Here is a 143,437-nt window from a genome sequence, read left to right on the forward strand (position 1 = left end):
TGGATAAACTGAGGCTGTTGAACGTTTATTAACTGTCACAGCTGCTACAGACGGAGCTGTCACCTGCGCTCGTGCTCTTACCTGAGCTGTCATCAGCCGGGCACGAGACAGGTGGAGGATTTATCATATCTAAAACACAGTAGATGAGACACAGAGTTCGTTTAAATGCTCACTGTAATTAAGCTTTTATGATTCAGGCTCCTTCTGATTGGAAGAATAAGTTACCTGAAAATATATACGTCATAATTTGGCTTATTTAAAAATGTTTTGTTTTCTCCTCTTAAAACAAATTGTCTGTTTTCAGTAATGCTATCACTGTTCCTTTACAGATTGATCTTTTTTCTTATGTCTAGTCTAAGGTTGTAACGCTTCTGTTTTTTTGTTTCTCAGTTTCTTGTTTGTTTGGTTGTTTGTTGTGTCATTGTTGTGTTATGTATTATTGTGTCATGTGCTGTTTCGTTTTCCATTTGTTTTATGAGTGTTTGTTTGGGACCCCAAGATGTCTCCTACTTCACTGTTAAGTCAATTCTCAGTGTTTGTGCACTGGAGGCTTCATGTTTCCACATCACACTTGTGTATATTGAATATTGATCCAAGATTAGCTCCAAATTAGCTGTTATGTCACAAATCCTGTTGGTATGCCCACTCCTCAAAATCAGATTTTCAGGGTTCACAGAGAAACTTTCCACTTTCAGCAGATGAATATGAAAACAAACTCTGCACACACATCATTCTGCACAGAGAAGATCAAACATTCAGCTGTGGGAACAAGAGGAAAAACACATTTTTGAGTGGAGGGGGATGTTAACTAAAGAAAACCCAGATCCAGCGATAACAGAGGTCTTACTTAATTGATAATTCGGCACAATATTTTCCTGAAACCTGGTTGTTTTTAGCTCACTAATACGAATGTGACAACTGACACGCGTCACTGACACTGGTGGAAAATTAATGGTTAAGAATAGTCATTAACAATTTAGCTGTCAAACGCGCTGTTTTGTGTGTTTTTGTGTGTGTTTTATTCCGCTGACATGAGAGAGAACAAAGGGAACCTGTCCACATGTCCCCGCTGCAGGGCCCCCGGCGCACTGCTAAATCTCATTGGCTAACACTGTGACACAATCTGACCAATCGCGTGCCACGACACTGAGAATCCCTAACGTCGGCTGATGTGATTGGCCCAAACGTTTGGCGCCTCTTGAATCTGCTGCAGCCGTAGTGGGCGGTGAGTGAGAGAGCAGTTTGAACCGCGGCCGTGCCGAGGCGGAAACATTGAAGCCGGACAAATCGTTTACAAGGCAGTGGTGGAAATAACCAGTGTGAATCCCACCTGTAAACACGGTGTCTTTAGTGGTAAAGCCGTGTCTAGAAGGAGGGGACGGCTGGTTGGTCTGTGTGCCGACTCCGTGTGCGTAAAGCCGGCGTCGCGTAGAGAATCACTCCCTCCTCCGGAGCTAACCGCTAGTTAGCCACCGAGCTAACCGTCCAGCTAGCTGTGCTAATCCCCAACACAAAGGACGACTTTGCCCGTGTTTGTCGTATCGATCTCGAATCACCCCGTTGAATGAGGACGGAGCCACCTGTACAGGTAAGACGAGGTGTCAGTGTTGGTGTCTTTAATATTCAGCTCTTGATGCTTTGCGGACGCCTCAATCTTTGTTAACTAACCAACTGTTAGCTAGCTCGCCGGGGGTGTCGTGCCAAATTTTGTATCCCTGTCAGAATTGTTCCCCTTCGTAAAGAGATACTAACTTTTTTAAGCCTAGTTCTTACACATTTCTTTAAATTTAAAAATGGATGCTGGAAGAGCCACTCTTCCTGTCAACTTGGACCATGGTGAAGTCGTTTTTATGCCGGGAGAAACACACTTATGAGGGGATACAAACTTGGTACGACACCGGCAAGCTATCGACAGCTAAGAGTGCATTTTACGTAATTTACATTTGATTTCATATGATGGCATTCATAAAAAATGAAAGAAAAATAAAGAAATGAAAAAAATGAGGTGTTATGATGGAGGATATACATATACACACACACATGTGTATATTAGGGTTTTGTCAGTATCACATTTTCATGCTATGATTGTTATGGATGTTAATAATAATAATAATAATAATGATAAGAATACCTTTATATAACACTTTTCAAAACAAGTTATAAAGTGTTTTACATACTATTTTATAAAGAGAAGCAAAGGGTTAATAAATCATAATAAAATACACTGAAAGATAATTAAATAAACAGTAAAATATATATTTTTTAAAAAGTTAGTCTAAAACAGTGAGTTTTTAAAAGTGACTTAAAAGAAGACAATGTGTTAGCAGGTCTTTCAACAACTGAGGGGCCCTAACAGAAGAGCCTAGTCAACTTTAGTTTTCAGGTTTGAAAGGAATGACCTATAGCGATATCACGGTAAGCGGTATTATCGCAATAACCAACATTTCCTGAGATCACACTATTAGCGCTAAAATATAGTTAAATTACCTCACATTTTATTCACTTAACAGTGGCCTGTTTATTGCAGCTTTGTTGGACTCTGCATAAGAAACCCCCCCCCCGCCCACCAAAAATGACTTTGAATGCAGCTCAGTGTCTTTTTAGATTCTACACACCCATTCATATATTGAAAATTAATACATTTTTCGTGATGAAATTGATCGATTGATTTCTGGAGTGCAAGAATTGTGTTGTAAGTTTTATCTGCTGGGTATTAACAGTTAAAGTAATCTTTTTAAAAGGCAGAGAAATTAGTAAAACGCACACAGAACATAACAGTTCTACTGGGCTCTTACAGGCCAGAAGCGCTAACTAACACCTGCGCCACATAATCACTAACAAAAACCAGCAGAGCTGAATCTGAGCCGTGAGGAAGAACGTAGTATGTTTGATCTCAACCCAGGGAGTTTGTCAGTTTGGTAAAATGCAGCATTCTCTGTTAACATTACAACTAAACACCTGTTAATTAGCCACACTGCAGTGGGCTGACGACTATCTTAATATAGACAGTCATGGCCAGAGGAGCCGGACAGACAGGAACCTGGTTCTTGGTGGTTATTCTGTCTCTGTCTGACCAGTAGAAAGCTCCGTCTTTGTGGCTAAATAAAATAAAACTGCTAATGAAGGTGGGAGAGCTGTGAAGTGTTTGATGTCGTCTGAAACAACGATAATGATGGTGGTGAAAATGGCTGGCAGGGCTGACAGTTTGCCCATGGTACATGGGCAAAACAGTACGCTTGCATACCTCTTTTTTTTATATATATATATACACACACATACAAATACCTCATTGATTAACTCATTTATCAATGTCAAATAATCCTTTGGTCCTTATATTTAACATTGATTTGATTACATCTTTAACTCTTCAAGGCTGAATCCTTATTTTATAGCTCGCCATCTGCTTCCTTTTACAATAAATCCTTCAATGTTATGTAATTGTGAACCTCATATTTAATCTATTTATACCAGTTTCAAATATCACAGTTCTTGTTTACTGATTTTATAAAGTATTCTTTTCATTTCTAAAATTATGTTTACATTTGACTTCCAGATGTTAAATGAAGGTGGAGTGAGCTCTCCCTACTATTGTTATTTGAAGCTAACTGGTCCTGAAAGCAGGTGGAAGCAGTCCTTATCTAGATTAATTTACATCCTTGTATATCCAGATATGTCGTTAATGAACTTGGCTGTTTCCTGTTATTGCTTGACATGTCTCTGGTTGTCTGCTAGAGTGTATTTAGATAAAGAGGGAGAGGCAGAGAACAGCACTCTGGATGATGTGTATTCTCTAAATCAAACCAGGACACTTAACTGGGAGGTGTTTTCACCATCAACAAGACACGCTGTTGGTCACTTAATCAAAGATCCCTCTGTCTGTTTGTCTACGTGCCATATATTCAACCAGTGGTGGAAGAAGTATTTAGATCCTTGTTTGAACTACTTTGCCCCTCCAAAGGGTCATCAGATAAATCTGAGGGGTCGTGAGATGATTAATGGGAGAGGAAAGAAGAAAAAACAAAGTTCTGATACACAAATCTGTTTTCAGTTTCTGGACTTTTTTCTCTAATCTTTGATTTTTGCTGAAATATTGGATCATTTGAACATTTATTGAAATGAAAGCATGTGAGAAGTTTAGAGGGAAAAATCACTATTTGGTGGAGCTGTTAACAACTCATAGACATGTGAAATGTGACCCCGACTACACACTGCTTTTTGTAAGACGTCAAAAGCCAAAAAGGTTGGAAACCACTGGTTTCATCTTTAACAATGTGTTGTATTTTAAAAGCTTGTTATATTATCCATTGTGTCAAATCTTCATCTGAAAAGTAACTAAAGCTGTTAAATAAATGTAGTGGAGTAGAAAGTACAATATTTCCCTCTGAAATGTAGAAAGTAGCATCACATGGAAATACTCAAGTAAAGTACAACAACAGTTGTTGGGTAAATGTACTTTATTGTATTATTTACAACATCATATGAACTGGAGTCAACTATGTATGACCAGTCATTTCTGGTGCTACTTTGTAACTGAGGCACCTCTTTGTTTCACCATATCAGTTTGAAGTCATGTCAAACAGCCACATGTTGATAAAGAGGCTCATACACACTCAGTTACGTATTTATTTTTGTATGTACACGGAGCTGATGCAATCTAAAACTACAGCCCTGCAGTGAATACAGCCGTAGTAGGAGTTGTGATGTCGAAAGCGTATTTAGTGCGGTAATTTTGAAGGCTGTTGAATTATATGGTGAGCTGTTTCTAATATTTTCTCTGCTCCATTCATATCAGTGAGGATGTGCTAAATATTAATAGGTGTACTCAGTCCCCCACATTTCTAACTGAGACTGCAGCAGCATGTCTCCATGACAGCCGTCTGACATGTCTGATCAGAAGTGTGACATTCAGTCAGACCAGCCGGGCCGGTAGGCAGCGACAGGCGCTGACTGCCGGGGTGACAGATGGATATCACACATGGACAAGAAGACTGTTGCAATTCATAAAGAGTAGAGAAAGTTTCCTGTTCTATACCCCCCCCCTCCAAGTGAACAACAGATCTTGCAAAGAGGTTTTGGGGAATCCCGTCACTTGCACCTGAACCGTCCTCCACAGGAATGAAAGCTGAGTTGAAGCTGTAGTTGTAGATGAGTTGTTGCTGTGTGTCTCTCGGCGTGGGGGGTGGGGGGGAGATTTTATAGGATTATTAATAAGAAAAGTTCCTGAACACCGTCTAAAACCTGCACCTACAACATTTCATGGAGGCGACGTTTCTTAAAATGACAACCGCAGTTTCACTTCCCATGACGTTACTATCCTTTCTGATGTGATGAACATTTATTACTCAATTTATGAGGTACTTTTTCTTTACATAAAAGAAAGTTGCTGATTATGTATCAGTGTCAGAAATCAGTTTATGCCTGTATAACATTGTTTTTATTCCCACGATTTGAAGATTGATTATTGCGTCCGAGTCACAGATATAAACCAGTTTTCTCCCACTTTAAAGCCACTGTTTTATGGTCTGTACTCTTTCCTAAACTAAAGATAGATGACGTACTGTATCTCCTCGTATGTTGCACGAACACATGATTTTATATTTTCATATATAGTGAGATTAATATAGATAAATGAACAAAAATGATAATAAAACATTGTGTTTTGGTGATGTGTTCTACAAAAATAGTAGATGCGTATTGGTTTGAGAAATGGCTTCACTTCTTGCAAAAGGGATTTAATATCTACTTCACTGTGCAGCAGAAGTTAATATATACAGTGTATATATATATAGTTTGTACCAGCCCAACAGAAAAGGCTTTGAAGATTGGAGACATGTCTTCAGAAAACACAGTAAGTGAAAAACCTTGCAGGTTATTGAACAGCAAAGTCTGTTACTGCACTATAATCATAAATACAAAAGGATCAAACATAAACTGTATAAAAATAACAGACGTAGCCACTGTAACGTCACCCATCGGTTTATGGGCTCCTGTTTTGAAACCTTGAGTTTGGCATTTTGAACGTCACCATCCTGGGGTTTGTTTGGAGCCAGAAGTGACCATATTTGGACGAGAGCGTGGAGCTGGGGAGGAGCTCCGTCTACAGCACCTCACGCACCGCTGTGGTAGCGACTTGTCAATCACAATGTAGCACGCCCTAACGCGTACGCTGCTTTATCGTCTATTTTACTCTAAATGGGGACCACAATTTATAAAATGAACATCATGCTGTATTGTAGAAGACTTGAAACCAGCGATTGAGACAATAAACTCATTAGGAAAGTGTTTACTGAGGTAATAAATCAAATAAGAAGTCGAGTCATTCTCTCATAGACTTCCAAACAATCGGACCTTTTTTTGGAGCCAGTGGAGTCGCCCCCTGCTGGCCGTTAGAGAGAACGCAGGTTTAAGGCAGCAGTTACTCGACAGGCACAAGCTGGAGATGATCAGCAGACTTTATTAGGCCTCAATGTCTCGTAAAAGTGTGAAGATATCAGTTGTGACGACATTGATTATGAAAACTGTGTGAAGACGCTTCTTGTGTTTTGACTGCAGGGTGATCATGGTGCTGACTGGGAAGCGTTCGGAAAAGGGTCCTGCCTGCTGGAAGAGGAGAGTGAAGTCTGAGTACATGAGGCTTCGGCAGCTCAAACGCTTCAGACGGGCCGACGAGGTCAAGGTTTGTTCACACACACACACACACACACACGTTTACAAGACGTTCACTCCGTGCACATGTTCAGAGAAATCAGCTGAGGGGCTGGTGCATGTTAACGGCTGGCAGAGGACTAACGATCATTTATAGCATTAAACACAGTGCAAAAATACCAGGAAGTGTCATCAGGGAAAAAAAAGAAGGTAAATGTTTATTAGGTTCTTGGTTGTGTTTGGTGTTTGGCAGAATTGCAGAAGAGACGTTTGCTTTTAGAAGACAGGAGGCTGTTTGTTAGTTTGTCTTTTGTTGTCTCCCTGTTTGTATGACAACACTGACCCACACTACTCTTATAAACTAACTGAATCGGATATTTGTCCAAGCTGCTGTAAACTCCTTCAGCTTCTCACTGTTCCCTTGTGTAAAACTGACAAAACAGCAGTTAAAAATAACCACATTGAGATTTAGACTTTGAGAAAAACAACTTTCACCACAGGGTCAGTGTAGTAGAGGAAGTTTCAGTTGTCATGGTGTTGTAGATGTTTCTGATCAAGTAAAGGCTTCTCATGTTGGTTTAAAAGCTGAAGTTCAAAGTCATATTGACCTTGATTTAGGTTCATAAAGGCTTCTAACCCTCACTTCAGCAGCACTTTGTCTCTGTAATGGTTTGTTTAAATTGTCTCTGCTGTTCAGGCAGTTGAAGAAAAGCTTTAGATGCACCGGGGGAGTCTTTAATTCAGCCTTTTGATTTATGAGAAATGTTCATATAAAAGAACATAAAATGTTGTTAATTCATCCAGACGGAGAAGAGAGCAGCAGCCACAGCTTCTGGAAATTCTTTAAATCACTGTCAGATATAGAGACCACTTAACATTCCAGTAATGTTCTCTGTCACTTATACTGGTGATGCATCTTTTATTGGTGATGTCACTGTTTTTACAGCGTTTTAAAAGGGAAACTCAAATAAAGTTTCATCTGCCAAAACGGCTGGAAGACTGAACAAAGTCTGTGAAATGTTGGCACTCCGCTCCCATCAGTTCCTCCTTAAAATTTTTTGTTGTTGATTAAAGTTTCCTTGAACTCTTTCAGAGCATGTTCAACACCAACCGTCAGAAAATCATGGAGCGGACCGACATTTTGAACCAGGAATGGAAGACCAGGAGAATCCAGCCTGTTCACATCATGACGTCTGTCGGCTCCCTAAGAGGAACCCGAGAGGTCAGTGGATTGATCGACATCGTGTCCGGTGACCCGTCGTGTCTATAAAGTGTTTTGTCAGAAGTGTTTAAAAGGCTGTTCTGAGTGTTCCTGTTCCCTTCTGTCCGTCACAGTGCACGGTGGACAGCGGCTTCTCCGAGTTCCCGAGGCAGGTGATCCCCCTGAAGACCCTCAACGCTGTGGCCTCAGTCCCGGTCATGTACTCCTGGTCACCGCTGCAGCAAAACTTCATGGTGCGAATCAGAAAACCTACAGTAAAATATACTTTTTGCATCCGGTTGTGATGATGTGTTGTTTGTAATGTTTTTTTTTTTTTAATTGTTGGCATTAGGTGGAGGATGAAACGGTGCTCCATAACATCCCCTACATGGGAGACGAGATCCTGGACCAGGACGGCACTTTCATAGAAGAGCTCATCAAGAACTATGACGGCAAAGTCCACGGAGACAGAGGTGAGGCTCGGTGGCAGTAAACGGAGCCCGTAGCTGCACTCGAAATGTTCATTCTGCACTCTTGAGCATCCTGTATCAATATCTCTGACTGAAAATAGCGCTGTGTTTAAAAATATGCAAGAGGGTGTAGCGTTGTGGGTGTTTTCCGTCAGTACTGAAGGACTGGTGAGGATGTGGAGAGTGACTCAGAAGGTCCAGTTTGAGTAATAGATTCAAGAGTTTCAAAACTTATGAGACACTTGAACACAGCACAGCGGTTTATAATACGATGACAAATGTTTACAAATGTTTGATCATTTTATCCTCAGAGATAACGAGGTCAACGGTAGATGAGGTCATATTGTAACGAGGTAAAAGTTCAACTCAAGAGTTTGTGGCTCTTAAAACTCAGACATGTAGAGATGTTGCTTTGTATTTCTTTATTTTTCTAAGTGTTTTAAGTCATAACCGTCAGACGTTTTCTGCACGTCTTGTGTTTCGTAGAGTGCGGCTTCATCAACGACGAGATCTTTGTGGAGTTGGTCAGCGCTCTGGCACAGTACAGCGACAACGAGGACGATGAGGAGGAGGAAGAACAGGACTTCAAGGTGGACAAGATGGAGCTGTGCGACGGCAAAGAGCACCCAGAGGACCCCCGCAAGGATGGCCTCATCAACAACGAGAGTAAGTACATCAGTCTTTGTAGGGTCAGATGAAGCCAACCTGCCTCTTCACCGGCTGTTCCTCCACGTCGCTTGCTAACGTCTCGGTGTGTCCAGACCAACAGGCTTCAGTCAGATTCACGTCGTTATTCTGTGCAGCTACTAAACTGAGCACGTTGTGTTTCCTGCAGCTTTAGGACTGTCTTTGCACTCCCAACAATGGATGCAACATTTTTTTTATTCATTTATTCCTGCAGAGTATCACGTAAAATCTGTAGAAAACTTTTTAATACCTCCTTTATTTTCTGTTTTCTTGTCCCTCACACAGTGAATTTGGCAGGAAAGATTACATTTGAAACTGCGTCCAATCATCTGCACTTTTACACAAGTTTAATAAATCACACAGGTCACCTGATAAGGAAAAGGTCAAAGTTTCAAGGTTTAAAATGATGTAACTGTCAAACCTCTGGCCTGATGTTGATGAAACATGAAGGGTTAAAGATTATTTGTATATTCTGCAGTTTCCTTCATAGCTGAACAACATTTCAGAAGCTTTTATTTCATTTAATAAAAACCTTGTTAGTTTTGTGCCCTGATGGAAAGTGTGTGTGTGTGTGTGTGTGTGTGTGTGTGTGTGTGTGTGTGTGTGTGTGTGTGTGTGTGTGCGCGTGTGCGTGTGCGTGCGTGCGTGTGTCTGTCTGTCTCTGCAGGTCGAACCAGCAACGACAGCACCAAGAAGTTTCCTTCTGACAAAATCTTTGAAGCCATCTCCTCCATGTTCCCCGACAAGGGCTCCACTGAGGAGCTGAAAGAGAAGTTAGTGGGTTTTGTTTGTGCGTGCATGTGCTAGCGTTGTCATGGTAACGGTGAGATAAATTAATTGAATAGCATAGCATAGCATTAAATGACACAGCCCATTGTGACTTTGATTGAATCCAAATACACCTAAACTGGCCACCAGAACCGAGAAACAAACATGGAAGTATTTCTCTTAAAGAAACAAATCCAACATCATCGACTGTTGATGTATCTGTGTTTGAAGCTCAAAGTGAGCCGCTCCGGCCGTCGCCATCTTGGCAGCGCGTGACTCTGCCTAACTCCCAGCCAATCAAAAATAGGCAAAGAGGCGGGCCGAATGGCTGAAACAAGCCACCTAGTGGCTGGCGGACCTGTCACTCAAAGCAGCCATGTCCTTCATTATTCATTACGGCTTAATAAAACTTAAATGAGTGATTTATAAAAAGAATCACCCCCCGTACAGTTGTCATGAAAGAGGAAATTAGCTACAGAGACCAAAACCGTTGTTTGTACCAGACTGTAAACATGTTTATTTCTGCTGTAAAGTTGAGCATTTTAACATGGGGGTCTATGGGGATTGACTCGCTTTTGGAGCCTCAAGTGGCCGTTCAAGGAACTGCAGTTTTTGGCTTCATTTTACAGCCTCGGAGGTTGCTGCTTGATATTTACACCTCTATTCGCAAATCAGGTTTAATATATTTTGTCATATTTACACTTTTATTTGTAGGTATTATGGAAATAATCAATGATAAATGTTTACTGTTACTGTCGTCTTTGATAATGAACCTTTTTGCTTCACTTGATCTTTGTCACAATTCTGTAATAACGATTTTCAGCGATCGTTGCCAAAGTGTTTTGTGTTCATGCAACTCATTATGGCTCATATATCGTATTGTCTTTCAACTTATCAGATTGGCGTCAAAAACCCAGTATTGTTCAGCCACGTGTGTCTCAGCTCATGACTCATGACTGCGGCAGCTCTGATTTCTGTGTGTGTTTTTGTTTTTTCAGGTACAAGGAGCTGACGGAGCAGCAGCTGCCGGGCGCGCTGCCCCCCGAATGCACGCCGAACATCGACGGCCCCAACGCTCGCTCCGTGCAGCGAGAGCAGAGCCTGCACTCCTTCCACACACTGTTCTGCAGACGCTGCTTCAAATACGACTGCTTCCTCCACCGTTAGTACACACACACTCTCTCACACACACACACACACACACACACTCCTCAAGCAGCCGGACGTGCCGCAGAAATCCAAACAGTAAAGATAACATTTCCATCATATTAGCTCAAAATGTGTAGCAGTTTAAAGTTGTGATGTGGTTTTAACCGGCAGCTTTAAGGTTTAAATTTGTTCCGTCAAGTTTAAACTGAAAGTCGTCTGATGACCTTAAAATAAACGTCAGACTTTGACACGTCCAACCAGCTGCATCTTCTCTAAACACCGTCCTCCTCCTTGTGTTCCTTCCTTTAGCTTTCCATGCAACTCCAAACACGTATAAGCGCAAGAACTTGGAGAACCTGGTGGACAGTAAACCCTGCGGCATCGACTGCTACATGTACCTGGTGCAGGTGAGTTCACTAATACCTGAAGCTTTCACGGCAGCGTTCATGGTTTTTATTTCTTCTTGTACTTTTTCAAACACTAAAGGTTTGGAAACATCCAAAGAGAGAGAAATAAACACTGACAGCCAGCAGGGATTGTTTTTATTTGTGTACGAGAGCACCGACAGCGTTGTGCTGTTGTTTCTCAGGATGGGATGGTGAGGGAATACCCTGCAGGTGTAGTTGCAGAGCGAGCCAAGACGCCCTCCAAGCGCATGGTGGGCCGCCGCCGCGGACGACTGCCGAACAGCAACAGCCGGCCCAGCACGCCAACCGTTTCCTCGGAAACCAAAGACACAGACAGCGACCGCGAGGGCAGCAAAGACGACGAGCGGGACAACGACAAAGACGATGACGACAAGAAGGACGACAACACCAGCAGCTCGGGTACAAACTTAAAAAATAAAACACGAGTCTCTAAAGCAAAATGATCGATTCCCTTTGTTGTTGTTGTTGCTCTCTGATAACGGCGGTGGTCATGTTGTATATCTGTGCAGAGGGAAACTCGCGCTGCCAGACTCCAGTGAAGATGAAGCTGACTGGTGAAGCCGAGGCGGTGGACTGGAGCGGAGCCGAGGCCTCTCTGTTCAGGGTTCTCATCGGGACGTACTACGACAACTACTGCGCCATCGCACGGCTCATAGGCACCAAGACCTGCAGACAGGTGAGAGCTGAGTCCTGACTGGATGTTTGATTGTCTCACACATGAACTGCAACCCTGCAAGTTATCCGGAGACCCTGAGGAGCTGCATGTGTGAACACAAATGTCTGAAACAGTCAAATGGACTTTAGTGAACGCTTCACTGTGAAGCTAGCTCTAATGGGAGAGAGGACTTCCTGTGATTTCTCGTAAGATAAAAGCTGTTTTATTTCTGCTGAAAAGCTTAAAAACACTAAATTACAACTGCAGCGTACTTTTTGCCTCCTGCACGCTCTGCACAGGCCTCACCTGAACCAAACAGAGTGCTACATGTGTGAAACTCTGGACAAAGTTTATATGTGAACACGGCTTTAATCTTGTTTAAAGGTTTGTATGTGTTACACAGAAATTTTGTCATCTAGCAGGGTTAAAAGTTTAAGAACCAGATTTAACTGCCAAAGATAAAACTTCTCTTAATACTAAAACATTCTGCACTTTAAACATAAACTTAAAGTTAAAACTATAAACTAACCCACAGGCAGATTTGTGTTGTGCTCTCTTGTGTCGTCACTGCGGAGGCAGAGAACTGAACACATTTACAGTGACTCAGATGAAAACACGGATTCTCTCTCTGCGACAGATGAAGGTATTTAAATGTGGGAATTATTCAGTCTTAAAACATTAGTGTTAAACTGGTTCTGACTGGTTTTTTAGGAATAAAATAACATCAACGTACCACTTCTGTGTGACCTCCACAGTCTGGGTGTGAAAGTGTTGCAGAGGATTTAAACTCATCCAGCAGAATCTTATGTTTATCAGTTATAACAGGTGCAAACAATGACTTCTGTTGTAATCTGAAGAAATGCATCATTTCATAAAAATCTGAAACACAGGATCATTTAAAAGTAGAATGTCGACGGAGAACCAAACTAGCAAGAGATCAGCTGGTCTGTTAAAACTGGAAGCTGAAAAATTAAATGTTTTTAAGAGTGTAACCTTTCATTTTTATGACTATTTAACAGGTAGAAGAGCTTTATGGAGTTAAAACCTTTACATACATTAGTCTTATATGACGGTTTGCAGGTGAGGTGCTACAACCAGGAGTCGTCTTCAGACTAGAGCTACAATCATTCATCAATTACTTTATCAACAGAAAATTAATCAGCAACTATTTTAATAACTGATTAATCGTTTTAGACATTTTTTTTTGAGCAAAAACACAAAAAAAATTCTGGTTGCAGCTTCCTGAATTTGAGGATTTGACACTTTTCTGTGTCATAAATGATGATAAAGTGAATATTTTAGAGTTGATTTAATAAAACAAGACAAGATGTCATTATGAGCTCTGATGAAATTATAGACAAAATGATTTATTGTAAAAATAATCAGCAGATTAATTGATAATAAGCTCTACTATAGATTAAACTCTTCCTGACGTCGTCTCGACTTCGTCCTGCAGGTTTACGAGTTCAGGGTCAAGGAGTCGAGCATCATCGCTCGCGCTCCCACTGAAGACGAGGACACGCCACCGAGGAAGAAGAAGAGGAAACACAGACTGTGGGCCACTCACTGCAGGAAGATCCAGCTGAAGAAAGGTCAGAGGTCATGTCAACCTGAACATGAAAGGAAACAGACGTGTAGACGTGCTAATGGAACCACTAAATACACTTAAATTCATACTCAGTTACAGTTTGTTTTGTTGTTGTTTGGACTCAACAGTTTTATAAGATAGAAGAGAAATAAGACTTCAAGTTTGTATTTGCATGATATTTCCATCTCCTTACAGACGGCTCGTCCAATCACGTGTATAACTACCAGCCATGTGACCACCCGCGGCAGCCCTGCGACTCCTCCTGTCCCTGCGTCACCGCTCAAAACTTCTGTGAGAAATTTTGCCAGTGCAGCTCTGAGTGTAAGAAACACACATTTACCTTTATTATCATTATTGTTATTATCATCATGGAGACGATGAAAGACGGAAGGAAACATGCTGCTTAACAATGTTTGTAACCAGGTTTCTTTTAGTTTGTTTTCTTTATCTTCATGACAACAACAAAACTGCTTTTCATAGCTGCAGGAAGAGAACACAGATCTGCAGGAGAAAGAGGATTTAATGGTCACGTAGACACTTAAAACAGATGCTGAAGTAAATGTTTAAATGTCTCCAACACAACTTCACTGGAGGTTATTGATAAGATTCACACACAGATACAGAAAAAAAAAGTGTCATCAGTCAAAACGCAGAATAAAACTCTTCAGGCTGCAGCGATATTTCATTAAAACAAATCAAAATTATAGAGAAACCAGATTATATGTTGACATGTATCACAGTAAAGCGTTTAGAGCTGCATAGATTAGTTGATTAATCGATCAGTCTATTGACAGAAAATGAATCTGCAGCTATTTAGATAATTGATTTATAGGTTTTGACTTTTTAAAGGATTTAATGCTGAAAATTTGCTGATTTTTCAGCTTCTCAAATGTGAAGATTTGTCTTTGTTGTAGATGATCGTAAACTGAATAACTTTGTGTTTTGGACTGTTGGTTGAACAAAATAAGACATCTGAGGACGTCACCTTTAACTCTGGGGAAACTATAACGACTTCTTTTTATAATTAAGTGACCAAATGATTAATTGAGAAAATATTCATCAGGTTAATTGTAATGATAATGAACATTTAAACAGTTGCAGCTCTAAAAGAGTCACTGCAGTTCTTGCTAATGTGTTCTCTGATGTCCTGCTGTGACCTCCCCGTGTGACACTTTATACTCAGTAGTTTGGATCAGATTATACATTTTTGTCAATGATATCAGATTGACTTCTTCAGATTACTTCCTGTGAAACGGGAGAGTTTGCTGTTCTTGTGTGTTTCTCATAATATGCGTCTCATGTTGTGTCACTGTTTCTGTGCCGCTGTGTGTCCGCAGGTCAGAACCGGTTCCCAGGTTGTCGGTGCAAAGCCCAGTGCAACACCAAGCAGTGTCCCTGCTACCTGGCGGTCAGGGAGTGTGACCCCGACCTCTGCCTCACCTGCGGCGCCGCAGAACACTGGGACAGCAAGAACGTCTCCTGCAAGAACTGCTCCATCCAGAGAGGAGCCAAGAAGGTAACTTTCACACCTTTTTAGTCATTGATCTTACTGAACATATCCGCTACATACATGTGTGTTTTTGTGCATCAACACATCACAACCTCATTCTGATGTTTCCTGTCTCAGCACCTGCTGCTGGCCCCGTCAGACGTGGCGGGATGGGGCATCTTCATCAAAGAGCCGGTCCAGAAGAACGAGTTCATCTCTGAATACTGTGGAGAGGTACGTGAAGCTCTGACTGACCTGCTTCATCCAGATTATATAAAAACTGTCTGTCAATGAGGTTGAGAGTTTATTAGTGGTGATCAGACACTTGAGAGTTGAACAGAAGCTTTGTATTCACGAGCTTAAATTCTGACGAGTTCAGCTGCACTTGAACGCACCGTTCCTGCAGTTTCCTAAACGCAGCATCAGGCAGTGAATGAGCAGCATCAACACACCCAAACTCAATGTTTTCAGCACATCAGCTCCTCGTGATACTTATTTCCCAACGTCGACATGTTCAACTCTTCAGAAAAGCAGCGATTTCATCACGTTCCCACCTCAGATCAGCACATCCCAGCTGCCGTTCCTTCACTACTACTGCCGCCTGTGTGACGTGTCTGTTGGTGTCAGATGATTTGACGCCTTCGACACAGTCAATGTGTGCTGCACTTAACTCTCGACTGCGTTTCTAGAGTTTTGACAGGAAGAAATGCAAAAAAAAAAAGGAATATGTTTTTGTGGAGAGGTACGTGAAGCTCTGACTGACCTGCTTCATCCAGATTATATAAAAACTGGCTGTCAAAGACGTTGAGAGTTTATTGGTGGTGATCAGATTCTGACACTTGAGAGTTGAACCAGAAGCTTTGTATTCACGAGCTTAAACTCTGACGAGTTCAGCTGCACTTGAACCTGCATTTTTTTTTTTAAAAAAGACGATTGATCCTGAAGGCAGCATCAGGCAGTGAATGAGCAGCATCCAAATACCTGAACTCAATGTTTTCAGCACATCAGCTCCTCGTCGATACGCTGCTGTTATTTCCCAACGGCGACATGTTCAACTCTTCAGAAAAGCAGCGATTTCAGATCAACACATCCCAGCTGCCGTTTCTTCACTACTACTGTCTGTGTGATGTGTCTGTTGGTGTCATTTCCACAGAGTTTTTATGAAAGAAATGCAAAAAAAAAAATCAATATTTTTGATTGAATATGTTCGGGTGAACTACCCAAATAAATTCTCTGTGCAGGAAAACTCTTAAATAGTGGATTAAACACTTTAAAAATGTAAGATTTTGAGACATTTTATGTGTTTGTACATGAACTTCTCTATCAGCTCTTCTCAACTGTAGAAAAGTATGAATATGAAATATAAAACTTTTTGAAATATTAAGTGTAACATGACGTTGGTCTTTGCAGATTATCTCTCAGGATGAAGCAGACCGCAGAGGGAAAGTCTACGATAAATACATGTGCAGCTTCCTCTTCAACCTCAACAACGGTAACTTAACAAACACGAGAAACTCACAGCGTTGATTTTGAAGATGTAGCTCTGAGCAGATCACTTCCTTTATTATTATTATTATTTATTATTATTTAAATCTGTTAAAGACAACGCAGGTTTTAACGTTTGCTGTTTTTGTCTCTCCAGACTTTGTTGTTGATGCCACAAGGAAAGGCAACAAGATCCGCTTCGCTAACCATTCTGTCAATCCTAACTGCTATGCAAAAGGTAAGAAGATGTTGCCGAGCAACCAGCGGCTTTACCGAACCACGTGTCTCCGTCTCCGTGGTAACTCGTCTGTCTGTTTCTTCATAGTGATGATGGTGAACGGGGATCACAGGATCGGGATCTTCGCCAAGAGAGCCATCCAGACCGGAGAGGAACTGTTCTTTGACTACAGGTAACGGCGTTCATGTGTTTGCCTTCATTTCTAATAAACTAACAAGAACAACTCAGAGGTTTTTATTTTATCCAATAACATCAGTGTCTGAGGTTATTATCCTGAAACCTAAATAAATTGCTTTATTGCTTTATTGCGTACCATCTCTGTCTGGAATCAGAATTACACTATAAACAGACTGGAAGAAACCGGCTAGCTTAGCAACATTAAGGCTACAAACAACCCATAATGCAACACTCTCTGTAGGAGCCGATCAGACCTGCCAGCACTCCTGTTTTTCCCGAGTTTCTCCCGTATTTTCATCCCCGCTGTGCTCCCATTTTGTTTCTCCAGGAAACTCCTGTAATTTGCACATTTCTCAACCTTTATTATGAATAATCGTCATCCATAAGTTTTGTATGTTTGTCTGATGTTAGACATGTTGTCAGCTGATAACAGCTTTCCTGTTATTAGTTTAACCAGGATGAGACACTGCAGGCAAAGCAGTTTAAAATATTGTTTTTCTACATGTTTATGTTTGTTGATCAGGTGGTTTGATAAAGTTCTTCTTGGTTTTTTACCCTCAATGGTTTTGTTGCACAATAACGAGCGTAGATGTCGTTATCATCAGTTTGGAGCCGGTGTTACAGCGTTACTCTCTTCATTCAGAGAGGATCTCTGACCAGACGACCTACAGTTCTTCACACGTAACTTTCCAAATAAAATATTGTTTCATATTCGGGCTAATAAGGTAGATTGATGATGAAGAGAGATAAAAAATATACACAACAATGTTTAAAGGGGAAGTTGGGTTCTCTCTGATGGGTCACATGTACACAGAGGTACTGGTGATGTTTTGTTTCCAGCTTAATTCATACTGACTCTGAACTGAAGCTGCAAGTTTAACTTGAGAAGTAGTTTGAAGAAACGGCTGCAGCTGAAAATATGAATCAGTTATTTAACTGTAATAATTAGGGCTGTAGTCTGCTGGTCGATTAGTTGGTCGATATGCTCTCGTCCGACTAAATTCTCATTGGTCGAATAATCTCCGTGTTATTTTCATAATGAGAAAGTGCTACATCAACAGTTTTCTAGGATTAATCCATTATTTCCTGCGGCGGGAGGGACAGACTAACAAATTACCTGTGAAAACAACGGGGGTGTATTCAAAACACCCCCGTAGTTTTCACAACTTTGAACTCGCCCAACCTGACGGAGACTGCTGGGTCAAACTGTTCTCAACGGTTACTGAACGTTTACTGAATCTGTGTTTCTCCATAATGACACAACGAGAACCCCCGCTAGGCTAAAAAAATATTTTCTAATATTTGATATCCGAATGAAAAAATGAAATCGACAGCGTTTGGGAGTCTCTGAGCAGCGCTGTTCCGGTACGTGAGTCAACCTCTGTGTCGTTGCCGGGGAAACCACTGGTCGCGCGGCTCCGTTGAGGAGTATGTTTGCGTAGCGAGCGGGAAAGAGCGAGGGACAGAGAAGTTACGGTGGATAGGAGTCCAGCAGAGGAAAAGGTTAGTAGTAAGTTGTCAGTCTGGCAGTAAATATACAGTACAGACTACAATGTGTCAGTTAATAAATGCTAAAAAGTCACGACAGTTGTTTCCCCAAATACTGGAAAAATAGAGGGAGTTAGCTCCAAAGTTAGCAACAATGGGTTAGCATAACCTGAAGACACAGAACAGAGAAATATGTGGCTGCCGAGTTTACGGTGCACCCTGTCGTCGTCGCCCCCATTAGTTGAAGATTTGATTATGTACGATTTCAGTCGTACATTTTCTTTGGTTGACTTCAGGCCTAGTAATAATAATTAATGTTTGGATTTGTCTTCAAAGTTTTGTTCAGACGAGACGTCTTTGTTTCAGTTCACGTGACAGTCTAGAGATTTTTTTTTAGTGCATTGGCAGACGCACAAATCCACACACACTAAAAACAAAGGTTGAAACTAACAATTATTTTCATCATCAATGAATCTGACGGTTATTATCGATTGACAAGTCTATAAAATATCAGAAAAATGCCCTTCTGTCTGAAGTAATGTCTTCAATTCAACAGTCCAAAACAACATTGTTTGTGTTAAAATCTGACATGATGAAGAAAAGATGCAACTCCTCACATTTATGGAGCATAGTGACTGAAACGAGTTATTGATTATAATCAACTAATCATAGCGGCTCTACACGTGTTTCGGTGTTCAATAATAGCAGAATTTACTTTAAGCCACAATAAACTGGAGCTGTTTGATTAATGTTGAATACTATTAATGCAGATATTTCATTTGTGTCTCTGTAGTTGTGACTGAAGTGACTCTAACTGTTGCAGCTGATGATAAATATGTTGTTTATCTGTGTTTCTGTGTGTGTGTGTGTGTGTGTGTGTGTGTGTGTGTGTGTGACAGGTACAGTCAGGCTGACGCTCTGAAGTACGTTGGGATCGAGCGGGAGATGGAGATCGCCTGATTCTGATTCTACCTCCTGTGGATCAACGACACAAAGGCCTTACACACCGACACAAACAAACAAACAAACAAACAAACACACCTTCACTTCAGGAAATCCAGACGACTTGTCAAAATGCTAGAAAGCTTCAGGAATACTGGGAATATTTGAACACGTTGAAGCAGAATTTTGTTGCTGTCTTTTTGCCGAAATGGTCTTTTTAAAAAAAAAAAAAAAAAAACAACAAAAAAAACTTTTCATATCTGTTTTCTCTTTTTTTTTTTTTTTTTTTTTTTCTTCTTTGTGTGATTTTTTTTTTTTTTTTTTTTTTTTTTCTCTCTTCTGTCAACAAATCTTCGTCTTCTCTCGAGGCGGGAGTCTCAGATTCATAAATCTTCCCTCAGCTGAAGGTGCAGATCAACTGCAAACTGACTCTTGTTTTTTTTTAGTTTTTTGTTTTTTTTAAATGTATCTATAAAGTGTTTCAACGGTGAGAGGAGACAAACCCACAACTCTGTTTAAAACTGGCATTTAAATTCAACATTCAGGGACCAAAACCTCCACCAGCCGCATCCACACAACTGACTGGACTCTGTTTTTACTGCTCGTCTGTGTGTGTGTGTATGTGTGTGTGTTCGCTGGTCTGCAGACACACTTTGTCGTATTGTGTGTGTGTGTGTGTGTGTGTGTGTGTGTTTTTTTTCTACAGTGTGAACTGAACCAGCCGCACACTCCTCAGAGTGCCAGATCACTGTCTGTCTGTCAAACAGGAGCGTTTTCACAAAGCAGCGTCACTCGAACACTCACATCAACTTGTCGCAAAAAACAATCCTTAATTCCATCTTCTGAGTTGTTACTGTTTGCTGCTTTTCTTTGTCTTCTGTGATAGAAAACATAATATCTTTGGGGGTTTTTTTTTGTATTTCTGGTTTTATTGACTAAAACATGAATCTATTAACAGAAACCAATCAGCAGATTAAAGGATAATTAAAATAATCGTTAGTTGTGGCCGTTGGTGGACAATCGTGTGATTTTATGTACAAGCTTTGTGAGGAAAAAAAAACAACATTTTTGCTATTAAAACACATTTTTGAAGTTTGGTTTTCCAAGAATTCTTTTGAATCTATACTAACATTGGCTGAGATGCAACTAATGACTCTTTTCACTGTCAATTAATCTGTTGGATATTCTTTTTTTTGATTAATCATTTTATTAATAAAATGTCAAATTAGTAAAAAACTGCTTCAAATAACAGTCAGAAAACCCAAAGATGTTCAGTTAATAATGATATGAAACACAAAAGCAGCAAATCGTCACATTTTAGAAGCTGGAAGTTTGATGTTTAATCAAAGTCGTCGCTGATTCGGTTTAATTCATTCGTCCATAAAATTGTGAAACTTAATCAGACACATTGATTACAGAACATAAGCAGTAAAAACTTAATTGACTTAATTAATCCAGTCAAATCACATTTATTGTCTTTTCTAGCTCCTGTTTTCATCTTTTCATCAACTTTTTATATAAAAGAAAAAGTCAAAGTTGCGTCTGAAAACTATTTTCAGCGTCTTAAAGTTTCAATTTTTGTTCATATCAGTGAACTGTTTTCTCTGAATTGATTTCAGATTATGAAACGGAGGGAAAAACAACTTAAATAATGTGTTAAAATCTCTGTTAGGCATCTCATCATGATGCCTTCAAGTGCTGCAGGAAATCCTAACATCAGGTCTGAGACTCACCTGCAGAGACGAATATCAACACAAGTGTTTTGCTTCCACTTCCTGTTTTCTTTTTTTATTTTATTCTCATTGGTGGAGATGACTCTGCTTTGTGACGCCGCCTGTGCTTCAGGTGCTAATGTGAAATGGTCTAAAAAACATATAAAACCAGCGCTACTTCACCCCCGACGAGAAACTCAACCGCAGCCGCCGGTCGTCTGGCGGGTTGGTCGGTTACGTTTCCCGTCCGGAACACGTCGCCGCCGCCGCCGCCGCTGCTGCTGCTGCTCTCCTCGCTGAGCAGCACCGCTCATCACCAAACTCAACCAAAATACACCGATACCGATGAAGGTTTCTCACTCATCTTCTCCTCTGACACTGCTGTCTGTCTGTCTGTCTGTCTGTCTGTCTGCGTTTTCCCGTCGTACTTCAGGAACTCCTCCAGTTGGTTTTAGATTTCAGTCACTGATCTTCATCGTCTGTCATCATCAGCAGAGTTTTAGTCTCTAATAGATCTGAAACTGAGTCCTGAATTTACAAATCTGGTCTCGTTTATTTTGGATGATTGATTGGAGTCGTTGTTGAGTTTTCCTTCGTCAGTGTTTGAACTGAACCAAAGTTGATCAGAAATAAAGATTCAGGTTTGATTTAATTAATTCTTGATTTTAGAGCTGAAATAAATTTCACTATTGATGAAATTATTCCTCAGATTTGATAAATGTTTCAAAATCAATCACAAAATAATCAAATTGACCTTTTTTTCTTCTTATGAATCACTTCTGAAATGTGTAAAACAAACTAACAATTATAATTTGTGGAATCATTAATCTATAAAGTAATTTACAGAGTTTATAAAGTCATCAGACGAGACGACGCTGATCAACAGATTCTACAAACATAAAGAAGTTTTCAGTGATGCAGATCAGCTGTTTGGTTGAAAGCTTTCAGTAGATTTTGGTTTAATAAACCTGCAGCATGAAGACTGAAGGACTGAAATATTTCTGTTGGTCGGCGTCAAAAAGATTAAAAACATTAAATCTTCTCATTAAATGTAGTAAAACATGTTTGTTTTTTTTATCAGCACTGTGAGGTGATTGATTTTCACCATAATGATAAAGTTCATCTTCTGTTTTTACTTGAATAATCTGAATAATCGAAACAGATTCCTGTTAGTTTGTCTATTAACAGGATTTTAATTTATCAGGAAACATTTGTATTATTTTATAAAATGACACCAGCATTGATTTAAGATTCACCAACTTCTACCAATAACCTCCAATTATCGTTCAGCTTCACTTGATCCAGACTTGATCAAACTAATGATCAGATTAGTTGATTCTCAGAAAACGTATCGATTTAATCATTTTGTGTCATTTTTAAAGAGAAAATGATTTGCAGCTTCTTAAATGTGAATATTTTGTTTTCTTTAAGTCTCTATAAAGATAAACTGAACATCTTTAAGAAACACTGATAAACATTTTTCACCATTTTATGGACCAAACAATCGATTCATTGAGAAAATAATCAATTTAATGAAGCTAATCCTTCGTCGCAGCCCTAATTAAATACCTGAAGTATGAAAAATGTCCGTCAGTGTTTCCTAAAACTCAACACGACGTCTTTAAATGTTTTATTTTGTTTGATCAACACAAAACCAACATGAAACACAGTTGAGAAGCTGGATTTACTACGACTGGTGAACTGTTTCAGCTCTAAAACCTGATTTCCTCTCTAACGAACATAAACGTCTGACGTAGAAGTGAACTGGTCTCTCAGACGGACGCTGAGCTCGGCGAGTACGGCGGGAAAACCTGGTTTCTAAACTGTTAAATAGTCACTGAGTGTTAATAGATGTTTTCACTCTCTCTCTCTCTGCTGTGCCTTCAGCCTTGAACAGAACACTGAACAGTCCTGTTGGTGTCTGATTACTTTCTGCATGATGAAGTTTTAGAGGAAAAAAAAAACAAAACAAACAAACCCCCACACAGAGGCTCCTCTTCCTCTTCCTCTTCCTCTTCCTCTCCTGTCCCGTCTGTCTGGAGGAAACTAGAGACACTGAACCGCCTCCATGTGATCACTATAATAACCTGTTTTCAGAGCATTCCTCTCCTGTTAAATAAGCCTTTTTAATAACAACAATCACACTTTTTATTTTTTATTTTGTCTGATGTGAATTCTGGTGCTCGCAGCAAAACAAAAAAAAAAAACATAAAAAACAAAACAAAACAAACAAAAAAAACCCCACAGACTGGACTTGAAGCAATACCAGCCTCTTGTTTCGGGACGCTTCCTGCTGAGGAGACGTAACTTATTACAGACTTTAGACGGAGGCGACGGAGAGCGACCTTCGATCTTCATCACGTCTGTGGTTGTTGGATGAAAAAAAAAGACTCTGAAACCTGGTGCTTCACTCGCAGGGTTCCTACACGTCTGTCTGCAGGAAGTCCGTTTGATGGTGACGTCTCAGTATTTTATTTTTTATGCAGAGATTCTGACCAGAATCTGCTGATCCAAACAGTGAGAACTGTTCAAACCAGGATGTGTAGGAACCTTTTATTATTATTATTATTATTATTATTTTATCTGTTGCCTAAGATCGCAAACCTTTTTACTGCTGATTCATATGAGCCTTCCTGTGTTTCCTTACAGTGACGATGTATCTGATTGGTGCGTTGACTGCGTTCGTAAAAGCCAGTCTGGTGCTTCTTTTTTTTTTTTTTTTTTAAGACCATTTTACACCAGTGATTCTTAAAGGAACAGTTCGAGAAACGAGCTCATGTTCTGTCTGTGTGGTCGAGAGTTACAACCCGTTAGCTTAGCTTAGCATAAAGACTGGAAACGAGGGGAAACTGCTAGCATGGCTCTGTCTAAAGGTAACAGAGTTCACCTGCCAGCATCTCTAAAGCTCATTAATTAACATGTTATGTATCGTTTTTGTTGTTTTTTTTTTAAATCTGTGAAAAAAACTGTAGTGTAACAGAAATTTGCTGGTTTTTCAAGCAAAAATGACAAAATTTCTCTGTTTCAGCTTCTTAAATGTGTCAATTTGCTATTTTTTTTTTCTTTGTCAAATATGACAGTAAATTAAATATATTGAAATTTTGGATTGTTGGTTGCAAAAAAACAAGAAAATTGTCATTATTTTGAAACTATTTTTACGTATTATGTAGACTACAAGAATGATTGATTAATGGAGAAAATTATATTTAATTAAACAATAATTAAATAACCGCCAGACCAGTCATTGCTACACTGAAGATTTTGTACAACAAACAAGATAAAACAACTTTATAGATGCTGGTAGATAGTTTAGAAGTACTTTACTACAGTAAATGTACCAATACTGCAATGTAGAAATACTCCATTACAAGTCCTGCATGAAACATCCTACTACAGTAAAAGTACATAAGTATTATGAGCTTGATGTAGTTAAAGTATTGCAGTAAAAGTACATAAGTATTATGAGCTTGATGTAGTTAAAGTATTGCAGTAAAAGTAGTGGTTTGGTCCCTCTGACTGATATATTATTATATATGACATCATTAGATTATTAATAGTGAAGCATCAGTGTTAGAGCAGCATGTTACTGTTGTAGCTGCTGGAGGTGGAGCTAGTTTACACTACTTTATATACAGTTAGCTAGTTTAGTCCAGTGGTTCCCAACCTAGGGGACGGGCCCCTCCAAAGGGTCAGCAGATAAATCTGAGGGGTGGTGAGATGATTAATGGGAGAGGAAAGAAGAAAAAACAAAGTTCTGATACACAAATCTGTTTTCAGTTTTTGGACTTTGTCTCTAATCTTTGATTTTTGCTGAAATATTGGATCATTTGAACATTTATTGAAATGAAAGCATGTGAGAAGTTTAGAGGGAAAAATCACTATTTGGTGGAGCTGTTAACAACTCATAGACATGTGAAATGTGACCCCGACTACACACTGCTTTTTGTAAGACGTCAAAAGACAAAAAGGTTGGAAACCACTGGTTTCATCTTTAACAATGTGTTGTATTTTAAAAGCTTGTTATATTATCCATTGTGTCAAATCTTCATCTGAAAAGTAACTAAAGCTGTCAAATAAATGTAGTGGAGTAGAAAGTACAATATTTCCCTCTGAAATGTAGTGGAGTGGAAGTATAAAGTAGCAATTTAAAATTAGTTTCCACTGCTGGTAGGAGGATTTTGGTACCTTTAGCCAGAGCTAGGCTAGCAGTTTCCCTTTGTTTCCAGTCTTTATGCTAAGCTAAGCTAAGCTAAGCAGCTGCAGGTTGTAGTTTGGAGTTTACAGACGTGAGACGTTTCTTCTTCTCCTGGTGTGTAAATCAGCTGCTGACGAGTTCAGTCAGAGAATCACTGATGTTCAGAAACTCAGACGGACAGATTTAAGGTTTGGGTACAGGACGATGATGATGATGATGATGATGATGATGATGATGATGATGATGATGAAGAACTTCTGAAACTGTCAAAGGTTCATGGTTTGTATCTGTGATTGGTGGGCTGGGTAACAGTTACTCGGCCTCGCCTCAACCATCAGCCTGCATTATTTTTTCTCCTCATGTGGAACCAGAACCACTTTCCTCCGACGACACAGGTGCTGATTTTGTAATGTTTACAGGGATTTTGTTGTTTAAAGTGATGCAGATTAAAATATTATAAATGGTTGTTTTCTTGTTTTTTTTCCTTCCAAACTAACACGACTTGTTTTAACAGAAGACGAGGAAACGTTTTCAGGATGAAGTCAAAGTGTCACCGGATCAATTCAAAAAGGAAGAAACATTTAAACTTAATGATTAGTTTAGACGTTTCTTCATCTGATCACAGCGATGGATTAACTCATTAACATGTTTGTAATCGTTTATTTGAGGTTGTGATCAGACTGAGATCAAATCTTTCATCTTTCAGTCGCAGATCTCGTCTTAAATGTATCATTTGAAGAGTCACATGGCTGCAACTTTATCTTCATTATCAATTAATCAGCATATTTTCTAGATTTGATCAATAAAATACCAGAAGATGTAATTAATAATTTCACACATTCAAATGTTTTGTCTGACAGTTGAAAACCCAAAGATGATCAATTTACTGTCTGATAGATTAAATATTGATATTTGAGAAGCTATAAAATCATTTTTGCTTCATTAATGATCAGTTTATCAAAGTTGCCTCCAATTAATTTCCTGTTATTGATTAATTGTTTAACTGATAAATTGTTTCAGTTGTAGTTTGATCAAATATAAAGACTGAAAGTCATTTTTTATTTATTTAGATTATAAAGAGCTTCTGCTGCGTCACTCTGGTTCATAATTTGGCAACTTTGTCTATTAATTAATTAATTAATTAATTATTGCTGTTTGTGTTAAAAGTGAACATTTAAAAACAACAAAGAGAAACTTACATTAATTTCTAAAAAGCTGCAAGTCAGTCAGTAACTTTTCTCCTTGACTGAAGCAGAAAAGATTCACTTTTATTTTGAAGGAAATTAAACTGAAGTATCGACGAGTCAGCGGGTGACGTCACCTCCAGCTGCTCTGATTACTGTTAAACTCTAATTAACCTCTAAATGGTTCAATTATGTCTCAACTTCTCGAGTTATTAAAGAAACTGAAGCAGAACTTTTAATTTATCCACTTTAATATGACGGATAATAAAGTATTTAAATGTAGAAAATCCTCCTTCCTGCTCAGACCTGGTGGGCGGGACTTAACCTAACAGGACACACCTGAACTGATCAGAGACCTGGTTCAGTCTCTGACCTGTGTGACATTAAACCATCGTCTCCGGTTGCATCAGATTCATTATTTCAGTAAGTTATGGAGTTTCGTTGTAGTTTTCGCTGTTTCTTTGTCTAAAAATGAGTTTGAGTTCAGATTTAAAGTATTAGAACCTTTTATTTTACTGATTATCACTTTAAGATTTACTAGAGAACCTTTATTTATTTCATCTGCCTTTTAAAAGCCTTTTAATCATCTCTGACAGTCAACTAAAAGCTCTTATCTCTGGTCCTCAAACTGCAGAAGCTCTTTAAATAACCGAATATTGGAAAACTGTATTTTCTAAAATGTCTTTCCAGAAACAGTCAGTTACTCTGGATGATCAACAGAAAACACTAAAAACCTTCATTATCATCGACCCTGAACTAAACTTTAAATGTCACATTAGAAACTTAAAGTGTCTTTTTAACATAATAATGTTCTTTTATCTCCTGCAGGTTGTAACGCAGCAACCCGTCGTTTAACCTTCACTTCCTGTTCAAGGTCACATTTGACCCGTTTTTACTTCTCTGAACACTAAAGTGACCCAGAACATACAAAAAAAATGGAAATATTTCAACTTTTTAAAAACATTTTTGTAGTTTGACACATTTATTCAGAAACCCTGTTGCATTCATCACATTTAATATGATTGAAATTGTTATTTTCTCCTGTTTATGTGATGAAGGATCATTAAAAGCTTCGTTAAGGATTAATCACATTTATCTGACTGATGAGGTTTTAATGATTTATTGTTCAGAAGTTTAGTAAAAAGATTAATTAGGAGTCAGAATATGAATATTATTTGACAGTTCAAGACTTTTTAAATGTTTTCAAGATAAACAAACTTATTTTGTAAACATGAATTAGTTTAATTAATGTTTTAAATCTGCAGACAAAGCAAACTGTCTTCAAATGATGTAAATGATTAAACTACAATATAAATTTATTGTTATAATAAAAAACATCAAAGATTTCAACAGTTGTATAAGAATAAACCTCACTGTGCAGAGAGAAAAATAATTAGGCTCGTTATTGAGACGCCTAAAATTAGAGATTAGAGACCCCCAGAGACCCCCTCAGGACCCCGTATGTCAGTGTCGGGACTCTAAATCTCATCAATGTTTTCTCCTGAAGTGTTGTTTCATTTATCTTTTTGTTTTTATAGTTTTATCATAAATGCTTTGATTTTCTGCTTTAATATAAATTATTAACAGTATTTATTAAAATGACTTCAACAGGAAATATTTTCAAAGTAAACTTCAGTCTGTAAAGACGGTTTACGGTTGATTCAACCACGCTGGGTTCACACGGGTCCTTGAAATCCTTGAAAGTTTGTGATTTTGAGAAAAAAAAAAATTCAAGGCCTTGAAAGATAAATAAACTGGTCATTGAAAGTGCTTGAATTTATATATTTTATGTGAGAACATTGTTCTGCTGTTGTTAGAGAAGCAAAGAGTCTGTAAAACCTGCAGCTTCATTGTATAAACTCTTCTAACAGTAAAACTCTGATCCCTGTTTCTAATCAGGCCTTGTTGGGTCCTTGACTTTGAGGGAACTGGGCCTGGAAAGTGCTTGAAAAGTCCTTGAATGTGATGTTTAAGGTTGTGTGTGAACATCACAAACTGAACTTCATCTCCGCCCTAAATAAACACTAAACACACATAATAACACCTGACTGTTTTTACACTTATTGATTTTTACATCCATGATTTATTTTGATGTTTCTACGTTTGTCTCTGAGCTGTTAAACTTCTGTTACTGTGACAGATAAAAGTTTTATTGAATTCACCTCCGTTGTATCAGGATGAAGTCAGAAACCTGAACAGCAGAACGTTTCTTCTTCTTCTTCATGTGACTTCCTGTTAACTTCCTGTCGTTGAGGTTCTGTGTTGACGGTGTTTCAGGTGTGAAAAGAGTCTCGGGGTCAGACGAACGTTAGAGAAATCTTTCCTTGTTTTTATTTATCACACATTTAGAAAATGAACCACACTATACAAATGTCCACCGTTCAGTAATGAAACAGGCCTCCTGCATGAACCCAACCGACCTCAAACCAAACAGACAACTTCAGCAGATAAAGTAGCAACACGGCGGCGTTGTTGAACTCACCGCCGCCGTCGTCGCCGCCTCCTCCTCCGGATCAGTCGCAGACTTTTTTTTTTTTTTAAATTACAGGACCGGCGTTGATTTTCGTTTCGTCGTACGGTGGACTGCGTCGGCTGCCCAGTGACTCGACTTTTAATTTTAACTTTTTAAATCTTTTTCGTGGTCACTGTGGTGCAGGTAGGCAGTAGCATGCAGAAACCTTTGGATGTGGCTCTCCTCTGATTGGCTGTAGGCTAATTCATTACATTTGCGCTATGTAAAGAAGGGAGTAGGGTTTGTTTTTTTTCCTCTTAGAGTCTGTGGTTTGTTTATTTACAATATGACAACAAGGAAGAGTGTGTGTGTGTGTGTGTGTGTTTGCGTGTGTGTTTGAGTCCTACAGGTGGGACGGGACAGGCGAGCGAGTAGACGGGGTTTCCCGGTCTCAACAGGAGGGAGTTTGTGTGTTTGTTCCTTCATCACTGAGATGCACTGAAGGGAGGAGCAGAGAGGTCAAAGTTCACGCCCTCCTCGAGCTCGGGTTGGTTGTCATATCAGGGCGGGAGGGGAGGGAGGAAGAGAGGGAAGGGGGGGGGGGGGGGCGGTCACATGGTCGGCGGCCCCCCCCCCCCCCCCCCACCACCCCACCGCGGCGTGGCTGTGATTCTCACACACAGACACACTCACAACATGTCCGCCGCTCAGAGGGATCCACACTTTATTACTCAGACATAAAATTAAAAAAAAAAAATGAAGAAGATAAACAAATAAAAATAAAACTGAGGAGAGCCGGCGGGTGCGAGGGAGGGCGGGAGGGAGGGAGGGCGGGGGCGGCGTTCAGGCCAGGTAGCTGTACGTGTCCTTCTCACCGTCCACTCGCTCCAGGTACTCCTTCTCTATCAGGATGTCGATGCATTTCTGTCCACAAGAGGGAGACACGAGCACAACAACAACAACGTCAACACCTGACTGACGTCTGCAGCAGGAAACACGAACATCAACAGTCTCACCTCAACCACTAAAACCAACACGATGAAAAAGAAAATGCTAATAAAACATTTAGAGTCATCGATTGATCGTTTTTTGATAATATGTCCTTCTTAAATGTGAACATTTCCTGGTTTCTTTAGTTTCTTCATATCTTTGGGTTGTTGGTCGAGATAAAAGAAGATATTTCAGGACGACGTCTTGAGGTTTGAGAGACAATAATGAAAATAATGGTCCTATAAACTTCCTACATGAACAGTTCTGAAGGGTGCGTGTGTGTGTGCGTGTGTGTGTGTGTGTCACCTTGATGACGGGGACTCTGGGTTTGAATCGGGACGACAGCTGGTTCAGGACTTCAGCGAGGAGCTGCTGGTGCTTCAGGACCTTCCTCATCTTCATGATCCTCACTATAGCAGCCTGCAGACACACACACACACACACACAGACACACACACAGACAGACAGACAGACACCATCTGTTAGTACAAATCTGATACAACAGACTGAAACACTTTAAACATATAAACTGTGAAGTTCCTCAGAGGAGTGGGGTTTAATCAGCTGATATTTGTTGCTCTTGCAGAAGATATTTTGATCTCAGTGAGTTTGAGGATAAATGAAGCTGAATTAACTAGAGTTAGTTTTACTCTACATACAGGAAACACTGTTTTCAGTGATTGTTATAATTCAGTCTCTCAGGAGAATAACAGGTGTAAAGATAACTGTTAACATGTTTATTGGTATAAACATAAATGACTCTGACGGCTTATAAAGAGCTGAAGTCAAACAGGAACTTCCAGATTTTCTTCCATAAGAGAAACTTTATTAAAATCTCACTGACGTGTAAAAATAAACACTAATAAATAAAACTCCAGTCTGGGATCAGAACCAACAGTTTGTCATGTGACTCGTTTCATAAGTTTAGATAAAGACAAGATTCTTCTGATATTGTTGTTTATTCGATGTTTATGTTTTTATTAGCCTTTAATGAACAGCGTTTCCCAGAAGTCCTGGAGGTTTGTGGTTAAACGTCACAGCTCAGTTAGAGGAGACGAGTGTATGAGTGATGGAGGATTCACAGCGAGTTCAGACGTGTCTGTGAGAACAGACGAGTCTTTACAGCTCAGATTACAGCTGCTCGTCTGAAAATCACCTCACAAGAAAAACACACGAGACTTTACACAACAGCTTCTCTGCTTCTACGTCTTTGTGCTCAAAGTTAAACTGTTGTTTAGCTTCTGACAGCAGCAGCCGTCGTCTTCTAGAGCGTGAACGACAGGAACTCGCTTCAGTTTCAGAAAGATGAAAGAATCTGAACCGCAGATGAGTCGGAGAAGAGACGCGGCAGGAAGTGATGTCATGACTTCAGCTCTCTATAAAACAACAACAAAGAAGAAGATCTGAAGGTATAAACTTGATTTTCACCTGAATGAGGAGCTTTCGATCCTCCTCGATGTTCTTGTGAGTCGTCTCCTGCTCTTGTTTCTGCTCCGTCTTCATGGGGACGTTGATGTTCACCCTCAGCTTCTTACTGCCCACCGGACACACAAAACGTTTATTAAAGCATCAGTGGAACACTTTCAAATCTTTCTGTTACATTCACGTCATTTGTTTGATGTTTATTTGTTTATGTTCTTACTTCTTGTATCCGAGGAAGAGTTTGATGACGGTGTCGGGTTTGAACTCCACCTCGTCCACGTTGGCGTTCTCGTCCTCCAACACCTGACGGACAGACGGACGGTGAGCGAGCTGACGTCAACCTCTCACTGCTTCTCACTGTCAGTAACTCTGACTTCTGTTCACCAGTTGTCATCATAGTGAACTAAACTCTGACATTTCATCAGATTTTAAGTTGATATGTTGAACATCCAGCAGTTACGGAGCAACATTATCGATCATCTGGAGTCATTGATTATAACTGTTTTAACAATTAAAACAACTAACAGATGATCTGAATGTATTTGATCCTGAAAACCTGCTCGTGACCTTTAACCTTTGTGACAGATTCATGTTTGATTCAATAATCTCAGCTTCAACCGACCAGCTTTTACTGACGGAGACAAACACACATTCAACGGTAAACTGGGATCCTCTACTGGTCAGACTGGAGAACAGACACGTCTCTATAAACACACGTGAAGAGGAAACTTTCACTCACCAGCAGTTTAGATTTTAACAAAATCTGCAGAACTTGAACCAGAATGTCCTGAAAGATACAGAAAACTGTCAGTTTATAGATTTAAACTGAACATTTCTACTCATTTATAAATAAACAGAAACAGAAAAACCTGTTTAGTCTTTTCAAGAAGCTTTGATACAAACATGATGCTGATCATCATCATCATCATCATCATCATCATCAGTGAGACATTGATGTGATTGTTGCTGCTTACAGTTTTGATCTGTGTGCTGTCGGTCAGCTGCTGGACGGTGTAACTGTCCTCCGTGTTGTACTGCAGCAGGATCGCCATCTGGAAGGTGGAGGCCTGCAGCGTGTACCTGTAAACAACAACAACAACAACAATAACAACGACAGGTTCAGTACGATCAAACACACAAACACGTCCAGAAAGTCTTTAGATCTTTGTTGCAGTGAAAGTAGTTTGTGTTGAAAGCAGCAGTCATTATTCTCTAAGAGCTTCAGTTGAGTCTAAACTTCATCACAAATATAAAATAAGTTTGAAATCTATTTTTAAAAAGGTCTTTTCATCATCTTAAAGTTTTAAATCCAGATTTATTTTTACTATTATGTTCAAATGAATGTTTCATTGTAACTGAACAGTGAAAACACAGAAACTGTTAGAAGCTTCAGAGCAGCTCAGAGTGAAACTAAGGTACAATAAATATTAATAAAATATAAAAGAAAATATAAAATATAAAATAAAAATATCACTAAAATGTGATTTACTTCTTATCAGCTATAGAGAAAAATACTATGGATGTATAATATTGGATTTTTTGCTGATATTTCCAACTCATTGTGGCCGATACTGATATATGTAGATATTATTACCAGCTGGCTGAGGAGACTATTATACATGCAAGCTTAGATTATACTAAGTATGATCAACAAAGACAATATATGAAGGAAGAATTTAGGAAGACTGAAAACTTTAATGAACCTGCCAAGTGGGAGCAGCAGTAGAGTTTTCTTTGAGTTTATTAGACAGACAGGATTAATGTGTAGGATTTAATCTCTGGTCCACACTCCGGAGCAGAAGGTGGCGGTGATGCACCTGATACGCTGGTTGCCAACCGCCGTTATAAACCAAAAAGATTTTTTTTCCCCAAACAGAGCGATACATCGTGTCAGCCGAGGTGTTTCCTATCTGTGCAGCCGAACACAGCAGCTCCTCTGTGGACTGTTTCACCCTGACGGTCCCAGTGTTTCAGACCAGCTGCTTCTTCCCACTTTAACCTGAATAACAAACTGGGGCTCGGTGCTCCGGTTGGATCCGCACGGAGAGCCGAGGCTAACGTTAGCTGACATTAGGAGTGTTAGCCGCAGCATGACTGGAGGGAAGCACAGCCAGCTAGCCTTCGCTAGCCTCCCAGCTAACATTAGCCCCGGTTCTGCATGTGGATCCAACCGGAGCACCGAGCCCCAGTTTGTTATTCAGGTTAAAGTGAGAAGAAGCAGCGGGTCTGACGGGCAAGCACCAGGACGCACCAGGACACACCAGGACGCACAAGGACGCACAAGGACGCACAAGGACGCACAAGGACGCACCAGGACGCACCAGGACGCACCAGGACGCACCAGGACCGTCGGGGTGAAACAGTCCGTGGAGGGAAGCACAGTTAGGCGAGGGAGGAGAAGGCAACAAATCGGCCTCGTAATCGGCAGAAATGACCGATGCCGATATTTCATTTCAGAGCTTTTTATTGGCTGATACCGATGACGTGCTGATAATATCATGCATCCCTAAAAAATACTTTAAAAAAGACTAAATATCTTGTGTTTTACTACCAACTTGGTTCCCAGACAGTTTGGTTGTGTTTTAAATATATCAGTGTTATATATTCACTCATTGTTTAGTGGCTTCAGTTTCATTTCTGGTTTCAGTTTTTATTGTTTAACTCAGAAACTAAAAGATCAATCAATGAAAACATTACTAGCAGTGACGACTAGTTTAGATGAAGTGTGATAAAGTCAGTCCACCAGTCTGCTCTGACGTCTCTGACTGGTTACCTGTTCTTGAAGCAGTTGGTGACCAGTTCTCCTTTAGACAGGTGATAGAGCCAAGTCAGCTTCCTGCCGCTGTGTCTGCTGGCGTAAAACGCCGTGAAACGCTGATAACTCCTCTCCAGCTGCAGAGAGAGAGAGAGAGAGAGAGATAGAGAGAGAGAGAGAGAGAGAGAGAGAGACACAGAGAGAATAGATAGATAGATAGACAGATAGATAGATAGAAGAAGGTTCAGAGCAGTGAATGAAGGAATATTGGGACCAAAAATTTCACCATTTTCATCAAAACTTTCCTCAAACAACTTTACTAAATGACTTTTTCTGAAGAACAAACTCTGAACTCTGCATCATGTTTGTGTCTCTGATTCATTTCAGTGTTAACAGTTAAAATCATTTTTAAAAAGGCAGAAAGTTTCTAAACATGAACATCATAACGATGGACGTCCGTCTGTCCTTCTACACACCTGTAACCAATGACAACCATGACATCATCTGTTTTACTGCTGCAGCACCAAATTACAGCTATAAAATACATCTTCCCACCAGGACAGGAAGAAAAACTGATTGTGTTTGTACACATTTTAAATCTTACTACACATTAAGATCTTTTTCACAGCCTGAAACAAATGATCATCTGCACATTAAGATATGAATAAAAGAATGAAGAACGACTTGATTTATGTTGATTCAGTGTCTTTGTGAGGATTCATTTGAGTTCCTGACAGACCTTCAAAGGTTTGGTTTTAATGTTAACACTTGGAATCAGGTTTAGATGTTAATGAGTGTGTGCTCACTATGACAGAAGTATAAACGTGTGTGTGTGTGTGTGTGTGTGTGTGTGGTACCTCTGAAGGCAGAGCGAAGGTGCAGGACTGCTGGAAAGGCCAAGACCCAGAGCTCAGGACCTGGATACTGAAGTCCACTGAACACACAACAGAGATCTGTTTAGTCTAAACACACACTGGTTTATCTGTTGTCTTCACATACAAACAGTCAGAAAACGTTAAGTCATACATAAACAAACACAAAGTAAAACATGCAGATTATTTACTGACATGTTAACATCAGTGAACACTAACACAGTTCTGGGAAGAATCACACTGAAAAACAGAGACAACAAAACCAAAGTTGATTTTAAATTTGGTGTTTTTTATGTGGAATATCTTAAAAAACCTCATTTCAACTGGAAACATCTTTTTTTATATTTAAACCTTTTTTCTTATTGAAATCAGCTGCATGATAATAAAAGCATCGCTAGATTTCCTGAAGAGCCCTGAATGTAACGTATGTGTGTTAGTGTGTGTGTGTTAGTGTTTGTGTGTGTTAGTGCGTGTGTGTTAGTGTGTATGTGTGTTAGTGCGTGTGTGTTAGTGTGTATGTTAGTGTGTGTGTGTGTGTGTTAGTGTGTATGTTTGTGTGTGTGTGTGTTAGTGTGTGTGTGATACTGTGTATGTTAGTGTGTGTGTGTGTGTGTTAGTGTGTGTGTGATACTGTGTATGTTAGTGTGTGTGTGTGTGTGTGTGTGTGTGTGTGTTAGTGCGTGCATGTTAGTGTGTATGTGTGTGTGTGTGTGTGTGTTAGTGTTTGTGTGTGTATGTGCGTGCGTGAGTGTGTGTAAGTGTGGTCTCTTACGGTCCAGAGGCTCAGAGTTGGTCAGGTGTTTCTTGAACTGCTCGTTCAGGTCTTTACTGACTCCGATATCCTGGAACATTCGCTGCAGTTTGGACGTGTACTCGAACCCGCACGCTTGCTGCAGGACAACAACAGGAAGTTGTGATCAGTCCGCCAGGAAGCTGTGTGTGTGTGTGTGTGTGTGTGTGTGTGTGTGTGTGTGTGTGTGTGTGTGTGTGTGTGTGTGTGTATACGTGTGAATGATGTGAATCAAACCTTGAGTTTGGAGATCATGCTGGCCTCGGCGTCGTCGCTGGCGCTGTTCTGATGGACCAGACGCTTAGCGAGCATCTTGGCGTAAAACTTCTGGAAAACATCTTTGTCCTCGATGTACTTGAACACAACCATCTGGAGGAGAAAGACACACGTTTAATTACTGCTGAGCTCTGAAGATTTACATTTATTAATATTATTATTATTATTAATCCACTGACACAGAGACAAACATGTGACCGTACATGACAACTAAACTAAAACAGATATGGATCAATAAAAAACAGACTTATTTCAATATAATGACACAACAGAATGTGTTTCTCTCATATTCAGATTTGTTGTTTTTATCATCATATGAAACTAAAGTAAGTTTCCTTCTGAAAACGTTGTTATTGTGTTTGTAAGACGGGAGATTAGCTTCGAGCTAACAGAGATCCCAGTAAAGCAGGAAGTTGCTGGTGCAGAGTTGTAACTACTGACAGATAACAGATCAGTGGGTAAATAGGTCAGTGGCACATTTATATAAACACACAGGTCAACGTCTCACCACTTGGTTGAGTGTGTCCTCCAGCTCTGCTTCCTCTGGGTTTTTAGAGCTAAAGAACAAAACAAACATTTAGTACATTAAAGTTCATCTCACTGTTTATTAACTAGTATGTTTGCAGTAGGAGATAAATTGTGTCTAGTAGATTTGAAACCGTCGTCTGGAGCTCAGAATGTTTCTATCAGACAGTCGAGAGAGAAACAGATTAACTATGAATCTACATTATTTAAATTAAATTAAACTGTTTTCTCCTCTGCAGATTATTTTTATTCACCTGAAGTCACTTGTTTAGTGAATGAAACGGACATAGTTTTAAATCAAACAACAACACCGACCTCTTCTTCAGTAAAGAATCACAGTATCTGGCCAGCAGCTCAGGAGACTTGCTGGATGACTGAGCCATCCTGGTGACGGCGTTGTTGTTTATGAACCGTCCACACGCCTGAGAAAACAACAACGTGTTCATGTACACGTGTGGAACAAAAAACCTCAGAAGATATTTGTCTGTTATCGGACGGACAGATGATGTCAGAGGGTCTCGCTCACCTTGTCGAGCGCCGCCACGAAGCCGGCGTCGTTGTTGAAGGCAGACATGACCAAGGCGTTGTACTTCTTATGGACGTCTAAGGTGGTCTGGACGTACACTTTGGGGTCCTGGAAGAAACAAAAAAACATCTTGTTTATATAAATTCACTTCATCTCTTGTTGATTGTTTCTTTCACACATTTCTGTCCAATGACTCTTATCGCTTAGCAACCACGAATGAACCGCCTGCGTCCAGCTGCAGAGGGTTTGGATCGGTACCTTCACGTCAGACAAAACCTTAAATAAAACTACTCAGATTTGGTATCAAGAGGAGAGAAAGCGTCGGACGTACGTTGAGCGCGGCCTCGCCACACTTCTCGATGGCGGCCAGGCCCTGGTTGTGGATGTGAGTCTCTAGAAGTTTCTTCAGTTCACCCAGACCGTCTGTGATCCGCGACACCAGGTTGTACATCCGGCCCAGGTCTGAGAGAGGAGTTCACACTCAGTTATTTAAAAGGACATTCAAAATAAAACCCATCATCCTCATGCAGGGCTGAAACTCACCATCACATGATGAAGAGAAGCTGGAGAACGTTTGGATTTATACAGTTTATGCTTCAACTATGATTATTAAAATAGATGCTGATTATATTTCATTATGATTTTATCTGTGCTGAGACTTTTCTTCTTCTTCAGTCAGAAAGCTGCAACGATTAATTAATCAGCAACTGTTATGATAACTGAATAATAGTTTCAGGCGTTATTTAAGTAAATATGTTAAACATTTGATGATTCTACGTGTTTCTTCTTCTTCTGTGAGAGTAAACTGAAGGTCTTTGGGTTTTGGACTAACTTGAACTGTGTGAAATTACAAAATATGTCACTATTTTTAGTGAAAAACTTTGAAAATAGTCGGTAGTTGCAGCCCTGAAGACAATATAATAAAATAAGCACCAAATATAGTGACATCAGTTTGGTCTCTCTGGTTTAGTTTCTATTGTTCAAACATCAATATAAATAAAACACGTTGTCCATCCTTAAAAAGAACAAAACACACACACACACACACACACACACACACACACAGCAGTATGGTTTGGCTCTGACGACTCTCTTATTGAACCTTTTATGTCTCCTCACCTCTTTTTTTTTTTATAAGCAAAGACAACGTGGAGAACATTTCGGCAGCCGGCTGTTTGTTTATATGATCAGCTGACTCAGCAACACTGAAATAAAATCTGTCACCTTCGTTCTTGTCGGCATCCAGAAGGTTCTGGAACTCGGTGTGGAAGATCTCCAGGTGTTTCTCTATGAGGACCTGCTCACACTTCCTGGCCAGCTCGTCCTGGGTGGACTCATGGAGGTAAACCTGCACACGCCGCTGCTCCTCCAGCAGCCGGGCCTCCGCCTGAACACACAATGAGATCGTCACCTTCACTCCCCAGTTTCAAAAGAAACAAAAACTCCCATCCTTCACCAGTAAGCGCATGTGCAGCTCGTACCTTCTTCATGTACTCGGTGACGGGGTTCTGCTGGAGGAACTCTGTGCTCTCGCGTGTGTAGAAACGTTCTGTGTCAGTGAGGAACTGACATTCAAAGTACTCTTTGTACACAGACAGCGTGGGGCCTTTGGCGAAGGCGTCCTCTTCGTTCAGGCCCAGCTCAACTGGAGGAGGAGGAGGAGGAGGAGGACAGAGGGGGTCAGACACAGAGAGCAGGTTTTAATGTGAGGTCTTACAACTTCATTAAGATGTTTACAAATAGGAACCAGGTGATAATCCTTGTTAACTGGCTGGATAAAGTGTTAACAGCTACTCAACGAGTCCTGCAGATGTTCTCAGTTAAAGGCCTCTGATTCTCAACTGTGATTGGCTGGTTTTTACTAACTGGACTCCTATGATGCAGGTTTTTGTTTGCAGGTCTTAGTTATTACTATAATTATAGTATTAAGCTCCAGGTAAGACACAGACAACAGTGAGGTTGCTCCAGTGAAGCTGGTAGCCTGCAAGTCTGAAGGACATCAGCAGGGAGGAGAAGAGAGGACGAGACCAAACCTGAACAGAAATAAAGACATGTGGAGAAGTCTGAGGTCAGACTGTGAGAGGTAAAGAGTTTTCTTCTTGATCAGAGCTACAGGGTTAACAGCCCATAATCAGATCTGAGATTAAAAACGTCTGGAATTACATTGAAGCCTTTAGTTTACATAAAAAGCTTAAAATAGTTAGTTAGAGTAACGATTAGAGATATTTGGGTTTGATGTGGGTAAGAACAGGTAGATTCATAAGAACTATAAGAGAAAAGCCATCAGAAGAACCTGCAGCAGGATCTTATTTACACTTCCTGTGTTTGTTTTTCATCATATTTTCATTTCAGGAGTTCAAACTATCATCGTTCCTGAATGTTTCCACAGCTCCATGTGTGATGAGAGTACAGCTCTGTCCTGGTTGGTTGTTCCTCTGTGTTTCTTCATTGACCTACCGTAAGACTGGACCACACCGCTGATCAGTCTGGTGTTAATGGTCTCTCCATTCCTCTCTCTCTCTATCAGCTTCAGCACAGCGTTTGTTACCTGAAAAGACAGAAAATGTTTACTGTGTTGTACCGCTGTGTTGCTTCTCACTTTACTTCTATTAAAAGAAACTCAACACACCTGTTTGTTGAGGGGTCGGAATAAACACTCCCTCCAGGTCACAAGTGCCAGCTGGGGGGAGACAGCAGGGTGCCGGGGAGGCGGGGGAGGGGGAGGGGGAGGGGGGGGTGAAAGAGAAGGTTAACACAAGGTCAAGACTTTAAGCTGCATGTCTGTTATGTGTCTCTATTTCTCCTCTGAGTTCAGGAGCTTTGAAATGACAGAAATCACATATTTAATCATGTGATTAAAGTTTAAACTGGTTGACATGCTGGTGAGGGAACGTTCACTGTGGGAGGATGTGACACCAGTTCAAACTGGACCAGTTCACTCCTACTGCTTTCAAAATCAGGAAATCCTGTTTTTAAACAGATGCTGTTCAAACACTAAAATACATTCAACCCACAGGTAAGCAGATTGATTTTTAAGTTCCATCTTCCGGGAGAAATAGTCAACTTTTTATAATTTAGCAGGAGACAGACGTTGTCCTGGGAAGTAACTCAGCATTCGACTGGTCGGACGTGTGTTGTTAATAAGAAAATCTCTCCACATTATCCTTAAATGTGAGACTACTTAAGGATCGGTGTGACATTTAACAGACGAGTCAGGTGTGTTGACTCGTCGGCCCTCGAGGAAGGAAAAGTTAAATGGCAGCTGAAGCTCCACAGAGAGAAACCCAGAGGGCTGATTTAACAGAATACTTCAACTAACACCCTGAAATATATAATTACACAGGATACACAAACTTCAGAAGGTTTTAAACCGCCTGGCAGCGTCTTTCATGTGTTTTAGTGCTTTCAGTTCCATCTACTGACCATCGTAACACACTGCTGACAGTTTAAGAGACAAACAAACACGTTGCAGATGTGGGTCTTACTGAGTATATCTCGTAGATGCCCTTGCGTCCCTCGTCACACTCTCGTCTGACCCAGTGACGGTTGAGGTAGGCGCAGATCCCGTTGAGGACTTTACTAGAGAAACGATAGTCCTCCCACTGCTGGGTGTAAAACTTCAACACACACTCATCCATTAGATCCTCGCCATCCTGGAGGGAACCCCGAGGAGGAAGGAAAGAAGAATTAGAGGGTGTCACAGTGTTGATGAAAGAGGAGCTTTTAGTTTTAGGGTTTTAAAAATAAAAAAAGGTGTCAGGAGTGTGTGTGGACTCACCTTGAGCAGGCTGGTCAAATAGTTCTTGAGGAACTCCTTGAGTCTCTTGTAGAGCTCCAGGCCTACAAACTGAGCCCCACCTGGAGTGGTGGACTTTTTGGAGGGCTTGGCTGGAGGCACGGAGCCCCGGCCCTGGCTGGACTGGTGGACGCTGGTACAATAGTTATATACATGTCTGAGGGAAGCGTTAAGGAATACAAACACACACACAGAGACACCAAACATCACAGACGAAGCATTCTGAACAAAATCTGATTAAATAAAGAATAAACTCGTCTCCAGAAAGTTGATAACTCAAGTTTGGTTGCATTTAAATATACTCTGCTCCATAGAAGAGATTATTCATCCTTTAATGCATAAAGACAGCAGAGCTGGTTGTAACTGGTGACCAGTGGTGCAGACGCTCTGAGAGGCAAACATGTCACTGACAGACTGAGTGTGTGGTTTAAATGAGTGCTATTATTCTCTGTGAGAAACCGGGTAGATTACAGTCTGGAGCCTTTTATGGCTTCAGGGAAATTATGGCAACCTTTAAAAAGGTAGAAAGGTGCGGAGGAGGAAGCCAGGTTGTCAAACAACAGAATGTGCCCTCAGAGAAAATCATCTCTTCCTGTACTTTACACTCACATCACGCACGCTGTGTATTTAATGTCTGGTCCACCTGTGACTGGAGCTGATGAACACACAAGTTCACTAGCTAACGGCCCTTCTTCATTAACAACAGTAAAAGTTTATGCAGGGGCAGGTTGGCCGCTCCAAACATGGCGGACAAATACATTGATTGGCGCAGGAGCAGGTTTACGTCGCTGTGTGGCCGCTAAATGATGAACGCCACATCGTATATCATAATCACCACAAACGTAAAACACGCTCTCTCTCCACTTAGATCAGAACGAGATGGTTGACTCTCGGTGTCTCTCACTCACACAGCAGAGCAACAAACTTCAGGTTATACTTTACTCGAGGCCACTACGACTGAAACAAAGTGCAGTAGTTAAGGGAGACGGTACGAGCAGTTTATCAAACCGTTGAACAAGCGGAACATAAACTTAAATGTGACGTCGTCTCTCTTCTCATCCACAGCCGCTATATTTTACAGCTATACGGAGCTCGTTACGCTACTAGCGAACTGTTATGGACGAGCTCAAACCGGACGTTCATTGTATGTAACGACTGTAGACTTCAGGCTGATACCTGCAGGAGGAGAAACCTGCATTTACACATCATTCATTTACTGATCCAATATGTGCCTCAATTATATTTTTCATATTTGTGTAATATATTAACATTAAATATCCATTACTAAAGGAAAACAACCAAATCTACAGTTGAATGTATCAGGTAGACAATGAATAAATCACCAAAATTATGGAAAAAGTGAGTTATTTTCATTTTTTTTGGTTTCTGAACCAGTGAAAACACACACGGAGGCAGTAAAACTCTGATCTACAACAGGTACGCTGAACAAAATAACTCCTAGATCAGGACGTCCTGATGATTTTACCTTCCCGCCTGTCAAAAACAATCAACACTATTTATGAACATTTTCGGAAGACTTTATGAACACTGTGTTCACACATTGTTTTTACAGCTTTATATAATAATTATAACTCTGAGTTGAAACAAATACTTTCTCTGAGATAATATTTGTTAGATGAAGATTAAAGTAAAGACAAGATGATGTTTTAAAGAGAAACTTGCTTCCTGTTTCCAGGACTTCGGCCTGCTGGCTGCTCTGTTGTTTTAACTCAGTACCTCAACACGCAGCTATAAAACAGGTTTTGTTTTCCAGTAAAGAAGGAAGTGATGCATCAAATATGACACACAGCGAGGGCGGAGACTAAATAAACAACCAGCAAAACACAACGGTAAATATTTACTGTGGTATTTCTTTCCCGCCGCTGTCGGGTAAGCGAGCATCATTAGGAGTCCCAGATTATGACTCGTCTCACAGGTAAACCGGAGGATGTGATTGGCTAAGAGGGCAAGTGGAGACTTGACAGCAGACGGAGAAACATTGAAGTCATACTCGCCCTGAGTGGAAATGATTCGACAGGAAAATTATCTGCAATTATTGTGGATTAAGATTTACGCAGGAATGACAAATTTGATGCTTCCAGCTTCTCCAGACTGAGGATTTACTGCTGTTCTCTGTTTTATATCATTATAAACTGGATCTCTTTGGTTTTTGGACCAGTGGTTGGTTGGACACAGTAAGACACACTGTCACCGTTTTCTGATATTTTATACACCAAATAATTAAATAATTGTTAGCTGCAGCCCTGAACAACTAAAAATATACCATTTTTTAAAGTTTAAAGCTAACCCTTGTACATAAGGAGGAGGAATACAGGGCTGCAACAAACGATTATTTAACATATCAATTAACCTGCTGATTATTCTCTCCTTCATCTATAACTGTGGTCCATCCTAATTTTTCCAAAGCCAAAGATGATTTAAGGTATTTAAATTGCTTGTTTTGTCTGAATAACACTTCAAAACTCAAATAGATTCAGTTTAAAACAACCTAGAACCAGCGACTGCTTTAAAATGACTAACGATCGATCACATTTGTCACCTATTCATTTTCTGTGGACAAACAGATCGATCAAGTAATGGTTTCAGGTCTGTTCTACTAGAATCACATCCACACAGCATCAAGCAGCCCTCATCTCACAGCGTTTGGGATACGTGTAGAGTTCCATGTAGCGTGACTTGGCCATGCTTTGCCGTGTGTACACCTGCTGGATGCCAGCCCGCAGGTCGTCCCATATCTGGTCCAGGCCTATCTGTTTCAGTCCGTGGGGGTTCTGGGTCCTGTTTGACGACATTGTAGAGCCCCTGTCCTCGCCTCGCCTCTCCCTACCGAACAATGCCCTCCTTTCCTGCTCCGGTGAGCGTTCTCCCCCCGGCTCCTCTCCTCGGTCGCTCTCTGTCCTGACTCGCTCAGCTCTCAGGCAGCGGCAGCAGCAGCGCTTCAGGAAGCCGGTTGTCGGATGCGAGGCGGGATGCAGTCCCACTCTGCACGCCTGGGTGGCGCAGTCTGCCACTCCTCCACCTAAAAGCTTCGGCGCTCCTCACCAGATGACCTGCGAAGGAAACAAAGTGAAGAAAAGGTACGTTTTGATTAATGATCTTTGATTTTGCTTCGTCATTGTCAGAAAATAAACTGAATAAAATAAACTCTAGTCTTCAGGATTAATCTCAAACCCCCAGAATGAAGAATCAATACATGAGGCCTGAGTTTGGTTAGAACTGTTGGTAGTTATCCAGGTAGGTTATGAGGATTTACCTACTAACACCTGGCTCTGAGCCCTGGAGACTGGCTGCTGACCGGAGCCTGACGTCACTCAGCTAATTACAGATTAGTCCACTTCAACGCCTTCTTTCACCAGTGAAGACAGAGCCCGGTCTCACACGTCTACCAGGTTTCCTCTCAACCACAACAAACATTTATATATTTACATTATTCCTTCCTTATCCAGACTTGTGATAAAAACACAGTTCAACAGGATAAAAAGCTTTTCAATGTGAACTTGGGAGAGTTTGACGGTCCGTCTTACGAGCGTGGACAAAATAAATATATGCATAAAACACGAGGAGACAAATCTGACAACGACTCCAGATCCGAGAGTGTGAATGTGAGGTGAGGTCACGACTGCGACGCCGTCGCGAGAGTAAACGCAGCTGGTTTTTTAAAAGTGGCAGTGATGACAGTGCAGGGAGGCCAGATCATTAAGGCTAATTGACAGACCCGGAGCTGTAATTTCATCCCCGCCGTCAGGACACGAGGAGAAGGTAAATGAACGCCACAGTTTGCAGCATCGACATCTTTCGAGCCACAAAGACGGAGGGAGACAAAAACTGACAAAGAGAGAAAAAACTAAAGGACGTTTAACACCGGCCAGAGTATCTGGGCAGATTTAATCCTACATAAATAAAGTGATTAGAGCAAATATTCACACTTATTCATGTTTGATTGTTTTATAAAACTGAGACAAGTGGGTGTAATAAGGCTTTTGTGGACAGTGATCAACAGAAAAGTCATTTCATTTCAGTTATTTATTTATTTATAAAGGACAACACACATTAATCAACACTTGTGTTAATGTGCGTCTGTAAGCCAGCTGGATCGTTTTCAACTGCAGTCCTTCGGTGAGACGTTTTGAAACCTATAAAGTCATAAAATTTTCAGAACGAAGACAACAAGGCGCCATAAAGACGGCGACAGCAACAAAACAAGAATTCTCAAGACAAACACAAACCCTGCAGGAAACATCAGCACAACAACAACAACAACAACAACAAGCATCATTTCACATAAAGCCATACAAGCAACACACAATCTTTAATCTGATCTACATTAAGTGTCAGACGGAGACAATAGTATGAATCCTAATTCTGTGTAATAGTGGAGCATAACTCTTATTAAAGTATGAGATGACATCGTTGGTTGTGGTGTTTACTACATGCTTAAATAAATGCATTTAATAATTTAAGGAGTGTTTTTTATTGTTAGAAACACAAATGCAGAAAAATATGTTCTGATTAGTTGAAACCGGAGATAAACACCCACAATGCACCATTTATCTGAATGCTCCGATCCAAACTCGTTCAAAAACAATTAGTCAATTAACTGGTTAGTCAATCAACAGATTACATGCAACAATGTTAATAATTAATTATTTCTGTCATTTATGAAGCAAACATGACCATTAACTTCTCAAATGTGAGGATTTGTCTTTGTTTTCTATCATTGTAAGTTTTATCTTTTTGAGAAAAACACATTTTCAGATGTCATCTCAAACTATTTTCAGACAATTTATAGAGGGTTAATTGATAAATATTGTCCAATTAAATCAATAATAATAATAATAGTTAGTTGCAGCCCTCTTCCAAATCAGTCAAAGCTGCAATGACACCAATCAGATGTCACTCACACGAGGTAACTGATGATTTCAGTGTTTTCCTTGAAGACACAGATGGGAAGAAGACAAACACTTGACTTGATAGAAGATTTAAAATCAATTAAGTTCATATTTGACAGCTCTTATCAGGTTCAATCAAGCAGGAGAAACACAGGATATGACATCAAGTGTTATTTCCCAACATGTAGCATCACTGTAAGTGCTTACTGGCACCTTTGAACGTGTAAGAACAGTCATTAAAAAAACAACAACAGAGAATGACGTCTTTGCTGTGTGAACGCAGCCTAAAAGAAGCAGAGAGAAGCAGAGAGAAGCAGGGGTGTGTTTGGGTAGAAAACTGCTGTGTACATGTAGGCAGCGCTGCTATATTTAGCAGGACCAGGCACGCAGCGCTGCCTGTCTCTGGCCATTCACAGCTCTCAGGCCCTGAGACTCAGGACGTGACCCAGGTGCAACAGTCTGTTAGTGGTAGAGAGGGAGAGGAAGCCCAGTGACCTGCTCTGTTTACTTCCTGTCCCTGTTGACGGCGCGCTGCCTCCGCACGCTGAATGAACACTTGACGTATTAGCGGACTTAAGTGGAGTGACGGCGCCAAATCTGCTGCCGCTTATCAAGACGAGAGAAAACTAAACACTGAAACTGAAATGTACTTTCATTCTGAGATATAAAAACAAGAGTGTGTATTTCCTGGTGACACAGTCAACACTTACTGTATTCAGATATACTGTACATGCAGCATATTCAGTGTATTCATGTCTAATCAACAGTCCAAACCAGAAAGATATTTAGTTTAAATAAGAAAAGCAGCTTCAAAAATGACTTGAACGACTTATCAACAATCAATTTAAGTTGCAGATAATTGATTTGTCAGACGATTGTTGATGTTTTTTGATTGATAAATAACTGAATGTGTCAGCTGATTGTTTTAGCATCTTCCTGTTTTCTTACCATAGCAACAAAATCACATTTTCTCATTATTTCCTTGCAAAACAATTTCCCAAACACTGCAAAAAAACATTAACTTTAGTTCTTCTTCAAGCAGCACTATGAGGAAGGCTGGTAAAAGAGGAAGCACTGAGGAAGAGGAAAAGTCTTGACACAGCAGTAAGGCCTGAAGCACATCAAGACTTGGATCAGGCCTTCATCAGTCACTAAAATCTGTCGTCCTCTCCACGCCCAGCCTCCGTCTCCAGCATCCCCCCCCCCCCCCCTCCTCCTCCTCCTCCTCCTCCTCCTCCTCCTCCTCCTCCTCCTCCCAAACACTGACCACAGCACTGCAGCTGCAATCTGCTGCCACCGCTCTCCTCTGACGGCCACCGACTGCTACCACAACCACACTAAATGCATTTCTGCTTTACAGATGCTTATTATATCAGACGTGTCATGACGTTAAATGGAATTCTGCCACTATATGACCAAAGCTAGATTCACAAATATCATCACAACTAGTGTTTTATTTGTGCTGGGAATGAAATTCAACATCTACACGCATGTCAGGGACTTTAATGGGAAAGCAACTGTATAACAGAGCCTGAGCAACATAAAGCCTTTTATATTCCATGCAGGATTAAGCAATACATAAAAGGACATTTTGTCCATTTACCACCAACACAAGTAAAGGAAGTGATTCTGGGTGTGCAGGTTACAGAAGCTGGTTATTGCACAAACTCTCAGGCCAGTTTCACTTTCTCACCAGCTGCAGCAAGAAGATGAACAAACTTCACTGCCATTACTAAGCTGGTGGAGTTACTGGATTCCTCGGATGTAGCTAATAGTTGAGGCATCTCACTGATGAAATGAAAATGTTTGTTAGCTTCAGATTTCCTTTATTCCTCATCATAATGATCCAAACTTTTGATCAAACACAACAAAACAGGTCAACTGTAGGCCATACTGTAAGTGAAACATCTATCTTTCTCAATATGGTTCATTTTCAGGTGGATAATCAATATTTTACAGCTAAACTTCCTAAAATATTAATGCAGGATGTGTAAACGTCTCACTCACAAACTCACAAACCTTCATGAGTGAAGAGTGAAGACGATAACGTTAGCGTGCACACTGACATGTTGTCTTCCCCCTGACACGTTAAATGCTGCATGTTTTTGTTTTCACACCACACAAGTAATTAATGGATAATATTTTTACACATCTCTGAAATTTGGATTTGACATATTGGAGGGGAAATCATGAATTAAACTGTGAAATTTACAGATAATAAGCATGTGTCTCTTTTAGCTAACTTTTAAAACATCCACTGAATATTCATAAAGCTGAGAGACGAATCTGGAAAACAAAAGCATAACTTTTTACCAACACCAAAAAAACCCCCCACTAATGTTTGTAGCGTCGTCAGGTGTTAAATTCGCAGCCTCCGGATGCTGTTTCATGTGTTATCTGATGGATGCGGATCCCGGCCTGTCGGCTGCAGGCCCACAAAGCTCGGCTCCAGATTCTGGACCCGAGTTTCAGCCCCCGTCCTCTTCCTCACTAAAGTCGGAAAGGCAGCCCTACCTGAGGTGCTCCGGCAGTTGCCATGGCAACTGGGGCAGACAATACCGTCGAGTAGCCGTTTGACTACAGAAGGTAGGGCGTTCAGTCTGCTGCCTCTCCTCTTGTGCTTCTATTCACTGGCGGTAAAAAAGGTGCCCTTCACTGCAGCACTGGGATCAGATTTCAGATTCCCACAGCAGAAGCTATGAGACGCCGTGTGTGACTACAGTATCTGACCTATAATCAGTTCCACTGCTGTGTGACATCAGGGAGCAGGATGCCCACGGCTTGTTGAGTGACAACAGTTTCTAGAAAGTCTGTTGTGAAACAGGAATCCCGTGCCTGGTCGTCAACAACAGCGCTACGGCCGACAACCTTCCTCCTTCACATGACAGGAATGGCTGTTCAAAGTTCAAAGGTCATAACTTCAGGGAGGAACTATATGTGTCCACGCCGTCGCAACTAGACTGTCAACAAGTACTGCAGCGGGCCTGTTTTTATTCACTCATGATGGTGTCATCTAGCCGAGAGCAGCAGAATAACATCGCTCCTCTCCTTCAGACTTGAAATAATCCTGACGCTGGAGGACTAGCAGAGATGTGCTGGATCGGTATCTGTGCCGATACTGACCTGATTAAGCAGACTGAGTATGTGACCACATGCAGTCATGATGAGCCACCAACTCAGTTTTTAGCTCCACAGCAATTCCTGGTCTCAAGTTACCTCAGACAAAAATGATTTCAATTAGTTCCAAGCAGAAAGGTTGTTTGGCACGGCAGCTTTGCTTTTTTTATAAAAATAAAACCCGATCAGTTCATTTCGCGAATCAGCGTCCACGTTCATGAAATAAAAAAACTAATTTGTAAAGTACTAAGCAAGTTATCAATACTTAATTGGATGACGGACACTACAGTTACAAACAGAAAGTGTCTGCAGCAGAGTGAGACGTCTGTCCTCCCTCCTGCTCTCTGCTGTAAACACACGCAGCTGTTAGCGAGCAGCTGCTCTCATGTCTCCTCGGGTCTCCGTGCTTGTTTTCAGCAGAAACTCCCCCGCTGTCTGCTCTCCGGATGACAGGCAGGTCGCTCCGGTTCTGGTCCTAAGCGACGCTCGTCCTCTGGATCGACCCGCATCTACGTGCGTTGCAACCTCACCGTCACACACACGCGTACTCTCTACACACTGAGCTATTCCTTGAATGAGCTACGCTAACTTATATAACACATTTTAGTTTAAAAAATATCTTAAAATACTTTTTTTTAATTCCCCAATGTTTAGGCCTGGTAGAGCTGCAATACACCGGCAGAAATCCGGCACAGAGTTAAAATTTGTGAAAACAGGGCACCAGTACGCTGAACTGGCAGATTGAAAGTATCAGAATCAGGAGGGAGGAAGTTGGATTAGTGCATCTCCAAGAGCAAATATTTCCATTTCACTCTGTTTTGCACCAAATATTAAAAACATTAAAACATTTATGTGACTACAGTCCCCTTAGGACATCATAGGCAACTTTAGATTATTTATTTTTACACTACTTAAGGAGGAGAGAAATTCTAGAGGCTGGTTATAAAGCCTGAAGCTGAAAAAAGGGTATCGTTTAAAAAAATATTAAAATCTCTGTGGAGGGTGGAGGAGACTAACTGGGCAGAGAGGGGAAACTGGGACACCATCCTGTTGTTTCCAGCAGTAGCAAACAAACTGTACAGATTTCTTAGTTCTTCTTCATGTATTTCTTCATATTTAAATAAAAACGGCCCACAAAAATAAGTTCTTACCCAGGTTTTTGCTGTCCAAAGTAGCATAAGGACTCCAATATCCCAACAGATTTTCATACTGGGATGTGTAGGTGATGACTGGTTATCTGCCAAAGTGTCCGGCAGTAAACTGGAGAGCCAAACCTCACCTGCATCCAGCTGGTGGTTTCTCTACTCTCCCACAATGAATAAGTGTTTACTGCCCTTGTAGTGCAGCAGGATTTAGCACAACTCAGGAACCGGAGTGTGTCTGCCTTTAAGTCGAGTGTGCGAGAGAGAGATTTGCTGAACGGGAAGGATACAGGGAGTGGTGGAGAGACGCAGAGAGGAGGAAAGAGAGGGAGAGCGGTGCTCGTGGGAAAAAAAGCTCAGCCTGGTAAATCTGATTACCCTGGTCACCGTGTGTCCTGGCCAGACTCAACAACCCAATACCCTACATTCACAAACACAAACAATGCAGACCACAGCAAAATAAACACCAACACACACACACATTTAAAAACACCTGCCATCACCTCTGCATTTTAACACACAGAGTCAAATAAATAAAATATGTTCAGAACTTCTTTTAATCTCCTTCTGACATCAAATTCTGAGGAGCGATGAAGCTTCGGCTGAATCACAGTGATGACATGTTTGTAACGTGTGTGTGTTTTTGTGTGTGTGTGTGTGTGTGTGTGTGTGTGTGTGTGTGTGCTAACCGATCATGTGCCGGGTTCGTCAGTGAAGGGGGACATTTCATTAGCGTAAGCAGCTTTTGATTTCTGTTGCTCTGCTCAGCATTCAGAAAAGCAGCCGAGCAGAGACTCTCGGTCCCTCTGGACTGACGTTAGGATCGCCGTCCTCAGCGCTGTCACTTCCTCACACCTTGCACATAATAAGCAGACAGACCTGGACGGGTCAGACAGGGTAAAGGAGGAGGAAGGACAGCACAATCGTGGCTGACATTTATCTAAAACCTTCTACACAGGCCCAATATCAACAACCAGATCATTTCTAATGATACCTGCGTGTTGACATCCTGCTGATTCGCTGATACTGCTGCCCTATTACGCTGCCAAACATGCAACAAATGCATCTGATTTCTGCTGTGCATGTCGGCATGATGTGAAACAGAGAAAGTATCAGTCCTGCTAAACCACACATGTGAAAGTGAGCTGTAGCTTGTTGAGAAAAGGGCACATCAGGTGCAACACGTGCTCCGTTTAGTATAAACATCTGTGAAGAGATCGCCTTAAATAGTTATTTCCCATCGCATTAAATATGGAAATGCAACATTCCCCTCAAAGCCGCAGAACAAGGAATCTTTGAGCGGAACACACCAACAGCTCCACAACATTAATAAAACTGTCAGAGAGAAGACAACTAGCGGTGCAGGCGGTATTTTTGTGTTGTTTTATGCAATAAAGGTTGACTGAGCATCCACGCTTCTCCTCAAACTGACACATTCCTCTAGATGTAACAGAGCACATGTAAAGGAGGATATCAGCCTTTCCTTTGTTGTGTTTTGCCTCTGAAACAGAAGTGTGCAGTTATTTTATCATGGTAAATATACACAGTTTATATTATATACTGCTCTAAAAACCAACAGTATGTTGTGAACAAACACACGGATCCTCCCAGCACTCTGACAGTTTGATTCTGAGGGGGAACGACGTGTCGACACTTGTACAATTAAGCCTCATCACTCACTGGAGGAAACTCTTTATAGTGAGGAAAACTCAAAATACAGCTGACATGGACACACAGAAACTGGATGTTACATCAAAAGCTGCAGGCTGACAGAATTAACATCATGTGCCGTATGAGATAAACTCACATCTAGTCCCAGTAAAGAACACGCAGAGAAGCAGAGATCTACTGGTGGTGAATTTACAGTAAAACATGTAAGAAATCAACATTTTCTCTGCATTAAATTACCTCCACTTCCAGTATTCCCATATGGAAGAGTATAAATATGATACTAAGTGACATCAGCTTTAAAAAGAAAGTCCAATATTACTTTTATTGCCAATATTTGACTGTAAACATTTTATGACCATTTCCCTTTTGGCATGTGTTACTTATCACAAGCCAAACTAGAAACATAATACAACTAGAATATGATTTTTAGAGTGTTTGTACTGAGATTCTTCCACTCATGTGTATCTGTAACAGCCACAACTGGTCGGAAAGTATCAGTGATCTATAAGAACAGTGTATAACCAGGTGGCAGCTGTAATGTACTGTGTACCTGTCTGAGCAAATGGAGAATACGTTACTGCAAATATGAATAAAATGCCAAAAAATAAAATGTGTGACGTGACAGCAGAGCTCCTGCATCTTGACCCCTCAATACTAACCATTTACAACTTCTATAATGAAATGTAATTAATGGGAATATAAGATAACTAAATATACCAGCAGTGAGTTTGTTTTTCACTTTAAAGTCAAGAGAAACAGACAGCCAACAGTTTCCTCCATCAGAGGTGTCCTGGTTACAGCTGTGATAGGATTTATGGGATTTTGTCTTACTTAATGTTTGTTTTTTTTAACATTACAATCAAGGATATTGATCAAATACAGATACAATCCTCAGTCTGACCCAAAACAAATCTCCTTTTGACAATTTTCCAAACATCCACAGGCCTGGAAGATTATTTCAATAGTTTCCTGGTATTCCAGGAGTGTGGGAGTTCTGTTTTGGGTTCAAATGAATCAAATCTTCCAGTGATTCAGATTTGTAAGAAAATACTAACTACTGACTTGTAAAACAGCACACAGCTAATCATGGGAGCTATTAAGCAATGCGTCTCTGTCTGGGCAAACGGAGAACACATTATTGAAGACAAATGGTTTAAAGAAACTACAGAAGATAAAATATTTGATGTGGTAGCAGGACTCCTGCATACTGTCACCTAAGAAACTCTATAATGTTTCCAGGTCTGCTCGATTAATGTTACAAACTCCCAAAACCATCCGTGAGTGAATTAAAACTGAACAAAGTATGCCAACTGGTTTTTTTCCTCCAACAAAGAGGTTTCTGATTGTTCAACGGAGACCAAATTAATCGAAATCAGATACAATCCTAACTCTTACTAAAACGTATCTCCTTTTTGACAATTTTCCAAACATCCCTGGGCCTTGAAAATAATTATTTCAATACTTTCCTGATATTCCAGGAGTGTTGGAGCCCCGTCTAAAGGTTTATATGAATCAAATCTTCCAGTCATTCTTATTTGAGTCATCTTATATTGGTATGACTGTCACGTTGTCAACTAGTAATCTCCATAACATGTCCAAGACTGCTCAATTAATAGTTTGGTTTATAGTTTAATTGTTAAGTTAATAATTTAATTGTTAGTTATAAAGTCCCAACTGCCAGGAGAAAGAGCCTGTCAGCTACTAATAAACAATATTTTCCTCCAACAGAGGCTCACTGATCATTCAACAGAAACAAAACTGATCAAATACAGATGCAATCTTAAATCTTATCTTCTTTTGACAGTTTTCCAAACATCCGTAGGCCTGGAAAACAATGATTTTAATACTTTCCTGGTATTCCAGGAGTGTGGGAGCCCTGTTTAGGGTTCAAATTCATCAAATCTTCCAGTTATTCGTATTATTTTATTCATGCGTGAATTGAAATGTAACCAAGTGTACCAACTGTGTGAATGTTTGTATTTTTTAACGTTACAGTAAAGGTTATAAATATCATCTTAACTGCCAAGAGAAAGAGCTACTAACAAACAATATTTTCCTCCCACAGAAGGGTTCTGATCATTCAACTGAAATAAAATTGATCAAATACAGATACAATCCTAACTCTTATCTCCTCTTCACAGTTTTCCAAACATCCATAGGCCTTAGGCATAATGATTTTAATACTTTAATGATATTCCAGGAGAGTGGGAGCCCAGTGTCAGGTTCAAATCACCATCCTTCACTCCAAAGCGGCAGAAGGCCTATCTGTTACGTTTAATGACCAGCTATGGCAACCTAACCTAAATGGAGGGCTGTGTAATCATTTCACAAAACACGACGAAGCCATATATTGCCAAGATTTGTTGAGATTATCCTTTGCTGATCTGCGAATGGAGTCAGACACAGCTACGCAACACTGCTAGCTCTCATTAGCTTCTCAGGCTAGCCGAGTTAGCTCGTCAGTAACTTGCTTTTTTTCAAAGTCAGTCTCTACTCGGATTATGTTTCTCGTTCGTTTAGAGTCAGGTGTGGTGTTTGGATGATATTTGAGATAAAAGCTGTGTTCACCGAGCTAAACGTAGCGTCCGAGGCAGACTAACTGCCTGCGGTGTAAAATGGCAGCCTAGCTTCTCGGGCTGCTCAATAATGAGTCAGGAAAACAGTTAACGTTAGCCGTTAGCTGTAGCCAGCTAGCTGTTAGCCAGGCTGATTGTCATAAAGAAAAGAGCGCCACCAGCCTCCGTTCACGACTCTGAAACGTCTTCTTACCATTTTCAGGCCGTCGCTGTCACGGTACAGTCGTTGTATGTGTGGATTTTCGGGCCCAGAAGCTGTCTCCTCCGCCGTGTTTCGCGTCTCTGTGTGTGTTTGCGGTCCGTTGCTAACTGCGACCGCTCGGCTCCGTCCGCACAAAGATCAGTTCAGCAGCCACCGAATCATGCTGCGTTCAGGCGCCGTCGGAAACACGGAGCTTCAAACCGACCCAGCAGCTGAGATGATACGCAGTATAAATGAAAATGGAAATGTTCTAAGTTGGAGATATTAACACAAAATTAAAGAAGCTAATTTCACATTTTAAAAGGAAATTGTCATCACATTTAATACATGATGTCTAATCATTTCTTGATATATATTTCCTTCTTTTTCCTTGCATTGTTTTTCATGTATTTCTTTGTTTTTAGTGGATTGTTGTCTCCTGATCGGTTACTTTTTCTGCTCATTTTGTGTACTTCTTGTTGTCATTTAGTTTTTGCTGTATTTTCCTAAATTATGTTGGCTTAATTTTTTTAGTTTTGTTTTGTTTTTGTTTTGTTTTTGTTTTTTTCCTTTTTTGTTATTGTTTGTTTTTCTCATTAAGTTGAGTGGAGGTTGGTTGTATAACTTTGTGGCTTCTTGACCTTTCCTGACACATCTCTTACTTTTTATCATCTGGATTTTATGCAGTCTTATGTCTTTTCACATAAAATAATAAAAAAAATAATTTATAAATACTATGTCACTATACTATGCTATCTACTATCTCGTGGAACTAGTTAGATAGATAGATAGATAGATAGATAGATAGATAGATAGATAAACAGATAGATAGATAGATAGATAGATAGATGGATAGATAGATTACTAAGCAGACTCACAACTCTTAATGATAACTCCAGGAAAATACCTTTAACTTTTTCCATATCCATTCACAACACATCTATAAAATGGGAGTTTCTGTGATGTTTATAAGAACTTTGTTTTACAATAATGGACTTGGATGGAAAAATCATCATGTTTTAATTCCTCATGAGAAATATTCACTCCTCGTCTTCAAGGCTGATTCAGTGTCCGTTCTTTCTGTATAGATATGAAATATTTTTATCAATTTGATTCTCATCTGTAATGATGTAATCAGTATTTATATTTAATATCATGTCCATCCCTGTTTAATTTTATTACTTATATCTGTACAAAGTTCTTATTTTACCTAATATATTCATGTTTTATCATTTATGCACATCATATATTCGCATCATAGCTATGTATATTTTCTGCAATAAATAATGTGCTGAAATGTAATTTTTGGAAGAAAAATAGCAGATCACAGATTACAGTTTCTGTCGAAGATGTGAAAAGTGTGTTAAGCTATACAATATACTATCTTTATGCACTTAAAGTAAATTATTGGAAATGTTGTATTTTAATAGCTTTTTAAGTTTAAAACATGTATTTCGCAGTAGGCACCACTGTCAGTCTAACAGATTATATAGTGGGTTTAATTCCAGAAGCACAGAAGCGTCATTGAAACGTCGGAGCTTCCGAGGATCCCCTGAATGCAGCACTGGCGTCACAGAATGGCGTCTCTATAGGACTACAATTATGGCCTCACAAAACAATTACAGCTGCTTCAACTACAGATATTGCAATACCTCTCACGCATGCGCACTTGGCTGTTTCTGTCACCTAATATTTTAATTATGAATGTCTGAAGCACGATGCTGACATTTAGCTTCCTGTCCTTTAATTTGTGTCTGTGTGTGTTATGTAAATACAATTAATATTAGAATCATCCTAATAGAGAAAAAAAAAATATTTTACTGCATTACTCCACTGATTCATGATGTTTGTCTGTGACCTTCTCCTGCTGATATGTTCCTATACTCTCATTATAACACAATATTGATCATTTCTCATGATAGTTTACTCCCAGAAGGATCCAAACATGAGTCAGTCATCAGTTACACAACATACTGTACCTACAGTCCCACCCTGTGCACCTTCACTGCCTCTGAAACAAGCACAACACGACCTCTGTTGGTGGATCAGAGAACGACAGACACACATTTGTTTTTGTCATTTGGGAAGATACTGAGCTGACTTTTCCCTGGAGATTTACCATAACAATAAGCTCTACATGTCCAACTCTGACTGTAGCATAAGTGTTTGTGATAGGTTTTTCTTCTTGCCTTATCCAAAGCCTGATATATATTCCTCTCAGACCTCCGCTGTTGTCCAAAAACTATTATAAACATGTCAATAAGCCTCACGCTGCCCTGGGTGACATGTTCCTTCATCACCATGAACACACACTGTAGTTTATTTTGACTCAATCCCCCCACACATCATCCTGCTGCCAGAAACTCTCACTAGAGCACCGAATGTGGATTCATCCGCCACTGAAAATAGTCCCCGAGAAACACACTATTTCCTCCTGTTTTAATAATGTTTGCTGAAAAGTGCTTTACAGGAAGGAAAAAGGGGAAATGGAAAGATAGAAAATCAGAGAGGCAATATTTGAAACTAGGAGAATTTACATACAAAGGAAACTTTATAAAATAGGTTTTAAGATGGGTTTTTTTTAAGATGTGCTCTGATTCTGCCTCTCTACCAGTATGTGTGAGTCGAGGAACACTTGTAGTTTTCAGCCTTGACCTTGATTCAACCAGAAGTAACTGAAGATCTGAGGTTCCTCATATAAGTCAGAGAGCTCAACAACGTCTTTAAATACAGAGATGACCATGTGTGCGGTGGTGGAAAGTAACTAAGTAACTAACCCTAACCCTTAAATACTAATACTTCCACTCCACTACATTTCAGAGGGAAATATTGTACTTTCTACTCCACTACATTTATTTGACAGCTTTAGTTACTTTTCAGATGAAGATTTGACACAATGGATAATATAACAAGCTTTTAAAATACAACACATTGTTAAAGATGAAACCAGTGGTTTCCAACCTTTTTGTCTTTTGACGTCTTACAAAAAGCAGTGTGTAGTCGGGGTCACATTTCACATGTCTATGAGTTGTTAACAGCTCCACCAAATAGTGATTTTTCCCTCTAAACTTCTCACATGCTTTCATTTCAATAAATGTTCAAATGATCCAATATTTCAGCAAAAATCAAAGATTAGAGAAAAAGTCCAAAAACTGAAAACAGATTTGTGTATCAGAACTTTGTTTTTTCTTCTTTCCTCTCCCATTAATCATCTCACCACCCCTCAGATTTATCTGCTGACCCTTTGGAGGGGCCCAACCCCTAGGTTGGGAACCTCTGGACTAAACTAGCTAACTGTATATAAAGTAGTGTAAACTAGCTCCACCTCCAGCAGCTACAACAGTAACATGCTGCTCTAACACTGATGCTTCACTATTAATAATCTAATGATGTCATATATAATAATATATCAGTCAGAGGGACCAAACCACTACTTTTACTGCAATACTTTAACTACATCAAGCTCATAATACTTATGTACTTTTACTGCAATACTTTAACTACATCAAGCTCATAATACTTATGTACTTTTACTGCAATACTTTAACTACATCAAGCTCATAATACTTATGTACTTTTACTGCAATACTTTAACTACATCAAGCTCATAATACTTATGTACTTTTACTGCAATACTTTAACTACATCAAGCTCATAATACTTATGTACTTTTACTGCAATACTTTAACTACATCAAGCTCATAATAGCAGGATTTTTCATGCAGGACTTTTACTTGTAATGGAGTATTTTTACATTGTTGGTACTTTTACTTAAGTAAAGGATCTGAATACTTCTTCCACCACTGCTAAAATGTCACTTCACAGGACGACCTTTCGTACTGGGGACACTGATATGTGCATGAATGTTGCATGAGGAAATGAAGGCCGACAGTACTGTAAGAAACGGGTAAGAGAGGTTGTTGTTGGTCATGCGAGGTGGTTGCAGACACCAGAATGTACTGAAGCTTCTGCAGCTGCTTTGAGCCTCATTCAGTGAAACATCTGTGATGGGAGGTGCCCATCGTACCCTGCAGTAGTGTTTTTACTTGTAATGGAGTATTTGTACATTGATGTATTGTTACTTTTACTGCAGTAAAGGATCTGAATACGTCTTCCTCCACTGATGTCTTATATGAGTTTTTCCAAATCTTTAAGCTTAAGTTATTTGTCCTCACAACACGAGTAACAAGCAGAGACTTACACAACAGGGAGAAAGTATTGCAGTATTATTACTTTACTGCAGATGACTTACTTGCTTCGTTGCAGGTGACAAAGTTCTCAGAGTTTAGAACAGATTTACATTTACGTCAGTTTGCATTGTCTGATCTCTGCACTGCGTTATGTAACATAACGAGGAATGGCGTGATGTGTTTACAGGCCACGCCTTAAAGTAAGGTACAAAAGCTATGTGCAAACATTTAGACACGTATAGGTGCTTCTTCTGAGATCTAAATGTTTATTTCAGATCAGTCGATTAATCAATCAGCTGATCAATGTAAATATAATAAACTACTAAACAAGTATTTTGAGAATTGATTAATCTTTTAGATCCTTTCTCAACCGAAAATGTCAAATATTCCAACAATTAAATCAAGAAAATACTAATCAGAGTTTAAGTTGAGCACATTTATCCACTGACTTTTCATGACTGATACACAAATTGTGCAGCTGTGACATCAGATCTAATATCTCAACACTGTAAATTAGAAAAATGTACTTTAAACAATCATCTCAATCTAAAACCTCCTGGAAAACAAACTAAAAGTGTATGACAATTATGGTCATCAGTTATAAATGTTTCACATTTGTTCCACACAAATCCAACTTTAGTGTGTTAAAACAGTGCTAAATACTACAGTACCCATGAGCCTCAGGGCCACAGCCAACAGGACACTGATCTAAAGTAACCAGGACGTCATTACTGGAAAAACAAACTGGTCTCGAGTTTCTTTAATGTGATTTTTTAATGGTTTCATCTGCACAGACGACAATCATTTCACCTCAATAGTGGAGAAGCAGCAGAAATATAAACCTGAGAGACAAATATCTCAAAACCTGGAACAACTTAAACCTGCATCACTGATAGTTTTTGGCCCCTTGTTTTCAGCAGAAACAAACACAACACTGACACATCATCAGCTTTTAAGTTGATATGTTGAACATGTTAGCAAACAGTTGCTTATTTCCACATCCAGCAGTTACGGAGCAACATTATCATTCATGTGGAGTCGTGTTTCTGTCCACCTGGTGAATGTAAGTCCAATATTCACTCTCTTTTAGCTCTGTTTTTACTCTCTACCAACTCCTGAGGGAAATATCTGGCTCTTTAGCTGCTAAATGCTCCACTATGTTCACCAGCTAGTCTACAGCTAACTGTGTCTGTTTGGTGCTGAGCAGGTAGTGTACAGTGACTTTTTACAGCTGCAGAGTCACTGATTATTCTCTGTAGGTTCATCACTACGAGCCAAACACATCACACACTGACAGTGAAGACTGTACATTGGTATTACAGTAAAATATTGATTATAGCTGCTTTAAGCAAAAAATTGGGGTTGGGGTAAGTAAAAAAATAAGGGTAAAAAGAATTTTGAACTGACCCTTTAAGTCTTGAAACAAGCCCTAAATCAAAATTTTCAAGTGCAATGTGTGTATTATGTTCTAATAAAACACTCATTATAAATAGTTAATGAGGTGTAAATAAAAGCTTCATACATTTATTTATAATGGTTTTTAAATCAGCCCAAATATTCATAAAACAGCTTTTGGGTTGCCAGTTTGTTAAAAAAAAAAAACAATCCACGGCGAGATATTCCTGCAGGAAAGTGAGAAAATATGTAAATATGTCTTTTTGTATTTTAGCAGAACTGAACCTTTGAACTGTATGATCTGTACATTACATACATGTTATATAAAAATACATGAAGTACTAAAACACTGTAAAACTGTATAATATAACACTGTAAGGTTAAAGTGTTGCTGTATGTTCATACACAAATGATATAATAATCTCTATATGTTAAAGTATGACTTCCTGTAAGTATGTGATTGTAATCCGGTTTAAACTATATGTGATCTTTGTGTTGCAGGTACAGCGAGGCGTTGAGCTGCCGACAGAGACGAGAGACGAGGAGACGCTCAGCTGGTGAAGACGGACGTCTGCTCCACCAGCTGCTTCTTCACCTGAAACAACAAACAAACACACGCTACTGATTGAATGATTAGTAGCTTCGGGTGTTATTAGTGTTTCTAGAGATAAATATCCCATAAACTCCGTCTTCGCACGACGTCACCACCAGAGACTCTTTGCTGCGTCTCATCTGCAGAACAGCGCCTCCTACTGATGATTTAAGAGTTTATATTTTTCATGAAATGACTCAAAAAAAACCCAGAAATATAATGTGGTGAAAAAATCAAAAACTTACAACAGTTGTTTAATTTTTGATGTGTTTAAGTTCGTTAACATTGTCTGAAAAAGACCACAAGATGAACTATTTAATTAATCTTTATTTTTTAATTGCTCAGAAAGTAGAACTGTGTGTCAGGACTTGATACCTTTCGACTGAAATAACTCAACACCAACTATGATTGAAACATCTCCAGTCAAACGGTAACTGCGTTCAGTCCTTTTTGTACCAGATCTAGAAATAAATGACTATTTGTATGGTTTCACTTGCAGCCAATCACTGCAAGCGTTCTTCAATTTAACGCAACATGTGATTGGCTCATTACTGCAGCAGCTACAAACCAAACAGTCTGTGGTGAAAATACTTCACTGTACAGTTATTTAATAAATGTTTAAATAATTTGGACACTTTCAAAATGTATTTGTGTAGTGGTGGCATTTTACACATGATGGGTATAAGTATTGGTACTGGTATTGGTACTGGTATTGGTACTGGTACTGGTACTGGTACTGTAATACTCAGCCCTATCAGAAAGTATTACGTTATAACTAAAAGGAGAAAGGAGCTAAATTTCTCTCATTATAACAAGAAAAACAACTCGTTATAACTAGATGCTTATTCATGTTCAAACAAATACATTTTCTCTTTATAATGAGAATAAATGTAATAACATGAAAGGTGTTTGAAATGTGAGACTGTATCTTATAAAACATGAATGCTGCTGCTGACGTGAATGTGTTTGAACATTTGAATGAAATAATCGACTTCTTTACTTTTAGGGTGAACACATGATGAAATCTGGCTCTAAATAAACAAACTAGATGGATTTGTTAGCATGTGGACAGAGTGTTGTCTCATACTGGAGAAAAGAACCAACGTGACGTTCTAGATACGTTTCTGAAGCTCCTGTTATGTGTTTGTTACTTTATAAGCATCTACTATCATGAGAGAACATCTTGTAAATGAAATATTTCCTCTTGATAACAAGATACTTTTTTGTTAAAACAAGGAAGTTTTTTCTCGTTAAAAGCAGAAACACAGTCAGTTTACTGTATGAACAGAAGTCCAGGACGGTCGTGCTTGCAATTATTTTTTTAATGCTCAAGATCACGAGTTAATTTATCTCGTTATCTCGAGAAAACAAAAGGCCGATTTCTCAAGATAACGAGATAATATAATCACGAGATTTATCACGGGGTGGAGCTCGTTCTCGTTTGTTTGTTCCTTCCTGTCTTCTTCTTCTCTCCACGTCTTCCTCACATGAACATATCAAACACCAGAAGAACTTCAGGTGGCTCTAAAGGACAAATCTGTCATATGTTGGTTCTTTCCTTCCTCTCATGAAGTCTGACAAAGTGAAAAACATGAAACATCCCATCATATTATGACCATGTTAATCAAACCTCTTATAGAACAAACAGAGGCGCCGCTTTAGTATTTTCCCAAGCCTGATGGTAGTCATGGAAACGCTACTGAGCATCTTCCTCTTTCTATTTATTGTTTTTTCTGCACACTATCATGGTTGTATGTGTGTATATATACATGCACACTATATATTTATGTGTGTGTGTATGTATTTATGGATGTATACATGTTTTTGCCTTTGCTATTTCTATGTCACATCGGAGATTCAGGTCATGTGACTGTATCATGTGACTTGTATCATGTATAGATCTAAGATGGCGTTGTGCTTCGTCGCTTGTGTCTGATGACAATAAATAATAGCAGTAGTTATATGCCTGACACAATAAATTATTGTGGTAATAATAAATGTTAAAGTACATGATGCAGAAATATAAAATTAACTAAAATTAAATAAGTCGTCACACCTGTTGTGGTTTCCTCCTCCTGGCTTGCATCATTTCCTGCTGCTGCTTCAGCCGTACTTCCTCCAGACTCATACAACCACCTGTTAACCCACACACACACACGCACACACACACACACACGCACACACACACACACACACACACACACACACACACACACACACACACACACACACACACACACACACGATATCGGTCTAATTCTTGGAAATGCAAATGATTTACATGTTCACTGGTGGTTTACAGTATATTTATATGGATCACTGAATTTGTCTGAAAACACAGATGAAATGATTGGAGGTACCAGTTCAGGCTGATACACACAGTTGCAGATTTAAATACTTATTTAAATATATATTTATATTGGAAATAATATGAACAATCAAATCATAGAAGAGCAGGTCGAGTGTTTGATCTGTTTGATGAAACTTTATTGTGAAGGAAGGATCTGAATAATATACATCTGCAATAAACCAAACTACTGATTTTATTGACAATATTTTGTTTGATTTTGTTATCTTACTGTGATGGTGTTTGGGATCTAAATAAGTTTAACTGGTTGTGGAGTCTGTCAGAAAACACTAGGAGACGACTCTAAAGGTTTCTTTACTTAAAGACTCTACAGGTTTAAACTTTTCTAGAAGATCAGAGAATTACAGAAATATCACTAAGACACAATCAGTTAGCGACACTTAAAGTCCTATAAAACTTTGTCCACATGGTATCAACACAACTCAGTCACTTCAAGTGGTGTCAACGTATAACTCGGACAGATTATATTTGCTTGTAGGAAAATATTAACTCATGAATTCCACAACTACACCAGATGTTCACACTAGGAAATAATCAATAAGGCTGCAATATATCAACACACACTTACAGTCAAAACTAATATGTTACAAATATGAATAATAGCAGTTAAATGATACGACTATATATTACCATCTAGTCAAGTTAAAACACATATTAAAACACTAAACACTCACTAATCTTATATTTACTATGAAGCCACAAAATATAAAGCAAACTGATATATTCATTTACACACATAACCTCCTAAACAACCTTTTATCCCAAACATATCCATCAAACTCTCTGGACTGAACCAGCAGACAAACTAAACGAGCAAATATACCAATTAACCAATCAAAGGAGCTGATTGGCTGCTGCTCGTACACCTGCTGTCCAATGAACAAAGAGAACATGAAGGGGCTGCTGTAACTTTAACTGCAAACCTTCTTAACAAATGTTTTTCATAATATAATGTGTTTTCAGTAAACATACAAAACTTATGTGTGTGTGTGTGTGTGTGTGTGTGTGTGTGTGTGTGTGTGTGTGTGTGTGTGTGTGTGTGTGTGTGTGTGTGTCTCACCGACACTGCTGGGGTTAATCGAGACGTACGCCATGGCTCTGCTCAGTCGCAGCTCCTCCAGAGCGGCGAGCTCCGCCTCCGCCTCTGCTCAACCAATCACACGACACACACACAAAAAAAAAATATGGAAAAACAATAAGACAGATAAATATGATCTGAATCCAACCGCAAACCAACAAACCAGAGAGGAAACAACAAACAACTCACTTCTCTGGATCTCTCTCCTCTTCTTGGGGTTCGGGGGGATGACGGTGAAAGCTTTGTGGCTGAAACAGAAAAACACACTCTGGTTTATTTTCTCTGTTATAAAACATTCAGCTGATGTTTTGTGCCGCCAGCGCAGGATGACACAGTCAGTGAGAGAGGCAGCGTCCTGCAGCTCAGGAACAAATTGTTCCAGGGAAGAAGCATCAAACCTGTATCCTCCTACTTAAAGGGAAATACACTTTTATTTTTATTTATTTATTTATTAACAACCTGCATCTTCTTTTGGCCAAAAAAAAGCCCAAATTATCAGATTTTAGCTTCTCCAAATGTGAGAATTTGCTGCTTTTCTCTGTTTTATATGATAATAAACTGAAACAAAACATTTGAAGACGTCATCTTGGACTCTGGGAAACCAAATGAAGTATAACATGTTTTTTTTTGTTCATTTTCTTACATTTTTACACTGTTGTAATGTCGGATGTATTTGTTAAACATGGTCAAAGTTGCAAAACTTGTGGTGCATGTATGTAAAAATGCTCTAAACGCTCTGTTAGCAAAGTTACCACCACTTCCCCATCGAACTGATGTCAGATTGTTCATTTATGCCCACAAACTGTCTGTTGTGAAGCCTTTGTTGCTGAGGTTGTTCGTGTCATCCGCTCGCATATTTCAGATCAGATTTCGGCTCAAACATGTACGGATGTATTTGAGAATCTGAAATGTTGAGTAAAGAAGAGGATAAAGCAGGATGACCATCGCTCCACTCAGCTAAATCTTTGCTCAGCTGCTGGAAACATCAATGAGTCCAAACTGATAGAAGAGATTTCTGCACACTTAGATCTCTGCAGTGTTTCACTGTTGTCACTTTTTACTACTATTGTTTAGTTTACAGAGCCTTTGGACTGATGGTTTAGTCATCTTGGACTTTAGGAAACTGTGACAGACATTTTTAACTGCTTTTAGATGTTTTATAGACCAAATGATTAACTGATTAAACAAAAAAATAATCAGCAGATTGAACAAAAATGAATATATAATTATATTAGTAGGACTTAATGTTGTATGCAGCTGGGAAGTATTGTGATATAAATGATAAATTCATGGCCTTAATAAATAATTGTAGGCCTTATTGTCCCTGCTGGTCCCTACATGTTATGTAGCATTAAAAAGGTGCCCTGCTAAAGAATAAAAATGTCTCCTTTAGTGTGACAAGATGGACACAGGTGTGATATGTTGATAGACACCACTTTAACATGGTAAATGAGTTGGAAATGTTCCCTTTTTCTGTGTAAAGATTAATCCAGATTACAGTCTGTGGCTTTGAGCTGAAGCAAAATCTCAAACTGACAAATCATCTGTTGCTCCTGGACGTTTACTCTGACAGCTTTACAGCCGTTCACCTGCAGGTCTGTCATGTCAGTGGGTGGTAAAGCATGGCGGGATTAATCCACTGCAACAGATGGCCACAGACAGCAACGTGAACCAGGATACATTAGGACAACCGGCCTTTTTATAGCAGGATGCTAATAAATGTTTTCACCTTGAGACGCTGATCTGCATAGACATATTCTGAATAAACTGAGGAGCTTAATGCAAATGTGACATCAGCATAGAATCTCTTCTCTCTCTGAACTAATAAAGCAAACATGAAAATAATCCTTAAAGTGATACTGGATGTTTTTCCTCGCTGTAATCATTCCTCCTGTTCATACTGGATATTAAAAGATCCTTCAAATGTGCTTTTCAATGGAAGTGATGGAGGCCAAAATCCACAGTGTGTCCACACAGTCATTTAAAAGTTGATGTGAAGCTTTTATTCAGCTTCATCAGTCTGAGTTATTCATATCAAGTGGATATCTGACACATTTACAGTCTTTTTAGCATCAAATTCCCTCTTTGTGTTTCCTCGGACAGTGTTTCCCTGTTTTGCTGCAGGTGGAAGTATAGTAACAAAAAGAGGAACTTTGACACTAAAAAGACTGTAACGTTGAAAGATATCTACTTGATTTGACTCATTTGGACGCTGAAGCTTCATATTAGCTTCAGAAAAAGAATGTAGAGTATTTAACATGCTAATGTTAGCTTTATTGCCAGCATAGTTATGTTAACATGCTAACATTTAGAATGCATTTAGCATGTTAGCTTTTTGTTTTGTTTATATGTGTACAGTGTTCATTTATTTATATTTTTTCATTACATTTATCATGTCATTCTTAACATGCATAGAGTTTGCATGGAAACATGATGCTAACATTTAGCTTGCATGCTGATGTAAGTATGTTTACAGACTAAGGAAAGCATGTTAGCATTATGTCATGTATAGACTGAGTTTAGCACTGCGTCATTTTGGAAAAAAGTTGAACTTGAACAACTTTTGCTGCAATGTAACACTAAAAAGACTAACGTTGAAAGATATCTACTTGATTTGACTCATTTGGACGCTGAAGCTTCATATTAGCTTCAGATAAACTTTTAAACACATTTATTGCACAGAAGGAGGACTGTGGATTTTGTCCTCCATCACTTCCATTGTAAGTGCATTATGAAGGGATCTTCTAATGGTCAATATGAACAGGAGGAATGATTACAGCAAGAAAAACAGGTTTCAACGTTACTTTGGCACCAGGATATTGTATTAAGACAGACTTGAAAAACTGTGGTAAATTAATTTCAAGGTTGAAAATGCAAAACACCTACTGCACGTTTCTAACATCTCACTACGATTATCATGCATTCAAATCTAAAACCACAAGACAAAATTCAAACTGACTAAACACATTTGATGTTTCAGTAGGATCCTAACCAGTACTTTTATACTGTTTCAAAGATACTTAAAGTTTAAACTTTGTTCCACAGTTGCAGCACTGAATTAGTGTCTTGAAGATTTCCAGGTGACTCTGCTGAAATCTTATTCACCTGTCGCTCTATTTTAAAGATATAAGCCATGAATATTCAGAGGTTTAAGTTGTATTTCCAGTCATAAAAGATGTTTGTGTGTTTACAGTCTGGTGTCTCTCTCACCACAGCAACAAGAGTCAGTTTATCAGAAGGAGCATCAGACATATTTTTAATGTACAGATGAACGAGAGAAGAAGCCGAGTGTCTTACAGCCGACACACAGCAACTACTGTTTATATCACCCTGTTATCAGGAGTCATTGAAGACCAATACTGACATGTTTGCATTACTTTAGCGATGATACCTTCTGGTTTTCGTGCAAAGAAATTAGAATGCGTCAACATTTTGCTTTTTATCACTGTAGAAAATCCAGTTTTCCATGGTAGTAAACTCAACATCTCTGTGTTTCTGACTGTTGGTCAGACGAAACAAGTCATCTGAATATGTTCACTTTGGCCTCAGGGAATAATGATCGATATTTTTCACCATTTCTCTCTGACATTTTATACCCTGAACAATCGATGGATTATTAAAGAAAATAACAGTTGATTGCAGATAGTTCTCCTATGATGGAATAATACGACCCGTCCCTCAGTTTTCTGTGTGCAGTTTGATAAAACACAACTTTATCACAAATGAGCTCAACATAAACTGAAACTATTAAATTCTTCTAACAGACCAGGACCACAAGATGAGGATGGAGGACCGTCAGAGTTCAGACTGGACTAATAAAACCATGTAGAGCCAAATGATCCTGCTCATAAATATCCACCTTCTGAAAACATCTTAAGATTGAATAAAGGCATCATTAAGTTTATTTTTATTTATACTTTTACTCCTATTACTTTATAATTCTACCCTGTTTGAATGAAGGTTTTGTTTACTACCTTTTAATGCATTCATGTGCCTTTATAACTTGTAAAGCACTTTGAGCTGTATTGTAAGTAAGATTCTGTACTACTAAAGTTATTATTGTTACCACAGATTCTTATTGGATTCAGGTATTCAGTGTTTTCCTCTCAACCATAAGGACTTGATCTATTTCCTCTCACCTCTGGCTTACGTGCTTCGCCTCAGCTCTGACCGCCCGCTGCTCCCTCTGACCCGGACAGCCGCTCATTTCCCGGCATTTCGGGTTGCCAGCGGCATGATTCACAGAGGTGGACGCTTTCCGGTAGTCCGGGTTTGTTCTGGGCCAGTTTGAGGTCAGTCTGGGAGCGGTGGAGCTGGACCTGGCTCTTCTCTCACAGTTTGTTTTGGACGCTGCTCCTTGTGCCCCGGCGGCCCCGGTAGTGCACCTGCCCCGCTGCGGGAACCTCGGGCAGCTTGCCGCGCGGCTTTTACGCACAGCGGGCACTCTGAGGTCACTTTCTGCCCCGTTGGTCGCTCTTACCTTCACCGGTTTGGTTTTCTCGATGGTTTTTCTCGTCGCCTCCACTGGTTTGGGCTTAATAACCTTTGTTTCTGGCATTTTTATCTTTAAGGTTGTGCCTGCAGACTCACTTCATGACAGAGATGCGTCATCTTCTGCTGATATGCTCCTCGAGAAAAAAAGATAAAAATGTAAAATCTCAATTTTTTTCTTGTAGTGATTCGGTTGCTATGGAGTTTGCGCCCATAGCAACTGCGGAGTCAAGTCAGACAGATTACAGTGAGACTTCTGGTCCCAACTTTCGAAATAAAACTCTAATCTGTTTTGCTAATAAATCTGGTATCAGCGTGGATAAAACTTATAAATTAGGCCACGTCATATACTACTGACGATGAATCATGAGGTGGATTTTGGACACACGGACTGATTTTAACTGCTCCATCAGCATCATTACTTCCTGATCAGCTCGAGGCCATCAGTGACTGCTAAACTTGCAGCATCCATCAGAACCAGCTCTCACCACAAACTGGTTTTAGGCTGCTTTTTTCAGCAGGTTTAACCACTCAACAAACTCCTGCCAATAATTCAAGGAAATAAGCAGCTGTGCCACTGTAGTCTTTCATAGGTTGTTCTACAACTACACCAGTAATAGCTTATTGATTGAATACTTTTATCCAGTTAATAACCCTGCTCTTTGACATATAGCCTATTGATTCAGGTTGTCAACTATTTGTGCCTCCAGTGCAGATCTACATGCAAAAACCGTCAATATAAAAGAGCAGCAGTCATCCTCCACCATCCTAGGAACAAATACACTGCAACTCTACAGGAAACCCTGCAGGAAACCATTACACCTCTTGACACCTGCTTTGACGTCACTCTGTGGCCAGAAGTGCAACATGATCTACAGTTTCGGTTCTTTTCTGCACTGATTGATTTACCGGATAAATGATCCCATTTGCAGTTTTTACCTTTGATTTTGAAGGCAGAGCAGGTCTGATGTCCGGTAAACTCTTGACTCTGCGTGTTTACATTGACGCAGCTGAAGATTAAAGTACGCAAGTGACGCAGCAGAGTATTTGTTGACAGTAGGTGTCCATCCAATGACAGCAGTTCATCCGATTACTGACTCTGCAGGAGTCACATGATCACATGCTGCAGGCCTTTATACACTGAAAACAGCATGATTGGGTCACGGTTATTGTGGTTTACACAACACAAAAATGGACCATATAATAGCTACAGCAATAACAACAGGCTAATAAAGCTTTATTTATGTCACTGAGGACATAAATAAAGTGTTATAAATGAATTTTAAAAATACAAAGACGACAAAATGGCAAAAGGTAGGGTGCAATGGAAAACAATATTCACAAAAGATTTTTTTTTAAATAGAAAAATGTAAGTTACTTCAAAGGAGAGTTGAACCTTTCTGTGAATAAACCTTTTCAGACACAAATTATTATTCAAAGCAGAGTATTTTTTGTAGAGTAATAGTGTACTTTTCACTACACTACATTTATTTGACAGCTGTACTTTATATTCAAAACATATGAAATGTTTTTAGATTAAAACAGCAAGAAGCACATGAGGGTGTTAGTTCCACCTCAAACAGCTACAACATTAAAACTGATTTGATTTATTGATTGGGACAGTGTACAGTTTTAAACATTAAAGATGCACTGCACCGCAGTTAGCTCGAAGCTAATTCGCATCCGTAGTCCCCCACAGTCAAAACATACAACAGCACAACAACAAACAGTACAAAGCAAAACAAAACAAACAAAAACAAACAAAAAAAACCCCCAAACAAAACACACAGAACACACCATACAAAATACAAAGCTACACACAACAGCACATCACATACACACACAATGTCAACTAGAAATTAATAATGTAAACTAGACTCAGTGGTCACACAGCTGATTTGTCTTTAGTTGATTTTTTAGTTTTGTCTTGATTGTATTGATTGAACTACAGCTCTTCATCTCATCAGGCAGGATGCTCCACTGAGTTGTGGCTTTCACAGAGAACGCTGACTGTCTGAATGCAGTGTGAGGAAAAGGTCTGGTACAATCTTGTATAGAGGATATTCTGCTCACATGTTAATGCGTCAGTAAGGATAATCAATAAATATAATATATAATAATATAACACTGACAGGAGCCATTCTGATGCATACTGAGTACTTTTTTTGGTATTTAAAGTACATTTTACTGATAACACTTATATACACACATACATTGTTTTATTGCTACTTTTTCTAAGCAAAGATCTGAGTACTTCTTCCATCACTGCAAATATTCAAACTACACACTTTTATCCTATTTAATAATGCTTTACATGCTCTTAATTGTTTTCTAATGAGTCTCTCCAGCTCTGACACACATATGTGAATACACACTCAGTGATATACGTGCAGCCAATATACAGTAAGTGTGTTTTAGCAGAATTTTCCCATCCACTGTAGTGGCTTTAAAGTCCATTCCCACTAATCACAGGACCAGTATTAGTCTTCTTGTCTGCGTATGTAATGAATGCAGTATGAATATGTGTTTTTTTTCATGCATCTATGTATGTCCTGGAGGCATGTACAACACATAACACACTGTGGAAACACATTTCCCCTATCTATCTATCTATCTATCTATCTATCTATCTATCTATCTATTTATTTATCTTATAAGTGTGTTATTAGATTAGTTTTACATCAGTAATACAGCAGTTATTCCATACAATGAAAACTATGAAAACTCTTCTGCACAATGAGTAAAAGTTTTTAAAAAGTACTCACTATGCATATTATTATATGATTGGATCATTATTATACATGTAAGCAACATTATATCATATTTCAATATATATAATAAATACATTATATTTTATAAAATGATCATGTTTTGTATGAAAAATCTTAATTTCAAAATTAACTAGAAACCAACGTAGAGGTTTTAACAAAAGATAATTGATGACATCAAACTAAATATTTAACAAAGCATTGGGTGTGGATGTCAGCAGTCAGTGTTATAAGGTGTGTATCAGTGAAAAATATGTGTGTGCATGTTGTAAAGTGCAGAAAAAGAAACTAAGGCAACATGACTTAAACCAAACCAGATGCCTGTAGTGATGAGCAGAGAGAGAGAGAGAGAACGGTTAACTGCAGTATGAACTTGATAACCTGGGAACACCCAGCTGATGACACACCTGTGAACAAAACAAACAGACAGTTGAATAATATTGCACAGCACAGCAAACAGCTGGGTCATCACAAAAGTAAGAATTTCCCCTCTGATATGTGGTGACGTATAGAAGGAAGCATAAAATAGAAATACTTAGAGTGAAGTCAGGTAAAATGGGACAAATAAGGTTTTACATCTTGGCCACTTTAAATGTTAGCAGCCAATCACCACACATGTTATTGCCTTGTTGCAACAAATGTCCCTTAAATGAAACTATCATTTTGATTGGTCAGAGAGAATGGGCGGAGCCTAAACCCAGAACTTGGAAGGTAAAGCCATGTGGCATGTTGAAGTTCTCTCTTTGGTAACAGCAAAAATGGTTGTTGGACGTTGCATTTTATTAGCTGTTTGACTTATAATCAAAATATTTTCACAATACACTTTACTTTTTGTGGGAAACAGTTTTGAATTAAAAAAAAAAAGCTAAAATGGGACATTTTAGCATGTTTGCAGACTACAAAGTGCCATAATGAGTGACCTATAAAATGATAAATGGATTTAACCATTTTATAAAAACAAACAAACAAACATGAAATACAACTGTTCTTAAATTAAGCTGAATTGTTTGGTGCCCTTTTTAACCATCAGTGACTGACCCATTTCACTTGAACATGTCATCAGAGTGAGGAAGATGTTCTTGATGTGTTTGAAGAAGGACCTGACGGATACCAATACCAATATTCCAATATCAATATATTGGCTGATAATCTTATATATACAGAAACACACATTTTTTTGCAATGATCCCTAAAATGTGGTTATCAAACACTAGTGACAAAGATACGTAATGGAGGCAGCATATTTTACAGTTTAACAATAAACATTATTGTATAAAATGACGTCAGTGTTCTGAAACACTACATTTACTTGGAATTAAATAATTATAATTAACTATAAATAAAAAAACACTGAACAAACAAAAACGTGAGTGCATATATATTAAACTTGAATTCAGAAAAAGGATCAAATATACATAAAATGCTGCCTATATAACTTAAAAATATATATATTGGCGCATATCGGACAACATATACGTTGATACTGATATATCTGATAACAGCAGCTCATAATATCGGCTGACCGATATATCAGTTGGGCCAAAGTTTCTAAAATATTTTACTTGGCAACATATTTTCTTTAAAGAAATATAGCACAGATCCATAACAGGTTGTCATAGTAACACTGTTTTTCTTGCTAATCTACCAAAAAAAAAAAGTCCCAAATGACCTGATTTCACCCCACGTTCAGTGCAGTAGAAGTATGTGACATTACATGAGGAAGTGTGCTATACTGTTCCACAGTAATAAGTCATGTGTGACTGAGCGCAGTAACGTGGTGCAGCTGGATGTAGTATAGAGAGTCTCTGCGGTCCTCCTGAGCTCTGAGTGGTGCTGTCTCGCCTCTGTCGCCCTGTAAAAACTGCCTTCCATTGCATTTCTCCACCAGCGGACTGACCAGGCCCCTCGCAGCCGCAACACTGTGGCCCCGAGCCGGGCTGATTCCCACCTCAGACCCGGCAGGTGTGACTGCGGCGGTACACCGGAGAGCGGCGGGGAACCAACCCCGCTCTGGATGCTGGATTTACGGACTGCTCCGCGGGAAAATCCCGGGATGTGATGAAACCAGAAACAAAGTGCGACACACACACAAGCCCATGCACATCACAAACGGGCCTGTGTTGCATTGCAACTTTGCGTTTCCCCCCTCCTCTCTGCAGGGGCTAAAAGGCAGATAATCAGAGGTGAGGCTGGTGTAATTATTGTCTGGGGGGAGGGTGACGCGCACTTCACAGCAGACCCTGCGCTGTCAGACGAGGAAGTGAGGCTTCACACACGCCCATTTCAGCCTGTCGACCCTGCTGAAAAAACCCAGACCCGTTCATCAGATAACACTGCCTCAGACTTTCCAAACATGCGCTCACTTTCGGATGGAGGACACCGGGAATAAGCTGCAGGACGATTTCAGGAGGTAGGTGAGCAGCGAGCTTTACGCAGAACGTCGACAATTTCCCAAATGTTATTATCGTGAGACTTGTTCCCTGTGAAGGCCCGTCTCCATCTTTTTTCTCTCTCTCTCTCTTTTTTTTTTTTTTTTTTTTTTTTTTTTTTGATAGTCACATGCGTGATCTCTGGCTTAACTGTCACACCGACTCGTACTGTGTCTAATTACTATCATCGCCGATACGTCTGCAGGAACAAGTGAGACCACAGTTTACAGGCTGCGGGCCAGATGTCAGCATCTGCCCGCTGTGCGTGGAGTCGCACCTGCTGCTTGCGTGGTGATGATGCGTGAATTTAGCGTGTTAAGAGTTCAGGCTGTTGACTGAGCCTCCATTTAAAACAGAAACCTCCTTTTTTTTTGATAAGATTCTGTCCAAAATTTCCTCCCACGACCACAGCTGCTGTGCCGTTAGAGCAGCAGGGAGGTAACCGCCACCACGAATCCTCGTCCTTTCAGATAATCACACTCTAGTCACATTTATGGTGATCCTCTTTTGGCATGGGGACCTCCTGAACCCACAGTGCGACCCCCTGAGGTTCCCCAGGCCACACTTTGGGCTCCAAAACTCCTTTCCTGTTGATTATGACCGTACAAAACCTATTTATAGCTGCATTATCTGAATTATGTTCTCTGCTAAAGTGACGATAACTTTTCTAAAAACACAAAAACAAACTCATGGTTTCTTCCTCCTTCTATAGAGAATAAGCAGTCATCCTCAGGTGTTTAGAGAGGTTATGACCTCTAATGACTCCTAAAGGATTAAGGCTGCAACTATTTAATACTTTCACTATCAATTATTCTTTTATACTTGATTAATTATATAATCTATGAAATGTCAAAAAATAGTGAAAAAATGCCCATCACACTCTCTCAGGGGCCAAAGTGACGTCATCAAATCGCTTGTTTTGTCTGACAAATTGTCCAAAAACCCCAAAAGTATTAAATTGACAATGATTTATGGCAAAGAAAAGCAAACAATTCAGACAATTTTCACCTCTGAGAAACCGAAACCTGCAGATTTTAGCGTTTTTGTAGAGCTGCGGCTCGATGAGTCAGTCACCAGAAAATTAATCAGCAACTATTTTGATAATCTAATAATTTCACTTTCTTGTTTCTGCTTCTCACGTTTCAAGATTTGCATTTTTCCTTCGTCATATCTGAAGGTTTTTGAACTGTCAGACAAAACAAGCAGATTGAAGACATCACAGCGAGCTCTGAGAAACTGTGAATGCAAAGTTTCATAGACTTGTTTAAATAATCGGCAGATTAAATGATAATGAAAGTAATTGTCTGTTGCAGCCCCACAGTTTTGAATGACAAATTACTAAAACGATTAATCAATTATCAAAACAGTTGCTGATTATTTTCCTGCTCATCAACTGACTGACTGATCTTTTCAGCTCTAAAAAGGACACAATCATACTGTACATTACACCTTAATGTTAAAAATCCACTCTGAAACCACATTGTAGAGATGAAACTCTGTATATAAAAGTCAAATGTAAGATTATAACTGCTGAGTTTAACTATATCCAGAGTAATGCAGTTTATGTTTGTATCTTTATGGTGAAAAGTGTCTATTTTATATTATTGTTCATTATGGAGACAGAAGTCAGGATCTCCTCCTGCACACCTGTGGATGGTTGTTCTATAAGAGGAGGAGGAGGAGGAGCTGCTGCTCTGATGAAGGCTGGAAATGCATCAGTATCAGATGATGAACTGCTAACATCAGGCTGTAGTAATGTAGTATCAATGAGGTTCTGTTTAGTGTGTTTTTGCAGCTATATCAGGTCATAACATTTCTAATCTTATATCACATTTCAGGTCAATACTTCACACATCTGAGAGCTGCAACGATTCATTGATTCATTGATTAGTCGATTAGTCGATTGACAGAAAGTGAATCTGCAACTGTTTGATGATCAGTTAATCATTTGTTATTTTTCATGCATTAATGTCTGTTTTCAGTCTCTTAAATGTATCAAACAGCACATGATAGTAAACTGAAGTAATCTGAATACTTCAAAATTATAACAAACGTTTTTCACTATTTTCTAAAAGTGATTAACTGAATCATTGTGAGTTGCAGCCTTACAAATAAACAGTGTACATGTGACATCACTATAAACTGAGACACTACTGCACTAAGACTATTATGAATGTGTTGTAGTGATACTAGAAGAAAAAAGTATTTCAAGGTCATTAGTAACTTAGTATTCAGTCACATAATTGTCAGCTGTAGTAAGACTACAGTATACTATATATATACTGTATTTACATATATATTCATGTAGCACATTTCATACTCAGGAGAAAACTCAATGTGCTTCACTTCTCTTTAAAATCTTTTAAGATTAAAAGAATAATAATAAGAAGAGAAGAGAATAAAGTAAATAATGATAATAGTAATAATGATATCCGTTCACAACAAGTGTGTAGGAAGACTCGCACATAAATTGTTCAGTTTCAAAGGATCAGAAAAATATTTGGCAACTATTTTGATCATCAGTTAATTGTTTCCGCCTGTTGTCGAGTAGAAAATGTCTCAGTTCCAGTTTGTTGTTTGTGAGGATTCGCTGTTCTCCGTCTCGTGTGAAAGTAAATTGGCGTCAACTTTAAGAAAACTGTGATGTTCACAGTTTTCAGTCGTTTTGTAAACCAACCAATAAATCAAGTAATTGAGAAAATAATCATCAAATTAACAGAAAATGAAAATAATCGTTAGTTGCAGCCGTTGATTAAATGCAGATTATCGTCTGCCGTACACAGAACTACTCTCTGGAGACTGAAAACATGATGCTGTTATTAGTCTTTGGAGCCGTTTCTAAACAAACTAACGTGACCAAACTCTTCACGATGAAGGAACATGTGACCCAGTGCAGCGATGTGACTCACTGACGTGTTTTTAATCAGATATATCAGCTTTGATAGACACACAATACTTGTTAGTAGATCAGTTAATTGTTGGTTTGGATCCAAACGAGAGAAATATAAAAAATCCAGTCTAACATATATGACGGAGGAAGGTCATGTAGAGCTTTACAGACAAGCAGAAGCACCTTGAACTCTATTCTAGACTTCCTAAACTAAAAGACTCTGAATGAGCTTCAACCGTCCGTCAGTCGTGTGAGGAAGACCAGAGCGACGACCATCCATCACTATGGTCCGTTTCACAGGTGATAAAAGCATGTAAATGTCTCTCCAGGTCTGGTTTGGATAAAGAGTGACTCCCCGCAGGAATATTATGCTGATTTTTCAGTTTCCTTTGTCGGATTACCTGCTGCCATGGCTCCGATCCAAAACACACAAACTGTAGTTGATAGTAACGGTGTCGCATGTCAGTCGGTCCGGTGAAAGTACAGTCAGCAGTATCTGTATCGTTGTGATGTCGGCCTGTAGCATCAGTGACAACACATTATCGTCTCCTGAAAGGACTGTTTTCAATCTGTCAGTCTTCTTTGTTCATATGCAAAAAGCTAATATTGGTTTTCTGTAGGTGTGGACCTACAGTCTAGTTTGATAAAATATTTGTTTTAGTTTCATCTGAGGTTCCTTGTTATTGCGTTGTCTTTGTTTTTAAGGTCAGATGTGCAGGTGAGCTGATCTCTAAACTCTAAATTAAAATATTCAGATTAAAAATACATTTTTAATCACGTAGATTTTTCTTAGTTAGATGTTCAATTACTTTTTGCAAGTTTTATTCAGTAGTTTCCTTTGAGCACAGTCCTCCTGTCCTTTATAATAATTAGTACTAAATTACATCTGTTCTTTCCAGAAGACCTCCTGGGAACATTATTAAGAAAGTACGTTTACATTATAAAATTGCATTTTATTTCTCAGCATGAAGGTCTTCCTGTTTCCACGCTGCCAGGAATTAAATAGTTGTGGGTAAACACTGAATCGTGGTGGAAACATATTGGGTCTAAAAATACTGGAATCAGCTTCGAAGCCCCCGAATTCCCAGAAAAAAGCCCCACCACATACAAAATAGCCTGAGACCAGATACAGATCTGATACCAGCGTTTCTCTTTTCCCACATTTAAAACCCGTGTATCTCACTGCCTGCATGTTTTTATGAGGTAACATGAGATTACTGCGGCGACACAAACTGACTATGACTTCATGTAACTGCATTGACAAAGAACCTGTATTTAATGTGGTCACGTCTGGCCGATACTTGAACCAGCTAACAAGGTCAGATACTGATCCTGCAGATATTATTTTTAGCCGTACTAGCGGAGCGGCCATGTCCGTCATTCAGTCAGTCAGTCAGTCTGTCCACCGCTGCGGTCCAGACTGACTATGAGACGGATTGTTATGAAATATTATGAATAGACGTTCATGTTCCCCAGAGGATGGATCCTCTAGAGCCACCAGCAGGTCAAAGGGTTGTGATATATCTGAACATCTTCTCGGTGGTTTGGCTCAAACATTCGTGGTTCCCAGATGATGAATCCTGCTGACTTTTCCTCCAGCACCACTGTGAGGTTTTTAGGTCTTTATTGAAATATCTCTGTTGGACACATTCCTGGTTACCAGAGGATGAACTGTAATAACTTTGATCTGCTGACTTTTCAACGGTTGTAGCTCCTTGGATCGATTCCTGCTGGGAACCTTTATTCCATGTTGACATGATAAACCAGCATAAACATGGTAAACTATCTATTTATCTGTATTATCTATCTATCTTTCTATCTCAGTGTGCTAAAGCGTTGAAGGATGGACAGGGAGCTGGTTCGGCAGAGCCAATCAGAACTCGGAGAGGCCACCAATGGCACCACCAGCCCTCAGGCTTCCACCGCCGGCCCGGACCTCTCCTCCACACCTGTGACCCCCACCCCTCCTCGGCTCACTCCCAACCCGATGCTCCTGGACTCCCCGGCGCCGACGCTAACGCCCACCACCTCCTCCCCTCCCCCTCCTCTCACCCCGGCTCCCTCCGTCACAGCGACCCACGGCCCGAAGGTGGCGGCCGCCGTCGCCGGCTCTCCCTCTCCCCACATACTCGTCCCGACTCCCCCTAAACTCACCTCCACAGGAAGCCCCGCCCTCCGCACGTACTCTCGCCCGATCCTTCCCTCCGCGACGGGCGTCTCCAAAACGTCACCTACAACACAGACCTCCTCTTCCTCCTCCTCCTCCTCCTCCTCCTCTATTGTAGCCACCACCTCCTCGCCCCTCCTCTCTTCTTCTTCTACTTCTTCCTCTGCAACGCACAGCAACGCCACCTTGTCAACCAAGACCTCCACCACCCTAACCAATGGGAACACAAGGCCTGTATCCACGCCGACCTCCACACCAATCACGCCCTTTCATACTCCAGCCAGTCCGCCTGGCAGACAGGTAACTGACGCACCACACACGTTACATAAACTTCATCCATATGATCGAACATCATCACATAATATATCACTGCTTCTCCTTTAATTTCACATTATGTCTCCAAAACATTGAGTTACTCTCTAAGACAAGAAAAAGAAGAGCTGAGAGGATGTTGTGTCAGGTGTATTATGGGAAATGATGTTCTGCTGATATCAAAGTTCATCAGACATTGAAAACTTTATTGGTTAAAACATATACAGGTAAGTCAAAGTGGTAAATTTTGTTAAGTTTGATGCATTAAGTGAAAAGTAGAATTTTCAATGATGAATACAGTGTCGGGAGAATTAATTGATTAGTCCATCTGCAACAATCTTGATAAGCGATTAATTTTTTTCAGGTCAGTTTTTAAGCAAAAATGCCAAATATTTATGAATTTTAGTGAATTTCTGTTTTTTTATTAGTCTTCTTTAACTTAATATTTGGGGTTTTGAAAACATGTTGTGTTTAAACAACATCCAACGTTTGAGAAGTATAAAAAAGGTTTTTAGTCTTTTCCTCAAAGCGAGGTATTGAAAAAAAAGCATCAATTTAGTATTGGTACTGAAATCAATGTATTTTATTGGTAATAGTATTGAAATTTCAGACAATATTCAGCCTTAACAATGACGACGAAGCTCTCTGTCACTGTCTTTTCGTTATCATTTAATCCATCAAATATTTCCTTGATTAATCAATTAGTTGTTTGGTCCATAAAATGTCAGAAAATGGTAAAAAAAAAACTGTCAATCACTGTTTCTCAAAGTCCAAGATCCAAACTAAAGTGTCTTGTTTTGTCCACAACTCAAAGATCTTCAGTTTACTGTCATAGACGACTAAAGAAACCAGAAAATATTCACATTTAAGAAGCTGCAACCAGAGAATTTTTTAAATGACTCAAATATAAAAATAGTTGGCAAATTGTTGCAGCTCTACATCCAATCAGATAACAGCAAACCAAGAAGCATCTGTTATAAACTTTACTGGCTTTTCTTGAACATGAATGTAACAGTTCTTATTTATAAAATATCTAAACTATATGTTGACATGTTGAAGTAGCAGCTTCCTTGTCAAACTAGAGGATGTTACTGTTATACAGTAAATGTCGGGTGCAGGTGATTCTCAGACCGGAGCAGAGCCGCCTGGGTCAGTGTCTGTGTGCATCTGAATGTTTGGGGTTACAGTTTCCTCTCTGTTTGCTTTCATCTGAGTATCTGTTACATCCGTAGCCTTCGGTGACACGTGTTTGTCTTTGATTGCTTTGAGAAAAAAACATATAGCTGAAACTGTGAGCCTCACATAAAAACACATAGACAGACAGTGTAGGTGTTGCTGCTACTTATTTCATCTCTACTTAAAGACGCAACATAATGAAAAACAACAACTATCTGTCACTGTCAGAGATGTTATTTAAGTGCATTTTTCACCATAAGTTTCTACATGATTACAGGAATGCTGCACAGCATCAAACACGCACTGCCTGAAGGTTTAATTAGCAGCAGTTACAATGTCTTATAATGAGTCCCAGCAAACAAAAAAACATCCACAGAACCCTTCCTGCAGCATAATCCTCTTCTCTGCTAGTCATCTGTATGCTGCTAAACAAATGTAGCTTCACCAATAAATCATTAAATGTGCTTATTAAGTTGGAGCTGCGGAGCTTTGAGGAGGCAATAACGTGACTGAGAATTAGTTTATTTAAAACTGCTGTGAATCCAGACTGACTGCGCCTATCGACGCAGCGAGCTACAATCTTATTAGCGCCGCCTTTCAAGCCTACAGGTTGTAAATGTTTGATAATCAGAGGTAGAGCTCAAACAAGTTGGTGATTAATCAAAACGTCAATCGACAGAAAACTAACAGCATCACGTACTGTATCACTGCTTCCCTTTAATTATGTCATTAAAATTTGAAAACAGGGTGTAATTCTTTGTTTGAGAGGTTAGCTTAGCTGCAGCTAACAGAAAAGAGGAAGTTGTTGCAGTGTATTATGGGAAATGAAGTTCTACTTTATATCAAAGTTCATCAGACATTGAAAACCGTCAAATTGTCCAATAATTAGTAAAACTTAGACAAGAAAGTCAAAGAGATAAATTTCACTCAATGATTTTCTTATATTTTGTTATTTTTGCAGCATTAAGTAAAAAAGTAGAATTTTAATGACGACTTTAGCATCAAAAATATTGTCAGAGGAGATAATTGATTTGCTAATTGACAGAAAACGTATCTGCAACAATCTTGATAATTCATTTTTAGGTCAGTTTTAAGCAAAACTATTTTTATTCTTTAGTCTTCTTTGATAATAAATATAATAATATTTTATATATATTTATATATATATATAATATTTGAGGTTTTTGGATCATTAGTCTGAATTCTGGCAAATTGTTGACATTTTTTTGACTCACTTAATTGAGATAATAAACATTACAGCTCTACTCAAAAGATAGATTTCCGGTGGATTGTTCCTTTAAATCGCACCAACTGAACTAGCCGACCTGAACTGACCCTCATTGTGATGCGACTACAAAAACATCTGTAATAATAATAATATGTGTTTTGATGTAATCGAGCATCTTTCGGTGCAGAAATGTCAGAGGTATGTTTCATAGACAGCAGTCACTTCCTTTAAACCTCATTTAAATGTGACAGTTATTGTTCACGGACAGTTTTGGACGTCTTTAAAACTTTATTCAAAACAGCAGTTTCCTTTGTTTGCTCTTTGGGTTTCCACCCTTTGTACACAGACACACACACACACACACACACACACACACACACACACACTGCTTTTCTAGATATGTAACAAGACAACGACCTCGCTCTAAAGCTCTTTTACTGGTTTGCTTCCCTCCTCTCTTCTCTTCTCCTCTCTTTCCCTTTTGTTCCAGGTATCACAGGCTCATCCTGTTGGCACACCTGGTCTTGTGCGAGCCAATCAGAGCCCCACCCCTGTCAGGCAGAGGGTATCCCAGCAGACATTGCTCCTAGGGAAAGGTCTCAAAGGGTCGGGCCAAGACCAGGTGCTGCTTAGAGCTCAGATGGTAAACATAGATACACACACACAAACCCCACATTTACATAGATTTCACATCCAGTTCTGGCAGCAGCGGCAGGACAGATTAGCGGTAATCAAATGAGCTGGTGATGGGAAGGAGTAGTAGGGAGTGTAACGGTCAAGAGTTTCATGCTACATTCAGGTTATGTAGGAAGTATGAACGCTGTTGAACGCCGAGTTTTCTGCTCGACAACATGTTTAAAGTGAGCGTTTAAAGCTCAGACGTCGAACAACAGACCAGAAAAATCCATGAAAACTGAGCAGACTGTAGTTTTATTTTAGCAGTATATAATAATGACTATATAATAACAGTAATAATCGTTTAAATTTACGATCAGGATAAACCTCTCGGGGAGCAACGTCCTCCAAAACAAACTCTTCAAAATTGTAGGAATGATGATAACAGTAATAAAAGAGAAAGAAAAATAAACTGTTTGTGTAGCAGCTTTTATGCAGATATTAACTTCATTTTAAGTTCCCCCATTTAGCATTTATAAGCATTAAATAAGCATTTAATGAATGGTTTATAAAACACAATAATGTAATTGTATGCAAATATAAGTGTTTTTAATGTATTTGTATGTATTTGTCCTGTTGGCGCCTATAAGTGTTTATAAATTACAATATAATAAAACACATAATAATATAAAAAGCAGAGTGTTGGATATGTAAAATATGTATTGATGATATAAGTATTGATGAAGTAATTCATTAACAAACACTTTAAATGTCCTTATATGTGTTTAACTATATTATAGTGTGTTATAAACGTTTATTAAATGTTTATATGCTGATTATAAATGATTAATAAGTGAATTTAAATTAAAGTGTTAACAGATTATATTTTTAAAGTATTGAAGGGATCAGGGGGACAAAATGTATCCAGATTTCTTAAAACACAGAAGCATTTTTTACAGACAAGTGATGATGTTTCTTTTATTTTTTAGGGTTTTTAAAAGGTCAAAACTTAAGACTTGAATGTTTTTGCTTTCAAGTCTCACATCAAAAATCTTTAATCCAACTTAAATCCACGTCTGAAAAGTCTTCAGCTCTGGTTTTTCTGACAGTTTCAATAATCATGTAACGTCTGTTAGAGATAAATTTGAGGAAAAGACAGAATAAGATGTTTGTATAGTTACAAGTTTGACCCAGAAGTAGAAATAAAGAAAAAACACAAACATGAACATCTTCAGTGCTTGATTATGGTTCAACTCTGTGCTTTAATCCCTGCTGTCCTCCGTTTACTTCCTCCTCTTCCTCTTCCTCTTCTTCCTCTGTCTCTCCTTCTTCTCCCCCTGCAGCTGATTCTTACGTCCGCTATGCGACCTGCCCCGTCCTCCTCTTCCTCCTCTTCCTCCTCCTCCTCCTCCTCCTACTCTTCCCCTTCCTCTAACCCCGCCTCCGCTCAGGTGAGCAGCCACGCAAACACGACTTTCCGTGTGTACATGTATGTTTTTTATATTTCTTAAACACATCTCCATTCAAAGCAGAAAAAGCCTGAAATGTGAAAACAAAAAAAAAAAGGTGCGTTTGAGGTCTAACTGTACATCTCCCTTCTCTCTCTGTCTCTCCTCTCTGCAGCTCCAGAGTCTCACCTTGAGGCCTCCTCCCCCCGGGGCTTTCACCATCCCCCCTTCCCTCCGCCTCAAGCCCCCCTCCTCAGCCCCGCCTCCCCTCTCTCGCCCTCACGCTCCCCTCTTCCCCCCTCTCAGGCCGCGACCGCAGCCCAGCAGCACCACGGCAACGGAGAGCCCGACGACGCCCAGCCGCCACCTCTCTGTCCCGCCTCCAAGTAGGTCTAATTAACACTGAAAAAAAAATCTAAATATGGAGATGGAGCTGCAAGTAATACGAGAGGATAAATATATCTCAGGTGGAGAAAATAATAATAAAATAGATGCAAAAGACAGATAACATGGTTCGTCTTCTAGCAGTAAACACAGTTATTCACCTGGGAGTTTGTGGTGTGCAGCCAGCTGAGTGATAAGTCAGTTGGTGTCACAATTACACATAAAGTCACAAAAACAAGGAGAAGATTGCATTTTATCAGCACTCAGACTGCAGCTGGTGATCATTTTTAAAATTTTTGTTTAGTTAGTATATCTATAAAATGACAAACAATAGTGTAAAAACGCCCATCACAGATTCTGAGAGCCTTAGGTTGTGCTTCAAATGCATATTTTGTTCAAAAAACAGTCCTAAACCCAAATGTTTTTTTCATTTATAATCATTTAAACTGACAAAAAGCAGCTGGAGAAGCTGGATCCTGCAAATATTTAGCGTCCTTTGCCTGATGAATGACTTAAGGCGCCTTTAGTGACTGTGTAAGTTTACTGCACGTCATATTGTGCAAGATGCCTGTAATAAAACCTTGATAGATTGTACACAATCAGTTTCAGGCTGTCAGATTATGAGATGAAAGTGTGGTGAATCTGCAGCAAAGTCACACAAACTTCTCTCTAGTTTCCCCTTTTCAAATCTGTTTTAAAACATCAGTCAGGTGTCTAAATGAGCATTAAAACCTGTTTTTCTTGCTGTAATCATTCCTCCTGTTCATACTGACCATTAGAAGATCCCTTCATAATGACCTTACAATGGAAGTGATGGGGGACAAAATCCACAGTCCTCCTTCTGTGCAAAAATGTATTTAAAAGTTTATCTGAAGCTAATATGAAGCTTCAGCGTCCAGATGAGTGAAATCAAGTAGATATCTTTCAACGTTACAGTCTTTTTAGTGTTACATTGCAGCAAAAGTTGCTCAAGTTCAACTTTTTTCCAAAATGACGCAGTGCTAAACTCAGTCTATACATGACATAATGCTAACATGCTATCCTTAGTCTGTAAACATACTTACATCAGCATGCAAGCTAAATGTTAGCATCATGTTTCCATGCAAACTCTATGCATGTTAAGAATGACATGATAAAATGTAATGAAAAAATAGAAATAAATGAACACTGTACACATATAAACAAAACAAAAAGCTAACATGCTAAATGCATTCTAAATGTTAGCATGTTAACATAACTATGCTGGCAATAAAGCTAACATTAGCATGTTAACTACTCTACATTCTTTTTCTGAAGCTAATATGAAGCTTCAGCATCCAAATGAGTCAAATCAAGTAGATATCTTTCAACGTTACAGTCTTTTTAGTGCCAAAGTCCCTCTTTTTGTTACTATACTTCCACCTGCAGCTCAACAGGGAAACACTGTCCGAGGAAACACAAATTTGATGCTAAAAGAGGGAATTTGATGCTAAAAAGACTGTAAATGTGTCAGATATCCACTTGATATGACTAACTCAGACTGCTGAAGCCTCATATAAGCTTCACATCAACTTTTAAATGCATTTTTTGCACAAAACTGTGGATTTTGGTCTCCATCACTTCCATTGAAAGCACATTTGAAGGATCTTTTAATATCCAGTATGAACAGGAGGAATGATTACAGCGAGGAAAACCTCTTTCACTCTTCATATGGACACCTGACTGCTGGTTTAAGAAGAAGAAGAATCTCACAGTGAGATCTGAGACGCTGTTTTGTTGTCAGTCAGTTTAATGTGTTTGCTCTTCAGCTTTTAACAGCTGACATGTTAACGAGTTTACAACCAGACCTGAGGTTTAACAGTTATCATCCCTCACACAATATATAAATCTTTAAACTCACATGTTTAAAGCTGGGGGTTAATTATCGTGATTTTTGCATCAGTGTTTAGCTTTTTCCTTTGTTTGAACAAAGAGAACGACTGGTAGAGACGATGAAAGGCAGCGTCAAGCATGAAATGAACATAAAGAGACAGTGAAGAAGCTTTGTGGCGACTCCCTGAATCAGGTTTCCACTGGGGAACCGTCAGTGTCTCAGGAGCAGCTGAGGATTAAACCACCAGACTCTCCTTTATAAAAACACATGTTGTGTGTCTGTGCACAGTTCAAATCCACAAAACTTTATTTTAAAATCCAACCAAGATCTCAAAACTTCCAACGTCCAAAATATCCAATTCTACATTGTAGGTAAATGTGTATAAACGCTGCGTTAGACATCTAAATATTTAGTTTTTTTTAATTAATTATAGCTTTGTGATGTTAAAATGAACACATAGAGATCTGGACTGTTGATTCTTTAAGGTATGAGGTCGTTTTTCTGTGTTTTCTTTAACTTTGTGGCGTCTTCAGAGTTTTGAAAGGTGCCAAATATTTTATTATAATTAATGGTGGTACCATTAAATATCTGGGATTTGGGGTTTTTATTACTTCAGTATAATAATCAGAACCCAACTGATATATTGACATGTGCAATATAGAGCGATTAATCAATTAATTGATTAGTTGATTGATGGAAAATGATTCTAGAGATCTAGAGATGACATAATGCAAACATCAGACATTAGTTTTGTAGCATAAACTCTTTCTTTCATATTATCTGAAATTTTGTACATAAACATATATTATCTTAAATGATGTGGGTGTATAAATAATGTTATGATTGATATTTTTCAATCTGTCTTGTTGTATTTTCGATGTGAGGTTCTCTTTGCTACTGGAGAAAATGATATGATTCTACTAAAAAGCTGAACAATAATTATATAACTTTTGCTGCTACGCCTCCAAAAACAATCCAGATGTTTAATTAAAGTGAGTCATCAGTGAGCGAGGTAACTAGTTCACCATCAGCAGCTTTCAGCATCCAGCAGCTCATGAAATCTATCAACAAAAACATTCAGTTAACCAGTTTAAAAAAATGATATCTCGAACTGTTTGAAAAATCCTGAATCTATGAAATGTAAAAAGTTTTCCTGCTGGACACAAGACGTCTGTAAAGTTCATCTCAGTGTTTGTTCACTGGAGGCTTCAAGTCTCAACTTCACACTTGTGTAAGTTGAATATTGGACCACGATTGGCTCCAAACTAGTAGTGATGTCAGGTGTTAAAGATTCAGCAGATGAAAGTGAAAACAAACTGTGCACATACATCATTCTGCAGAGAGAAGAAGAACTATCGAGAGTTCACAGCTTCGTCTGTGCACTTTTCACAAGTTCTTCTTCTCTCCTCTCATTCTGCAGCTCTCTATTCCCCAGTTCGTGCCGTCCCTCTGAGACCCAGACTTCACTCTCCAAGAGCGGCGTCCCCGAGGCAGTCGTCGACCCTCCAGCCGATCGCCGCCGCTCCCGCCGCTCAGGCGTCTCCCATCAGCAGGCCGCTGGCGGGACCTAAGAGCTGTCCGTTATCCCAAACCATGCTCGGGCCCAGCCAATCCCAGCACAGCTCGCTACCCGTGTCCAACCCCATGTCGGCTACTTCCCATTTCGAGCCGTCGCCGTCCGCAGCGAGGCAGCTGCAAATCATCGCCCTCTCTTCGGGCCGCCAGCCGCAACCTGGCACCTACGGCCACGCTACGGTGCAGTCGGCCGTAGCGTCACCGGAGCTGTCCAGCCAATCAAAGAGGACTTTGAGCAGTGAAGACGTGATCCCCCTTCCTCTAAACCCCTCGTTGCCAAAAACAAACTCTCCCCTGCCCTCGCCGCCGTCTCTCCTGAGTCCAGCCTCCCCGCCGAGTCAGGCCGGGCCTCAAACTCAAACTCAAACTCTGGTCCAAAAACGAGGCGAGGATAAGGAGAGCGAAGAGCAGCGAGAGAGGGGACGAGGAGTAAGACAAGGAATCGGGGATGAGGGACGTGTCGGACAAGACCTGCGGGTGGAGAAAGATGACCAAAGAGAGAAAGGAAAGGAGGAGCGGCAGCGGCTGGCGGCTGAGAAGGACGGAAGCCTCGTCAGTCCAAAAGAGAAGGAAGTCGAACTAAGCAGAGAAGAAGAAAAGATGGAGGTGACAGAGGAAGGCCAGAGTGAGAGAGAGAGGGGAGAGGAGAAGAGTGAAAGAGAAAGGGGCGAGGAGAAGAAGATGGAGGAGGAAGAGGAAGGAGAGACAGCAATGGACCAGTCTGAGAACACGACCAGTCCGGTTCTCAACCAGTTCCAGAACGTAGATCCTAACCCGACGCCCGACGCAGTCAAAGACTCCAACACAGAACCAAAACCCATCCTGGGTCTCGTTTCAGCTCCAGTTCCTGTCCAAAATCCAGCTCCTGTCCCAGTCCCAGTCTCAGCACCAGCTCCACTCCCAGTCCCAGTCCCAGTCCCAGTCCCAGTCCCAGTCCCAGTCCCAGTCCCAGTCCCAGTCCCTGAGGTATCTGTCCAGAGTCAGCGGCTGCCAGAGCTTCCTCGAGACCTGCAGCCGGCGAGCCAGGAGGACTTCTGTGAGAACATGTCGACTCAGTCTGACAACCAGTCAGGTACCTTCATCACGACGTCTGTTTGTTTTATGAAGCATCATCATCATCAACTAAAGCAGCGAATATTATTTAATTCAGTTTCTAAGGCTGAAAAAAACAAATATCACAATATTTTTGACTAAATACCTTGATATTGATATTGCAACAATATTGTAGGGATGATTATTGGTGCTTTCACTAAATATTTACACAATCAGATGTTTGATAATTAATCATCAGTTATGTGAATATAATGACTTAGTGAGTAAAAGCAAATAATAGAAGAGCTGGAACAGTCTGGTAAGTTCAGAAAATGACAACGCTTCACTGTAATACAGCCTTTAAAACCAGGAAAAGACAACACTTATGCCATATCAATATGACTGACAATATCTAGTCTCATATCTCGATATTGATATAATATATTACCCAGTCCGGGGTCCAAGTCAGGATTTAACATCAATCCTTTTTGGCTGCTGAATGTCAAAGATTCGATCATAACCTGCACCAACAAGGAGACTAAAAACTGAGATTATATAACTTTGACATAAAATAAAATAAATATGAACTGTGATGTGTGATTGATTAACTGATCTCATGTCTCTGCAGGTTGATTTTTATAAAAAGAAAAAGTCTGCAAGGAAGGAATTTAACTTCAAAAACATAAAACATGCTGGAAAATGATCAGAAGTCAGTTAAACATCATTTGAAGTTTAACTACATTCAAAACCAGCAGCATCGTATCTTTACCTTATGCAACATTAATATTAGGTAATTAACACTTAAGCACTAATGATATAAACAAAAAAACAACAAAGTGTTGCTTCATGTATCAGTAAATTGTACCTGATTCATTTTAACTCATTAATATAATACAGTGATTTTTAATTTAATTTAATTTTAGATTAATTTACAGCACAAAATAAAAAGACGAGGTTTTTGAGCATCGTGTTTGCAACAGGAAGCAACTGGATTTACTGGAAATATGAACTGAAATGTTTGAGACTCGAACGATTACAGACTGTCTGTGTATCTGTTGATTATTTTTTCCAAATTAATCAATAAATCATTTAGTCAATAAAGTTAAAAAATCTTAAATGAAGCAGAGAAAAGTCTCAAAGCTTGTTGCAGTGACTGTGTTTTAATCTCTTTGGAGTTAAATCCATATTAGAGACGCTCTTCATTCTTTGGTTATTGAGAAATATTGATCAATCAGATGTGATCTCAAAATGATTACCCAGTGATTACTTTTACAACTTATTGATCTTATTGCGCTAACTGTTCACTGTCTGTCTTCCCTCCAGCGCTGTCCAGCCTCTCCTCTCAGTCTCCGCCCTCCTCGCCCTTCATCGTCCCCTCGGCAGACAACCCCCCGCCCCTCCTCCCCGCTCAGCCCGCCCACCCGGCCGACCTAAGCCTATCGCAGCCCGAGCCCGAGAACGCGGACAAGACGGGCGGCGAGTCGCAGCACCCGGCCGCGGAGACGGAGACGGAGGCGGAGCTCCTCGGCCAATCGGAAGACGAGTCGGAGAGCTTCAGCCAACCGCTGAGCGGACCCTGGGAGCCGAAGGCGTGGCCGGAGGGACGACAGGTTCTGACTCACCTGGTGGAGGGATTCGTCATCCAGGAGGGGCTCCAACCGTTTCCTGTACGTACGCAAACACGGGGCTGAAAACTTTACATCCTGACCGCTGGACGCCAAAATAAAACAGCTGCTGAAAATATATCGATGGTGTCGATTCTGATGTTACAGTCAACACGTCTGTTTTTTATGTTTTTAATAGTTCAGAGCAGTTAAAACACTCGAGGGGTCTGCTGCTGCGTTCAGTATAATCCAGAACAAAGCAGGCCGACATCAGCTACACTTATATCCCATCCAGAGTTCTGCACAGTCAAGTTTTGCAAATTTAGGACTGAGACCGACCTCATACCCACAGTTATCTCTAAACCAGTTTTAGACCTGATCTGACTCGTTAGTGAGACTTGTGTCTTAATCTGATTTATACTCAGATATGTTCTCACCTGCTGAGCCGTACAGACACACAAGTGTGCAAAAGTTTGAGGCACCAAAAGTAAATTGAAGATGCCTTAGTAGTTAACTGCATACAAAGTTGATTAATCAGCAGAAGCTTAAAGTAAATCAATATGTTGCAGCTTCGTCTTTAAACCAGCAGCAGTTCTCCTCAGTGTTTCAGGTTCTCGGCAGGTTCTTCTTCTGTCTCTTCATGTTAATCCCAGACTGACTCCATGATGTTGAGATCAGACACCATCTGTTGCAGGACTCCTTGTTCTTCTTGTTGATGAAGATAGTTCTTTATGACCTTTATGTCCTGCTGCAGAATAAATGTGGGACTGATCAGACGCTTCCATGATGATGTTGCATTATGGAGAAGAATCTAAAGCACAGTCCTGTATATATAAAAACACAGTGACACTTGCAGACTGCATGTCTGTAACGGATGATGTTGACTTGTCTTTTTTCATGGTGCAGGTGAACCGCTCGTCCCTGCTGGTTCCAGAGCAGGTGACCAAACCGCAGGAAGTGAACGGGACCAACGGGAAAGCAGCGCTGCCTGTGACACAATGTGAAACAAACAAACAAGCTGAACCCTCCACCGACTCAGAGGAGGAGGGAGGAGACACAGACGACCCCGGGACCAGTAAGAGTCTTCTTCACACCTACACACACATTTTACACACACACACACACACACACATATATATTTATATATATATATATATGTGTGTGTGTACTGTCACTGCACTCTGAGCTGTATTTGTGAAGGTCCTATCATTAAATAATAATCAATATCTTAATCAAATAATCAACAAAGCATCAAACAAAAGTCAAATGGAAAAATGTGCATTTTTAAGTAAAAGTGAAAATAGAGCGAACGAATGATTTTCATTATTGATTAATCTGCCGATTATTTTCTTGATTAATCGATTAGTCGCTTTGTCTATAAAATGTCAGAAAACAGTGAAAATGGTCGTTATAGTTTCCAAGAATCAAAAGTGACGACTTCAAATGTCTTTTTTTAGTCCAAAACCCAAAGATATTCACTTTATTATCATATATGACAAGGAAAAGCTTTAAATCATCAGAAACTGTTATTTTGCTTAAAAATGACTAAAGCGATTATTTGAAAATCCAAATAGTTGCCACTTAATTTTCCATTGATCGACTAAAGCTGCGTTCACAGTCAGACGAACAGTCAGACAGCAGGAACCGGCCAGCGGCTCCCCAACAACTCTGAAAATGTCGAAGCAAATTTCCAAACAGGTTATTTGGATAAACTGACCACATATTGGGAATATAAATTGTTACTTTCTCGCCTGTAAAAATATTATAAATGAATAAAGTGACATATTTGCCGGCCACATGTCAGCTTTTCTTGTTTTTAGGTAACGTCCGGTTGTAAATTCTGTCTATCTATAAATGCCGTCTGTTGTTACTGATATTCTCTGCCGGCCTCAAATAATTTTACCATCCTGCTCTCGTCCACTAAAAAGAAATCCGGTTTGCTGTTTACTGTCTGTCTGAATCCATGTAAATGCAGTGTACAGTTTTCTAAACCCTACTTGTTTAACACCTTCAAGGACATTCTGACACAGCTGCCAGAAAGCATTAAAAAAACAACCTCTCTGACATTGAAAGGTTGAAGTTCAGCAGCGTTTACTAAATCTATGAAGCAGAAATGTCCATGAAACAGGCCTGGTTTGCTGTATGTTAACAATAACTACATCATGAGCACATACAGTGCTGTGTTATAAGTAAAGGTAAGAGTTGCACTGGCCCGATGACACAGAAATAAAAGGAAACTACGAGTACGACCTGGATGGACAACTATCATAAACAGATTGTTCTCTGTTGCCGCGGTTTGTATTTTTAGATGGAACGAAGGCCTCGTGCATCTTTAACCTCTCTCAGATAAAACACAGTTGACCTTGAACATGTTTGCGTTCATACAGAGTCGGGCCAGAGGGACAGAGCGGTGTTGCACTGCCAGTTCTGCGGGAAGAGAGGCCACGCACACAACTTCATGCGGTCCAAACGCTTCTGCTCCACTTCCTGTGCACGAGGGTGAGACATGATTTCATTTCCTCAGAAACAAATAAAAAGAGAGGATGGAAAGAGGGGGGTTGGGGGAGGGGGATGGGCAGCTAGTGTATCATGTGTCATGTGATCTTAAGATGTAGTTCTTGAAATGAGGCGATGTTGTGTGTGTGTGTGTGTGTGTGTGTGTGAGCAGCAGTGCTGACAGGATGTGGTGTGTGGCCATGTAGAAACACACAGGTGTTAAAGACAGATATGAGTGTGAATCAAAGCAGCAGAACGAGGAAATATCACCACATGTCTTCTTCTCTCTCTCCCTCTGTCAGGTTTAACGTTCGTCTGACGAAGCGTCTGCGGGCTCTGAGTGCGGGCAGCCGGACAGAGAGGCCCCGCCCAGCCCTGAACAGGGCGGAGTCAGTTCCTGGGAAACCTCTGTTACTGCGGCTGGTAGGCAGACTGAGATAACACCAAACTGACAGCTTCAGTTCACCTACATGAGTGAAAATTCAGTACAATGGACATTTCACACTGACATGCCTGAACCACATTTATCTCAATTAACTAATCAACTAATAACTGATCAATGATTAGTTTTTTTGATTAGTTGTTTAGTATGGTGGCCCTGAAAGCTCAACACACGGCAACTTAAACCTGCATTAACTGATTTATTGTCCAGTTTGGAGGCAGCAGAAACAAATAGTGAACACAACTCTGACACCATCTTTTAAGTTGATATGTTGAACTTGTTAGCAAACAGTTGCTTATTTCCACATCCAGCAGTTACAACATGATCATCACATTGATAATGTCAATAATTACTTGTGGGGTTCCTCAGGGTTCTATTCTTGATCCTTTGTAGTTTCAATCTGGTTAAAGCTGCTTGAAATGATGTTTTTTGTCCACTTGTTTTCAGCAGAATAGTCTCTAAACATGACTTCTGTCATATTATCAGCTTATAGAGTAGTTGTGGCTAACATGTTAGCAAACAGTTGCTTATTTCCACATCCAGCAGTTACGGAGCAACATTATCATTCATGTGGAGTCGTGTTTCTGTCCACCTGGTGAATGTAAGTCCAATATTCACTCTCTTTTAGCTTCTGTTTTTACTCTCTACCAACTCCTGAGGGAAATATCTGGCTCTTTAGCTGCTAAATGCTCCACTATGTTCACCAGCTAGTCTACAGCTAACTGTGTCTGTTTGGTGCTGAGCAGGTAGTGTACAGCGGCTTTTTACAGCTTTTTCTCTAAAAAACGACGCTATGAGACGCTGAGAGTGAACCAGAACAGTAAAGTTGCAGCCGGACAGATAAACAATGAGCTGAAACTCACTATAAAGCTCCGTAAAGCCGAGAGGAGCTGCAGAGTCTCTGATAATTCTCTGTAGGTTCATCACTACGAGCCAAACACATTACACACTTTATACATTATTAATATAAAAAATATTGATTATAGCCACTTTATGTTGCAGTGTGTTAAGCTTTGAGGGTAGTTTAGTGTACAAAATGTAAAAAAAAACTAAAATTAAAATGCCCATCACAAGTAGAGGTCTCAACACTGGTCGCAGTTTGATGCTCCACAAACTAGAGCAGCAGTACCCATAATTCATCCTGCATTTCACAGCCTTCATCTGCCTCAAAATACACGTTTTGATGATGATGATGACGATGATAAACCACATGATCAGAGCTGATAGACAGTCAGCTTGGATCAACTCTGATATTCAACATATTGACACACCAGAGACCCTGAGACCTGATCCAACCTGGTTAGACTGAATATCATTTGGTCTTAGTTGGGTCCTGTGTCGGGTCTTAATTATTAGGAACTGAAAGGGACCATGAAGACAAAGTGATGCATTCAAATGTCTTGTTTTGTCAGATAAACAGCCCAAAGATATTCAGTTTACAATACGAAGCAGCAAAGAAAAGCAGCAAATCCTCACATTTGAGAAGCTGGAACCAGAGAATATTTGACATTTTTGCTTGATAAATGACTTTAAATGTAATTTTCTGGTGATCTGCTCATCAGTTAATCAACTAATTGTTTCATCAGTAATCTTAACGCCCGTACTGATCCACAAAACAGACACAAAGTTACAGACAAAAGAAAGAAAGTGTAAAAGTCTTGCTTTAGCTTGCCAACAAGCTTACATGTAGCATGCAAACAAAACCGTTTGCATGTAACGTTTGTCAAGTTGAAGTAACACTCAGTCCTCACCCCCCTGCAGACTTCAAAGGTGGCTGTAAAGTGCGGTTTGGTCCTTTACATAGAACAGAGGGTGTAGTCAACTCTGCTCTCTAAAGGTGACAAAAAATGTTTGCAAAGTTGAAAAAGGTGTCAAAATGTCATAAACTTCCACAGAAGCTCGTTAACCTGCTGCTGCTGCAGCATAATCTACCTCTCAGCCACCTGTTTTATCAGTATGTGAAGACAGATTTATGTTGTGCACTAAAAATATGTCAAAAAACACAGATTACACCTCAATCTTTGCCTGGAGAGCAGATCAACAAGCATCCATGAGTTATGGGATGTGAAGTGAGACGGCCATCTTTGTTTCTGGATACAGGACATCAAATTTGGGCAAAGAGGTGGAGCTCAGGGGGGGCGGAGCTTAGGTGTGGTGAAAGACTGACTTACTGATAGGCTAAGACAGCTGTCAATCAAGCAAACATGTGTCTAAATATACCCAGTCAGTCAGTTGAGCCATAATATCTTAATACATTTACAAGTTAGAAATAGTGAAATGACCTTTTAAAGCTTTTATAGAAAATCACTTTTGTTGTCATTCAAGTCATTGCAGTTGAAAGTTTGTTTTGCAGACATCTAGTGGCCGTTTGAGGAACTGCATCTTTAAAATTCAACTTTTTTCCCACAACTGTTAATAATTTGCTGATTTTAACTAATTTAAGAGGCAAAGTATCAAAATAATTAAAGGTGAACTTTGGTGATCAATATGAAAGTGATTTAGCGTTTTAATTTGAACTCAGAAACATTATTTCGTCCCTCTTTTGTCACGTGACTCTTTTCAGCCTCGTGATCTCTGGAGCGCCGGTCGCCGTGAGAAGAAGGGGAAGGAGAAGGTAGCGGCAGCAGAGGAAGAGGAGGAGGAGGAGGAGGACATGGAGGGAGGAGGGGAGGAGGAGGAGGAAGACGACGACGGAGGAGAGGAGGATCCTGCGGTCGCCATGACGGCCAGGATGGATCGACGGGCGGCGCGGAGAGCGAGGAGGGCGTCTGCGCCCGCCGTCACCACCTCCACGCCCACGACCACGTTCAAGCCCGCCCCCTCGCAGTGGAGCGTGGAGGAAGTAACCGCCTTCATACACACACTGCCAGGTAGATAATAAATAATCAATTAATACTTCAAAACAAATACCTCACATGTAGAGTAACTGTGACGCCATTCAGCTTCTCAGGAACAGTTTGATTTATAACCACTCGAGGATCTTAATCGCCACCAGATGACGATCGCTCGACGATCGAGATGGCTCGTTTGAAGCGTCTCCACTCAGACAATTAAGTGTTTCGCAAAATGTTGAAATTAACCGCCGGGTGAGGTAACACACATGCCTGCAACTGCCAGCTGTCAGTGGGAGAGAAATATATGAGAAACATCTGGAACAACAGAGCGAATCTTTGGTTTCATACACAAATCTGTAAATTCAGTGTCGTAGAGGTCTTATTAGTCTAATAACAACCATTAACGTGCCTCAATAACACTTTAACCTGACATGTTGATAACGAGCTTTAATATCCTTCAAGACATTTGTTGAATAAACAAAGTAATAATACGTCACATGACAGCAGTTAAAAGATCCGTTATTAACTGTCGTCAGCTTGTTTTAATATAATTGGAGGTTTATTTTACATGTGGCTGACTGCAGTCTACAGTGACCCTGTTTACACTCGGTTTTAAAATGCGTCTTGAGTGATGAGCAGGCCCACACGATTTCTTTTACAGTTTTCAGCGGTGATCCAGAATGAAAATCTGATGAATGTTTTTCTGCTTGTAATGTGATAGACGACATTCATTTAAGATAACAAAGATTGTTTTGAGCAAAAATAAGCACACGCAATACATTAAAACAACCTAAAATTACCTCAAGCAGGCTGAAAGAAATATTTAGTAGATTTTAGTAGAACCATTGAATTTGAGATTTTATTTCATCACAAACACTTCAAAACAAAGTTTGAACATTTGTTGGAAAACTCGACCAGGATAAAATGCACATGGCCACTAAAATGCAATGTTCAATGTGGAGCAGAGAGAGAGCAAAAATTAATTTGCAAAAACATTAACGATTAATCATCTCCCAACAATTAACACTACAACACATAAACAAACAAATACATAAATAATAACTGATAAGGCCCCTTGACCTCAACTTCACCAAATATCTTTTGAGAACCTCTAAAAACAGCAAAGGCAAAAAACACAACACTCAAACATAAAACTTAAAAGCAGCATCTCTATTGGTTTAAAATCTGTGGAGGTGTCGACAGAATTCTGTGGGTGCAGATTCCGTGTGGGGCCGGTGATCAGATCACAACTGAACGGCACTAAATACAAGTATAAACAACCACCAAGTCACATTCAATCAATCAATCAATCAGTTTTTATTTATATAGCGCCAAATCCCAACAAAAGTCATCTCAGGGCAGACCCAACAATTCCTCCCATGAGCAGCACTTGGTGACAGCGGGAAGGAAAAACTCCCCTTTAACAGGTAGAAACCTCAAGCAGAACCCGGCTCTTGGTGGGCGGCCATCTGCTTTGACCGGTTGAGGGGGGGGGAGAATAACAACAATCATAACAATAACACATTGTGATCCAATCACTCAAACCACTCGGTCTTTGACACATTTGACCACATGTTTTATAGTGTAAACGTCATCAATGCAGGATGTGGTTGTTGCTTTTGTGACAAAGCGCCAACACCAAATGACTTCGTCCTGCCAATCTCAACAGCTGGAACAGTCTGTAGATGTAGATTAGTTACTGAAATATGTTTGTTGTCTTAGCTAGCTCATAGGAAACAAATCTGGCGCTTGCTTGTCTGGTGATGACTGTATGCTTGCTGTGTTCGTATGTGTGAGATGTCTGTATGTGTTCTTGAATGTGTCTTTCATGGTTTTTGTGTCCTATTTTCTTATCACTGTAGAGCACTTTGTAACCTGTGTTAAAAAAGGTGCTATATAAAATAAAAGTCTTACTCGTCTGGCGACAGACTGACGTAACCTTCAAGAGGAAATAACATAGCAGTAACGAAACTGATGTGTCTCGGCTGTCCACTTGTGTTCAGATCACAGAAACACATTTAAAAAAACAGCCTCAGTATGTGTCCAGGAAATGTCACATAAAAATGTCATATTCTAACATGTATTTGTGGTCAGATTTGTAATCTTCATCACTTTATTCTTTGATCAGATAGCTCGTTGGTGTTTGATTTGTTGAGTTCAGATCAAGTTTTTCCACAACTATCTTGTAAAACCATTTCTTTCTGGAGCTGTTGTTGTGCAGTTGTGTTGTCAGGTTCAAACAGGAAAAGGACAAACACAGACTATCATATACCATCTTTAATCTCTGTTCATGTCTCTGTCGTCGTGTCCAGGCTGCAGCGACGTGGCCGAGGCTTTCCGGCTGCAGGAGATCGACGGTCAGGCTCTGCTGCTGCTGACCGAGGACCATCTGATGACCAGCATGAACATCAAACTGGGACCGGCTCTCAAGATCTGCGCTCACATCAACGCGCTGAAAAACCAATGAGAGGAAAAAAAGACAGAAAAAAGACACAGAGATAAAAAAAAAAAAGAAGGAGAGGTCAGGGTTGTGACACGGAAGGAATAAAGGCAATAAGGACGCAGAGAAACTCAAGATGAAGAGAAAGAAAGAAAAAAAAAAAAGCTGACACCAAGGATGACAGAACAAAGTCACAAAAAGAGATTCACGGTAATTTATGAGATTATAAATCGAGGTGTGTGTGGCCTTAGGAGAACGGAGGAGGAGGAGGAGGAGGAGGAGGAGGAGGAAGCAAGAAGATACCGGAGCCCAGAAGACATTTCATCGGTTTTGGGCCTTCTGACTGTAGCAGGAGACGGGACGATTTTTGTAACTTTGTGTATATTTTACATGACGCTGGAGAGTGTAAATTTGAAGCTATTTCATGAAGGATTTTGAACATTTAATATATAAATTTGTCTATTTAGTTTTTTTAGAACGTGATGTCAATGACAAATCTATCCCGTAGCTAACATAACCGGTGTGTGTAAAAAAAAAATAAAAATAAAAAAAATAATAATAATACGTAGACTTTGTAAGTGATTAATGAAAGTTTAATGTTTTATATCACTATATTCTGGACAAAAACATGTCTGTGGATTAAAAAAAAAAAAAGAGTCACTATCAGGGTAGAGGCTGGTGTCTTTAATCGTCACATTTTTATGGTATCTTGCTTGAAATTATTTAATAAATGAACAACTAATCAAAGAGGTTGTTTTATGTTATTGAGTGACACGAGGCGGAGAGAAGGGTTGAAGGTGTTTTTAGATGATGAGGATGGAGGATGAAGAACCAGCAGAGGGCTACAGTGAGGCAGGTGAGTTGAAACCAGGATGTCTGTGTTGTATAAATTCTGCTCATTTGAATTCAAGTCACTGTTTTCCTTCCTGATTCCTTTTTTTTTTTTTGAGATATGAGACTGTAAATGTGGACATGACTCAAATATTTCAGGTCAGACTGAAACTGCAGCGTTTCGTTTTTGTTGTTTTCTTCCAGCTTGTCTGTCTCATCTCTCCATATCTGGTTTAGGTTAGGATCTCACATGCCCTCTGATTGGCTTAAAGTTCTGACTGAGGGTTACAGTGTGTTGTTGTTCACCACACCCCATGATAAATCTTATTCTAGGCATTTTTCTGCGAACCAGCCTGTTGCGTACTGACGGGACAGAAGGATTTCTATGTAATTTCCACCTTTTTTTTAAAAGGATTTAAAATATTTTTATCACATTAGAAGCAGAGAAGAATCTTTATATTTATAGAAAGTGAGGACTGTACAGATCTATCGGAATATCGCTGTTCATCTCTGTGTTTTTTATTAACTTGGAAGAGAAAAAAACACGTATGTTCATTAAGTTTTGCGTTTTTAATCTTTTCCAAACGCAGAAAATATTCTTGTTTTTCAGTTTCTGGAACTCTAAACTCCACTTTTAAATTCATACAACTGCAGATATAAAAGGACAAATATTACAACAATCCGAATTTGAAGAGCGAAGTGATTTCTGTGCGTAAAGGCGCTCCATGGCGCACATGTGCAGGCAGATCACCGGCAGCGCGGCGAGCTGCGCGGGCTGGGTCGGGGTCATCATCGCCACGGCCACCAACGACTGGGTCCGGACCTGCGACTACACGGTGGCCACCTGCATCCGCATGGACGAGCTCGGCTCCCGGGGCCTCTGGGCCGAGTGCGTCATCTCCCCGGCGCTCTACCACTGCGTGGCCCTCAACCAGATCCTCACCCTGCCCGGTGAGAGGGGGTGCAGGGATGAATATTTAAATGTTTTATGAATTATCTTGCTGCGTTTCAAAGTTTATTATCACACATATAAATTACTGTAATGTTTAAAAATTATAATTCCGTTTGTGTGAATTGGTCTTAATTTTAAACCATTATACATATTATACATAAGTATGTTTATGTGTGTTCTCGATTAATCGATTAGATGCAACTTAAAATGTCTTGTTTTGTCCAAAACCCAAATATGTTCAGTTTACTGTCACAGAGAACTAAAGAAACCAGAAAATATTCACATTTAAGAAGATTTATATTTGAAACACACAGATGGTGATAATTTGAGTGAAGTTCAAACTGTTTTGGACAAATCAGAAAAACAAAAATATATTCACATAATTTCTCTTTTTGTGCCAAAAAGTCATGAACTGAGCGCCTTGATTATAATCCTCAACCTGCTGATCTTTCATTCCAGAAAATACATTCAGAAATACTTTAAATTCATCTGCATATCAGCACTTAAAAAGTGTTTAAAATATGGTAAAAATAGCTTTGTCAGTATTAAGTATTCAGAAAGAAAAGGCGCCTTTTTTTTCGGTCCCTCCCACTTCACACTCAGCAGACATGGAAGCAAAATATCATCCAACATATATGACAGATGAGACGCCAATAAAAGTCACTAAAAGTCACTAAAATCAGATACATAATCATTAAAATCAGATATAAACTGGTCAGAAATAGTCGTGTCTTGTGTCTGGATATGTTTACTGTACATTTTTGTGGTGTTTACAATAAATAAATAAGGTCTATTTACAATATGGGATCATGTGCCATATAGGGATGATAATAAATATAATAATTTAGGAAATATACAAGATGATTACAGGATCAATAATAATAATAATTATTATTATAATAAACCTTATTTATATAGAACCTTTCATAACATAAAATGCAGCTCAAAGTGCTTTACAGAGAAAGGTATTAAAAACAAACAAAAAAGATATTTAAAAAGAAAAAAAATACAATAAACAATAGAAAACTACAGATAAAAAGAGGTGAAATCATCAGAAGATAAAGAAGATAATACAGATATTAAAAACAGCTGATAACAGTACAGAGGGAATAAAAGGTTGAATACAGAATATGATCTAAAAATAGAACAAAGTCAGACTCAAGAGAGAAAGCGGACGATGCTCAATGTATGTGTGGTTTAGATCAATCAATGGATCAATGGGTTCAGTTCAGTGATGCTGTGTGTGTGTGTGTGTGTGTGTGTGTGTGTGTGTGCATTCCTGACTATAACTGTCTGACAGAGAGGGTGCCAGAGGTGAACTGTGTTGAAAATTTTAAACTAAACAGATGCTCCAGTTATAAAACCTCCCTCTCTCTCTCTCTCTCCTTCTCTCTCTCTCTCTCCTTCTCTCTCTCCCTCTCTCTCTCTCTCTCTCCTTCTCTCTCTCTGTCTCTCTCTCTCTCTCAAATTCAAATTCAAATAAGCTTTATTGACAGATCAGAAATCTACGTTGCCAAAGCAGTACAGAAAATTCTAAACATTGACAGATGATTAATAATTTTACAATAACATGTAAATATAAACAATAATAGTAAATATAATATAATAAAAGGTATTTTTTACAGATGTAATCACACAGAAACATTTACTACAGAGCTTATTTCTCTCAGATTATGACAGGACTTCATATATTTTGCAGCTTTTACTGCACATTGACTTTCCTCCCCACATAGATCGGACAGTTTCTAAAGATCTGTCTCTCTCTCTCTCTCTCTCTCTCTCTCTCCCCCGTCTCTCTCTCTCTCTCTCTCTCTCTCTCTCAGCCTACATCCAGACGTCTCGTGCTCTGATGGTGTGCGCGTGTCTTCTCGGTCTCCCTGCGATGCTGCTGGTGCTCATGGGGATGCCCTTCGTCCGGCTGCAGAACGACACGTCTGCCATCAAGCTGCGCCGAGCCCGAGTGGGAGGCGTCCTCATAATCCTCATGGGTGAGGAGAGACCCTCTTCCTCCCCCCGACACACACACACACACACACACACACACAGTCATGTTTCCATCACTTCAGAGGACATGACAGAGACTTACATTCATTTCCTGGAGACTTATCCTAACCTTACCTTGACCTTAAACCAAGTTTTCACCCTAAAATGAATGATTTACGTTATGGGGGACTTTCAACATGAGTACCTGCTACACACACACACACACACACACACACACACACACACACAGACAGACAAAGCTACACTGATTTAATACAGTACAACTAAATCAATAGATTAGGTTAAACTTGTTATTTCAGAGATTTCAGGGCCAACATGGCGGCATAGCAACAGCACAGAAACACGGTGTAAAACAAAAACTGTGTGAAATAAACATCAAAATATGACATCGAGTTAATACTCACTGAGTGTTAAGATAATTAAAAGACCATTAAAAGCATATAAGATCATTGTATTTCATAAAAGAAACATTTTTTTCCTGAATTTCAATCTTTTCTCTGAATTCTCTGCAGTTTCTAAAGCCTGAAACAAACAGCGAATGCATGTTGCACACTGAATTTTTATAAAAACTTTAAAATAGGGTGTTAAATAAGAGCAAAACAAGCCAATAATACTGTATAAATAAAAGTATAGCACCTATACAACCTATTGCATGCTATTAATAGTCAGATCTTGTGTTTTTGTGGGACTAGATATTGATCAGAAGGTCACATGTCTAATGATTCTTTCTTCTCAGAGAATTACAGTTTTAATGCATTTAAGGTTTTGTAAAGCAGTTAAAATCCACAGACACCAGTCTGAAAGCCATTAAAAATGTATGTCTTTGGCACCCTGTGGTTGTATTAAAAAGACACAATGCCACAAAATGTTCTTGATATATAAAATTAATTATATAAAGAGTAATAATTAATTAGAGGTATCCTGTCAACAGTTTTATATTTAAGGCCATTAGGGAAAATTTTTTTTGTGCTGTGATTGTCTAGTTATTCTGTAAACAATGTCAACAAGATATTAGATAAATAGATAAACAGAGTAATAAAAAGTGTAACTTAACACCAGGCTGAAAGGTAAGATTTCACTGCAGCAAGATGAGACGTTAAACCACTAAAACAATATTTTCAGCTGATGTTAAGTTGCTCTTTAAAGATGCTGCAGTCACATAAAAAATGCACACATATAGTGGTTTTAAATTATACTTCAAAGTGGCTATAATCAGGAAACCAATGTCTGATCTGTCAGTGTGTAATGTCTTTGGTTCGTAGTGATGAATCTACAGAGAATTATCAGTGACTCTGCAGCTCCTCTCGGCTTTACGGAGCTTTATAGTGAGTTTCAGCTCATTGTTTATCTGTCCGGCTGCAACTTTACTGTTCTGGTTCACTCTCAGTGCTCTCATAGCGTGGTTTTCAGAGAAAAAGCTGTAAAAAGCCGCTGTACACTACCTGCTCAGCACCAAACAGACACAGTTAGCTTTAGACTAGCTGGTGAACATAGTGGAGCATTTAGCAGCTAAAGAGCCAGATATTTCCCTCAGGAGTTGGTAGAGAGTAAAAACAGAGCTAAAAGAGAGTGAATATTGGACTTACATTCACCAGGTGGACAGAAACACGACTCCACATGAATGATAATGTTGCTCCGTAACTGCTGGATGTGGAAATAAGCAACTGTTTGCTAACAAGCTCAACATATCAACTTAAAGCTGATGATGTGTCAGAGTTGTTCACAGCTTGTTTCTGATGGACACTAGTGGATAAAACAATTTGTTATTGCAGGTTTAAAACACATGAGAGTAAATTTAGAGTTATAGTCTCGGGGTAGATGAATTCATCAAACATTAGTTGTACATTTGGGAAACACTACTGACTAGTTTTAGAAGACAGAGGTTGAGATTTCAGGAAACAGTAGTTTTGATTTGAGAGGATAGTTTTGGTTTTAGGACAAAGTCGATATGACTTTGGGATACTCGGGTCTTTCCCAGCTGTCGCAGGATGGAAGGAGGGTCACGCTCAGGCCTCATCCTGCCCGGGTTCACATGTCAGACAGGTGCTTCCTGTCAGCAGCCTCAGGGACGAACTCCATTCAGAAAAACCTTTTCCATATTTTTACATTTTCTAAATGAAACTGGATGAGGAGGTATCATCTATCTCTCTAACTCCTCCACCTTCATGTGTTTTCCAGCTCTGTGCGGCATCGTGTCGACAGTCTGGTTCCCCATCGGCGTTCACCAATCCGAGGGTCTGATGTCATTCGGCTTCTCTCTGTACGCCGGCTGGGTCGGCTCCGCTCTCTGTCTCCTGGGCGGCTCCATGATCCTGTGTTGTCACGGCACCGACCCCGGGTCTCCGAGCAGAGAGAACAGCTTCTACTACTCCAGACAGCGAGGCACGGCCATGCCGTTCGACCCCCCCGCCAACCACGCCAAGAGCGCACATGTGTGAAGGTGTGGCTCGCTAGGGATGATGGGAAGGTGTCTGTAATTCATTTCATAGACTGTACATGATCCTAAACAAGTCTGTGCATTAATCTTTTTACAGTTTGAATATTTAGCTGATGCTTGTTTATGATGTAGAGGTTTGGCGTCTGGAGTCACACGGTTACAGAAACCTTCTCTTGGTGCTAAAAGGATCTTATTGGTTGAATTAAATCTCACTGGATGGAGCCAAAGAACCAGATTTTCTGACAAAAGTAAAGTTTTTGGGATATCAAATTGTCACCAAACAAAACAAAATCTTATTACCTTATAATCAAATGACACTGTGCACTTAATTCAAATGAATAGAAGCAAAGCTCATCCACGTGTTTGTCATAATGGACCAGTGTGGTGAATTTAGTGGCATCTAGTGGAACAGACTTGGCTGAAATAGAATATAATATTCATAAATATGTTTTAATTAGTGTATAATCACCTGAAACTAAGAATCATTGTGTTTTTGTTACCTTAGAATGAGCCCTTTGTATCACAGAGGCCACTATGTAGCACCATGTTTCTACAGTAGCCCAGAATGGTCTAGAGAGGGTCTTTAGTGTTTTTCGCGAGTTGCGCAGCCACCGTAGATTCTTTACATGCTTGGAAGGGTTGCAATCTGCAACCTCACCACTAGATGCAACTAAATCCTTCAGATTGCACCATTAAGTTCAACTTTGTCAACCATTAAAAACACATATTTGCAGAGTTTACCTCATAAAATAGAGTCAAATATGCAGGAAATGACGTTTCATTGAGTTGAAGTGTGTTTTGCAGTCGGTCGTGATACCAACTACAGTGTTTTCTTATATGTACTTTTTGTTTTTAGTTGCCAAACTAACTTGATAGCACACAAGCTATCAATGTAGCTAAAAGCTAGCTAGCACCATGCAAACAGACTTTGCTCTGATACTTTCTGGTGTAACAACATAGTGCCTCACCAATTTACTGAACCTCTAAATTAATTGAAACTTTCAAGTCTTTTTGGTGTCAAGTTTCACCCTTAAATAAGAGTTGTGCACATTTGTAGTAACTATCGTAACTATCAACTGCAGCAGTGATTCTCACCAATATCTGGTGACCAAAACCTCCAAGAGGTCTTTTCAGGATGTAGGTAGCAGTTTGGTATGTACAGGAAGTGTCGAGAGCGCAGTGTGAGTAAGTGGTTTGAGTGGCGTGAGAGTCGTGTTGAATCGAGCAGATGGCTTGTGAACTATCTCAGTGAGTTTAAAGTCCTGATTCTGTGTAAAAATGCAAATTAAAGTTCAGTTACACATATCGAGTGGAGACCAATAACTCTTCAACGTACATGTGTCATGTGAGTATTGTAGTAATATTTGAAAAAAATCAGTATCCTGTTGAGGAAACTCCATTGCGTCACAGTGCAAAGTGAGTTTGCACCACTGTCTGAAGGTCAATGTTTCCATTTCAAGCACTTGCAGTTTGTTTGGTAACGTGCAAAAGTCAAGTAGGAAGTTTTTGTCAGTCTTGCACTCTTTACATACTGCATTATTTACAGTATGCATAATGCACGTACCAAGTTCAAAAAAAGTATCACTATAAAAGACTTGTGTTTGTTCGTTGGACTCTTTCTTTGAACTGCTGATTCTTTGGTTTTGGCCAAATTGATTTAACTCAACTGATCAGACTGAACAACGACACAACAACAGTTCTGCCTCTGAGAGACGTTTCTACAACTAACATGTTGAACATGTGTGTCAACTCAAACTCTGTGTGTGTGTGTGTGTGTGTGTGTGTAATCATTATGCTTCATTTTCTGTATATCGATGGCCGAAGAGCAAAACCTCTCATCTGATCTGTTCACATTCAAAACATATGTTCACTTTTCATGTTATGCTTCAGATTTCTGATTATAATCTTTTATTGTCTCTTCATTTTCTTCATTTTAGTTTCAATCATTAATTTCCCTTTTTATTTCATTTCTGTATATCGTGCAGTTCTTTGCTTTTACATGATTTGAACATAAACTCTTTCTTGTGGGTGTCGACAGGTGTTAAATAGTTAAGTGACAGCTGGTGTCTGAACAGCCGACTGTTCTTTTCTTGACGCTTTTCCAAAATATTAAAGTTCAGATGATTCAAGTTATTTGTTGAACAAAGATTGAGGTTAATTGCTCTTATTTAATCCAATGCAAATATACTGTCTTGTGTACCAATAACTATAATTTTTGCAGTTTTAGACAGAAACCTCCACAAATTCACACTATAACCAACATGTATCAACTATATTATGCACCTGTATTATATGTTTTTTTTTGGCTGGTGCCACAAATAATAAAAGTTTAAATAACTTTTTACTGAGAAAGACTCATTATTCAGTTCACTCACATTTATTCCAGTAACGCAAAGAAAAAACCAAAACACACATTCTGATTCTCATTTTCACACATTAACAGAATTTTGTTGCTGCAGAAGTTTAAGGGAAGTTAAATATCATTCAACCAAACAGGATAAATACAAACACAAAGGTCACTTTCAGAGGGTTACCATAGAGACGTCAGACGGCCATAGAAATGCCAGCGCACCGTCACGACCGTAAACAAAGCAAACAAACAAAACCAGAGAAACAGCAAAAATCAATATGTGGCATTCAGGGTCTCTGAGAGTCCACAAAACATGAGACGGAGGAAAAACGGGCCAAAGGAAGCAGAGAGGAAAACATTCATTTAAAATCCATAACCTGCAGAAGAAAATACCAGCTGGGTCAGTCACGCCAGAGGCTCCGAGATAAAAGTCGTCTTATTGGTCACGATAATCAGTAATAAAAAAAGTTGTTTGTGGTAAAGTAATAATGGACAGAAACTCAGTGAAAAAGATAAAACAAGAGAAGAAGAAGCCAATATTTTCATGTCTGTTACTGGAAAACTGGGAGGATTGTGAATTTCTACCTTTTCCACTCAGGTTTACCAGTAAAAACAATGGTTCTTTGGCTCCACTGAGGTTCAACTTAATCAATGAGATTATTTCTACCTCTGGAGCATTTCTGCTGTCTGCCAACTAACAGCAATTTCTTTTTATATATGGAAAATATCCACTGAGAATGAATAAAGGAGCTACAGGGGATAAAATAAGGAAGGAGTCGGACACCTCTCAGGAACGCCACACGTCATCAGAAGCCAACAGCAGTTCAGAAAAACTGTAAAGACTGAGGTTGGTTGTGTTTTCGATGTCAGTGGAGATTGTTGAAAGTGAAGACAATCAATTCATGACTGTCCCAAGATTTGCAGTGGTGGAAAATAACTAAGTACATTTACTCAAGTACTGTATTTAAGTACAATTTATATTTCCACTCCACTACATTTCAGAGGGAAATATTGTACTTTCTACTCCACTACATTTATTTGACAGCTTTAGTTACTTTTCAGATGAAGATTTGACACAATGGATAATATAACAAGCTTTTAAAATACAACACATTGTTAAAGATGAAACCAGTGGTTTCCAACCTTTTTGTCTTTTGACGTCTTACAAAAAGCAGTGTGTAGTCGGGGTCACATTTCACATGTCTATGAGTTGTTAACAGCTCCACCAAATAGTGATTTTTCCCTCTAAACTTCTCACATGCTTTCATTTCAATAAATGTTCAAATGATCCAATATTTCAGCAAAAATCAAAGATTAGAGAAAAAGTCCAAAAACTGAAAACAGATTTGTGTATCAGAACTTTGTTTTTTCTTCTTTCCTCTCCCATTAATCATCTCACCACCCCTCAGATTTATCTGCTGACCCTTTGGAGGGGCCCGACCCCTAGGTTGGGAACCACTGGACTAAACTAGCTAACTGTATATAAAGTAGTGTAAACTAGCTCCACCTCCAGCAGCTACAACAGTAACATGCTGCTCTAACACTGATGCTTCACTATTAATAATCTAATGATGTCATATATAATAATATATCAGTCAGAGGGACCAAACCACTACTTTTACTGCAATACTTTAACTACATCAAGCTCATAATACTTATGTACTTTTACTGCAATACTTTAACTACATCAAGCTCATAATAGGAGGATTTTTCATGCAGGACTTTTACTTGTGATGGAGTATTTTTACATTGTTGTACTAGTACTTCTACTTAAGTAAAGGATCTGAATACTTCTTCCACCACTGCTAAAATGTCACTTCACAGGATGACCTTTCGTACTGGGACACTGATATGTGCATGAATGTTGCATGAGGAAATGAAGGCCGACAGTACTGTAAGAAACGGGTAAGAGAGGTTGTTGTTGGTCATGCGAGGTGGTTGCAGACACCAGAATGTACTGAAGCTTCTGCAGCTGCTTTGAGCCTCATTCAGTGAAACATCTGTGATGGGAGGTGCCCATCGTATCCACTCTCCTCTCTCCTCCCATGAGATCAAAGCCAGGTTTCCACACTGAAGGGAGAGGTTCCCTGGTAGATATTAGAATAAAATCTTATGATATGACTTCACTTGTCTTGGAGAGTTTTTGATTTAGTGTCTCACATAAAAGGCGCTTTCAAAGTTTTATTCATTCTTTGATTCTTTGATTTTGTCCATTTAGGGCAGCAAAACATCCTGTATTTAATCCTCCTCTTCAAAGCCATGATTGGTCCTTCCCCTGGACCTGTAACCTCTGGTCGTGTACTGACCCGCTGGACCAGACTGGTATCCATACTGGTCACTGTTATCCTCATATTGCTCTCCCTCTTGTTCCTCATACTGGTTCTCCTGCCGCTGGCCGTGGCTGCCCCTCTCTTCCGGGGCAGACCAGCCCTGATAGGGTCTCTCGTCCTGCTCCTGGGGGTAAAGTTCATCACAGGGGGAGAAGGTGTCGTCGAGGTGGTCGTCATAGCGCTGGTAGGAGCTGGCGTGTGCCTGCTCCTCCCGGGCGTTGAGCTCTAGCGTGCTGTGCCACACTCCATAGCAACAGTAGATCAACAGACCTGAGGACAGACAGACATGTTTAAAGCATCAGACTCAGACGGTTGGAGCGTAGGTAGAGACGTCAGGCTCAGAGACCGTCCAGCTGGGAAGTCTTAAGGGTTTTACTCTGTTTTCATCTGCCAACCAACTGCAGATGTAACAAGTCTGGATGCACAGCTTCATATGTACAGTAGGTACAGTATGTTCTACTCTCTGCCCCCTAAAAACCATCTAGAGCTACTCTTAATTTGACACTTTCTATGTCTTTCTCTTTTTAAAAAATGCAAATATGACTATGCCAACACTGTGAACCAACATGTTATGTGAGTTTATAATCAAAGCTGCAACAATTACTTAATTAATCAATTAGTTGAGCAACTATTTTAATGATCAAATAATTGTTTTAGTCAATTTTTAAGCAAATATGCTGAAAGATTTACTGGTTTCAGATACTCACATGTGATGATCAGTACAGTAAGCTGAATATCATTGGGTTGGTCAAACAAAATAAGACATTTCTCTACTTTCTGACACTACATAGACAAAATGATTGATTGATTAATTGATTAAAGCATCAGCAGATTAATCAATAATGAAAATAATTAGTTGTAGCCCTATTTGTAATATTTCCTGTGCAGTTTAACACAGTGTTGACTGACAGGAAAACACTCTAACAAAGGATTAAATGTTTACTGTGTCGGGAGCGAACGACAGCAAACGTCTCGACCTGAAGGAGTCTTGTTATCTCAACCTTTGCTGACGGAGCACTAAAACCAACAGGAAGACGTCTTAAAGGATGTGAGGATGTGAAATAAGCACCGGTGCAACTCTTAAAGCGGCTGAAACCATCTGACTAACAGATGTTGATGCTCCAGATAGATTTTCCTTGTAAAGGTCGTATACTGAAGTAATGTAATCTCTCATCTTTCAGTCCCATTCATGAACAAACAATCACAGGCTGAAGTTGAATCTGTCAAAAATAAAAACACATCTTCAGCTAAAAATGTGAAATCTAAATAAACTTTACAGATGAAATGTAACTGGTCTGATCACATACAATAAATATTTCTAATATTACATTACATTGCCACAGCATTGGTTTGTGAATGTAACTGCTGGTGGCTTAACTTACCTCTGATACATAATATATGTTTAGCACCAAAACATGTGTTGCATGTTATCACAAATTCACGGAACAATTTACATCTTGAGATCATTTATTCCTGAGAACGTCCTTTTCCTTAAATGAATGAATCTCCCTGAGATTTGGCTCAATTTCAGCTCAAAAAGGGATTCAAAGTACAGAACTGTGCAAAAGTTTTAGGCTCTTTAGATGTTTAGATTCTTCTCAATAATGCAGCAGCATCATGGAGGCGTCTGATCATCTGAAGCACGACAACGAGCCCAAACATCCAGCCAGAGTCATAAAGATCTATCTTCAGCTACAAGAAGAACAAGGAGTCCAGTCTGGGATTAACATGAAGAGACAGAAGAAGAACTGTGGCAACTTCTCCAAGATGCAGGAACAACCGACCTGCCGAGTACCTGAAACACTGAGAAGAACTGCTGCTGTTTATTGATTGATTGATTCACTTTATGTTTCTGCTGTTTACTGAACTTTGTATCAAGTTAATTGTCATGCTTGTCATACTAAAACTATTCATGCATTATTCTTAAAGTGTCTTCTCTTTATTTTTAATGGCTAAAACATTTGCACAGTACTGTATAAAAAAAAACTGCAAATAACTACATTTATACAAAGGAAACGAGAAAATACTTGTTTCTGATTGGCTGTCAAGTGATAGTCCTGGTCAACAGTTTAACTACCATCACTGATCAGTGCAGAAGGTATAATAAACTGCAGGTAACCATAGCAACAGCACAGATCTTAACTCTCACTGGTGAAGCTAAGCTAACAATGAGTTAAACTGACTACAAACACAGTGTTAATGTTTTCCTTTGATTATTGGCTGTAACGCACTCTGAGACGTACCATTATAGAAAATAACAGTTGTCTCCGCTTTGTTCATTATTTTCTTATATCAGGACACTTTCTTGTACATTATTTATTGCTGTCTTTTACTGATCAATAATCAGACCTGTTTCAATGCAACTCACCTATGATGCACCAGATGGTGAATCTGGCCCAGGTGAGGGGAGACAGTTTGAGCATGAGGTAGCTGTTGACCAATATGGCTGCCGCGGGAACAAAGGGCACGCATGGCGCCATGTAGGGCAGGCTCCGCCCACTCTCTGGCTGCTGTAAAATCATGATCAAAAGCTTCGCCAAGGATCCCGCCATCAGTGTGGCCATCAGGGCTGAAACCACCGCCCCAGCCCCCGTTCCCTGCTCAACACCGAATATGATGGTGGACCAGAGGAGGAAGGACATGATGAAGAGGAGGAGGGTGCAGCGGGTCACTATGCGGCCGGTTGCGGGGGTGGGCCGGGCCGACGCATCGGGCATTCCCAGCCGCAGTCGCAGGGTGTAGTAATGACCTCCCAGAAGCCTTTTCAGCAGTGAGGCGTGGCCCGTGTGGAACTCTGAGTCGTCTCCGTCTCCCTCGCTGCCGCCGGCGTGGTAGGAGGACGAACCGTCAGCGTCTCCGATCAGCATCTGGTCGTCTTTGGTGGGAACGGCGCCGTCGTCCCGGTGCTTCAGGCCGTCCACGCCCTCGCCGGAGCTGAACTGGTGTGTGTCGGCGTGTTCGTCGGGCTGGTAGCGCAGTAAAAGCACGCACACACTGACCAGAGTGTAGGCCAGCAGGGTGCCGATGGACATCATCTCGATCAGGTCCCTCAGGCTCACCAGCAGAGCGAGGATGGCCGCAAAGCACCCCGACACCACGCACGCCACCGTCGGAGTGTGTGTGAGGGCAGACACATGTGACAGGAACCTGCAGACACATTCATCATGGCGTTAACCTTTTTAGGAGGTCAATAAGAACTAATTCTGAATCCGTGTGTGTTTGTATGGCTCTCACTTGAACAGCAGTCCGTCTCGGGCCATGGCGTAGATGACCCTCGGCATGGGGAACAAGGAGCCCAGCAGAGAGACGGTGAGTCCCGCTATGGAGCCCACGGCCACGGTGTACTTCCCCCACAGGAAGCCGTGCACCGCGAACATCTCCATGAGAGGAGCCGAGCCGTCGATCAGGTTGTAGGGAACCATGAGAGTCAGGATCACACTCACCTGTACAGAGGAGAGGAAGAAGAAGAGTAACGGAAGTGTTCAGCCATTGTCACTAGTACAATACTGTGTGTCCTTCTCTACTCGAGCTGGTAAAGAAAAGCTCAAATATTGATAAAGACACTGAAATAAGTTTGATTTCAGATTAGCAGGTTCTCATCTTTTTAAGTCCTTTAACATGCAGTTCCTCCAACGACCACTAGATGCTGCTCAACAAGACTCAGACTGTGGTTGAATATGTTCGGGGTCGTGTTCGTTACATTGACAGTTTAACGCATGCTCTTCCGTCTTTGGCCAAATTTGTATTTTCTAGCTCCAAACAAACAAATGAGACAATGGTGAGGCTTTACCTTTTTTTTCAGAAACTGATGTGTAACATCACAGAAGTCCATGTTTTTTAAGATGTGGTTTTCATAAAAAGGGGGTCGTGCCAAATATTCATCACTGAGCTAGAGGAAAAGACAGGTTCCACTGCTCAGAATAAGATAAGGTCCCCTTTAAGTAGTTGCTTACACACTAAGCATTTGGTTAAAATTGGTTTCAAAGGAGAATTTTAGTGTCACAGATGAGTCAAACAAGTTTTGGAGGAGACACACACTCGCTTCTGAAGATCTTTTTAGAAAACAACTTGAATACATTTTCCAGTATTGACAAGAACATTGAACAATATAAATTTCCATCAAAAAAATATAAATGTCAGCTGAAAACCAATATTGGATTATCTAAGGAGATGATAAATGTTTGGAAAAATACGATAACTGTATTTTAGACTTTTTCCTTCATGTTAAAATTAGGGCTGCAACTTACTTTCATTATTAACTGCCCATCACAATATCTCAGTCTCCAGGGAAACGTCTTAAAACAGCTTGCTTGTCTAAACAGACCAAACCCCAAAAATATTACATTTACAATGATATAAAACAAAGAACATGTAGGAAATCTTCACACAGAAGCTGCAACCAGAAAACATTTGGAACGTCTGCAAGCAAAATGACTTAAACGTTTAATTGTTTTATTCAAATTGTTGATAATTGTTTGTCGATTATTATCTAATCAATTAATTGTTTCACATGCACATCACTGACCGACACGTAGGCGGTGAGGCAGGTGACCAGCGAGGCGGTGATGGCGTACGGGATGGAGGTGTTGGGGTTCTTGGCCTCCTCTCCTGTCGTCGCAATGATGTCGAAACCGATGAAGGCGTAGAAGCAGGTCGCTGCGCCTTTCATCACCTGAACAAGAACAACACGTCACTGAAGTTTATGCTTTAAACGATCTGTTACATCTGACACTAGAACTGTTGGGACTGCGCCTTCATTTCATTCTCTGGGTGACTTTTTGGTCATTTTATCCAACCTGAAGTTTAATTTGAACCAATCACGTTCAACCAGAGAGGCGGAGCATCTCACCCCTGACCAACCGTAGGGCAGGAACCTGCCGGCTTCCCAGTTACTGGCGGAGAGGAAAAACAGCCCGGCGATGATCATGAAGACCCAGACCACCATGTTGACCACGTTCAGGACGTTGTTGAAGCCAACCGAGTTACGCACGCCGAGGGCGACGACGACTGTGACCAGCAGGGCGATGAACAGGGCCAGCAGGTCGGGGTAGGTGTCCTCACCTTTACCTGAGACACACAGAGACGCAGCAGAACTTAAACATGAGCTTAGAAACACTGAAAGGATGAGAAACACCTCTCACATGTTGTAGTTAAGATGGCGTCAGATGAGACGCTGCTGTCAGGTACGTTCACCGGAGGCAACAAATCAAAATATCAGATTGACGTCCAGACTGAAACCAGGATTCATGAACATTTCATTTTTGTTCTTTAACTTGTCTTTCATATAAAGCATCGTAGACTGTTTAGGTTCGTAAGAATAAGCGAGGGACGTGCAGCTTTTGAACATTTTTCAAGTTACTTCTTGTTGCAGTTCGGAGCAGGAAGATTAAACATTTCTCTGGTTTAAAGTCAGTTCCAAGTCTTGAAACACATCTTAAATCATGTTCAAGTCAAAAATGGCTGCCATTTTTTAACAAAGTGTAATTTATAAAAGGTTTTAAAAGGTACACATTACCTCTGAGTATGAAACTTTAATTAACAAGTCCTCCCATTTGCCAAGAAAAATCTATATTTTTTTTATTTCAATGTTTTTACTTTGGTTAAAAATGATTTTGTAGTTATTTACAGATCTGTCATATGATTAATAAGACAGCTTTTCAGTTGCCAGGTTGCAAAAAATCCCTTTCCTGTCCCTGTTTCCTATCTTCCTGTTATTTCTCCAGGTATACATTTTAATAAGTTATGTTTTTTTTTAGTTTTTAATACACTGACGTTGACGCTGATGCTCTGCTACTCTCTTCCAAAATTAAAGTGGTCAAACTGACCATTTAAGGGGAAGTAAGTAAAAGGATAGAGTATTTTTTTACTACAAGACCAAAAGTTGTTACAACTTAAAAACATTTTATAAAGTGTATTTTATTTGAGAGTGGTACCCAAAACACAGAAAGTTTTTGTGGATAAACTGGAATCAGCTGCAGTTGTTGCTGTTACTTTTACTTTATATTTCATATAATTCATATATATATATATATAATTCAGATGAGTTATAAGAGTTAATTTGAGTATAAAGTCATATTATTCATGGTACATTTATTCTCAAATATCAAAATCACAACTTTATTCTCATATTACCGAGACCTTTTCTTGTAAAATTACAACTTTATCTCTTAATGTTTATTCTCAAAATCTCAGATTTCTTTCCTGCTAATGCTGGTTGTGGTTCTATGTAAACTCAGTTGTATCACATAATAGGCCTACTGAAATAAAACTGAACTGAAAACTGTATTTATGTAAATAAATGTAAATTAGTCCACTTTCAAATGCTTCCTGATGCTTTAGTAACAAAACACACAATTAAAGAGTCAGTAAATTATATTTACAATCACTTTATTATATTATCAGTTGATTGTGTTTATTACTGTGTATAATGGCAGTTATACGTCTGTTTCTAAAGAAAGTCGAGTATTTTTCTCTTTAGAACAAAAACAAATCTGTTCTGGTTTTCGACGTTCATTTCTAAACATCTAGATTTGTTAATTTGCTCTTTAATGTGCTGAAAAAATGACAAACACACTTATCGTACTAACCGAGTCCTCTGAGCGTGCCCAGGTGTGTTATCATGTAGTTACTGATGCTGTGATTGGCCAGAGAGTCGAACATGCTGCTGAGAGCCGACGCCCCCGCCGCCGTGCCAATCAGATACTCCAGGATCAAGTTCCAGCCAATGAAAAACGCCACAAACTCCCCGACCGTCACGTAGCTGTAGGTGTAGGCCGAGCCGGTCGTCTTGGGGACCCGGACGCCAAACTCTGCGTAGCAAACGCCTTTAAACACACACAAGTACACTGTATTACACGTTTTTTAAGAGCAGACTGCATGAAACCCTGAGAGAAAAAACAACCGTTGGTAAACTGGGTGCTGATTTATCGTAGTTATTATGTATTATATTTTCTTTATGCTGTGCTATAGTAGTACTGATGGATGATTTGCATTGTTATATAATTTGGTGGATAATTTTGGTTGAACTATTGCTACAGGCTCATTTTAACCACTTGGTATTTTCACTAAATTAATGGAGTATTTTAGTGAAAGTACTCCAGTAAAGTACCAGGGCATCATTTTCAAAAGTATCTTTACCAAGCTGTAACCTCCTGGGATGTAAAATGAAGCCAACAGGAAGTGTCAAAAACTGCAGTTCCTTGAATGACCACTTGAGGCTCCAAAAGCGAGTCAATCCCCATAGACCCCCATGTTAAAATGTCCAACTTTACAACAGAAATAAACGTGTTTACAGCCTGGTACAAACAACGGTTTTGGTCTCTGTAGCTAATTTCCTCTTTCATGACAACTGTACGGGGGGTGAATTTTTTTATAACTCACTCGTTTAAATTTTATTAAGCCGTAAAGTTATGCATAATGAAGGACATGGCTGCTTTGAGTGACAGGTCCGCCAGCCGCTATTTGGCTTGTTTCAGCTTCATCGGCCCGCCTCTTTGCCCATTTTTGATTGGCTGGGAGTTAGGCAGAGTCACGCACTGCCAAGATGGCGACGGCCAGAGCGGTACAGTCTATGATCTTTACACTCAGGTGATTTCCACCTAATCAGCTTTTTTTTTAATTTATATGAATTCATATGCATATATCTAGCTAAATTAATTAGTCGAAATGTCGTCTGGAGCGTCTCAAGTCGCTAATCAGACTGCAAACAACAACACGGAAGAGGAAGTCTTGGCCCGGATGTCCGTTACCTGTTATTTAGATATCTGCTGGATACACTGGAAGCCCTGAAATGTTGGCTAGAGGTTAAATCATCGTCAGGCAGGTGGCTGATGGGTTCTGAGATTGATTTTCACCAGACTTATAGACTCATTATTGGACTCTTGGAGCCAGAACATCTCAGTTCTTCTTCTGGACAGTTGAGTAAATGTTTAATGTTTCTCTCCATCGAGCTGCTACACAAACAAACATCACATAACATCTCAGAGTCTCACCTGACAGTATGGAGGCCACAGCTGCAATGATGAAGGACAGGATGACCCCCGGCCCGGCCATCGCCTTGGCAACCAGCCCGGCGACCACATACATCCCCGTGCCGACGCAGCTGCCCACCCCGAGCGACACCAGGTCCACAGTGGTCAGGACCTTGGCGAGTCCAAGCGCCGAGCCCTCCCCCAGCTCGGTGAGGTCGTCAGCGCTCTGAGCCATGGAGCCCACAGGTTTGGTGCGTAGCAGCCGGGAGTACATGTTGTACCAGGCGTCGCCCCAGGACACCCGGCCCAGCCACGCCGCCATCGCTGCACCTGTTTATTACCTGTTTATGAGAGTGTGTCTGCGTCCTCAGTCACTGCCTGGATCATTCTTTCACTCTCATCATCAGCCTCTTCATCAGCTCTCCTCTCTCTCTCTCTGCTGCCTTGATTGAAAGAAGAAAAACCCCAACGGAGGCTCTGAAAAGCAGAAGAGGAACATCTGTTAGGATTCTTTACTGAAGCAGCCTGAAAGCCTGAAAGTTCTGTATTTAGAATTAAATCATGTTTAGGGGTTTTGAAGCCCAATATTGATGCTCATAGTGTTCACACAGACGCTGCCAGGAGCTGATAGAGTCTGTTAATATTCATTAAATTGATGTGAATGATGTGAAACAACATTTAGACCATATTTGATCACTAAAACTCTGCACTGTAGTAAGAGGAAATTAAGTGTACCAATCAAGCACTAATTGGTCTTTATGGGTGACAGACAGCTGTAATATTTTTGTCACAAATATTGAATTAAACAGTCAATTATCTGCAGTTTTCACCAAATTAAATCGGTGAATTTGAAAACCTTTTTAACCTAAACTAACCTGTTTCAGTATCAGTAAGAAAGAGGAAATATTTAAGACTTTTATAGAGGAAAACTAAATGCAATGCTTTTTAAGACTTTGTAAGACCTGCAGATATCCTGGTTTTGGAATATGACAGGTGATATCCAACATCCTTGGAGTCAACCAACACAAGTTCTGAAGCTCAACATATGTAATGTTTTGGTAGAAATGCTAATTTAAGTTAAATTAAATTATTAAATATTCAAGTTAAAAGAAAGAAAAGCGACTATTTCATCGGTATAGAAAGCAGCTCCAGTTATCTTTTTCAGTGCTGTGAGCTCCACAAATTCACAAATTCCACTGTATTGGACAGACACAGAAATATGTCAAAACTTCATCATATAAAAAGACAATAACTCAAAGTATTTGCATGGCAGGCAGGTAGAGAGAAAGTCTTTTAAGGTATTCTTATACACTGTAAAAAAAAAAAAACTCTATTTTTCCTGATTTTTCCTGTATTCAAAAGTATATGAAAATGTCAATAAAACTACGGAGATATACAGTGAATTAACATGACTGATGTAAAATAACATGAAAAACATGTAACTCGTATTACACTTAATATGATAAATTAAATTAAGTAGATTGATGCGATTATAAACCTGATCATCTGTTTTACAGCGGTGTTTTCACATTTGATTGATGATAAATCATTTTATTACATTAAATATTGATTAAATATACAAGATTTTAGATGTTATTACATGTAATCAAACTTATAAAATACAAAAGTTACAAAAATTAAAAAATACACAAAATTACTACTACAGAATTATTACTGTATTTTTTATGAAATGGTTATTTTCTGTTATTTTACAAAAAAAAATTGTAAAATTGTAAAAAACAATTTTTTTTAATTTTATTGGTGCCCAGCTGCTGTTTTTTTTCTTACAGTGTAGAAACCAGTATCTTGTACCAGTTCATCACTAAACAGTTTAACTGCATCAGTGCTGACAGGTCGGTGTTTTACCTGTCTGACCTCGATGATGTGAGCCAGCAGGTGATGATGGGATACCATCAGCTGTTCTCCTCACTCACTAGAGCGAGACTCTCTCTCTGAAACATTAATGAAGACCGAGAAGGATCCACTTTCACAACGGAAAGGAACCAAAACTGAACCAAACGCAGACCTGCACCAACTTCCAAAAAACATGAAATTACTGCATCAGCAGACGAGTTCAAGCAACACCTGAGCTGATAAACAGCTGATAAACATCAACAGGTTCGGATTCAGGAGAGTAAAGATTAGACAGTCACCTACTTGTGACTGAAATATAAACAAATGCTGACAAAAACACCCATCATGCAGTTTAAAGATGCACACCTGAGCAGACAGCGGATACACTCACTTGTTGTGTTTCCCAAAAGAAGAAGAAGAAGAAGAAGAAGAAGAAGAAGAAGTGTTGGGTCGAGTCCTCGTCCTCTGCAGACCTGCAGGAAATGGTGACGAGAGGAGACGGCGGTGTTAATCATTCAGACATGACACCATGTGACCCGGCTGATACATTATTCAACACCTGAGACTGAGTAGGTGGGTGTATGTATGTAGCTGTCATCATTCATTCATAGGCGGGAGGACAGAATAGCTCCTGTAAATGTGTTTGAGTTAAGCTGCTGCTGCAGCTGCCAGAGGTGACGTTTCTTTACTCTTTAGAAACAAGCAGGACTGGGAACTGACCAGGTGTGTGTGTTTGTGTGTGTTTGTGTGTGTGTGTGTCCAGTTTTTAGGCTGATATGAAGTGTAATCAGGGTTTCTGCAGACTTTTAAAGACCTTTTTAACTCCACATTAAAGTCTTACCAGTCAGAGAAAACCAGCAGAGACAATAACGTCTGCAACACCTGCTCTGAGTGCATTCATTTATTGACATTTATTCCATATTTTTGTCAGTGTTTCACAGCTGTAACAATGATTCCTAGTAACATAAACAATCAATAAGCATGACCTGGACCCAGATAAGTGGCAGAACATTGATGGGTGGATTCAACAAAACAAAAAGGTAAGGTAAAAGGTAAAGATGTCTCCTCCTTCACTGTAACGTCCATTCTCAGTGAACTGGAGGCTTCAGGTTTCCACATCACACTTGTCTAAGTTGCATACTGGATCACGATTGGCTCCAGACTAGTTGTGATGTCACTAATCCTGCTCGTAGGCCCTCCTGTTTATCTGCACATACATCATTCTGCACAGTGAAGCTCAAATATTCAACTGAAAGAACAAGAAGAAAAACACTTTTTTTGAGTGGAGGAGGACTTTAAGTTTTCACTAACATCTTCATCTTCACAACCACAGTGAGTAGATGAACTTCCTGCTGTAGCTGCAGTAGTGACAGTGTTTGCTGCAGGTCTGATGGTTCTGACTGAACTGAAGATCTAAAAAGGATTAAACAGCTTCCAGCAGCAGAATCGACTGTCTCACTTATAGATTATAGATGCAGAACATCTCCTGACAGCAAACACATACAAAAAAAAAAAACAACATACAACTAATTTAATGTCTACAGCAGGAAATATTCAAGACCTTTATATGAGAAATTTAAGACTTTTTAACATCTTTTAAGACCTTTTTTGAGGGAACTGAACAATACTTTCAAAGACTTTTCCAGACCTGCAGATATCCTGCTAATATCCTCCTGATTAAAGATAATAAAAGCTTTATATATCTTTTAAAGTTCATATAAGTGCTTTGACAAAACAATCCCAACTCAAGGTTCTCTTACAAGCTTCTTTCGGAGCTTTAGACCGTACCGTACAGTCTTCATCAGTTTTTGATTTCTTTTGGAACACAGTTTTTCCTCAAACTTGACCTATTTTGTAAGTTTTAGTCTTTTCCCAGCAGCTGTTCCCTCTGCATGGTGGATTAAACAGAAAGTGGGAAGTACATGAGCCAAAATGCACATAACGGCATCAACACGTGGTGTCAAATATTGATTATTTAAAGGACAGATGACACATTTAGTTATTATTGTTTTAAAGGTGTACTGGAGTGATTCAGCATTACTCTTTCATAAAGTTCAGAGACTCATGAGAGACAGTTTAAAAGAAGAACGGTCAAATCTGAAACAGCAGAGGCTCAGATATCCTGACTTTTAGTCCCTTTTACTCAAAAAAACACTGGATCCTACATTTCCCATGATGCAATTCAAGCATCTTTCATTAGATCCTGGTAAACACACGTCTTTCAAAACTCCACATCTCAAGTTTTTAATGCAAACTTTCAGTTATGAGCTGAGCTGACGCTGATGACATCACTATGACATCATTGGGGTTATTTCGCCAGCTGTTTTCACCAGCTGTGTCTCTTTATCTCACCATGTTCGGTAAAGAAAAGGAGGCTGTTTTCTTTAATTTTACACCCCAGATTCTCACCTGCAGAGCTGCAGAACAGTGATCGGCTCGTGGACAACAGCACACTCATGTTTTCTGTTTGTGTTTCGTGGTGTTTCGAGGTCGTTTGAGGCCCGTTCAACATTCTCCAAACCACATTTCAAGACGACCGCTGCTGCTGCTGCTTCATTTATCCACCTGTCAATCACACATATTAAAAGTTAACAGACGATCCAAAGCTTCTGCAGCTACAGTCTGCTCACTGAAACACAGACGAAACCCTCTCTGGACTCTACACACTGTACACGGCTGAATGTAAAGGTGGTTGTTATAATCTGATGGTAATCTGATACACAGAGTCAGATTACAGCGTTACTCTCCGACTCAGTTAAACGTCAATGCACAGTAGAAACCTTCAGTCCTTTCCTTTGTGTTTCAGTGTTTCCCTGTTGAGCTGCGGTGGAAGTATAGTAACAAAAAGAGGAACTTCGGCACTAAAATGACTGTAACAGCAAGAAAAACGTGATTCAATGTTCATTTGGGCTCCGGACTGTTGTTTTAAGACAGACTTGAAAAACTGTGAACTCGTCCTTTAATCTACCAAACACACAGAAACCCTGACAACCATCAAGTTTGTTTTTCAGTGGTTTATAACTGAGTTTTGGTGGGATTCATGGGGATCTATCAACCCACAGAAGAGTTAAAACATTAATATACATCAGCAGTAAACAGTTCAGAAACACTAAACACCCTGCGGACATGTAGAGTGTATTTATGAACATTAAAGGGGCTCTATAACAACATATTCATGCACCACAATTCCACATTTGATTGTATTCCTCTATCTTTCCCCTCAGCCTTTACTTTGACGTGTATGTTTATTAAATTTTAATCTAAAAAAAATCCAATAACTGTGTGATTCCTCATATAAAGATTTGAGACGCAACGAGCCAGCGTTGACTGCTGGGAAGCTGAAGGTGGATGCATTCCTGAGGCTACGTGCTTTATACGCAACAGATGAGCGGATGGGAGTGAATCCAGACACACTCACAGAGAGAACAGGAGCGAAGCAAAACATCCTTTTCTGTTTAAGGGGAATAAAGGGTTTTTTTTTTATCGGCAGCCTGAAGCGATTCATACAAGAGACGGGAGACGGACGCTGCCTCTTCACGTTTTATCAAGAGGAGAACATGGGTTTTATGTTCTTAAGATTCCAACACAAATATTTATTTATATAACACCGACAACTACAGTTCCCATGATGCTTTGACAGCAGCCTGGTGGCTACATGTAGGAAAACTCTAAAATCTACAGAAGTGATGCAAATGTTGATGTTTCAATGTGTTGTAATTTTTGTTTTCTCCTCCTCAGCTGAAGTGACCTTTTAATGTATGAAGATGTAATTATAAACCTGTTTTTGACTAATAATAATGAGCTTAAAACTCATGAGGGAGAGTTAAACCTGTTATGTGTCTTTTATAATATTACTGGTAGCCTCAGAAACAAACCGTCTGCATCCTCTTCTGTTTCTTGTTATATTAGTGTTCAATGTTTACATTGGCTGTGGTTTAAAGCCATTTAACGTCTGATTCTGCAGCTGACACATATTATTATTAATTAGGGACAGATATTGTGATGTATTTGTTTATTTCTTTCAATTAACTCAAGAATAAAAGTGGTCAAAAAGGCAAAATTATGTTATGAACCTATTATTCATCTTGCAAGTTTGTAAGGTGTCATAAGGTCATTTATTAGGATTTATGTCAGATTGTGTTTGACGACTGTAGATTTATGAAATGTCTGTAAAAGTTTTAATGTAAACTAAAGGAAAATTTCCACTATTTACCCCTTAAGGATGATGTTCAGCAACATTACTGTTGAACATCCTGATCTCACAATTACAGAAAACTAATGTCAGAAGCTCATTATTCTCCATCATACAAGGGTTTCCACACTTTTTTTTTCTTTCTTGTGACCCTTTAAAACAATCTATTGTAAATCCTCCGTCCTGGTTGTTACTGGATGTGAGCGGTTTGACTACTGATTTCTTTTTCTCCTTCAGTAACATTTTTAGAAGCCCGGAGGACTGAAATGACTCATTAACTCACTGGAGAATCTGCAAAGATCAAAGTCTAAAAATATTCTCATGAATATTAAATCATTGTGTGGTGGAAAAGTTTGAGCTGTGATCAGATATTCAAAGTGTTAAAAGGAGAAATTTCTCATCAAACGTTAAAGAGTAAAAACTTGTTTTTAATCATTCATGATTGAGTTTATTGAGACTGTGCTTATATTGTAGGTACTGTAGTTTATATCATGTCATATCTCAAGATGAAGCATTTTTTCTATGTATTTTAGTGTTTAATACATTTTATGTTTGCAGCAAATAAAGCAGCAATAGTTTCTTCTGATTGACGCAGTTACAAAATCAGCATCAAAGTGTCTGTAGCATCACCTAGTGGCAGTTTAGTGTACTGCGTTATATATGAAACACTTTAAGAACACAATAAGAAGAAACACAGGACAGTTTAATGTTCTTTCTCCACATTTATTCTCCCGTCCTGCTCCAGCTGCTGACACACAGACAGCTGCGGCGCTCTGCTGCAGCAGTTTACTCGTCTGTCTCCGACTCCTCGTCGTCCTGACTGATCTGGAAGTAACGCAGCTCGTACGTCTCCTTGTCAGACGCCACCACTCTCAGCCAGTCACGGAGGTTGTTCTTCTTCAGGTACTTCTTAGTCAAATACTTCAGATACCTGGCAGAGAGAGGGGGGGGGTTGTTTACTAAGTGCAATAAAATAAGTATTTCTCAGTAAAATGTACACAATTAGCAGTATAAAGGACGACATCAGTGTGAATAAAGTTTCTTCATTCACCTTTTGGAGAACTGCTTCTCAGACGAGACGTTGATCTTGTTCTTCATGCGGCCGACCTGGACGATGTTACCGAGGTTCCCCGTCTTCCCGTTGACCTTTATCCTCTCTTTGAGGAAGGTTTCCTATTGGACAGAGCACAGTGACACACTAGGGAAGAGAGCCCTAGTAAATGTGGAGCTAGGGAAGGGAGCCCTAGTCCGTACACCAGGTTAGCTGCTCGCAAAGATCACTAGGTTAACCTTTCTGAGGTTTAGTTACGGGAAAGACTAAGTTAATTATAATTATAGATGTAAAGGAGAAATATTCTGGGGGTTTAGGTCTGAAAAAGACCAATGCCGCAAATACTTGAAAAGGTGAAGAACTGCAGTAGAGACTTACAAAGTTGGCAGAGTCCAGGATCCCGTCCTCCACAGGGTGGGTCAGGTCCAAGGTGAACTTCCATCCAGCTCCCTTCTTGGACTTCTTGCCGACTGTCGGCCTCTTCTGTTTGATCTGTCAGGTAAAAACAGCAGGAACAACATAAGAGCAGGCAAGGCAGGCGACTGCCTGGAGCCCTTAACTAAAAGGAACCCAGATAGTTAGATTTATTATAATGTTGCTATCATAACTATGAAAAACAGTGAATTATGATACTATTCTAACTCATCGTGCCCTGAAATAACTCACAAAAGGACCCAAAGCACTTTATAGATATGTAACTGTATACTTGTAATCAGAAGACAACACTGTAAACTACATTTACCTGACAGATAAATGTTACTGGTTACACTGCAGATTCAGATTTTAATCACAATAAACATAAACTATAGTGCATCATTATTGATTAAACCAACCAGCATTATATCAGAATTAAAAGCTCCAGCTTGAACACACTTTAAATAAATTTAAGTACATTGTGTTGATTAAACATCTTTCACTTTTAAGTAAAAAATTTAAATGCAGGATTTTTGCTTTTACTGTATGTTTACTGTGCGGTATTAATAAATAATAATACATTTAATTTGTACCGTACTTTTCATTCATAGTAAAACTAAGTGCTAAAATATTAACATCTATAATATTAATAGTTTTACACAAGACTTGTTTGTAGTTTGTTTGTAGTGTTGACACTGTTGTAGCTTCTTTAATTGATGGAATTTAAGATGAATGACATTAACTTTAAATTTAAAGCTATCAGAAGAAACGGCGAACATTAAAGTTATGCCGAACTGATAAGTGACCATTAGCTTACAAGTTAACAGACAGTATTTTACAAGTTTAACAGTCCAGTGAGAGAAAGTCACTGATATGACATAAAACCTATCTTATCTTAATGGTCGCTGGTCAATGAATGAATGGAACACGTGAAGCTAATGCTAACTCTGCTAACGTGAAGCTAATGCTAATTATGCTAACTTCTTAGTTTCCTTCTCGATAAAAGCCTGTTAAAGTTCATATAAACAGCTGTACAGTTAAAGCTTTAGTTTATTATAGATGTTAGTCGCCTGAATACGTGAAAAAACAGAGATATTAAGCAGAAATTAGGTAAATTCAGGAGGAGCCGCCACGACTTACCGGCGCCATGTTACGCGAGCGGACGTGAAAGGAAGAAGCGGAGGTGACGCAGCGATTACGTAACGTGCGTCTGGTGAAACGCCCTTACCATATATGGTAAACCCTAGAAATAAACATTTTCCTCATAAAAAATCTGGATACTGGCGGTGTGGCAACTATTTGCATTGCAGAACTTGTCTAAAACTATATAATATTCATTTTAACTTTATTTTATGTGCCGCAAATACCAAATTATATTAAGATAGATTCACAATTTTTCAAATGTGTCTTAAAACATCAGTCAGGTGTCCATATGAACAGTGAAAGAGGTTTTCCTCGCTGTAATCATTCCTCCTGTTCATACTGGATATTAAAAAAATTTTTAAAAAATCCTTCAAACGTGCTTTTAGTGTATAAACAGTGTGTCCACATTGTTATTTAGTGTAAAAATGCATTTAAAAGTTGATGTGAAGCTTATATGAGTCTTCAGCAGTCTGAGTTAGTCATATCAAGTGGATATCTGACACATTTACAGTCTTTTTAGCATCAAACTCCCTCTTTGTGTTTCCTCAGACAGTGTTTCCCTGTTGAGCTGAAGTATATTAACAAAAAGAGGGACTTTGGCGCTAAAAAGACTGAAAGATATCTACTTGATTTGACTCTGAAGCTTCATATTAAGCTTCAGATAAACTTTTTAAATACATTTTTACACAAATTTCTCTTTTCCTCAGCAAAGTCTGGAAACAAAAGGGCACCAGAGTTGAAATTTTTGCCTGTTGTGACCCATTTTATCAGCTGTCTGGGTTGGATGAGCAGAGTCCAAAGGTCAACTACAGCCCAAACACACCCTGATAATAAACCTGCTGAGCCTGGTTAATCATTGAGCACCTCTTCACACACACACACACACACACACGCTACCCCGGCTCTGCACTGGGCCTCAGACCAGCACTGCTGCTGCTGCTGCTCATTCAGCTGCATTTCTATGAACACACACACACACAGGGAGAGAAAATAAAATCCCTCCTGATGAGTCAGAGAACCCAGAACTGGTCGGATGGGTACGGAGAGACAGGAGGGGGGAGAGAGAGAGAGAAAAAAAAAAAACCCAACATTCATCCTTCTTTCCATTGTGTGCCATTCGTGGCTCAGTGTGCAGATATGCATGCAGGCACAAGTGAATGATTCATCTTCACATCGACGCTGGAGAAACTCAGGCAGGGTGTGTCTGTAATTGTAGAGTCTTTCTCTGCTGCCATGACTTCAAACCATCCACACACACAACAAAAGATGCTTCTAGTACATTAACTGCAGACGCTCTTCCTGCATCCATTTTGTGAGATGCTTTACGTTTAATGTGAACCTGCTTTCATCAAGCAGCCTTTATAGTTTAAGATCTTTTCTCTGTACATACACTAGAATCGATTGATTGATCTTTGTGAGTCATTTTTATTAAACACAAACTGTCTAAATTCTTCGGCTGCAGCTTTTCCAGTTTCTTTTTGTTTATTTTTAGGCTGTGATGAGACATTTTAAGACGTCACCTTCGACTTTTATAGACCAAAATGCACATTTGAGAGTTTAGTGGTGCAAAAAAAACAACAACCCATAAGCGCTGATCTATAGAGATGTGGACTGATGAGTCATCCTTCACTATATTCTCAACATGTGTGCGAGAGCATGTGCAGCGTACGAGATAAAAGGTGCAGGTGTGAATGTTTGACCCCTACAGTGAGGGGATCTGGTGGATCTGTTTATGCTTCGGGGGCATTTTGCTGACATGGTTTGGATCCACTTAGAGGGAAGAATCACTGCTAATCAATACAAAGTAGTTTCTTCCAGGATGACAAGGCTCCAGTGGTCACTGAACGGTTTGATGAGTATTAAATGATGTGAATCAGATCTAAACCCAGCTGAACATCTATGAGAGATTTAAACTGACATCAAAACACCAGATGATGGAACATCTTTATGAAGAATAAAGAGAGTAGAGTTCAGACACTGTAGAGTATTTGTTGGTTTTTTTCTTTAATTTGTCAACCGTCTTGTTTATATGTTCATGTGCTGTTTCCTACCAACAGAAATTTGAAGTGAAGAAAAGGTGGAAAAAAAAAAAAAAAGGTCACAAATGACGCAGGTAGGAGTCGCTCTGATACGTAGGACGTAGAGTTTCTTCTGTTTATCTGATAGTATATGAAGCGTTTAACACTTTAACTGAAGTAACAATCTGAAGGCAGGACTTTTGCTTTGTGTATTTATTATCAGCATTTTGAAAAAAAAAGATGAAAGTACTTTAAAAAGGTTGAAAACAATTTTTAAAAATTGCAAAGTTGGCAGCAGCACTTTTAAAACGACAGTGTAGCCTTCCTGTCCTGTTAATAATACTCCTATCTTAGTATTTATAAAGACCCTGCAGATTGAAGCTCAGAAGCTACAAAATAACTTTAAAATAATAAAAATAGGGATTTGAGAACCTTAACAAGGATTTGAGCACCTTGTCCATCAGTGTGAGTAATCAGTGGGTGATTACCAGTTTAAGAGACACAAAACCAGACAGACATAGTTTGCAGTTTTTGTCCATTTGTTTCAACGTTTTATTTTTGCCATCTCCAGTCAGGTGACAAAGGCCTCGAGTGAACAAAAAAAAGTTTTTGCGACTCTACCACCCTCCCCAACCCGATTGAGTCCCTCAAAAAAAAAAAAAAAATGAAACACACACCTCACTGCAAACCGCCTCACACATTCCGGAGGCCCACACCGCTACACACTCACGCCTCTCAAAAAAAATAAAAACAACAGAAAAATAACACTCCTTTTGTATTTGGGGGGGATGGCCGGGGCGGCGGCGTGGGGGTGGGGGGGCGAGCGAGCCCTCGAACCGCCCCGGTGGACGAGAGGTGTGAGCGCACAGGACCCTCACGCCCCTCAAACTTCTACACAGACAAGAGACTGGCATTATGAGGGTACATCACTGAAGTTTCTGTTCTTCTTAAAGGGGAGAAGAAGAAAAAAAAAAAAAAACACTTCTCTTTTCTTGGTTTTAGAGCTTTTTTTGTTTTTTTTGACATGCTGGGGTGGACCTCAAGTGCTCTTATATGTGCTAGCCACCACCGATCCCAGCGGCTGGGAGGGAAAGAAATACGGACCTTGTCGCGCCCAAATCCACTCAGGAACCAGAGCTGAAAGGCCATGCTGGAGAAGCGGTATGGCTGCTAGAGGAGGGACGACCTAAACCAGATTTATTTATTTAGCATCTACAGGGGCAACCCTCCCTCCCACTGCCCCCCCCCTCCCTCCCTCCCTCCCCCTGCCCTTCCCTCTAAAAGGCTTTAGACCTGCTATATTTAATCTAAAGAATATAAAAAAATAATCATACAAAAGCTGAATCCCCGGTGTTATTTCAACATTCAGGAATGCGAGTGGCGAAACCAACACTTTTGAAGGCAAAAATAAGCAGGAATGAGCAACTGATCATTATTTTTTGAAGTTGTTTTTATATAAAGTAGATTTGTTACCAAACAAAACCTCAGTGATCAGGCAGAGGACCATGCAGCGAGCTGCAGTGGAACATTCCCAACAGCAATGGAAAAGAGAAACGGAAACAAAAAAAAAAAAAAAGGGGAGAAAATAATAATAAGATCAATGATGAGAGAAAAATCACAACAGAATGATTTGAGGTTGTCTGTGAAGGCCGACGCTTTGGTGACAGAACCAATGAGAATGCAAGAGACTGGTTGTGGGTGGTGCTTGTTGCCTGGGGCAGCAAAGTCCGTCTCCCTATTTGCTGGCCAGGACCTTGGTAGCGACAGCACATTCCTCCCCCATGGCAGAAATCACGGTGACCTGCGGAGCACACACACACACACACACAACATGTCAGAGTCAGTCATCTGAAACTTTACACACATGCAGCTCAAGGTTTTTCATCCAATGAGACGACTTTCTGCTCATCATCATCATTGAACCTCAGGAGGGGGTTTATGTCGTCGCTGCAGCCAATAATCAAGTATTTGGTGCATCATTTATCTGCTTGCAGCTCAGAATCACATTTTATAACATCTAAAACTCACAGTTGTGCATCAGGATCTGATATAATGATAAAAACACTCACCATGAATTCATCACCCGCTTCAAACTTTGACTCGATTTCCTTGCCGACGTCGTTTTCAGGAACACGCAGGTCCTCTCTGATTTCTCCGTTGTCGCTCATCAAGGACATGTAGCCTTCATTGATGTTAACCAACTGCAGAGGTGAAGACAACATTTATAAAAGGACTGAAACACCAGAACACTGTTGATCTTATTCTCTTACAACTAAAAAGGATTTTGAGGTTGTGCAACAACTATTCTGTTTGTGTTTATTTGCTCTGGAAGCTGTCGAGCTTCTTCTCCCAGTTTGATTGTGTTTCATTCAAACACAACCCTGAATCAGGTTAAAATAAGCAGGAAACGCTGTTTACATGGCGGGTTGAGTTCATGTGGACACAACCAAGCAGTCACAGCTGTTCAGGATTGACTGGATGATGCTTCTTTAGTCTGTTGCTGATCGATTTCATGCTTTTTCTTGCGTCTATTTGTTTTCTCTTGCAAAGAAAATCCAATAAAAACTGAAAACAAGCCCCTACAGGACGACTATGTTTTGTTTTCTATTCTACCTCTTGTGGTAAGAAACAAACAGAAAACAATCTGATGTCCGTGGGGAGTTTGTCTCTTTGTTTTCTGTTGTTCAGCTGTTACATGACAGTGTGCGGTGGCTTAGTGTCTGGCTGGCTGGCTGGCTGGCTGGCTGGCTGAGGATAAAATCTAGGACAGCAGAGACTGACTCAACTTTGCAGGTACAACAATAACAAACAGACAACGAGCCGTATCCTTCCCATAAATCCCTGCAAACATCTACGCCTCATGTGATGTGAGCGTTGCAACACATCAGGGCTGTGATACGTGTTGGAAATTTTTAAACGGAGGGTAAATATGGAGGACGTCAGCAGAGCCGAGACATTTAACACCTTTCTGAGAAAAATACCCGTCTACATACCTTCATAATCTGCTTTAACAGGACGACGGCCGACAAGTTTAATCTGCTAAAAGCGTGACAGACGGACGAGTTTTGGGACCAACATAAAAAAAAAAAGTCAAAACCTGACACCTTAACATATAATCCAAGCCAGAACAACAGCGCTGCCATAATAACTACCTCTGTGAAGCTCGTGGTATTCGCTGTTTTCATTCTACTTTTTCGGTAATTTGAAGCCGTACTTTGTGGTTTAGTTTTAGAGAAACTGTTTCAGGGTCATCTCTCTCTCTCTGTATGTGTGTGTGTGTAGTAGCTGTTTGGCAGACTTTCAACAGAGGATAAACAGAGCTTGAGAAAATATTAGCACAGTATTAGCATTAGAGAGTACAGCACCTACTTCCTGATTAATTAGCCACTCCCTTTAAAACGCCAGCTCCTTGTTTGCTGCAAAATAACCTTCAAGAGCCTCAGTGGGTGCAGGGAGTGGAGTTGATGTAATGTTGGTTAATTGTGTGTTTTAGCAAAGGCTGATGTAGGTGGTTAATTATAAGTTAGTAAGTTACACTGACCAGAGGAGACTAATTGCAGGGAAGCAGCAGACAGACTGATCTCTGAGCGTTAAACCGTCTCTGAGACCAGCTGACAATCAGCTGCTTCTGTAGGTCATCATGTCTGCTTATGTGGTTGCTGAACATTGATTAGCTGACAAACCGATTAAAGCTTAATAGATAGACTGTATCTGATCACTTTTTCAGCAAATTGTAAGTTTTTATTTTTTGAACATTTCCAGTCATTTAAAATCAGATTTTAAAGTTTTGTATGTTGTGGCTAACAGCAGCACATTTAATAAGCACTTTAACTGTGACTCAGTCTGTGTTTCCTTGTTGTTAGGTGGGGGCCTCAAACACTTCAAACATCATCACCCTTTCCAAAGACCTGAACACAAAAGGACTCATCTCTGTAGTACTCAAACTCTACTGTTGCAGCCAGCAGTCGTACGTCCTGTCTAATGAGTTCTTCACCACGGTGACGCTGGTGTGATAGAAAGTTCCAGAGATGTTTGGACTGCGTGTGTGTGTGTGTGCGTACCTGGTAGTCTATCCTCTTAATGGAGGGAACATCCATGTTGTGGGTGGAGGGGCACATATCTTCATACTTCTTGTTGGTGAAGATGTCGATACCAACCAGGTTAACCTAAAGCACAACATTCAATTTACTCCACAGTGATCTTACAAGTTAAAATAAGAGCTTAGCAAGTAAATATGAAGTTTACAAGAGCAGCACACAGCAGATCAATTAACCTGAAGGCCTCACAGAAAGAGGTCAGAGCAATAATTTACTGCAACTGTGTCATTTAACTCACAGTGACAGCAGGTTAAAGACATGTTTGTTCCACAATTAGATGCATTTCCTGTTCAAATAGGTTGTAGAGAAAATCATAATGACTTAAAGTTGTAAACTAACAATGACACCAGCTCATTAATCATGACATATGATGGTGGCGGTGTAATGGGAATCAAACTATATAATCATTTAATTTTTTTTGGCTTTTATTTTGAAAGTTTATAGCCAGAATCTCCCTTTTTTCCCCCCCCATTTGTGATAAATTCCCACAGGAGTGCAAAGTACAGCGCGCACATGTGTGAGCTGCTTGGTGTTAAAAAGATAAGACGACCACATTAAAGCCACCACTTCAGGCACCACTGGGATCAGACCCGTCTGAAACCTGAGATCCTGAAGGCCTGAGCTCTCTGCCAAGGGGGCACATCCTTGACAAGTTTATACTTTCCAAACTCCATTAAAAGACCTCACTGCCAACTTACAGCTGCATAGTTTAAAGGAGGCTGCATTAACACGCTGTGAGGACTAAATCTTTACAAAAATCTACCTTAGCATGTCCGTGTTTGCCGGTCTTGGAGGTGGACATCTCTACGATTTTGCAGGGACGTCCCTTCAGCACCACGTAGCCGTTCTTACGCAGAGCAGAGCACTGCATAGGGTAGGTGGCGGAGGCGCCAGACTCGCCAGTCGTGAAGTCAAGATCGGGATCTGCCATGGTGCGATGGGTCAGGGGTGCTGCGGGAGACATTCACAGATCAATGACCTCGACATCGAACACTGAAGACATTTCATTAGCTGCACTTTACCAAACTGATATCGGCTTTTATTCTGAAATTACAAAACAACCCTCTGATTCTTGTGCACGTACTTGCTACAGTTTCCCTGCATTAAAAGCATATTTTAGGTTTTATTTAAGTTTATTAACAACAATAAACCCTGATTAATCATTTAAACCCAATTTTAATAATTTCATACTATTGTGAGACATGGCAGTAACTGTTTGTGTTTTAAATCCTTCAAAATAAAGTTTTAAGGCCTGATTTGAACTGAAATTATGGCATTAATAAGAATCAGAGAGCTTTGAATGTTATTAATGTAGTAGTGGTATAATTAGTGTTGTTAATGAGCGACTAAGTAGGAAAACGCTGAAGCCACAAGCTGACTGGCCAGGCAGGAATCAGCCAAAAACCACAGAAAAAGGGCGATGAGATCATCTCAAAACAGCAACGGAAAACACTCTCCAACCACCAGTCAGGAGGGATCATTACGCAGGATACCCAGCGGATGCTGGCGGCGTGCTGGTTGCTACGGAGACAGAGTGCTCATTGACTTTACAGCACGTGAAACGTCAACAGATAAAGTCAGTTAAAGGGAAACTTTGGTTTTTTTTCAACCTGGACTCTATTTTCTCATCTTGTTGTGTGTAAGTGACTAACGGGGACAACAGTTTTTGAAACTGGTCCAGTATTGAGTGAGAGCGCTGCAGCCGGGAGCTTCAACACAGGCTGCGATGTAATCCTTTGGGGGCAACGGTGCCCCATCGATGTACGTCCACTAAAAGTGAATGTTTTCACCACTAACAGGCTCAGATTGTTGTTATCAGTGTCTATGGAGAGAACCATACAGAGAAATAAAACATAACCTGGTCTGTTATTGTGATTTTTAGTTGACGTACATGGATGATGCGCACTTGCAGCTGGTTTCCTGGCTGCAGCGCTCTCACTCAATACTGGACTGCTTTCAAGAATTGTTGTCCCCATTAGTCACTTACATACACAAAAAAACCGGGAAAATAGGGTCCAGGTTGAAAAATACTTAAGTCTCTTAAGCGTTTTTATCTGTGAAACGACATTAGCCGACGCTTTAGACGACTGCAGCAGATACACGTCGGATTTGTTTAACTGTACATTTTGTACAAGCGAGTTTTACTGCAGTTGGTTACCGTGGATTTTAATGAACGCAGGCGGGAATAACTGCTGGAGAAAATCCTGTTATCCCTACATACTTTACAGACGCCATGTTGGCCTCTGTAAAAAACACCACGTTTCAGACTTGATACTAGCTACCCAAATGTCTGATGTTACTCATGTTACTGTAATGTCCTCCGAGCCGTGTCGGTGCCAGCGACGCAGGCAGGTGCGCATATTTACTGGGAGATAAATCTTTTCCAGACAGGTTTTCACTCTTCGGCACTTGATACCCAGGTGGGCAATTAAAATGTCATTTAGACATTAGCTCCAGCAGTGAATATGAGCGACAATTGAAAAGTTTTACAGAACAGGGAAAAAAGCTATTGAAACCGATCAATGAGCTGGATAATACAATTATGATGTATATGGATACTTAAGTTTGAGTAAATCCTGCATTCACTGTCCTGCTGCTGTAAATACTCACTAAAGCTGTTTAATATTAATCCACCACTGAAAATAGTCCCAAACAAAAGCATTATTCACTCCTGTTTGAGTAACATTTGCAAAAAAAACTAGAGCGCCAAGCTGTTAAAGAAGTTATTTTGCCTTATTTTAAAAAAAAATCTATTTGTGCTGTTTCTTTTTTTTTTTTTTAGTCTTGAGTTTTTTTTAGGTCTCATGGGATTTGTATATTTAGATTATTCCTGGCTATTTTCTTTACCTTTGAAATTAAGTTGTTAGCACGGTTGCCATGATCAAAGTAGTATCTTTGAACTAGTTTTAATTAAATTAGTGTGCATGAAAGTAAAGATCGTGTGACGATACACAACCATAAACAGCAGCTCAAACCTCCCCATTTCACGACTTTTGTTGTTGGGTTTAAAATATTTTACATTCCCCGCTTGCCTACATTTTACTGGGTTAAACTGGAGTTTGATGGCCCTGTCAGCGACTTCTCTCGGGACCTTTGCAGCCTTTCAGAGGCCCCACTGTGCTGCTCCAGCGCTGCCGTGTTGATAGATAACGCGAGATCTCGAGAAAAGTGGCATCCTCATGCTCAGTCATGTTAACTCAGATCAAATTAAGCCCGCTCCTGACTACTGAATTTTTTTTTAAAAAAAGATAAAAATCTGGCGACACCGCAGCGCGGATGGACGCAGGGAGAAAGTAGCCCGACTCAACACGAGGCTGCGCCGCTTTCCAGTCTGCCACTAACAAACATTTAACTTCACAAAAGGCAACATTAGCTAACTGCCCGACAGAATAGCAGACAATACTGCTGGGATAGTGACATTAATCCAGTGGGAAGTCTCATTTTGTGTTATCTGGCATGAACACATTAGCGCAAAGTAAAACAAGTTAGCCGGCCTACAGTTTACAAGTGCAGCAGCGCCAGTTAACGGTAACGTACTAACAATACCGCTGCCGTTAGCTAATTATATCTTACATTATTCGGTTTAAACAGCATGTACCAAACAAATTACCGTTAATACGACGAGCTGATGGCACAGAGGAGTGTATTATGTGGCCACCGTGCGGCGGTGCTTCAACAGCGAGGACCGTTATCCGACTGCTTTAGCTAATGCGATGCTAACGGCGGCTAGTCGTCCATTCAGCTCCGTCCAAATAAAAGCAGATTGACGCTGGCTCGCTCGGTCGACAGCGGCTGCTTTGTATACAGTTTCTGTGTTTTTACTGACAACATTAAGGACGTCGGATGACATGTAGACGGCGGATACCGGAGACATTATCGAGGAGAATGAGCAGCGACCGCGCCGCTGAAGGCCGCATGTCCCTTTGATTCAGCCTGGCGCACACACACCCGGCCCTGCCGCCGTCTACACCCATCCACAAAATACACAACTACTGCCGTAGCTTCTCAAACCACTACACGGTAAGTTTAGTACCTCAAAATTCGTTATTGGATCAGTTAAAAAACCGTAAAGTCCACCGTTTATCCCCCCAAGGCAGAAACACGCGCCATGCCACACTTACCTTCCAAGAAAAAGAGGACCGAGAGTGCGCATGCGCGGCCAACTTTACTGCAGCATCCGTAGAGGAAGAAGGGAGGAGGGAGGGGGGGCGTTTATGTGTTCCGGTAGACGCCCGGCAGAAAGGGATGCCAGGTCTGAGCCAAACATGGCAACCCGTCAGTGCTGCGGTTCCCCAAATACGGTGCATACAGGAGGTTCCAGGGCAGGCAAGAGGCGTCTTTATGGGTCCCAACAGTGGTGGAAGAAATACTGAGATTTTTTTTTTTCCTTTTTTCCTTTTTTTTGAGTCCCTCCCCATTAAAAAAATATGTTTTTCTTTTTGTTCCTGCACTTGGATGTTTGCTATGTGCAGAGTTTGACACTGGGGGGCTGTTTTCACATTCATCTGCTGAAGATGGAAATTCTCTGTGCTCATTTTTGGGATGGGTCAACGAGCAGGATTTGTGACATCACAACAACTCTGGAGTGAGTCCTGATCCAATATTCAACGTACACGAGTGTGATGTGGAAACTTGAGGCCTGCAGTGCACAAACACTGAGAATGCATTTTACAGTGGAGTTTAAGAAGTCTGGTGTCCAGCGGTTAAACTTCTGAAATGAAATATATTTGCATATTAATAGATTCTTTAATTTTTAATGAGAAAGAAGGAGGAGATGTAATTTTAACATGGTAATTACACCTTTTTGTGGAAAAAAATAGATTATTGTTCCAAGCAGAGTATTTTTAGATGTCTTACTACATGTCTAGAGGGAATCTTCAAAGCCCCCCTCCACTCAAAAATATGTTTTTCTTCATGTTCCTTCAGTTGGATGTTTGAGCTTCACTGTGCAGAATGATGTATGTACTCATTGAAAATCAGGTTTATATTAATTGTTTGTATTAAGACATCTAAAAAAATACTCTGCTTGGAACAATACTGTGTGTCTGATATCATTTTTCCACAAAAAAAGTATAATTACCATGTTAAAATCTTTAAAATAACATCTCCTCCTTCTCTCTTATTAAAGAATCTATTAATATGCAGATATATTTCATTTCAGAAGTTTAACTGCTGGATACAAGATGTCTCCTCCTTCACTGGAGGCTTCAAGTTTCCACATCACATTTGTGTAAATTGAATATTGGACCAGGACTGGCTACAAATTAGTTGTCATGTCACAAATCCTGCTTGTAGGCCCCTTAAAATCAGATTTTCAATGTGTTTCAATGTGGGGAAAAATGTCCACATTCAGCATATAAATGTGAAAACAACCTTCTAGTGTCAAACTCTGCACATACATCATCCTGCACAGTGAGTAGCAACAAGAAGAAAAACACATTTTTGAGTGGAGAGGGACGGCAAAATGTACCTAAACTATCAAAAATAAGCATCAGTATGGCATATTATATCACATATTATACTAAATTACCATTGATATTGATGCATTAACATGTGAGCAGCATTTGAATGTTGTAGTTGGTCCCGGTGGAGCTAATTTGAACTATTTTATGAGGGTTTAATCAGTACGATGCATATTTTATAAGTTCATGATTTATTCTGTGTGTATATTCTGAATTATAAAAATTATAAAAATGTAGTAAATTTAGCTGTCAGATAAATGTAATGGAGTAAAAAGGACAATCTTTTCCGTGTGAATAGAAGGGAGAACGGGGTAAAATGAGCCACTGCCTGTATCTAGGTAACCATAAACAAAAGTAATCATATGACTACAAATTAAGGAAGTATAGTTCATATTACTCAATCCATCTTGGACTCAAGCACATGGAGAGAGTGGTCAGCAAAACAGAACCAAGTGAATTCATCATGTTAAAGTCATCAGTCTTGTATCTTAATTAAAATAGATACATTTTGGACATAATAACATGTTAATTTAAGTCAGTGTAAGCTACAAAACAAGGTCATAAACTTAACACAATTGTGGATCTGAACCACTGTGTGAAACAGTTTTGTCTAAATGGAGGTAGTGGGGTAAAACATGCCAGTGGTGTTAGAGCAAGTTGAGTCAATGAGTCAATTTACTCTCTGTTACAAGTGCTACCGTGTTGATGAATAAATACCTAATTGTTGACTAATGTTAAGTTTAAGCCACACACAAACATGCTGTACATACAGACGGGTGACAAATTAAAGGAAAAATCAACATAAAGTGTCTTAGTAAGGTGTTGGACCACCAGAACAGCTTCAGATCATTGATTCTACAGTCTCTGAACTCTACTGGAGGGATGAACATCATTTTTCATAAAGATATTCCCTCATTTGGTGTTGTGATGATGGTGGTGGAGAGCGCTGTCTAACACGTCAGTCCTAAATCTCTCATAGGTTCAACTGGGTTGAGATCTGGTGACTGTGAAGGTCATAGCATCTGATTCACATCATTTAATACTCATCAAACCATTCACTGACCCCTCGTGTCCTGTGAATTTGGACATTGTCATCCTGGAAGAGACCACTCCCATCAGGATAGAAATGTTTCATCATAGGATGAAGCTGATCACTCACAACTACTTTGTATTGATTAGCAGTGATTCTTCCCTCTAAGAGGACAAGTGGACCCAAACCATGCCAGCAAAATGCCCCCAAAGCATATCAGAGCCCCCAGACCCCCTCACTGTAGGGGTCAAACATTCAGACCTGGACCAGTTTTTCCTTTAATTTGTCACCTGTCTGTTTACATTAAAGCACATTTATACACATATTCTCTCTGTAGTTACACTCAAAGATCACAGTTTAATATTTACTGAAAATGTTGAACAACAAGACACAAACATATGGTTTGTGTGTGAGTTTTTGCCTTTGTTGAATTGATAGCATTACTAAAGTTCAAAATAATCTCAAAATTGTTTGATTTTGTGACATTTTTACATCAGTATTTAACGGTGGCACTATTTACCCACAGAATGCTCATTTTACCCCTACCTTGGGGCAAATTGTTTTAATTTCCATGGATACACAACAACCTGAGGTATATATAGTAACTATTATTTGAAACAAATACACTTTTATTTTTCAGTAAAATCATCAAATGTAAAAAGTGAAAGGTAAAGCAGTTGAATTAAATGAAAATACTCAAGTGAAGTACACGTACCTGAAAGCAGTGGTGGAAGAAGTATTCAGATCCTTTACTGCAGTAAAAGTACCAGTTCAACAATGTAAAAATACTCCATCACAAGTAAAAGTCCTGCATGAAAAATCCTACTGTAGTAAAAGTACATAAGTATTATGAGCTTGATGTAGTTAAAGTATTGCAGTAAAAGTAGTGGTTTGGTCCCTCTGACTGATATATTATTATATATGACATCATTAGATTATTAATATTGAAGCATCAGTGTTAGAGCAGCATGTTACTGTTGTAGCTGCTGGAGGTGGAGCTAGTTTACACTACTTTATATACAGTTAGCTAGTTTAGTCCAGTGGTTCCCAACCTAGGGGTCGGGTCCCTCCAAAGGGTCAGCAGATAAATCTGAGGGGTCGTGAGATGATTAATGGGAGAGGAAAGAAGAAAAAACAAAGTTCTGATACACAAATCTGTTTTCAGTTTTTGGACTTTTTCTCTAATCTTTGATTTTTGCTGAAATATTGGATCATTTGAACATTTATTGAAATGAAAGCATGTGAGAAGTTTAGAGGGAAAAATCACTATTTGGTGGAGCTGTTAACAACTCATAGACATGTGAAATGTGACCCCGACTACACACTGCTTTTTGTAAGACGTCAAAAGACAAAAAGGTTGGAAACCACTGGTTTCATCTTTAACAATGTGTTGTATTTTAAAAGCTTGTTATATTATCCATTGTGTCAAATCTTCATCTGAAAAGCAACTAAAGCTGTCAAATAAATGTAGTGGAGTAGAAAGTACAATATTTCCCTCTGAAATGTAGAAAGTAGCATCACATGGAAATACTCAAGTAAAGTACAAGTACTTATAAATTGTTCTTAAGTATAGTATTTGAATAAATGTCTTACAGTTTTACTCATTTAAGTTTTCCATTAACTGTAATCAAACCTGCATGTGGAACAGCTGACAGGAAATTCAAGTTTTAAATGAATGAAGAAGAATGAGATTAAAAAAAACACCATAAAAATAAAGTTTTCTTCCTTATTTTCAACCCTGTCAACTTTATTTCTTTGTTTTTGGTACAGAAGTAGTCGTGGGTTTATTTTTATTTTTTATTTTAGAAAATAAAACAACAGCAAACACATTATTTCCTAGAAATGATTAGCTCAATGTCTGACATTAAAGAACACTAGAGAGAAGTATTAAAACTGAAAACTAGAAAATTTAATCATATGAACAGTTGATTTTTTCAGCAAGTTGACACGCTAAAAGGTATCGTGGTAACACAGGTGTATGACATATAACATAAAACACCACTAATAGCCGGAAATTGAGATTTACATAGAAATTATGAGATATTTTGTTTGTTAATATACTTGATATATCCTGTTCAATGGTTTTGACCTGTAAATCTTCTCTATTAGGGCTCATTGGATGAAAGTCTGAGAATTCTGACTCACTTGACTGAAATCTGAAACATCCTGACAAACCAAATTCAAGAAAAAAAAAGAAGTCTTATATGTCACATATGTTTGCAAGTTATTATTACATTATTTCCATTGATTTCTAATTATTTTTTAATGTTCCATCACATCAATATTTCCCATCACATCATCATAATGTCACCCAAAAGCCAAAAAAAACCGCATTCATTTAATCCCTGCACTTGTCATTTTCATATATTTCATCAAACTGGACTTTGTGTTCCACCTCCACTGTTATATAATTTAATTATTTATTTACATGTCACATTTCATTTTTTAAAATATTTTATTTCAAAATTTTTATATCCCATCTCACAACTATTATAATTCTATTCTGTGAATAGATTTTAAAGGTGCACTATGCAGGATCTGTCAGTTGTTATTTGTTTACATACAACATTCAAAGTTGGCCCCTCGTCCCCGACTCGAGAGAGAGAGAGCAGCAGTGGTCGAGCGAGCTAGAGAGTGAATGAAGAGACTGAGCAGCGCTGGTGAGAACAAAGCCGTGAATCAGATCAATAAAACTTTATTTTCTGATTGTTTCACAGCGGTTACATTCTAAAGAACAAATAAACACACCCACACCCCCACACAACCCTGCAGGAAGGTGCCGTATTGCTGGATTTAGTGTGAATGCAGAGATTCATCCTCTCTGCTCTGCGTGTGTGTAGCTCCGCCCTCGGTCAACAGACACACAGACCTGCTGCTCTTTAAACATCCATGACACAAAGACAGAGAGCAGAGCGGAGCAGAGGAGAGAGACGGAGACAGTGATGTAATCTGGTCACTACTTCACATCCTGCGCTGTTATTGGCTGGAGGTGACACACCCACTGCCCAAAGGTTGACGCCCAGAAACGCCCCAAACACAGCAAAACAACAAGAAAATACAGGCAGATAAATACACCACCACACACTTCTAGTGGGTCATTGTGATGATTGAGAGGGAATATTTTTGTATGAGTCTATACATTGTTTTTTAGGAAAATCTTGCATAGTGCACCTTTAAATGTATTTTTAATTTTATTTTTATTATTATTATTTGTCTCTATTTATATCCTTTATTCTAAAAAAATCATAAGAATGATGGTACATTTCTGGAGCAAATATTTGGTATCAGCAGCAAACATTTAATATTTTGCTTTATTAATGAGTAATAAATAAATTATGTTTTTTTTGTTTTGATTGATTCATATTTCTATTAACTCATTTAAGCACTGATGTCAAGCACAAATGTGATCAGAGATGGTCAAAATCAAATATGAAGAAACCAAATAATCTGTCAATAACTTGTACATGTTAATAAAGTGTAAACCATCGACAGTATACGAGATTCTCTGGTTTCTTCAAAGTTTTTCTGTCGGTACAACATGATGATGTGCAAGAACTTTGTTGTTAAATGCTGCACCCTGTCGATCACTTATACTCGTTACTAAAGCGAGTACGTATGATCGACAGAGTGCAGGATTCTTTGGTTTTCGATCATGTCCACCTGTGAATAAGACTTATATATTGTGTGTTATAAAGAAATGAAGAAAGAGATCGGAGCAGGCGGAGTTGCTGTACAAGGAGCCGACATTTATTGTAGAATTTCCAACATCACAGATGCGTGTTACCAGATTGAGGTCGTCTTTTGACTGATTCCAGTGATTCAGACGAGGTGAAAACATACACTCAACATGCATGTCACACACTTCTGTGCTCACACCTGCCCACCTACACACTCACACACACGCACACGCACACACACACACACACACACACACACACACGCCGACAGCCGTACATACGTTCACAGTCTTGATACGTACAAAAATTGAAATACAAATACAAATAATACCACGATAAAAACATTGTTTGTTTGTTTTTTTTTTTAGAAATCCTTATAGCTATGTTCTCTATTCTGTAGAAAGACAACTAAGCTTTAATAAGTGAACATTATTTTTTGTCTTTCTCTAAAATGATGAGTAAGATATCATCATAACGAAAATTCTTACAGTATATATATATCTTTTATCTATGGTTTCTCCATCTGACCCTGCCTCCTGACCTTTATTCACAGGATGTCGGGTTAAACATCCTGCACATGTAAAAGGCTTCAGCTGGCCGCAAAGTGGCATCGCTTACACCTATCGCATCCTTTCAGATCGATGAACAATAAAAGAATATTAAGTAAAAGATGAGCCAGTTTCCTTTCATCGTAGCCTGATCACAATCCACCCCCACCCCCCCTCCCCCCCCCCCAACACACACACACACGCACCAGTGTTTACAGAGACCATCGTCAAAGAGTAAACCCTTAAAAAATAGAAAATATCATCCAATTTGTCCTCGCACAGGAAACCCATCCCCCTTCCTGATCGCTCTATATAAGCTGCTCTGGGTATGAGCATCGATAAAATGCCTAAAATATAAATTCCATGGAAAATGTAGAATAATCCAGTGCACAATATCAACTTATCTGACTGATAGAAGCCCAGATGCTAAGCTAATAATTTCAAAACTCTTTCAATTTACAGCTCAAAGTTTGTCTGTCAGCTTCTACAGTCAGACCAGCCAGTGTATTGCCTTAAACTTACGATTCAACTTACAAGTGAGAACAGGTAAAAACATCGTATGTCATCATGCAAAATGCACAACTAAATAAACAGCGATGAACTACAGAGATAAAGAGCAAACTCGGGGGTGTTAAACCCAAACAAAACTTTTGCGTAAGTCCTCGCTCGGCTGCTCCTCGGTCAGAAAACCCCTCCCATCTGAGAGAAACTACAGTACGGACAGATTTACAGAGGTATGACATTAAAAAAAACAAAACAAAACAAAAAA

The 143,437-nt window shown here is 39.7% G+C and overlaps 9 protein-coding genes and 1 long non-coding RNA gene across 27 annotated transcripts in view; 4 read left to right on the forward strand and 6 right to left on the reverse strand.

Moving 5' to 3' along the window:
* The first annotated feature begins 1,208 nt into the window (after positions 1–1,208).
* ezh2 (enhancer of zeste 2 polycomb repressive complex 2 subunit) lies at positions 1,209–19,667 on the forward strand. Its single transcript, XM_042398668.1, has 19 exons — positions 1,209–1,588; positions 6,553–6,676; positions 7,739–7,867; positions 7,981–8,100; positions 8,199–8,319; positions 8,803–8,982; positions 9,671–9,776; positions 10,770–10,933; positions 11,230–11,327; positions 11,510–11,747; positions 11,858–12,024; positions 13,460–13,595; positions 13,787–13,912; positions 14,929–15,107; positions 15,219–15,314; positions 16,491–16,572; positions 16,723–16,803; positions 16,891–16,975; positions 19,368–19,667. Exons 2-19 carry the CDS (start codon positions 6,560–6,562, stop codon positions 19,426–19,428), a joined length of 2,286 nt encoding a protein of 761 aa, XP_042254602.1. The 5' UTR covers positions 1,209–1,588; positions 6,553–6,559; the 3' UTR covers positions 19,429–19,667.
* A 26-nt stretch (positions 19,668–19,693) lies between these two features.
* On the forward strand, positions 19,694–23,316 carry LOC121887737. The gene is made up of 2 exons (XR_006093028.1): positions 19,694–21,473; positions 23,010–23,316. It is a non-coding gene; the product is annotated as an uncharacterized LOC121887737 (long non-coding RNA).
* A 6,344-nt stretch (positions 23,317–29,660) lies between these two features.
* On the reverse strand, positions 29,661–54,699 carry LOC121887735 (cullin-1). The gene is made up of 22 exons (XM_042398667.1): positions 54,515–54,699; positions 43,579–43,976; positions 40,888–41,062; positions 40,595–40,762; positions 39,739–39,789; positions 39,567–39,657; positions 38,591–38,754; positions 38,334–38,496; positions 37,441–37,571; positions 37,110–37,217; positions 36,899–37,005; positions 36,567–36,615; positions 36,020–36,151; positions 35,765–35,882; positions 34,978–35,054; positions 34,139–34,257; positions 32,340–32,445; positions 32,105–32,152; positions 31,586–31,668; positions 31,372–31,477; positions 30,250–30,363; positions 29,661–29,877 (listed from the first exon to the last, which is right to left on the reverse strand). Exons 2-22 carry the CDS (start codon positions 43,716–43,718, stop codon positions 29,797–29,799), a joined length of 2,331 nt encoding a protein of 776 aa, XP_042254601.1. The 5' UTR covers positions 43,719–43,976; positions 54,515–54,699; the 3' UTR covers positions 29,661–29,796.
* A 5,486-nt stretch (positions 54,700–60,185) lies between these two features.
* On the reverse strand, positions 60,186–69,654 carry zgc:194621 (uncharacterized protein LOC795037 homolog). 3 transcript variants are annotated; one of them, XM_042399535.1, is made up of 6 exons: positions 69,556–69,654; positions 68,265–68,753; positions 64,315–64,373; positions 64,108–64,191; positions 62,736–62,815; positions 60,186–60,682 (listed from the first exon to the last, which is right to left on the reverse strand). In XM_042399535.1, the coding sequence occupies exons 2-6, from the start codon at positions 68,681–68,683 to the stop codon at positions 60,638–60,640; spliced, it is 687 nt and encodes a 228-aa protein (XP_042255469.1). In that variant the 5' UTR covers positions 68,684–68,753; positions 69,556–69,654; the 3' UTR covers positions 60,186–60,637. The 3 variants fall into 3 exon arrangements, with proteins under 3 accessions (XP_042255469.1, XP_042255468.1, XP_042255470.1); XM_042399534.1 differs by lacking the exon at positions 69,556–69,654 and having other exon boundaries at positions 68,265–69,090; XM_042399536.1 differs by lacking the exons at positions 60,186–60,682; positions 69,556–69,654 and adding an exon at positions 61,087–62,253 and having other exon boundaries at positions 68,265–69,094.
* A 3,367-nt stretch (positions 69,655–73,021) lies between these two features.
* si:ch211-230g15.5 (polyhomeotic-like protein 2) lies at positions 73,022–98,350 on the forward strand. Of its 4 annotated transcripts, XM_042399820.1 has the most exons (12): positions 73,022–73,794; positions 78,528–79,170; positions 82,077–82,229; positions 83,545–83,652; positions 83,825–84,035; positions 87,306–88,532; positions 89,816–90,159; positions 91,003–91,171; positions 92,484–92,595; positions 92,895–93,015; positions 95,598–95,904; positions 98,181–98,350. In XM_042399820.1, the coding sequence occupies exons 2-12, from the start codon at positions 78,547–78,549 to the stop codon at positions 98,333–98,335; spliced, it is 3,531 nt and encodes a 1,176-aa protein (XP_042255754.1). In that variant the 5' UTR covers positions 73,022–73,794; positions 78,528–78,546; the 3' UTR covers positions 98,336–98,350. The 4 variants fall into 4 exon arrangements, with proteins under 4 accessions (XP_042255754.1, XP_042255752.1, XP_042255751.1 ...); XM_042399818.1 differs by lacking the exon at positions 83,545–83,652 and having other exon boundaries at positions 73,022–73,798; XM_042399817.1 differs by lacking the exon at positions 83,545–83,652.
* Positions 98,351–99,416: 1,066 nt separating this feature from the next.
* cldn11b (claudin 11b) lies at positions 99,417–104,950 on the forward strand. Its single transcript, XM_042399794.1, has 3 exons — positions 99,417–100,090; positions 101,915–102,079; positions 104,274–104,950. The coding sequence occupies exons 1-3, from the start codon at positions 99,865–99,867 to the stop codon at positions 104,531–104,533; spliced, it is 651 nt and encodes a 216-aa protein (XP_042255728.1). The 5' UTR covers positions 99,417–99,864; the 3' UTR covers positions 104,534–104,950.
* Positions 104,951–108,636: 3,686 nt separating this feature from the next.
* Positions 108,637–118,122, reverse strand: slc7a14b (solute carrier family 7 member 14b). 2 transcript variants are annotated; one of them, XM_042399431.1, is made up of 7 exons: positions 117,204–118,122; positions 115,800–116,036; positions 114,062–114,279; positions 113,738–113,884; positions 112,447–112,655; positions 111,581–112,359; positions 108,637–109,482 (listed from the first exon to the last, which is right to left on the reverse strand). In XM_042399431.1, exons 1-7 carry the CDS (start codon positions 117,502–117,504, stop codon positions 109,121–109,123), a joined length of 2,253 nt encoding a protein of 750 aa, XP_042255365.1. In that variant the 5' UTR covers positions 117,505–118,122; the 3' UTR covers positions 108,637–109,120. The 2 variants fall into 2 exon arrangements, with proteins under 2 accessions (XP_042255365.1, XP_042255366.1); XM_042399432.1 differs by lacking the exon at positions 115,800–116,036.
* A 5,808-nt stretch (positions 118,123–123,930) lies between these two features.
* On the reverse strand, positions 123,931–125,937 carry rpl22l1 (ribosomal protein L22-like 1). The gene is made up of 4 exons (XM_042399254.1): positions 125,834–125,937; positions 124,658–124,771; positions 124,280–124,401; positions 123,931–124,159 (listed from the first exon to the last, which is right to left on the reverse strand). The coding sequence occupies exons 1-4, from the start codon at positions 125,840–125,842 to the stop codon at positions 124,015–124,017; spliced, it is 390 nt and encodes a 129-aa protein (XP_042255188.1). The 5' UTR covers positions 125,843–125,937; the 3' UTR covers positions 123,931–124,014.
* A 3,349-nt stretch (positions 125,938–129,286) lies between these two features.
* Positions 129,287–136,233, reverse strand: eif5a (eukaryotic translation initiation factor 5A). Its single transcript, XM_042399253.1, is given in 6 exon segments — positions 129,287–129,655; positions 129,924–130,055; positions 131,916–132,020; positions 132,715–132,902; positions 136,073–136,151; positions 136,153–136,233. Coding segments are annotated over 6 exon segments (636 nt in total). The 5' UTR covers positions 136,219–136,233; the 3' UTR covers positions 129,287–129,589.
* A 5,935-nt stretch (positions 136,234–142,168) lies between these two features.
* tnikb (TRAF2 and NCK interacting kinase b) overlaps positions 142,169–143,437 on the reverse strand; it is a 68,053-nt gene continuing 66,784 nt past the window's right edge. For all 12 annotated transcript variants that reach the window (XM_042398651.1, XM_042398650.1, XM_042398647.1 and 9 more), the window contains one exon: positions 142,169–143,437. This exon is cut by the window's right edge and continues 1,870 nt beyond it. The gene's annotated coding sequence lies outside the window, so the exon portion shown is untranslated.

The sequence above is a fragment of the Thunnus maccoyii genome, chromosome 21 (genome assembly GCF_910596095.1).
Source record: "Thunnus maccoyii chromosome 21, fThuMac1.1, whole genome shotgun sequence".
Lineage (NCBI taxonomy): Eukaryota > Metazoa > Chordata > Actinopteri > Scombriformes > Scombridae > Thunnus > Thunnus maccoyii.

Coding starts and splice junctions, on each gene's coding strand:
- ezh2 (XM_042398668.1), top strand. CDS start 6,560: ATGGTGCTGACTGGGAAGCGTTCGGAAAAGGGTCCTGCCTGCTGGAAG. Junction 8,101..8,198: donor CGCTGCAGCAAAACTTCATG/GTGCGAATCAGA, acceptor TGTTGGCATTAG/GTGGAGGATGAAACGGTGCT. Junction 9,777..10,769: donor ACTGAGGAGCTGAAAGAGAA/GTTAGTGGGTTT, acceptor TTGTTTTTTCAG/GTACAAGGAGCTGACGGAGC.
- LOC121887735 (XM_042398667.1), bottom strand. CDS start 43,718: ATGTCGTCAAACAGGACCCAGAACCCCCACGGACTGAAACAGATAGGC. Junction 39,790..40,594: donor GCATCTACGAGATATACTCA/GTAAGACCCACA, acceptor GTCTCCCCCCAG/CTGGCACTTGTGACCTGGAG. Junction 29,878..30,249: donor CCAGAGTCCCCGTCATCAAG/GTGACACACACA, acceptor TCTTGTGGACAG/AAATGCATCGACATCCTGAT.
- zgc:194621 (XM_042399535.1), bottom strand. CDS start 68,683: ATGCCAGAAACAAAGGTTATTAAGCCCAAACCAGTGGAGGCGACGAGA. Junction 64,374..68,264: donor GCGAAGCACGTAAGCCAGAG/GTGAGAGGAAAT, acceptor TTTCTGTTTCAG/CCACAAAGCTTTCACCGTCA. Junction 64,192..64,314: donor GAGGAGAGAGATCCAGAGAA/GTGAGTTGTTTG, acceptor TTGGTTGAGCAG/AGGCGGAGGCGGAGCTCGCC.
- si:ch211-230g15.5 (XM_042399820.1), top strand. CDS start 78,547: ATGGACAGGGAGCTGGTTCGGCAGAGCCAATCAGAACTCGGAGAGGCC. Junction 79,171..82,076: donor CCAGTCCGCCTGGCAGACAG/GTAACTGACGCA, acceptor CTTTTGTTCCAG/GTATCACAGGCTCATCCTGT. Junction 92,596..92,894: donor TCCACTTCCTGTGCACGAGG/GTGAGACATGAT, acceptor TCCCTCTGTCAG/GTTTAACGTTCGTCTGACGA.
- cldn11b (XM_042399794.1), top strand. CDS start 99,865: ATGGCGCACATGTGCAGGCAGATCACCGGCAGCGCGGCGAGCTGCGCG. Junction 100,091..101,914: donor CCAGATCCTCACCCTGCCCG/GTGAGAGGGGGT, acceptor TCTCTCTCTCAG/CCTACATCCAGACGTCTCGT. Junction 102,080..104,273: donor CGTCCTCATAATCCTCATGG/GTGAGGAGAGAC, acceptor TGTGTTTTCCAG/CTCTGTGCGGCATCGTGTCG.
- slc7a14b (XM_042399431.1), bottom strand. CDS start 117,504: ATGGCGGCGTGGCTGGGCCGGGTGTCCTGGGGCGACGCCTGGTACAAC. Junction 116,037..117,203: donor TGTGGCCTCCATACTGTCAG/GTGAGACTCTGA, acceptor GTGTGTTTAAAG/GCGTTTGCTACGCAGAGTTT. Junction 109,483..111,580: donor CACCATCTGGTGCATCATAG/GTGAGTTGCATT, acceptor GTCTGTCCTCAG/GTCTGTTGATCTACTGTTGC.
- rpl22l1 (XM_042399254.1), bottom strand. Junction 124,402..124,657: donor TCCTGGACTCTGCCAACTTT/GTAAGTCTCTAC, acceptor TCTGTCCAATAG/GAAACCTTCCTCAAAGAGAG. Junction 124,160..124,279: donor GAGAAGCAGTTCTCCAAAAG/GTGAATGAAGAA, acceptor TCTCTCTGCCAG/GTATCTGAAGTATTTGACTA.